The sequence below is a fragment of the Neopsephotus bourkii genome, unplaced genomic scaffold (genome assembly GCF_033783945.1).
Source record: "Neopsephotus bourkii isolate Nb327-2 ecotype Australia unplaced genomic scaffold, CSIRO-AGI_Nbou_v1 NB_53, whole genome shotgun sequence".
Lineage (NCBI taxonomy): Eukaryota > Metazoa > Chordata > Aves > Psittaciformes > Psittacidae > Neopsephotus > Neopsephotus bourkii.
The window spans coordinates 13,485,994-13,608,319 of NW_026900570.1; the positions used below are offsets into that span (position 1 = coordinate 13,485,994).

At 39.2% G+C, this 122,326-nt stretch overlaps 2 protein-coding genes and 2 long non-coding RNA genes across 9 annotated transcripts; 2 read left to right on the forward strand and 2 right to left on the reverse strand.

The window, feature by feature from the left end:
• Positions 1 to 7,250: 7,250 nt before the first annotated feature.
• MSRB2 (methionine sulfoxide reductase B2) lies at positions 7,251 to 16,314 on the reverse strand. The gene is made up of 5 exons (XM_061351679.1): positions 16,199 to 16,314; positions 14,706 to 14,812; positions 13,673 to 13,749; positions 9,845 to 9,992; positions 7,251 to 8,299 (listed from the first exon to the last, which is right to left on the reverse strand). Exons 1-5 carry the CDS (start codon positions 16,293 to 16,295, stop codon positions 8,192 to 8,194), a joined length of 537 nt encoding a protein of 178 aa, XP_061207663.1. The 5' UTR covers positions 16,296 to 16,314; the 3' UTR covers positions 7,251 to 8,191.
• An 11,078-nt stretch (positions 16,315 to 27,392) lies between these two features.
• Positions 27,393 to 85,683, reverse strand: ARMC3 (armadillo repeat containing 3). Of its 6 annotated transcripts, none has more exons than XM_061351707.1 (18): positions 85,042 to 85,683; positions 75,647 to 75,695; positions 70,756 to 70,873; positions 68,664 to 68,789; positions 66,757 to 66,825; positions 66,252 to 66,427; positions 64,859 to 64,936; positions 63,762 to 63,945; positions 58,339 to 58,491; positions 58,108 to 58,213; positions 45,004 to 45,253; positions 43,680 to 43,816; positions 40,141 to 40,309; positions 39,136 to 39,245; positions 37,959 to 38,051; positions 31,881 to 32,078; positions 29,252 to 29,456; positions 27,393 to 27,755 (listed from the first exon to the last, which is right to left on the reverse strand). In XM_061351707.1, exons 1-18 carry the CDS (start codon positions 85,077 to 85,079, stop codon positions 27,546 to 27,548), a joined length of 2,469 nt encoding a protein of 822 aa, XP_061207691.1. In that variant the 5' UTR covers positions 85,080 to 85,683; the 3' UTR covers positions 27,393 to 27,545. The 6 variants fall into 6 exon arrangements, with proteins under 6 accessions (XP_061207691.1, XP_061207683.1, XP_061207677.1 ...); XM_061351699.1 differs by having other exon boundaries at positions 29,252 to 29,414; positions 64,742 to 64,936; XM_061351693.1 differs by having other exon boundaries at positions 64,742 to 64,936.
• Positions 33,550 to 56,013, forward strand: LOC133211399 (uncharacterized). Its single transcript, XR_009725198.1, has 3 exons — positions 33,550 to 33,700; positions 52,254 to 52,406; positions 55,896 to 56,013. It is a non-coding gene; the product is annotated as an uncharacterized LOC133211399 (long non-coding RNA).
• Positions 85,684 to 85,884: 201 nt separating the features above from the next.
• LOC133209690 (uncharacterized) lies at positions 85,885 to 113,040 on the forward strand. Its single transcript, XR_009724737.1, has 3 exons — positions 85,885 to 86,042; positions 90,982 to 91,147; positions 111,092 to 113,040. It is a non-coding gene; the product is annotated as an uncharacterized LOC133209690 (long non-coding RNA).
• The last annotated feature ends 9,286 nt before the right edge of the window (positions 113,041 to 122,326 follow it).

A 122,326-nucleotide genomic window follows, 5' to 3' on the forward strand; every position in this document is an offset into this window, starting at 1 on the left:
AAGAAGAGAACACCAAGAAATTTGAAAGGTTTTCCACCGGGTTCCACAAAGGGATATGCTTGAGAGAAACATGTTGATTTTGTTAGAGAGACAGACAAAATAGACTATGATTTGCATAAGGAGCTACTGAGAGAGGGAAATTGAATGAGAGGTCAAGGGAAGGGTTTTGATTGACTTCAAAGGGTATTGGATCAGATCCATGTGGAGCATCTGCAACTTCCTTTGATGCATCAGCAAACTGGAGATAACAAGGCTCTCTTCTCCATACATTTCCTACCTAAGGCATTGTGTGGAAAAGAGACTGGCAATGGCACAAGCCAGCCTTAGAAGAGAAAGCAGGACCGTGTAATCTGTTTCGGAGGAGCTGTTTTTTGTAGGTGACTTAAGGTTGCAACAGGGTTGAAAGCAAACGTACCCTAGAGGTCACTGCAGAGCAGCCAGTTGAGGTGCTCTGCGTTTTGGGGAGAATTGTCAAATTATTCTGGAAAATTAAATATTTTTTTTAAAAATGTATTTTGAGGTGGCTCTGAGTAGTCACTCAGCAATGTGGCTCTACTACTAGTAGTGACACTACTACTCTGAGTAGTCCATCCCTCTCCAAAAGCACCCAACCATATGCCATACCTCCACAGAGCAGGATCCCAAAACTGTACACAGCCACTGCTGTGTTTTCCACAGGCTGGGAAGTCATTACAGGTACAGCTGAAAACCTCTGCTCACTGTAGTTATCTGTGGAGAGGTGCTTAGTGGGCTTACGTGAAGACTTGGCATGGGCATAGTGGAGGAGATTTACTGTGTCTCTTGGAGCAGTTCATCAGTTTTAGGCTTTCTTTTTTATTTGCAGTTTCTGCCTATTCTTGAGGCAGGTGTAGAGTAAGAAGGTGAAATCTTACAGAAAAGGTAATTGGCACAGGGGTGATAGAAATAAGAATAGCAACAGGCCCAAAATAATAAGCCACTGCAAGGATTTCTACAGCCCTTTTCATCTGCGGATGTCAAACAATTTGCAAGAGCTAAAAAAGTTCTCTCAGCAGTGCTCATACATCAGAAATACACAGTTTCTTTCACCTATTGCTTAACTGCTGTCACCCCTGAATTAGGGCAGAGAATCTGTTCATTGCTCAAGGCAACGACGCCTTGCAATTTAGGGTGTGAGAGGCTAACTCAAATGGTAAGACAAGGCAGCATTTAGAGTCTAGAGTTGGCCAGGCCACTGCCTTACAAAAAGAGCCATGGATCTTTAACACCAAGTGGTCAGGCCCTCAGTTTGATGTCTCAGCTGATAAAACAGGAAAGGTGAAAGCAGGGGCAGAACCAATCTTTTAACAGCTGGCTATAGGAGAAGACAAATTTGTAAACTGAAAGAGGGACAAAGGAAAAACATTTACCCCCTGCTTTTAATAGAGATTCATTCATAAAAGTAAAGAGAAGGCTACAAGGTCATAGAAAGTTACATGTGATCCGGTTTTGGAAAATGCTCTTCTTACAGACCAAGTGCAGAGGCAGAGGCTATTGGGGCTATTGCCAAGGAGAAGTGTCTTGGAGGCCCTTTTTTTCCTTCTCTGGGGGCCTAAGGAAACTCCAGCTAGACATAGTGTACATGACAAGGTTTAATGACCTTTGTTCATAATGGGCCCAAGCGTGAATACCCAAGTGCACTGGGGAGAGGCCCAGGACTAAGAGGTAATGGAAAGCCTGAAATAGGGAGGGAACATTTTCTGGATTGGGAATAGGGTCATTCCCAGGGCAGTGAATGTGTGAGGGTTCGTTTTGCACCTGGTATTCTGATTAACAGTGAGGTCAATCTCCTGAACTTCCCAAACATAAACACCTGCTTCTACCTCTGCTCAGATCCTAGCCCTTCACAGGGCTTTTTCCTTCAGTAATCCAAGAAATGCATAGGCATCCCATGGCTCTGTTAGAACTGTCCCCAAGAGACTGTCACACCAGGGAGGATTGATCTCAGCTCCCTCATCCCTGAGAGTTCACAGTCAGCTCTTTTGCTACTGTCCTCTTCATGCTTTCAGTCCTACATGCTTCTGTGTCCCCATCCTTTGGTGCTGACTCCTTCTGCATAGGAAAACACAAATTCTCGTTGTCCATCTTCGACTCCAGCACCTTCTTCCAGCACCTTGTGTTGCCTTTGCCTCCTTCTAACAGTTGTGCGAAATACTTTGCTATTCTTTCCTGTTCCTTCCCCCTATCACAAAATGTCTGGATCCATCTTCCAATCTTCCAGAAATGACACCTGAGCAAAGATGACCTGTCTGTGGTCCACATTTCTACATCCCACCTGTCCTGCCACGTCCAAAATGTGACAGGGCATCACAGTCTTTGTTTCCAGAACCAAGCAGGTTACGTGAGCGTCCTGATGACTTTTCTATTTCCTTTTTCCTGATTTCTGTGGTAGCTTCTCTGTCCCTGATAGGTTCTTCTGGAAGTCACTTTGTAAATGATGTCAAACCATGTACACAAAGGAGATGAGCTGGATGAGCACAGCTGATGCCTGCTCTGCCAGCCCCTCCAGACCCTGCAGGGCGGATCCTCACAGCCACCTCCAGCATGTACAGGTAGCTTCTGACACAGATGTGGGCACAGGACTGTGTGTTTGATCATCTCTCTGGCACAGAGAGTGCCCTGCGTATGTGGAATTAGGAGAGTTCAGGCACAAGGTGAGTGAGAATGCAGTAAATAAAGCTAGAGCCTGGGGGATATTACAAAGGGATTTCTGAGGAGGAGCGGGAAAGGATACCACAGAGCAAAGAAAAAAAACAGAAAAACAACAAAAGAGAAGACAGTAAAAGGGAGTGCAATAATGGGCATGAATTTCTCTTTCTTCTGCCCCATGGCAAGCTGCCAATCCCTTCCACACACATTCCTCAGCGCTGCTAAAACCAGTCCCCATGGACACACCTGCCTTGAGACAAATTCTTTTAGTCTTGAAAAAATCTGGGCACTTCTTCAATAAAGAGCTTTGCTTTTAAACTACTCTGCCTTTGTGAATTTTGGCAGCAGCTCCCACTTGGAGAGCTTTTGAGAACCCTTTTCTGTAATCAGATTCCCCTGCCCCAGGGGACTGTGGGCGAGTCACTTCCCACAGCTGTCCCTCAGCTTCCTATTCTGTGACATGTGGCTCACCACTACGTCAAAGGGCTGGGGTTAGGCATCATTTATGTGTAAAGAGCTGTGAAATCCATGAGGTTGATGGGGTGCTGAGCATTACACCACACACTGTGAGGGTAGTGTTACCACAGCTCATCACTTGTATATAGCAGGAGGTTGGACAGGCACAGGAGTATGGTTTAAAGCATTTCACTGCCAAGAGCGAAAAGTCATTAAGTGAATGCAATAGGAGGCAGTTCAGTCCTATAGTGACAGTGCCCATTTCTTCTACACAGTAGGTCTGAGGTTGAACACTAGAAAATACAAACATGCTTAGGAGTACTAGCCAAGTCCTCACCATCTTGTTCAAAACCAGGAAAAAAGCAAAACCCAAACAAAGACTTTTTCAATTCCTTCTCATGCAGGCTGCCTCCTGAGCCACCTTATACTGGAGATGTTCTGGGCTGGCAAAATCTTATTTCTGGTCTGAGAAACATCTCTCTTCTTCTCTTGTCCTGACCAGAATCAGGTTGTCAACAGACTTACAAGAGAATCCAAATGATTTGCAACATGGTGCAACAGAAAAGGGCATCACTACAGTTTTGTGGATGTGTGGCTAAAATAATGGGCATCACAGTTTCTGGTGAAAGGAACGTGAAGCTGCTAGTAAGGTAAGAGTAACCTGCTCCTTCTTCCCTATCTTCTCTTTGTGCTCCCCAAAAAAAGCCATACTGTCTTCCAGGAGAAGAAGTTACTGTTAGCAAGCTGCCTTACATCACTTCTACATGAAGCTGTGTTGGAACGTGAAGAACATAAGTTCACTGTAGGCTGCATGGCAACATGCAACACAGCCGGAGAATACTGTGGCCTAATTCCCAACCAAGCCCATACCAGCTTTGCTCTGAGAAAGAGGTCAAGTATTGCTCTTTATGTGCCAAAGTTGCCCTAGTTGACTTAGCTTTGGTTTTAATACCATAGCTGGAAAAAGCATATGCTAATTTTACCTCCTCTGTTTCGATAATTCACACCCCTACCAAACAATCAGGTACCAAAACGAGTTTTAGAAAAGGCAGAGTGTGAAGACAGGAACATTGTTAGGAGCCATGCAGAGTCTAATTCTGGCTTGGCTGCAAATTTAATATGTGGTCTTGAGCAAGTCAATTAAATTCTTTTCATCAAATCTTCCCTCAGTAAAATCCAGAATAATTACTTGTCTTGTAGAGATGCTGTGAAAACTAAGAAAGTCTTTAAATAACTTAAGATGTTAAAGCCTCTTAAGAATTATGTAGAAACCTCAAATAAGATTTCTAAAAAGGTTATTTAAAACCACAATGGGATAAAAAAGTATCATAATTGAAACTAATTCATGAAATAACAATGTTGAAAAACTTCTCTGATGTGAACAGTAGAACATAAATCTGCAGCTGCCTGGCAGACTACAGTCAGCTCAGAGAAGCAACTGCTCTTTCAAACATTCGCTATGGTGGAACAAAGTCAGTGCAGGTACATGTGGAAAGTCTTCTAGCCTATGATGCTCTTTAGTAGTGTCTTCCATTATTATTGGTCTTTATTATTCTTTGTAACACTTTGGGCCTTTAGCTGGGGTCTGTCCTGGTGTGGTTGGTACCACAGAAGATAATGAAATTCCCTGCCCCAAAGAGCTTACAGTCAGAGGTCCTGAATGTCTAGCAGTTTACATCACACAAGGATGAAAGCATGAATGTGAGCAACTCGTGTTTGTAGATGTAAAACTAGGGTCCATAAATGAATCATCATGGGAGACAAGCTCAAATAAATGACGAGAAATGTCATGGGGATTCCCCTGGCATGAAGCACAAGGTAACAGTGGCATCATTAAGGCTGGTTTAACTGTCAGAGTACACCAGATGTGCTCTATGTGCATACTGAGAGATGCACATTTCAGGGAGGAGGCCAGGAAGAGGCAGGGTAACTAAGTGGCCTTGCACATTCTTAGATGAACCTCCTCTTTGGTTTTGGTAGCCCTAGATGAAGCACAAACATATTTGAAGAAAACCTGACCTTAATTTTACAAAGGCAGAGATTACTGGCAGAGCACAGGCCAGTACCATCAGCATATCTGAGACAAAACACAAGGTGGGACCAAGCTGTGATGTATCTTACAAGTGAAATATAGAAGTTCAAACAGATATATAGAGAATAAAAAGCCAGTAGAGGGAATAAAACCAAAGACACGGACAGCCTGCAGTTTTATACATGCAGATCTTGGTGCATCCTCAGAATTACTTGCTAGTCTAAGAACAGTAATGCTCAGCTCGAGAGATGATTAACCTGAACTCAAACGAGCATGGCACTTCCCCCCCCATCTTGCACTGTAAGACAAACAATAGAAAACAAGGCTGTCAAAGATGCCATTTTATAAAGAACTACTGAGGAGTCACCCATTTGATCCGTGTAATTTTCCACAACTGATAATGTAATAAGAAGATGGATCTGTTAAGAAACCTCTGCCTTATCCTCACCGCAGTACTCGAGATTGCTGTGAAAACAGTTCCAGGCACTGTCTGATACAGCAGAGAATGTGAGAGTCAGTTGAAAAAAAGGCATCGCAAGAGCTAATTCAAGAAGGTCATATCCTTTCCTTCACACAATCTTCCCTTACCTACCCACCCCCTCCCTTTTCCTCTGCTGAGTCCTACATCATTCATCTGTATGGCTGTATTTTAACGGAAGAGGTGCAAGCTGCCTGAAATGGAGAGGGCTGGGAGTGGGAAGAAAAATTCTGTTGATTTTGGCTTTTATTCCAAATTGATTACTGGCCATGCTTGCAAAGGAAATTATTTCCCCTGTTCCTCTACCGGTATATACACATGGGTATGTACAGACACCTAAACACTTTTAGATTTACAGTGAGGTGTAAGGGGCAGGATATTCAAACACTTCTCAGTATAGGTACTCCAAACTGTGGGATACATCACCACACTGAAAGGTGATGTGCCACTACTCTGATTTTAAGATGTGGTGAAAGCCAAACCCTCCTCTTTCCCCAATTTTCTTTTGAATAAGCAGAACAAGGTTGCTTAGCTCAGTGCCTGGTTTCTGTGGGGCAGTGGAGTTGTGCTTTATGCTGTTTGCTTGATGACATATCAGTATAGTGCACTTCAGGCGCTATCCCTGAAGTTATGAGTCTGTTCATATGATTACATTATCTGTAATTAACAGCGCACAATCCAAACTGGGGACCTTAACAGGACTATTTCCTCAGGTCATCTTCCTGTATGAAGTGAAGAGGCACTAGCTGCTGCTTAGACCAAACATCTCCAATTGCATAAAGTGATATTTAAAGGCATAAATATGTTCTCTGCTCAGGCAAGCTTCCTCTGTCAGCAACTTGCCAGTTCACTAAGGGCTGGTTTCATCAACCGCATACATGCAAGGTACTAAACTGAGTGTCGTTTGCACACATCTCTGTGTGGATACTTGTTTTGTCAGTGAATGAAGGTACATCAGGATATGGGGGATACGTGAATTCAGAGCATGTGAGAACAGTAATTTCTGTACAGCCTGTGAAGACTCTTGGGTGCAGAGACTTGAACAGGTTGGACACATACATCCTGGTCAGAACAGGCAGGCGATAGCAATGGGTGATGCAAGGGCATCTCTGCATAGCAGAGCATCGTGCAGCGCAGGCACAGCAGGCAGCATGTGGGTGCCATTAACGGACACCTCTGATGACAGTGTGACCATCACCATTTATGACACTACATAAAACCAGTAGCTGCTGTTCTGGTTTAGGTTGGCTGTAGGGATCATTGCCCTCATCTGTTTTTAGAAGCTGAAATTCTAGAGATCTCCTGTAGAAAGTACAGGAGAATGAAAAGCTACAGAGCTCCAAAACAGAAGGAGCAAAGGTAAATCCAGTGGAATAGAGGTCCATTTTCTGAAGACATTTAAATGGTTTTAAGACTATGCTAGTAAATGAACACACCCTTTTTATTACTGAGGCAACCAAAGTGGGGAGAATGGAAACAGCCTGTTATAGGTAAAGCCAAATGAGATGTTGCCTAGTAACTCTCAGCAGGGAAGCATTTAAATCCAGCCAGTTTAGTGAAGCTGATGTTCTGACTCAGAGATTATTTTCTCTGGAAAAAACCTGAAAGCAGGAAAGCTCAATAACAAACATACAATTTATTTTCCTGTTACAGCAAACCATGGTAACAATGCTTGGGAGAATACAGAATTATTTACAAACTTGCACAAATAAGAACAGACAAGGTATGTTGTCAACAAAAGCATCACTTTACTGAACACGTTTTTTTGATGCTGATTCCTGCCCCCCTCCCCATACAGTCAATTTCACATTCATTTTTATTTTGGGATTCTGAAATACACAAGTGATAACAGAAGTGTGGATATATTACACAGACTGTTACATTATTATCATATTATTTCTGTAAGAGGAAGTTCCTGGAGCAAACCCGACTTCAGCTATTGGACACAGAATCAAAGCCATTGATTTTAAAGAAGAAAGACTCTGTGTCCTCACTGGTTCTGTTGCCTGGAATAGTTTTAATTAGGCCCTCCTTCTGCTTTTATGTGTGCACGAAAAAGTCACTTGGCTTGGTTAAAGACCTCTCACATCAGGGAAAAAAAAACCCACCTCAAAACTTGTTTGGAGATTCATGTTATCTTTTTCTTCCCTTTAGAAGGATATGATGATTTTACAGAAGTAAAAGCTTTGGCTTTTGTACATCTGTATTCCTGGGTGCCACAACTACTGTTCAGCATCAGCAAAGTCAGGTTCAGGGAGAGTACTTCATTTCAACAGCCTCAGTGCAGTTCATATCAATAATTATGAATGTGAACTATTGCATAGATATTTTTAATTTAAAAAAATACACTAAACAGATCAATGTTTACCTCACACTAATTATGAAAAAAAGAGACTACGAAAGGTTTAATACGAAAATATATATTTTATCAACACTCAGCTGGAAAGCAAAGCTGCAGTGGCATAAAAATTTGAGTTCTATATTAAAAGCATGAGTTTTTCACAAGCCTGTTGTGTAAGCAGTAAAAGGATGTTCTATAAGCCACAGAGATCCACTTCTCATTGACCAGAGTCTGGTCTGAAGTTTAAGGAAACACTGTTGATACAAAACCTCTGCCCAGAAGGTGGGGGACCATCATCAAATACATGGCCTAGATGAGCTTCACACTGCAACAGAAATTATGTACCATTATTACCACTGCAATTATGGATCGACTTGGTATGAACTTGAATTAAGAAACTTGTATGATGAATTCACTGTTGAGTTATGTTGGGGGGGGGGGGTGTCTTGGGGAGAGATCAGAAATACATCCTGGAGTAATCACCTCTTGTCAGTGGGCGAATATCTGCCCCCAGACAAGCAGAGCACAGAAGAGGGAGCTGAAAGGTACTAATGACAGAAAGTATAGGAAATAAATGGGAGGATTCAGACACCTCAATATATAATGAAAATGTCAAGTTAATTGAGCCAGTCACTGTAGGGACTTCTCACAGGTCAGCTAGGATTTCCTCCCCAAAATTACTAATGGAAAGAAATAGGCCTCAGAATAGCTATAAATGGCTCATTACATAATTGAAAGGCTATCTTCAGCTGGGGTTCTTGAAAGGTGATTGCTGGATATTCCTGCAAACATGAACTCTGCAGTAGATACTTGTTATATTTGCAGATAATACCTAATCCTGTTAGACTGGCCTGCAAGCACACTGGAGGGCAGTGTTAGCAATATTAACAGTTTGGAAAAACAAGCAAAAAAAAAAACCCCAAACCCAAAAGCCTAAGATGCAATTCATTCAACTCAATTGCATACTTTTATACCCTAACAAAAGTAATAAATAGCACAGGTTTAGGGTTGGAAATAAATGGTCATGCATGGCAGTTCTTTGGAAGACAACCTGAGTATTACAGCAAGTCCTAAAAGAAATATGGGTCATGGGCTGTGGAAAGGTAAAGGTGTAAGATCAGGAACACTATCTATAACACACCTACACAGCCTCTGATGCAGGCTAGGCACACCTGCAGTGCTATGTCCAGGTCTGCACTGTACTCAAGAAGGAAAAGGATCAATTGGGAGGAGTGCAAAATACATCAACAAGATGACTAACACTAAAAAACACTGCATAAAAAGAACCAGGCCTTTCTAGTCTTGAAAATAAATGATTCAGAGAGTCAAAATAGCTACTCAAAATAGAAGGGTGGCTTCTGTGGAATAAGAGAAACCATACAAGATAGCTGTGAAGATGTAGGGCACGACCACTGCTGTGCAGGGCAAACAGCAGTAAGTTTCAATGGCTGTGGTGTCTCCACCATTGCGTATTTTAAGAACAGCTTCAGCAAACATTTAGGAGGACTGAATTACAAAGAACTGCCCTGTGATGGAGCAAAATGGGCTAAATCTCACAGTCCCTTCCACCGTGTGTTATTCCGTCCTGCAGTTCACCTGTGGTCATCTGAATATGTTTTCTGTCTAAACTCCAGCCCTTGGCTATACTTAAACAACCGCTCTCCCTAGTCACATCATTTCTTCAATCCAAACCAACTGCCTATACTTGATACTTCAAACTACTCATGTGTTTGAACAGTTGCAGTGATAATCACTATTACTAATAGTAATTCTCACTACTGTATTTGGGTAGATTTATTCACGGGCACAAAAAAAAATATGTATCTGTTAAGATGTGGGTCTTTGGATATCACCTCCAAAATAAACATACCTGTTTGCAGACAACTTCAGTTCTAGTTGATCCCAGTGAGTGATCTGGTCGTCTCATAATATTAGCATTGCTTTCATCTCTGCCACAGGTACCATAAGCCTCAGAAAATGATGGCCATCCAGTCCCAGAATTGAACTTCTTTTCTGAGCTACAGGGGAAATCAGATCTTCTTCTTAATAAATAACAGACATGTTACCAAAAAATCTGATTTTCATAAGAACATTGGATTTTTTCCCTCATCCCTGTCTTGTACTGCTATTAATATTTGGCACAGTATATATTTTCTCACTGGCATCAAACTGTCCTGGAAACTCTTGTCCAAAGGGAATTCTCAATCAGTCCACAATATGGGCTTTTACTTCACTGTCTCTGTTTCACTGACAGACTGACATTCTATAAAGCTTGAAAAAAGCTTTTTCCAACAACTGAGGCACTTGTGTGTGCCTCCTGTTAACATCCAGGATTACCAACCCTGTTTAGCTGCATATTAAAACCTAGAGTATGTTGGAAAAATATGATCAGAAAATATTTTTGGGATCTAGTATACAGAAATGAGATAACCCATCCTGTTTAAAGTTGTGCAAGCTTTGCCAGCAATAAGTACTTTCTCCTAGCGAGGAGGGACCTAGTGTGAGTTAGAGTGAGAAATGAAAACAGACTCACATACTCCCGGGGCAAGTGGTCTGGAGACCCCACATGACCGTTTCCTCCCCATTTTCCATGGTTTATCCCATTTCACAAACCCAATGCTCTTACTGGCATCTAGTGGTGGATGGAGACACCAACACCAGCAGCTGCTTTTCTGTGATGGAGGCGAGTCCATTAGTTAACACAGAATTTAAAGCAAAATACCTAGTACAGACCATGTATATTTTGGTGGGATGTTAACACAGTGGAGAAAAATCTTACTTGCACTGCCTTTTAAAAAGAAAAGACAAACAAGCTGGGAAAAAAGCTTAAAGAAATCCAACCCAAAGAACAGGGCATGCTTGAGCATGTGTTTTATAATTAACTGTACAAGGCTGTCTTTGAGCAATGCAACTGTGGAAATAAAGCAGAATTTGCAAAGACAGAACAGAAGGCTAATTTTCTGGGGGGGCTGTTGCTCAGGCCTTTACATGACTCCATAAAGACCCATGAGAAATGCTCTTCTATCGCCTCCCTTCCTTAAAACTGGGGAGAAATAGGACACACACAGCACAGAAGCAAGAGGCACTGGAGAAAACGCAGTTTGCAGACTGTGTTTGTGTGAGACGGTGTTTAGGGCTCCAGGCCTATTTTGTTCTAGCCAAAAAAGGCTCCCTGCCTCTCCTTGCTATAAAACCACACCAACACTTTGCCTGCTAGCCAGAGTCCCAAAGAATAAGCTGGGGGAACACAAATGCCTGTACATGGCTCCTGAGTTTCCTGGGCATGTACCTGCACTGGTTCTTTCTTATTTGCAAAGTATTTCAATCAACTTTTCTGACACAGGGACCCTTCTGCTTATTCATATACAGGTACAAGGATCCTCTCTGAAACCCTGTAGGGCCAAGGAAGGTCTTCAGCGCTATGTGGGTTTTGCATCTGACCCTGACTGATTCTGTCCCTTTCATGCCACTCACAATGCTTCAGTTTATTGTAGATGTTTCCACTGCTAAAGGATCAATCTTGTGAAATGTTAAACTAGCTCTCAACAGAAATGGTCTCTGTGTGGTTTTACTAACAGTAATATCACTTAGATTCCCTAATAGAAACATTTTAGTTCCCCAAAATATTGCTGTTCGAGATCATATTTGTCCTTTGAAGTATTTCACCACTTAATTTATAGATAAACGGACTTTCCCTAAACATATGCATTAGATTACCCTTCGACACACCATTCCCCCAGCACATGTCATTTACTTTGATCCCTATTTTAGTCATCCTGGATGGAATCCAGATAATTCTAAAAAGTGCTTTTTGCTGTATGAATCTCAGCTGTAGGTTTATGGTTCGCTGAAGGTCTGAGTTTTCATTAAAGCACCGCAATTTGCTATCTATAAAGGTTCGGGGTTTGCTCCATGTATTTCCAACTCTTTCAAATGAGTATTTGGTAGCAGAAGGTAATAAATTCTGGTATAAATGCATACACACACATGTATACTTTGAAAGAAAGGAGGAACTGCTTCATGTTTACCTGTAGCTAATCTGATATATTTGGAAAAGAGCATTTTTAAATGCATTAGGAAATAAACATAATAAATGAATCTCTTATCAAATACCATTTCCCACTCATATTTAGTGTCCTCCACAACATAATGCACTCATGGAAAATATATTTTCAGACTGTTTTGCACATTTAGTAATTTTCAATTTTCTTTTTTTTTTATTATTTATTTTTCTGTAAGTTTGTGGGAAGTTTAATTTCTCTGTATCACTATGCAAGGCTCAGCATTATTTTATGCTTTAAACAGAAGTGCCTATATTCTCTGAGAGTGGATTCTGCATAAAGCAGCATGACTGTTTGGCGATATTGTTGTTTTGTTATTAGTTTAGCAGCAGCAGCAATTCCCTCCAGTGCTCATCTCTTCATGTTGGCCTGTCAGTATCTATTGTCTAATATGAAGGAAGCCTAAACTGAAGGAACATTTGAGGGAACTGAAGGAACTCTTGCACAGCTTAATAATTTAAAATTTCTCTCATTTACCTGAATTTTTCAGAGGTATTTTTAGATTTTGTATTTGTCTTCAGAATATTCTGCAATGTGTTGTAGGTTCTGAAGTAAATGTACTTAAAAGTGTTTATTATCGAACCTCTACAGAAAAAGATACATTTAAGCAAATGTTCATTTGCATAACAATAGCTTTCTGGACTTGGCCAAAGGATAACTAACAGTTCACAATTATCAGCCTTCAATTTTACCATTTAATTGCTGAGTTGAGGTTTATTTTTAATACAGCCATTACCTTTCCCCCCCTTTCTTACTGTCCAGATCTCTTGTTCCTCAGCTTCCCATTGAAGTTCTGATCTGTGACGCATCCTTTAAAGTCTTCATAAAAATGGGCATATCAGCCATATTCCATTGAACTCTCAGCTGGGGATAAATAAAGGCTATTTTCTAGATCAAAAATATGAGGAACTGTCTTTTCTGTTTCAGTTACAGAGAACAGAACACCTTCTGAATATCCTACTCTTGAGGCATTCTATTTCCTTTTACTTAGACTTTAATGAAGTTGCAAAATACACAGTATTGCAAAGAGCACAGAGCTTAACAGCAGAGTCATTTACAGACAGATTTTAAGAAGCAAACGTAACCAAAAATGCAAAAATAGTGGAATTTAATTTAGGGAGCAAGAAGGGGGTGGAGGTAAAGAGAAGATCTCAGATCCAGTACGGGGGACCCAGCAGTAAGAACGTAACAACATCTAGACTAAAGCAGACCAAAAGTCTGTCTAGCCTAGCAGCGTAAGTGGCAGAAGACAGCCATGGAAGAGCATGAGAACAGAGCAAACATACAGTGATACTCACACATAAAATACATGTATTTTGTGGCAGCTTGTGGCTTAGGGACCTCTTAAAGAGAGAATTATAATCAATCAAGAAGGACAGTGTGTGTGGCAGTATACAAAGGCAGACCTTAAAGTACCAGCTATTGCCTGCTGCCCACTGGAGACCTCATATGCTTGAGAAAAGGGCCTATCTTGTACCTGTATCACCACAGGTATCCTGGAAATCCTGTACATAGCACTCTGGCACCAAAGGACTGTTATTCTGACCTAAGCTTCCCATTCCTCTCATGAAAAGATACTTCTCCTCCTGTCATAGTTTGGACATTTTAAGGATGCTGTGAAATCTAAAGGGTGTTACCTGAACAGTGGGGCATTGCAGCACACGCAGCAGTATATTCCTGATTCTGTGTTATTCAGATAGATCCCACTAAATGGCTTTAAAAAAAGGAAGAAAAAAAGGGAAGTTAATAATGTAGGTCTTTAAAGCTCACCATCTGGAAGAAGCATGTAGGAATCAGATTCAAAACAGGAGAAAAACTATAAAAAGAAGGCTTCACAGGGGGGCTTTGAAGAACAAACATTAGCAACCTAAAGATATGAAGGGCAGGATGCCTTTGGATTAACAGTGAAGACTACCCCCTGCCCCCAGAAACTTCGAGAGCAGTCAGATGCATAAATCATCCAGGTACCAGGGCTGGAGTCACGACCTCTGAGGAACTTGTGAAATGAGCAGCATCCCAAAGACCAGGGCTCTGCTGTGGAGTGCCATGACTTCAAAGTGTCTCTGCAAAGGGACTGTCTTCTCCCTGAATGGTCTGGAACTGGGATCCTTATAGATAAGGATTTTGGCACAGCTCACATGGTTTAATCTCATGGTACATGCTCCATGCATGCAGAAGCCCTGGCTTTGGGCTGGGGACACCCACAGTTCTACTTGGCCTCCATCACAGCAAGAAGCAAGGCATGGGGACAAGGTGGGTGCTGACCTGGCACTCGAGGGATAACCCAGCTCCTGAATGGAGTGCTATGTATAAGATTTCTATGGCTAATCTACATATGGTCTAAAAAAGGGGACTATAGGACCAAAGTGTGATCTCCCTCCCCTTTGGAGAGGTCTCCATTACTGCCACAGAGACGGCTGAGCTGGCAGTACAGTATCCCAGAGGAAAAAACCCACCAAAATATGAAAAGAATGTAGAATTTTTTTTTTATCCTCAAACCAGTCTGGATCAGAAGAGAATCCACCCAATTCAGTACGCTGAGTCTACCTTCCACCCACAGGAAGGCAGAGGAAGCAACTGAGTTGTGACAGCTCCCTGCAGCAGGTTTTTCTCTGACCAGTAGGCAGAGGAGTTGGCTTAACCTTGGACAGCATCAATGCTTTTGCTTACCGGTTCAGTTCCTTTTTGTCTTGTAACATAGAATTGCTCTGGAGTCAATTTCTTTTTCCAGTCTGCAGCAGCAGTTGCTTCAGCTTGTTTAGTCAGAGAGCCTGAGCCTTCAGTTACATACAGAAAGACAATTCACAATAATTTTAAAACCACTTCAGCTTAGACTCTGTTCATGCTTTCCATCATCACCTCAAGTCTCCCGAAGTTTCCATGGGTACAGACAGAGCACAGGAAGGCAGTTCAGAGATATAAGAGCAGGGGTGAGAGCAGGACTTTGCATCTGATTTCCATTCTGTGTGCAACATAGGGAGAGCAGCTCCAATACACCACCCAAGGCAGCTCTGATTGGAAGTGGGCACCTACCACCCAAGATACCATCCACCTGGCCAGTGCAGCCCTCTGCACTGGCTTAGGACAACTGCTGGTATGCTGGTGCGCCTTCCTCCTCCCTGGGTATCACTGAAAGCTTTGGCAGTTTGCTTCTTGGAAACCCTTGAACACTGCAACTAATGCTCATTGACGGGCTGTCAAAGGCTAGCAACTTCCACAGCCCTCTGTGAAGTGGTGATAAGAAGCACTGAAAGAAAGAAACACCTACAACCCAAAAGCAGTAGGGCCATAGTTCTGAGGGACACAAATGGAGAACATAATCCCATAATGGTGCAAAACCTCCAGCAATACCTCCTGTGAATCATATAATCATAGAAGGTTTACGGTTAGAAAGTACCATAAGATCATCTAGTTCCAAGCTCCCTGCCATGGGCAGGGACACCTCACCCTAGCCTAGGTTGCCCAAGGTTCTGTTCAGCCTGGCCTTGAATGCTTCCAGGGATGGAGCATTCACAGCTTCTTTGGACAACCCATTTGAGTGCCTCATCAACCTTACAGTAAAGAACTTCTTCCTTATATTCAATCTAAACTTCCTCTGTTTAAGTTTAAACCTATTACCCCATGTCCTGTCACTAGTCCCTGATGAAGACTCTCTCTCTGGCATCCTTGTAGGTCCCCTTCAGATACTGAAAGGCTGCTATGAGGTCTCCACACAACCTTCTCTTCTCCAGGCTGAACAATGTGTGAGTCTGTACACACCATGCAGAACGTTTATGGTGGTGTGGGACTAAAAAGAATATTGTCTGAAAAACAATGAATAGAAGTGTTTCATTCCTTCCTAATCAAAAGTGTGAGGTAGGGAACGACCTCCACACTTACTGCTCATCAGCATAGATTCCTTGGAAAGAAATCAGCCCGAGTGATAAATGCTTACCTTTGGCAATGCAGAGGTGATACGGGGGGGGGGGCCAAATAAAACTTGCAATCACAGTTTAACTATAAACACCTATAATTTAGCCTGCCAGTTCAAGAGAAATACCTACAACAGGCTGATATAGCCCTTTCCGAGCAGCTAGAGGACACCAGGGTCGGGGATACCCTCCCATCGCAGTGCAGCTGCTGCCCTTTCCCCCCCATCTCCCTATGGTCCGGGCAGAGGATACCTGTGCCACCGCGGGTGCTGCTGCTGGAGCTTCCTCTATGGAGGAGGAAGAAGAGGCGGCAGCTCCCGAGCATCCTCCGGAGCACTGGAGACGCCATAGCGATGGGGCGGGACCGGGAGAGAGACACCGGACGCGGCTGGCCGCGTCCGGCGTCTCTCTCCCGGTCCCGCCCCACGGCGTTCTATGTCTGATCCATACGTTCAACCTGAATAATTGCCCCTTATGAGTAAAGCACCCCTTTAAACACCAATGCAGCATTTGCAGCTAAAGGTTTCGATCGCTTCTTTAAGAGCTCGGCTTAAAATGCAGCATTATCATGTCGAGGTATTTGCTTGCAGCTGTTTTCAGTTGTTTTTAAGGAGAACAAGCCTGGTGTTTCCACGCGAAAGTGCTCTTAAAATGCATCTTGTAGGCGTTGCTCTTAGTTGTATTGATTGAGAACGTGGTTTGATTTGCAGTCACAGCTGCTTTGGCTTGGTCTATAAATATAGCTGTAATAGGACACGTGGTTTAGCTTGGGCTTCTGGCCTTAAAAGGTAGACCTAAATACAACACAGTTTTCCAGGTTAAGCCTTAATGCTGTTGTCTGAGTTTTATTCCCTGATAGCTCCATTTCTGATTTGGAATTAGGTCATCACTGAATGGTGTGGAAGGAGCTGTTTTGGTTGCACTGAATAACAAATGGTGTTTAAAACAAAATTACTTTCTTTTTAGTCTAATTTTTCTAGCCTAATTGTAAAATCAAAGCAAAAAGATAGCGTTGTGTGATCAGTCCTGTGTATACACACCCTTACTGAACCATCCTCATGCCTAAGACACTGAGTTCAATGGCAGCTGAGGACATCCAGCACAGCATACAATCAGTACCATGGCTGTAATCAAATCCTCATGCACCAGAAGACAGATAGCAGCAAAGTCTGTAGGTGATTGCATTCGCTGCCTGCAGTGGCAGGGGAGAGTGGGACACACAGCTGATTAATGGCTTTGTCCTATATAAATAGGCACGGTGGAGTGAAGAGTACCTTGATAAAAACCCTGGGGATGGGATGGTGCCTGTGAGTCCTCAGGACCATGGTTCAAAGTGGTAGGAGAGCAGTGCTGCTGGGCAGGGAGGAGACGGCTTTGTCTGAGCTCAGGGCTTCTGTCATTCATTTAGCCATGGTTTAGGAGGGAATTGGAACATTTCAGGGAGCCTGTTTTGAGGACAGACCCAATCTGACACTCCCCAGTTCTGGCAAATGGCTTAGGCCTGGAAAGTGCTGGCAGGGGGTGGCATCACTCCCAGTGCTCCCTGTCACTGTCTCTGGTTCAGCTGTGGAAGAGTTGGCATTTCCCTCCTGTTCCTCCTGGCCTTGATCTCAGGCAGTGGTTGCTGCTGAGGAGGGCAGGTAATCAATGGAGTTCTCCCTGAAGTATCTGGGAAATGAAGGCGGGTGAGAGAAAGTGATTAGTCCTGAAACTTGCATGTTTTAATGTAATTGACATTGATTTAACGGGCGCTTTTTTGAAGACAAAATCCAATGAAAAATGACCCATCAATATCTTCCTTGTAGCTCCCTGTTACTGCTGTATCCCAAAATGCAGTGGTTTCGAGGCAGTGGGAGCTGAACTCAGGTCTGCTGCTGTGCCATCTTCTTTGGGCTCTGAAGGGGGGGCTGGTGCCTGGACTGTGTGCAAGGGAGCAGCAGGCGCAGAAGGAGCAGGAGGCATTAGGCTGGTGGTCCTCTCTGTTACCCAGTTTACTGCAAGGAACTCCTCAATTAAAATGAGCACAGTGGTGGAAGAGGCAGATCCTGTTCACGCCAGCAGCTGTGATCCACATTGGAGGTGGTGCACCAGGAGAGCGGGTCCTCCATTCTTCCCTCCAGCAGAAGCCTGACCTGCAGTCCTCTGAACCTGTGTGACAGGTCTTCCTCAAGCAGAAGACAACCCCTGGCTGGATGTATTTCATTTTTCACATCTTCACTGCTGAAAAACCAAATCATTGTCCTGTCATGCCTCTAATGTCGCTTCCCCTGGTTACAGCACATATCAAGCCTCGTAGCTAGGCAGAGAACTGTCCTGCATCTCTCCCCATAGACTGTTATAAAAGCCAATTAGGCTGTTACTTAATTTTCCTCCTTTTTCCTTCCCTCATGCACGAGGGGAAGCAGTTCAAAAGTCTCCCCTAGCTACATTATGTAAATTTCCAAGTAGATTCTCCCTGAATAGTAATTCAGCGGGTTTGTTGTTAAAAACATCACCTGGCTCTATCCAGCACAGGCACAAGCTACATCCAGGGAAGGGTCACTCATCAAAAGCACAGTGTCATATTAGAGGTGTGTAGATGGGGAAGAAGCTCCCCAGTTCCTCTTGTAGCATTACTTTGTGCCGAGGCAGCAGCAGCAGCATCATGTGTGTTGGTGTGTGAAGGCGAGAAGAGGAGGGGAGCGGTCACGGTCCAGGCTACCCTGCTAATATTTATTCGGGCTCCAACCATTTCCCAGCCCAGGCTCTGTGCTGACTGACAGCTCTGGGGACAAGCAGAGCATCACATAATGCCTACGCTGGCAGATACTGAGCAGTCAGCCAGGAAACAGTGAGGAGCAGAAATCAAATGAACCCTTGTTCAAATGCAAACCTCTGCTTAAGCAGCCTTTCTTAATAAAGCCCCTTGACCTTACTGCGTGCAGAAGAAACACTGAAATAGTGGTGTTTGTATTTTATATGTGCTTGTATGCAATCAGATTTCCTGCTCATTTTGTCATACGTAATGTATGTCCCCTCCTATGGAATGTTCCACTGAAACATTCAGCGTACAAGAATTTAGCTCAGACTTGTCCTGTGTAGTGGCACTGTGTGCCCAAGTCCCTGGAGAATGAAGGAAAGGGGACCAGCATGAGCACATACTTAGGTGGGTAGGCTGTATCTGTGGCAGGCTCTGTTTTCCCCACAGGAATCTTCACTGCTTATGTAGGAGATGATGACATGAACTCCACATCCTTACACAGCTGTCTTTCCTCTCCTCTAACAGACCTGATACAACTCCACAGCTAGTTTCTAGCTGCTCAGATGTTACGAAACTCTGAGTATGGAGATACTGTTTCCATAGCAGTGCTATCCAAGATACATGGCAATGCTCCAGTGCTGAATTCCAGTAGTGGGAAAGGGTTTCAGCAAAAATGGTTGATAGCAGAGTCTTGGAAAAGGATACTGCTGGTTTCCAGAGGTGCAGAGAGCCTTAACACAGATCTGAACCTCCATGAAGCTGACCCATGGGTTCTGCTGAGATTCATTTGCAGAGTAGCTTGATGTGATTTAGGTCAAAGACGCCATCAGAAACAATGAGCACACAACTTCTTGCCTTGTTTGCTTTATGATTTAATATCTCTTTTTGCTAATCATAAGCCTTAGGATACCTAATTACTTGACCTCTGTTTTTGGCAAAAAATACAGGTCATAATTGAGGACTAGTGTAAGCAGGAACCTTCTGCTGGAGCCTAAGGTTAGGATTTGAATATATATGGTAGGAAAAGAGATGGAGGGGGGAGGGGAGAGGAGGAGAGGAGAGGAATTAGTTCCAGTTGGAAGGGACCTACAGGTGTGGTCCACTGTGACAAATGCTTTGAGTTCAATCAACCGATTGCTGTCCATAGGTCCTGTCCAGCATAAACTATTCTAGGATTCTAATGCTTTGAGAAATTTATTGCTAAATGGGTGAAGACATGAATTCAAAACCAAGTGGATATTTTGCAATCACTCCTTGATAGAAAACTCTATTCTGCAACCAGGCTGCCTGTTCAGCTAAATTTCATCCACTTGGAAAAGCAGACACACACTCTGGGGTGGAGTGAGTGTATCTGCAGGGGCAGCTATAGGGAAGCAGCATCTCCAGGCTTCTCCCCTGGATTGCCCCATGCATTCCCCATATCATACCAGAAAGTTTCTTGAGCTACATAGACAGTAATAATACATTCCCCAAACTTGTGTGTGATTTTTATCCCTTGTACCTTAAGGCAGTGGAGAACTGAGCTGGTTCTTCTTCCACCCAGTACCCAGAGCGTCAACAAAGCTTTGAATGAACAGTTATTTGGCAGCAACCGCAGTAGCAGCAGCTTTCTGTAGGTTATCTTAATGGATTTATCACCCTGAACTAAGCCCTGACCATCTGTTCTAGCCTCTAATTACAAATGCAGAAAAAGCTAATTCACGATTGCATCATAAAAAAGTAAAATATAAATGATTTAAGAGTGGGGTATGTCATGCTTCACTCTGACTGCGGGAAATTGCTCTCCCTTCAGCAGGCTTCCCTGATAACAGAGTTTGCCTCCTTCCCAGCAAATGGCAGTTCCTGAGGAGCAGGGCTCACCAGAACAGGTTTTATTCCCCCTCATTCATCTGAGATGTATTTTTAAACTTGGGATTCACATAAATGCCGTTATGAACCTTCTTGCCTTCTCTCTTAGATGACCATCTGAAGATTTAATGCATTTTCTAATCAGGAAAAGCACAAAATCACACTCCTTAAAAATCCCCCCCAAATTCTGCGTTCCCTCCGTATCACTTTTCCTGTGATACAGGCATGATGGTAGTCACCCACTGGTTTCCTGCTGGTAACTCATCTTCACTGTGGTGCTCTTGGTTTAGAAGAGAGGAGAAAAGTATGGGGCTGAGTGCATGCCCTGCTTCCTATGAATGACCTGCCTCATGGCTGGACAGGGAGGCCGGATTTGCCTCTTGATTTCACGTGGGTAAGCATTATGGAGGAATGAACAGGACTGTTGGTGAAGTAGATGGATAGGGGAGGGATGGGGAAATGTCTCAAAATGCATTTGGCATCTGGGTTTCTGGAGGCTTTTTAGTGTTTCAGCCACAACCTAAAATCAGACTGTGATTTTCTCAAATGTGTATGTTATTTGAAAAATAGGAAACATGTAGTAAAGTGGAAGCAGTAGAAAAGACCACTCAAAAAGCTGCCAGAGGGATTTGCATGTGAACAGTGTACAGTTCTGCTTTGCCTAGTGTGATTTGCCTGCCTCTAACTCATTCTTTTAGCAGCACTTCAGGATTTGGTTATAATCCTTGGTCTCCAGCATGCTGACCAGGTAGGTGTCTGTGGGAGAAACTGGCATGCTGCTCTCAGGGCATGAGCTGGTTTTCCATTTCATAACGATGGAGTGCCTGGGGGTACCCTGGCCCAGCAATCCCCACTCCTGCAGCAATGGGAGATGGGGTTTTCTTTTCAGAGGCCATCTGAGCAACTCTGGGTGAGTAAAAACTCCTGCTCCAGCTTCATGTCATGTAAGGACTGGCAGATCTGCAGGGACAGCTACCTCTGTGGCAGCTCTAGGTTTAGGAGCCTTTTAAAAGACAGAGAGTACCAAGTTGAAGCTGCTGCTGTAAGTGTTCTGGTCCCTATTTGCTATGTAGGAAGAGCGTAGAAAGGATCAGAGCAAGCTCTGTGTTTTGTACAGACCTCTTGTTTCCACACCATACTGACATTCACCTAGCAGAGAGAAACAACAGTAGATCAGGTACTGCTAGCTTATTTGTTAAGCACGCACTGCTTTAATTCTGTAGTGGCAAGCAAAGACACCTTCCCAATACCTAATGTTCAGTGGCATTTCAGTATGAAAACTGAGTGCAGACCTGACTGAAGTTTGCGCTCCTGTTTGCTCCTGGATTTCTGTGGTCAGTAGATACACTGCGAGCAGCGACAACACACTGAACTGGTGGTGGTCCCTTTCTTATCCTTCCCCTATTCCATGCTAGCAAAAGTGACAGACTAATCCCTGTGGAAATCACTGCAGATTCCTGACCAGAGGTTTTGCCCCGGAGAAGGCTCCCTAAGCATCAGAGCAGTGTCCTCCTTGGCACACGTAACACCACATCCTGAACTCCCCCTGCATTTCGTGTTGTTTGTACTTTAGAAGCACACCACTTGCTACACTGCGCTTGGCTTGCGGAAACTGCCATTTCCAATGTAACGTGTCCCAGCGCTGCAAAGCCCTGTCCCTGTTAAGCCCTGACACTAGGCTGTCTGGTCATTGGGAATTCCGGAAGGAATTTAGTACCTGAACAGCTCTAAGCTCATCCAGTGTTTGGTCTTAAGACCCCTGGCTTTTTTTGTTGGGTTTTTTTTTCATATATTTACACCTACCTAAGGACCAGCCCTTGATCATTTATCTCTCTTTTTGGTAGTGCAGCTCCTGTTAATACCAGGTGGAGCTAGGGTTAAACTCACTCACAGTAGGCCTTTTCTGCTCCCCACTGGTGAGGAGGTTGGGGATTCACAGGAAGCTGGGAGGGGACACAGTCAGGATGGCTGACCCCAGCTGACCACAGGAATATTCCATACTATATGGCATCAGGCTTACTACATGAAGCTGGGGGAAGAAGGGGAGGAAGTGGGGGCTGTTTGAAGTAATGGTGTTTGTCTTCCCAAGTGACCGTTATGTGCTTTCCTGGAGATGGCTGAACACCTGCCTGCCCATGGGAAGTGGTGAATGGATTCCTTGTTTTGCTTTGCTTGTGCATGTGGCTTTTGCTTTGCCTGTTAAACTGTCCTTATCTCTGCCCACGAGTTTGCTCACTTTTACTCTTCTGATTCTCTTCCCCCATCCCACAGGGAGGGAATGAGCGAGCAGCTGCATGGTGCTTATCTGCCAACTGGGGTTAAACCACCACAGGATATAGGTTAGAAAACACAAGAGATTAGTATCAGCAACAGTAAGACAATGTAGGGACATCTCCTGGAAACAGCAAGAGAGCACAATAATGAATGAACAAGGAACACTGCAGCTGTGAGCTGTTATTTACCTGTGGGACCAGCGTGCACTGAGGTGTCTGGTGGGGTAGTCAACCTGTCTTGTGACAAAAGGGTGAACTGGCTTTGGAGCTGTTTCTGTTCCACAAGAACTTAGTGCCATGTTTTAAACCAAACTTGCACGACGCTGGCACCACAAAAGGGAAAGATGTTACACACCATGGAGTCCACAGAGGAGTCTGTTACTTTTGGCAGGTTTATGCAGCATGGATGAGGGAGTGAGAAACAGCAGTGGACAGCTCTAAAGCTTCAGGTGGACTGGAAAAGGTTTGTTCGCAGGTAGACAGCATGCAAAACCTAATGTTACTGTACATACTAGAAGAGCCTTTTCTGTCTCTATTCTAAAATACGCAAGGTGATCTCACATACACCAAGTGTTAGGACTGCTGGAAGACAGGGTCAAAGAAACCCTCTGCTGTGTTTGCAAGGTCAGGATAGAACAAGGAGAGCTGGTTGTAAGCAGTGTTTGAGAAGGTGGGTATAGCCTCTGCAAAGGGCTGCATGAACAACAGAATCTGCTGCCTGCTTTGGTATGATTGCTTTTCTCATCTTGCTGTATTTTCCCCAACATTTATCAACCCCAAGCAAGAACTGGCTTCAATTATGCTTTGAGCATGATTTCCGTAGATGGCATCGCAGCGTGTCAGTGAAACATCAATGAGCTGGAAGAACTAGCTGGTTCATTAGCATGCAAATAAGCTCACTCTTTAATGAGAGAAAAGCTTTTACTACCTCATTGTGTCTCCAGTACACTAATACCTTCTATGTCCTACAAATAACATTTTTATAGGTCAAAGACATGTATGTATGTGTGTCTCCCTCTGTGTTTCTGTCATTTCTACACATACTCTACCTGTACCTGAACTGTGAATTCTGTGATAGTAGGCAAGAAAGGCCAGATCAGGTTATCCCAATACCTCAAATATCTTTCAGTGTCAGAGTGTTTTTATAATAGAAAAAGAAATAGATCATTAAGAGGGCTGAAGAGCTGTTAATTTATCTGCTGTAATAGCTTTGTTGGTAAAGAGGGTGAAAAAAATGCCCCCCATCCACACAGCTGTATGGCAAAGCAAACACATGCAGCGTCCTTTGGTTACTCCCCTCACCTTCTGGGAGATGTTCAGCTGCCTGGGAGGAGACACCTTGGCAGAGCTGCAGTGTGAGGTCGGCTTTCTGGATGTGCCAGGAGGTGGCTGTACATGTCTGTCTGTGCTGTGTTATGTGTTCTCATTGCTGCATAGTGCTTCACTGTGGTTTGGATGTGTTGATCAGCACTCAGCAGTTTACGCACTTTAGCCGACCTCCGATTCCCACCCCTGCTCAGTTCTGCCTCACAGAGCTCACTGCATGGCCAGCCCCACTTCTTATGGTTTGCGTGGCATCCCTCTGGCTTTTAGGGCTGCAAATATCCAGTGCCACACATAGATCCAATGTATGGCATTCAAAGAGCTCTTTTTTAGCTTCTGCAGTTCACGGAAATAGATTGTACTGGTCAAAAAGAGGTCTTTTGTCAAGGTTCCACCAAGGTGAGAGATTTTCACTTTTTGTCAAGGTGAGGGTTTTGCCATTGTTGCACTATCAGCAAAGATGCTGAGGAGAGACTGGTTGGGGATGTTTCTGTGCAAAGCAATGCCTGTGGTCCATAACCACCCCAGCCCACAGACAAACACGTTTATCAGTGCGCTTTTCTCCCTGTGGTGGAAAGATGAAACCACCCTGTAACTGACTTTGTTCTGCTTCAATGCAGCTGAATACCAGCAGTGGCAGTGCTGATGCTTTCCCTGTGCAGCAGCCCCAAGGCCTCCCCTGCCCCCACAGCAGTGGACCTGGGCAGCAGGAGGTTAGGTCTGAACTCAGCATTGCTGCCTTGAGGAATGCCCGTGTGCCCCTCACACTATCCCAGTGCTGGTGGTGGGTCACCTATCACAGTACTCTTGAAATGTATAAGTGTGTTTGCCGTGTTCTTAACCTTTTCTATACTGACCGCTGCTGGAGTTGGACAGACTCCTGGCTTGAGCCTCTGTGTCCATTCCTATGCTGTTCTCTGCTTTGCTGCAATGGCATATGCTGTCTTCAGGCTTTGAATTAATTTTTTTTTTGCTTATTTTCAGTGTTCTGAAGGGAACAGGTACTGCAAATAAGTTGTGGAGGAGAAGACTCTTGTGTGAGCCAGCAAGAGCTATAACAATATATTAATGCACTTTTCTTTCTTAACTAAATTGACATGCTAGTCAGTAAAGGTCTGTTGCCTCTGCACAGTCTCCATTTTGATGCTGTGCATTGAGCTGGATTATGGATTTATGGAGAAATGAATCACGTAGTAGAAGAGGTGCAGCTTCATCCATGGATGAAATAATATGTCACCATTCAAAACACATATTTAGTAATAAAAGACTTTTTTGTTTTTCTCCAAAGCCAAGTTTGATGACAAAAATAACAACAAAAGTTCTTCTTGGATCTGAAAAGAAACACCTGTTTTGCTCTAAGAGTCTTGGATTCTTCTCAGGATGCAGAGCTAATCAACAATGGATATTTACTGGAGGAAGAGTTCATTTCAATTTCTACCATGCACAGTCTGAGGCAGTGACATTCTGCCATTGCTGTAGTTTAGCGGCGGGTAATCAGAAACTGTTTGAAATATGTTAATTCTATAAATTACACAGCAGTTGTTCCCAGCTAGAATAAAGATAAACAAGTGTAAGTTAACCTCAGTGCTCCTACTGCTCAGGGATCAAGAGCAAGAGAAAGCAAGCATGGAAGCGCTGGTATTGCTGCTGCCAGAAATCTGTTACTGCCTCTGCATCTGCTTGGGGAAAAACAGGAGCAGCCACTTTGGCAGCGAGGTGTTTACGAGAAGCACCCCTCTGAAACAGGTCTCAGCCAAAAACTGGTCTGGAGAGCCTGGAATTATCCACCTAGAATCCCCTTAGCCACAATGGTCCTGGCACAAATAGAAAAAGGCAGAGAAATGTGCAGGATCAAAACATTAGACTTTCTCATACCAAAACTTCTGCTGCAACTTGAGATCTCATTGATACCACCATCAGCTTTGCTGCTTTGCTGGTCCACTTTCGTTAGAAAGCTAGAAATCGTGCCTGACCTTTTGTCAACACAGCCAGTTCTGTATATCTTTGATATGCAGATTGCTGTGTATGAATGTCCTGGGTTTAGCAGTAGCAGTCATTTTTCTTCTTCTTGGTAGCTGGTGCAGTGCTGTGTTTTGACTTTCGGGCTGGGAACAGAGCTGAAAAACAATGATGTTTTGGTTTGGCCAAGGACTTTGTGACCCTCATGCTCTGCCAGGGAGGAGGGAATCCGGGAGGAAGCAGAGACAGGACACCTGACCCAAACTGACCAAAGAGGTATTCCATACCACAGCATGTCATGCCCAGGATGTAACTGGAGAGTTACCCGGAAGGGCTAGGGGTCTGCAGGGTTGGAGGAGGTATCACTCGGTGCTTGGTCGGGCTGGGGGGGTGAGTTATCGGTCGGCTGGTGATGGGGTGATGTATTCTCTTCCCTTGTTATTTCCTTTATCATTACTATTATTGGTGGCAGCAGTAGTGATTTGTGTTCTACCTTAGTTACTAAACTGTTCTTATCTCAACCTGTGGGAGTTGCATTCTCTTTGATTCAGACAATGTGCATTGGCCCAACTTACATACAGGTCTTTTTCTGTCCCATAGTAAACTCACTTGGTAGTGGTGCTCCCTGAAATACTCCAGTACCTTCCTTCCAGTTTCACCAGAAAGTGTTTACCAGAGTGCTGTAGCCAGTGTTTCACCTCTTAGATGCACCACCACAATGTAGCCACATCACATTACCCAAGGCTGCAAGAAATACAAACTCCCTGTCTAAAACTGCTTCCTTCTCAGAGTCCATTTTAACCTCAAGTGAAAGATAAAAAATTCAAATGGAGATTGCAAGCAGTAACTTATCAATCATCTGTCTTCCTTGTGCCAGGACAAACAGTATTTATCCAGAGTATGCTATTATCTGTAATTATTAACTCTGCCAAGTTCCAAGCAATATGAATGGGATGTCTTCTACAAGGCTGAAAGTACGCTGTTATCTTAGTTCTTCTAATTCTCAGTTCCTGGGTTATTTCACACAAAAAATTGTCCAGTTGTTTTTAGGTGACTTGTTACTTTACCAGCCCTCACATTTTCTTGCTTCATGGACATACAACTCCTGTAAATGTGCATAGGCTTTGAAGGAACATAAGAAAAAAAGAATATACTGTATTTTGGAAATAATTTAAAACTACTGAATAAGCATTATAATGTTAGCATGTACCAAGTATTCTTGAGCTACCAAATTTTAATCCTTAGTTTTAGTTTAGCCTTAAAATAGTACCAGAAAAATGAATAACATTTCTAAGCATTGAAGTTGGATACCTAAAATATGTTAAATTAAACATTTAGGAAAACATACCAGTTATGCTTCTTTTTGATAGCTGGACCTGAAACCCCTCATGTTTCATAAACATTAGCACTGCAAACATCTTTAAAATAGGTACTTTGGTGACATTTGTCAAAATGATTAAATATGTTTGTACTGATCTGCCTCTACGCTGCCCTCTTTTATCAAGCGGCCTGGCTCAAACATTAGATCTACAATATACTCGCGAGGGGGAAGCAGAAGCCGAGTTATTCCTTGAGGAGAGTCATCAACCAATTTAACTTCATTCCAAGCTCTGTTGTACTTGCCACGAACTAAACTACAGCCAATGCCAATTCTGTCTGCTATTGCCTAAAAAGGAAAGAAAAAGGAGTTAATCACAGTTAATACATGTAGCTTCTGTGATACAAAGCAAGGCCAAGAGATGCTTAAAAAGAAAACAGATACCTGAGAGGCCAAGCTCTTTCTTGAAACACACTTTGTAAATCTCTAAAGTGTTCCAAACTGTGAATCCTTATTGTTAGTTCTGCCTAGAAAGTGTGGCCTTTAAAAATGTTGTTTGTACCATATTGTATGCACAACATGAAAAATACTAATTTTAACTCTTGATTTGAGATCTGAAGGATTGGATGATAAACAAGCGCAATAGCCGCAGTGCCTAGGAATGTTCTTTTGTTAGTTGGAAGACTTACTTCTGAATAAGATTTTGAAGAACTGTCTATTGAGGCAATGAGGTATAGGTATTGCACACATACAGCTACTATGAAATATCAGGTGTAAAAATGCAACATTTCTATCGGTGTAAGTTTAGGACTGCTGCTTCACTCCAGAGCACACTCCTTGCTTTTCAGCCCTGCAAGTATGGGAAGCAATGAAATGCGAGGCAAGCATCTGCTAGATGAAACACCTGCCTTTCCTCTGTGCTGTGCTATCACTGACAGACCTATAATGGTTTCCAGCTGAAAAACTGCTTTCTCAGAATGCATCTGCTGTGAGGAAATGAGATCCTGGAAGATTTTTAACTTGTTATGAATGGGCAAGGCTAACCAATGCTTAGACTGTTGTGGCTTTAAGAGAGATGATCTGTCCCTGCAAAGGTTTCTTAGGACAGTGCAGGGTAAGCGAACATCAGTGCTGCTTCAGCACAATTAATTCATGTCCTCAGACCTCCATAAAATATGTCAGGAACTTTCTCTCCCTATGGATACCATAAATTTAGGACTGTGCTTTTTCTCCTGTGTTCTGTTTCCTGGGTCCTTCACACTTAATGTGCTAGGCTCTTGCTTCTCTTGTCTTTTCCATCCAAGAAGAAGAAAAGTCCAGCTACCCGACAGCCAAGGAAAAAGGATAGAACAGATATGCAGGCTGCACCAGTACATCTTCACATGAAGAGAGAAGAAATTAATCTTTCCAATTTCAGAAACTAGAACATAAAAGCTGTTATATACTATTATAGAATACTGGATAGATACCAAATAAAAATTTTCCCAACAAGTTTATATTTGCAGCATAGAAAAGAAAGGAAGCTGCATAATTCAGTATTTTACAGTTTACAGAAAATGTAAAATGTTTTGACTCCCAATCAAATATTCTGGCTTTTTGCCATTTATCAAGTATTCTGCAGATATCACTTAAGACAATTTAATGACAACAAGAATGTTTACAGAAAGAAGCGATGCTGGCTTTCATTCACTGGGAAATCAACTTTGCCAGTGAAAAACGATTTAAGTGTATACAAAAGATTTTACATGAATATAAATATTATATTGTACTGATGCAAGTATGCTTTAGTTTATAATATCTATTTAACATCAATATGTTATGTTGTAAAATAAATGTTAATGTACCTTGAAAAGTAAAGCCCTGTGGTAGAATGTCCCTTTTTTGACTTTCCCGATAGGCACAACATTGCATTTCAGTTCAAATTCTATTTCGCTTATGTGAAGTTCCCAGCTGAAGTCATGTAGTTTGTTTCTTTCAATCGGGCCACCCATCTTGTCTGCAACAAACCTGTTCCAGTGTATACCAGAATCAGCTGCATCTGTAATTCCTCTCATATTTACCACAGAAATGTAGCAAATTAAATGTATACAAGCAATAACTGAATGACATATAAGAGTTTAGTACTTTGGCTATGCTTGCTGTGTTAATTCAGTAACTTGTATTTTATATATGCTAACTGTTAAATGCAAATAACCATAACTCAGGTTGTTCTCATTTGTCACAGACCTAAACCAAGGTGCAACTGCTGTAAGCAGATTCTGGAGAGCTTTGGTATAGGCACAGGGTCCTCAGAGAAAAGCACCAGTAACCGTGTCATTACCAAGGACGTAGCTCAGAAGCTAGTGTTCACCTTTACAGTAACAGATTATGTGAGCTACATATTACAATCTGCAGCCCTACCATTTGTTTGAAGTAGTCATTAAGGCATGTGAATATACAGGGTAAAATTTAAGCCACAAGTAATGATCCCAACATAGGAAAGCAACTATATCCATAAAGGATACTTCAGCTTCTGTGTGTGCTGTCTTGTATTGAAGCCAGTATTTGGGTGGTGAGAGGTGTGTATTTATGCATGAAAAAGAATTGGCTTAGTCACAGAAACTGAAGGTCAGAACTCACAATCTCTGCAGACACTGCCAAAAGGATGACTTTTGGGTGACTGTGCACACATAGGACCAGGCCCCATCTATAAGTCTGTAAGACACCTTCACCTTTTCTATGCATGGTCCCTGTATGTGAAGACCTTTGTTCCTCTCAAGAGTCCTCAGCCAGAGCTACAAGTGTTGTTGAGGGCCCTCACTCTGGACAAGGCGATGCAGAGTTGTTGTGGGTTTAAATCACAAGCCACTAATTCAGACAGTGAACTAAGATCTGCATTACCTTTGCAGTAACTGTGTAGGTTCTATCCACGTAGTATGTGCAAGACAACCCTGGAGGCCTTATTTCTCAAACCCTGGGGCCTGAGGTGGTACTGGTTGCAACAGCATGGGCACAGGGAATTATCACTGAGCTGGCTAGACATGGTATCTTGAAGTTGGGAATTACTGGGTGAATGTGAAGAAGTGGGGGCTCCAGGCGGTTGCTTGTGCTGCTTGTGCCTACAGCCAACCCTCAGTAAAGAGAGCAAAGCTTCCTGATCCTACAGGCACACTGCTCCCACGTATGCACAAAGATGTGCTCTGTCTGTTTAAAAGGAGACAGCCAGCACTACTGCATGTTCCTTCATCTACCGCGGCTCCCTCCCTGGTGAGCACAGCAGGAACCCTGCTCAAGCTGCCAGGCTGCCGAGGGCTGCTGCAGCTGCCTCCTCCTCCCGTTCCTATTCAACACACGCTATTCAGGCAGCCGCTTAAAATGGAACATGCACATAAAAATCCCCACAGAAAACATTCTACTTAAATTTCCCATGATTGTTTTGCTGGGTTGTGTGTCTGCAAGAATTTCATTGGTGTGTTTGAAGAGCAGATCTGAAAGAGCATTTTATGGATTCCACCTTGAGGATGGCAGCGTGATTTATACACAGCTGGATAGTAAAGGATGAATATCTGTCCTGTCACATTTTGCAACCAACAGAAAAGTCATGCCTCCTATCAGATTAGACCACTTCATTAAAAATGAGAGTTAGTAGAAGAAACAGATTTTGTGAGACTCAGTGGGATCTGATGCCAAACTCTCCAGATTCAGGAGGTAGCCAGGAAACTGCTAAGATAGTAAAGGTTAAACTAGAGAAGGGAGAAGGTGAAAGCAGACACACTGCTTGGAGATGACAGTGATTGGTGCTAAGGCCAAGTAGTCAGTGTAACTAATGAATCACACATTGATAACAACAGTCTGTACATGCACCATTGCAATATTTGGGCACTATTAAATCATCAGGATATTAATTATAGCAGTACCTAAAAACTACATTAGAAAAATGCCTCGTGCTTTTGGCTTATAGGAAAACAAAATATGAGACAGATCCTGTCCTGAGGGGCTTTCAAACCAAGTAGGCAAAAAAGATCATAAAAGAAGGAACAGACATGATACATGCAAGTTACAACAGTCTCAACTATTAAGTTAGGAGTTTAGGTTGTGGATTTAGTCACTGCAGCTCCTAGGTCTCTCTGGCTCCTTAATGATATCATATGCAGCGGAGGTGTTCATTGGAAAGGATCAATACAGATACATAAATGGGGGGGGGGAAGGAAATGGAAATTTTCATATGAATATTTTCAAAATGGGAAATTTATACCCTTTTGTGGCAAGTGATTTTTTCTTCAAAACAAACCCAATTCAACTAATTACAACAAAATTAGGAACAAGAAGCTTAAAATCTAAAATTATGTTAGAATTATAGACCAGACCTGATTTGGATTCCAGTTAGGATGGGAAAAATAACAAACTTGGAAAAGTTGTCATCAGATGAGAGAACAGTTATTTTACCAATTGAACTTATTTCTATTATTTATGGAAATGTGATTTGATACTCACTGTGCAAGAGCCACAACCTGTTCCTTTGTAGTAGTTAGTGGTAAAATTGTTTTGGAAGCATCATTAATGTAATCCAGTAAAATGAGGTCAGGCGGTGGTAGCCACTGTGTATTTTGTAGATTTATTTCATCCTGGACTGCAGATAGAAACTGAATAACTTCTTTTGATTTTTCCTCTTCTTTTTTCCCCTTCACTTTTCTGACATAGAAAACAATGTACAGTTATTTAGAATGCTGTAATCTCAAAAGTCCAAATTCAAATACAGCAGTTCTCCAACAGAACATTTTAGACAAATAGACTGCAGGGGGAGTTAGGAAAAATCTTTCCGCTTGATAAGGAATACTCTAGAATGTACAAAGTTGTAGAGAACACTTGTGGAACATGCCCTCAGGAGATACTTATGAACCAAGTGTCACTATCATCATAATAATATTGCTGTAAATTCTCATTTTATTTTTGTCTATAACTCTGATATGCCTTTCACATATATCTAGAGGAGAAGAGACACACATCCATATAAGAAACACTTTTAGACAATTGCAGTTTGGTTCCATATGGACACGAACTAGAAATCATGGATTCCAGTGAGGTTTTAGTTGATAGAAATTGGATTTCAAATAAAGGAACAAGTATTATCAAAAGAATGGCCAAAATTTTTGACAGGACATACCAGGCAGCAGTGTCTGTAGTTGTAAGTCCATGTACTTCAATCATTAGACAAACTACAACACTACTGGTCAGATGAAGATTTTATAAGAAGTCTGTGGTTTTGCTCTCTCTTTTTTCACTGCATATGCCACATACATCAGTAATGCTCAGGACTGGAAAAATGATTGTGATCCTGAACAGGCATCATAAGCACCTAGCAGAAGTATAAATGAAATGCTTCTTCTGCTTAGACTGAATACTGTGCATTTCACAAGTTATGTAGCAACTACAAAACCAGGATCTTAACAGATATCATTAAGATCTATACAATCAGTTTAGGTTATTTCATTTGTGGGAACATGTGGAACTTGTGTTTCATAAGCATTATATCTTTTTTCAGCATGGGTGTTTAATAATCCTACTGTGAAACATGATAGAATTTCTTTCCTTTATTTAACAATTCTAGTTTATTTGCTGAAATCCATAATACTGCTGGCATTCTTGGAAGGAAAAAAGGGGGGGAAAAAAAAGGATAGATCACTAGAGTACATGGCTCCAGGGCACACTATCATTATCTGTGCTCTTCAAATTATTCTTGAGATTTTGACAATGAACAGCTCTCTTAAGAAGGAAGGCAATGGACAAAGCAGAAGGGCATACACCATTATCAGGTGTCTAATTCAAGCCATTTGTCTTCAGAATACTTTGCAAACTTTTCTTTTACCTACTGAGATTTACCGTATTCACAAAAAGGCCTTTTCAGAGGTTTCCTAAAGCACATTATTTTAGCAGGATAACCAATTAAGATTTAATCTTAAAATTATAGAAAATTCACCACCCTGTTAAGTAAACTGTTCTGGTTATTAATTGCACCTATACTTGAAAAAAGCAGACAAACAGTTTTCTTTGTCTAATTTGACTCTTATCTAGATATAGCTAGGGGACCTTATAATGGTGGATTAAACAGCTACCTATTTCTCCATTTATGCACTTAGACATAATGTTTAAGAATAATTTATTTAAAGAAAACAGTTTCCTATTCCTATCTGCTCAGATGACTCTTGAATTACTGTTACTCTCCTTCTTTCCAGTTTTCAGGAAGAAAACACCTGAGAGGGATGGGTTTGCACAGTGATTTGTTTGGGTTTTTTGCTGCTGCCTATTTCTCTCGGGTATGACTATGGTTCCTTGGTGGAATGCTGCTTTAAGGTTGTCTTCCGCACCTGTCTCTACCTTACTCCTCAGCTCTTCAGTTCATCATGTCTAATATTTACCTCCTAAGGAACTGTGGAGGTGCTGTCTCACAGCACAGTGACATAAATAACCAGTAACCATTACACTAGACTTCTACTATCTTTTTTCTGTCCTCTTTTATTATTCCCATTTTATTTACCAGTGGGAATTATGACATCTGAAAAAAAATAATAAATCACTCCTCTTTCTCAAAGCTGTCTTACTACTCATGACACATAATTGCCATGAAAGTAGAAGCATATGCAAAGAAGAACTCATGGCAGTAAACAGTGTCCAAGATGTTTCTGATTTCTGCTGCAAAAACCTCCAGCTGGTCACCAGAGAATCAGTGTGAGGAAGAAGGCAGCCAATAAAATATGCTACCACTAAAAGAAAGCCATGACACCTATTTTCTTTCCTTTTTCACATAGCTTAATCCTTTGGCATGCTGGAGGGAAGGAATACCATCCAGAGGGATCTTGACACGCTTGTGAGGTGGGCTGATGCCAACCTCATGAAGTTTAACCATGACAAGTGCAGGGTCCTACACATGGGTCGGAGCAATCCCAGACACAGCTACAGGTTGGGCAAAAAAGAGATTCAGAGCAGCCCTGCAGAGAAGGACCTGGGGGTGCTGGTTGATGAGAAAATGGACATGAGCTGGCTTCAGTGTGCACTGTCAGCCCAGAAAGCCAACTGTATCCTGGGCTGCATCAAAAGGAGCATGAGCAGCATGTCGAAGGAGGTGATCCTGCCCCTCTACTCTGCTCTCATGAGACCTCACTTGGAGTATTGTGTGCAGTTCTGGTGTCCTCAACATAAAAAGGACATGGAACTGTTGAAACAAGTCCAGAGGATGATCAGGGGACTGGAGCACCTCCCGTATGAAGATCGGCTGAGAAATTTGGGGCTGTTCAGCCTGGAGAAGAGAAGGCTGCGTGGAGACCTCATAGCAGCCTTCCAGTATCTGAAGGGGGCCTATAGGGATGCTGGGGAGGGACTCTTCATCAGGGACTGTAGTGGTAGGACAAGGGGTAATGGGTTAAAACTTAAACAGGGGAAGTTTAGATTGGATATAAGGAGGAAATTCTTTCCTGTTAGGGTGGTGAGGCACTGGAATAGGTTGTCCAGGGAGGTTGTGAATGCTCCATCCCTGGCAGTGTTCAAGGCCAGGTTGGACGAGGCCCTGGGTAATATGGTTTAGAGCGAGGTGTCCCTGCCCATGGCAGGGGGGTTGGAACTTGATGATCTTAAGGTCCTTTCCAACTCTAACTATTCTATGATTCTATGATTCTGTGACACTGGAAAGCACCACCTTAAATGCTGTACTGGAACACAGCATAGAATAAATGTAAATTTGTCAGTCTACATTAAACATCATATTTTAGCCCAGTGAATGTGTATATCAGATATGCAACCGTTTGATTAAAAAGGTTGCTATCTGTCCATGAAAATATATGTCAACTTATCTACTATGCACTTCCTCTACATCTAATTCAAACACTTCCAGCAGACAATTACAACTGCCCTTTCTTTTAGCTTTCAAGTGTGGTTTATATAAAGTAGATTTGCTTTTTCAAAACAATATCTTGAAGCTGTGTTCAGTAGTACTTTGCAAAATACTGATGAACAGAAACATATGATCAAAGGAAAAAAATATGTTGGAAAAGGTCTAAGCATGTTTGAGACTTGGAATCAGCTACTGACCTTCAAGTAACTCCCATATATCTCACAAATTAATAATAATAATGATGTATGAATTATGGATTCAAAATGAATGACAATGGGGTTATAAATCATACAACTTGATCATGACATTCAAAAGCAATTATTTCATACTTGGAGAAAGAAGTCTTTGTATCCCTGCAAGTTTGCTATGGAAAATCGAGACAGGTAAAGAATTTTTTTTGCTTTCCGAAAGAGTTATTGTTGCTAACCCAGCAGTCATTTACTGTGTAATTGACACAAAATAGATTAAAAAGCAATTATCCAAGGGTATCGTCATCTCACATTGTAATAAACAAACATCTTGTCAGAACAGATCTCTAAGCTTTGTGCAGCTGCTTGAGACTATGCAAAATGGTCCATGACTCTAGAGCATCTTCTGAGATGAAGGAATCCCCCACAGTTGCAGGGCACCAGGGGCTCAATATCTCCCATTGCCTTCTGCTCCTTTTGAGTAAACTGACATTGCATAGTGGGTCATAACGAGAGCATGGTGGGCTTCAGGAGGACCTGCTAAATGAGCAGAAGCTAGAACATGCCTGCTAAGACACTCAAGATACTCTTGCATCCTGAAATGGGAACCTCCCACAATGCAACTGACATGATCCATTTCAGTTACCTACTATGAAATTATTTAAACTGAATTCCAGAAGTGTTTGCAGTCCAAATAACTAGTCAAATGTAAATATCTGCCTTGTAAATCAATAGATAGATCCACAAGTCAAATGGATAGACTTACCTCACAGTTCGGGTCCTGATTTAAGTCAGAACCTCAACCCTTCACAGTCAGTAGCTATTATCTGTCAACAATTTGCATGTCAGTTCTAAACAAGCTGATAAGTGATATAATTCAAAGAATAATACATCAAGCCTTTTTCTCTAGTGCTGGTTTTGCTGAGTGAACACCATTGTCCAGATAATTCTTTCTTTTCCTCCACTGGAGATACCATTGAACTACTGAGATCACAAAGCAAGTCTGAATTTTCTCTTGACTTTCCTACTGCAGATTTCGTGTCTCCAGCACAGATACATACATACATACACAGAAATATAGAAGCAGTCTGAGAAATCAATGATATCAATAAAATGCCTGTACAAACATATCACAGTTCATGGGTGAGCTCCAAGCTAAACACTGCAAATGTAGCACTTCAGTTCCCACAACAGGCATGCCATCTCTCCTGTGGGCTTCTTTTTTATGATCCTGTAGCACACAGGATTTTGTAATGCCCACCACTGACATCACATTCACAGCCCTGAAGCAGAGCCAAGGCTCCCTATACCACAAATGAAGAAAAATTAGGAAGACAGGACTGAGACCCACAGAAACTAGCATGATAAATGGTCAGCTCATTAAATTAGCTAACAGAAAAACCAAGGAGAGTTGTAGGTTATATCACATTCCTATCAAGGACCTAGATATCACCCCATCAATGTCAAGGAAGCTCTATCTGGACCAGTTTGGAAATCCTGAAAATTTCTCTGGAATTAGGCATTTACACCTGCGGTTTCTGAAAGACACTGTTGTGGTCATGATTGTGCTGCTGTTTTATATAAAGCACAGCTGAGGGATCATGGTTCAATTTTCTTTAGCAGGAACAAACTAAGGGTTAAGTACCTTATATTAAAAGTCATCAAGACAATGAGTAGTCATTGGTCTCTACTCTCTCAGTTAAGTACTGTAACAGCTGAAGTAGAAAGCTCTGTTCATTCCACCTCATTGTTAGTGAATGGCTACAACAAACCAGAAAGAGACTGCTAAACCCCAAACATCCTGTGGTCAGCTACCTCTAGGTGGGAAGGACAGGATCAAACCCTCTTTCTGTAAAGGAAAGAAATTAATTTCCTACCACAAGGCTAGAGGCTCTGACCTATTTGTTATGAGCAGATATGCCTACCAGATCAGTTCTACAGATCGGACTGCAGGACTGTACCTAGTGTATTGTATGGGTCAGTGGGAGCCCTGCAAAAGCGAGGCAGTTTTAGGCTTGTTGCTGTCAAAACAGACACAGTCCTGAGAACACCCTTCTCAGCTTTTAGTCATGTATAAAATTTCACTGGAAGAAATCTAATCTAGAAATAAAGATGCATGTAGGCAGTGTAGGAACTTTTTGGGTGTCTACATTCTAAATTGAGAAGGAACTTCTACCCTAGTTTCCCTGTGTCTTGGTTGTTAAGCTGTAAAATAACATAATTTCACTGCCTCTAAGGGATATTGAAAGGAAAACCAGCCAAATAAACAGGAGATGTTCTAAGAAAGCCTGGGGAGGGAGGACAAATCATTACTAAGATAGAAAAGGAAGACTACAGCAATTAGGAGGTGAAAGAAAGACTCCAAAAACATATATAACATTGTATTTGAGCATTTGTACTCCATTTGAAAACTGTCTATCACTATTTTCAATCAGAATTTTATTTCTAATGTTAGAGCAATAACAGAATATTGAAAAGTAGTAAATTTTAAAACCATACCTTGTTTTCTCTCTACTGCTTTTTCTTGAAATAGAAGGTGACAAGATAGTTTGTTCATGAGATGAATCGTGTGCCTTCTCCTCTCCTGGAAGACTGAAATGGAACAAGACATTTTTGCATGTCAATTAGTGTTTGCATATTAAGCTGTGAAAATGAAGTTCTGATTTTAAAGGCCACTAAATATATTCATAGGAAGATATAAGTGGAAGACATAACATAACCAGTAATAAACCAGATACTGATTCAGGAATCAAAAATGAATTACCAAATACCAAATGGTGGACACAAAAGTAACTGGAAAGTAAGACTGCTGCCAAAGGCAAGAAGCTGTGTCAAAGTCAAAGAAACAAAACCTGATAGTTGAAGACAACTCTAGGGATCAACAAAGAGCATGAAAGTTTGTTATAGATATTCTCAGACATCTTTATGGTGTCATATACAAGCTTAAAAGGGAAGCTAATGATACTGTTAACCAAATATGTGATGTGTTGACAGAGAAGAAGGTTTTGGACTTGCAAAATATTGGTAGAGCATTCTTTGATCTGTGAGACTGTTTACAGGAAGTGACTCCCAGTTAAACAAGCCAAATACCAACTTACTGCATTGGAATCTAGGAAGATTTGTTAGGCTGGCTTCAACTTAAACAGAGAAGGAACAGGCACAGGTTCTGTATCAAGTATGAAGGCACGATGCCTGGCTTTTTCCTGCTGCTTGGGATGTTGTGCTTAAAATTCCATGCATTTGTCTGTACAAGAGGATCATCAAATCATAGGTTCCATTGCTGCATATTGACATTCATCTTAGATGACATAATTATAATGGCAGGTGATGAGCGTTGTAATAGCTGGGTATACCAACACTGGGTATACCAACACTGGGTATACCACCATCAGGAATCAAAAGGTGTTAAATGAATAAGTCTTAATGGCTAAGTGAAAAAAAAGCAACTCAACTGAATCAATCTTTCCTGTCTAGAGGGAAAAAAAAAGTTATTTTCTAAATTCTTATTTTCCAAAAAGAGAAATATTGCCTTCTAGGACATGAAGCTAGGGATTAAATATTAGGGATACTAGGGATAATCTATTTTTATATATGTGTATACATATATAGACTATGTACTGGAATCAATGGAAATGATGGAAAATATGAGCTACCACAGTAACTTAGTAGATCAAACCTGGCTTGCTCTTCTTGTGGTTTAGCATTAATGAAGATTATGGCCCGATGGTCAGTAAGAGCTTGCATACTCAGTTCCTCCAGAGATGAAAATTTCATTCCAGGTTTTATCTACAAGAAAATTAGCATAGAGGAAAAGGTGTTCTGTTCAGTTAAAGATGAAGAGAAAATAAGGTCTTTAGAAGATCTTTATAGAGTAATTTAAAATTCATAATCTTGAACAGAAGGCTTACCTGAGACTTTATAAAGTCATTCAAAATAAGTAAAATTGTTTTGTTCTTCATTTGCATTTTCTTTGCCAATTTTCTTAGAAAATATTGCTTGTAAATAATTTAACTTGTAGTTATTGTTACTATTGTTACTTTTCAAATAGTTCTAGGATGTTGAAAAGTTCCTGCTTCTGAAGGCTTTACAATCTAGGATGGATTTTTCAAACGCAACCAAGTGCTTTAGGAGCAGTTATTTCACTGATTTACAGTCAGACTGGTATTCCTAATTAATTTGGGCATTTTGAAAAGTCCTTGGGTTTAAAGTGAACACAGCACTAACAAGTGATACTGGAGTCATTCTTTACATATAAACACCGCTTTGTGAGAGAAAGGGTCATGACCAAGGTGAAAATATGAACTCTTTACTTCTTTATGTAAAAATAAACAAAAAGTCCGTAGGTCATTCAGTGTAAGGTCAGTATTTAGAAAGGAGATATTAGGGAAAGAGACCAGAAGAACTGAAGTCTGAGAAAGGATCTGGAAAGGAGCTACGTCTGCACAGCTTACATAGGGTTGGGAAGATCACAACTGGGGCATAACATGAAGATGATGAGATTTCATCCATGAAGAAAGAAAATAAAAAGAAATCTGTATAAAAGCTGTGAAGCTTCAGGACAAGAAAATAAAGTATTTTACATAGCTAGATTCTGGCTTTTGCTGTAGTACTCTTACTTTTTCCAAATCAATAAGAAAATTTCACTCTTTCTAAGAAGAGTAATTTATTTAAAGTAGCTTACCTGACCACAATCGTAGAATCCATCAGTAATGATATTATTTGATGATAAATATCCCATCTGGCTGTACTTTTGGGAAAGGTTGTTATCAAGTAGTTTTTCCAGAGCAGCTTTACTAAAGCTATTTTTGCGGCTTATTGATAGATTAATTTCTTCTAGGATACCTAAAGCACTGTTAAACAAAATACAAAGGCTAATTCATCATTAAATACCAATTAATTGTTATTGTGCAGTCCAGAGTTTGTTTTCAGCATTACCAAGGCCAAGACAGATTCATTTCCAAGTGGTAGCCTTGTGCCCCCTGGGCCAGCAGGGATCTGGCTGTGCTGCACAGAATTCTTTCTTTAGGGAAGAAAAATTTAGGCAGTTAAACTTACATAAAGAAACACGGACAGGATGCCACAACCTTATACCAGAAGGATGTTAAGCACCACAGAGAACCTGAGAAAAAGAAGGATGTAAAAGTACAGTAGAATGAATAATCAGAGCTGATGATAAGATACAAATCAGGGAATGTCTCTCCCTCCAACTTGCAATATTGCAATGCAATTTGCAGATTCCAGCTGTGCAATACTCAGTGTGTGAATCCTTCTGGTTTAGGACTATTACTGTGTTCGGGGAGGAAGGGCAGAGATTTGCTAAACGCAGCTGAGCATGGAAATGCAAGCAGTTGTGTCAGCACTGCCAGGATGGCAGGATTTTTGCAGGATGAAGGTAGAAACAAATAGTCATGTGAGGACACCAGAGTACAGGAATTCATTTATTCAGCTGTTTGGGTGCTGAAACCCACATACTGATAACTTCTGACCTGAAAAACTGAGAAAAAGCTCATTAAGAAGATAAAGGAAGCTCAGTGAGGAGAGCATAGCACACTGTTTAGGAAAGAAAAAAAAAACAGGAAGAAATAGGGAAATATATTTATATGTGTGTGTACATATTCAAATTTATATCTGTGTGCATATATACACACATGCAGACATTCTTTGCATCCTAAGGAGTCAATTTAATATATATATATGTATATATAAATCTAATGAGCTCCACATTTAGACTGCTCTGTGAACTACACAGGGAGCCTCAGCTGTGGACTTTTACCACATAGACTTCTGAAGGTATGTCAGATGAATTCCAGAGAATAAATTTTTCAGGCAAGGTAAATAACAACCCTCTCTTTTAGAAGGGAACAATGGGAGAAAATAGTGGAAGAGCAGTACAGGCTATTTGTCATACAGCATACTGCAACAAAGTCAGGTAACCAGCAAGTGATGCAGAGAATTTTAAAGGGGAAAAATGAATATGGAAAAGCTAGTGTGTACAGCAGTGTCTAAACCAGATGACATTATAAGAGCAATGGCACATTACCCTTATATGGAGGAAAGACATAAATGGACAAATAAAGCTGCACCAAAAATTCTGTGAAGACCTGAAAAAAGAAAGACTCATACAGAAATGGAAACACTGACACTTTTGAAAAGAAAAAGTTAGGGATAAACTCAAAAGACCCACAGGCAAAGTGAGACACAACTAGGCAGGAACTGAAACAAAAATAAACATTTCATATGCTGCAAGTCAGAGAGGAAAACGTAGACCTATTACTCAATGTGGGAAGAAAACTCATAACAGATGGCACAGAAAAGACTGGAGTGTCTGATGCCTTTTTTGCTTTAGTTTTCATAAAAAAAGGTTGCAAGCAGATGCCTAGTAATATTAACAAAGAAGGTAGAAACAGTAGGCTTAGTATGTCTAGAAAAAGTCTGAGGAGGCAAAGTTAGCAGCCCCTGAGGATATCTACCTCACACTGCTCCGTGAACTGGCAAAAGCAACTTCTGAACTGTTTGTGTTTGAAAATTCAGTGAGGACAGGCTAGGTGCCAGGGGAGTGGAGAAGGGCAAAGATTGTATCTACATTTGAAAAATGAAGAACAAGGAAGTTACAATGGAGATAATTCAGCCAAATTTCAGTGTCCGAGGAACACCATATCAAATTATTAAGCAATCAGTTTGCAAGCAACAAGAGATAAGAAATAGCCATTTTGCGTTTGTCAAGAATAAATCATGTAAAGCCAATCTAATCCTTTCTGTGATATGGTAACTGACTTAACATACAGGCAGAAGTAGAAGACATGAGATATGAGTTGACTTTGAGATATGTTTTGACTTTAATAAGTCTTTTCACATATTCCTACTTGAATACTCATAAGCAAGTCAGGGAAATACGATCTACATGAAAATAACAAGAAGTACTGCCTGACGGGTTGAAAAACTATGCTTAATGTATTATTATCAATAATATGCTGTCAGACTAGAAGGACACAAATTAGAGTTCTACTCCGATACTGTCAGACAGAAGGGCTTAAATAAGAACAGTGCTATATGCAAGACATAGAAAATAATTACTGAGCTTTATTTGATGGTGGTATGACCTCAGCTGAAGTGCCTCATCCTGGCTGGGAGACAGCACTTAAAATGGCATAAATAAAATGAGAGCGATTTGGGGATGTGTGACAAAATTGTACAAGATTTCAAACCAAAAAGAAGTTAAACATTTTTACTTTGTCATGAAAAGGAAACTGAGAGAGGGACATGGAACATTAGAAAATTGAGCAAGTTAAACTCAAATTGCTATGAAAAGGTGGTTGTTCAATCCCACTGAAAGCAGGACAACATGTAAGGGATATTTAGAACTCAGAAACTCTTTCTAATTATAAGGACACTCCCGCACTGGAACAGGTTACTTTGGGAAGTTGTGAACCCCCCCATGGAATTGGTATTTACACTGAACAAGTGAAAATATGTCAGTGTACCTGATCCAGTCTTACAGTGGGCAGATGTATAACATCTCCTTTGATGTCCCCTCCTGACCTAAATTTCTGAGATTCTCACTCTGCAGAATTTCCTCATAGATGGGTCTCAAGTATCTGTGCAGTAATCAGAAAAGTGTCCAGCAGAGGGAGCAGGGCAATTACGTATATTTTAACAATAGCTAAGAGTCACCCTGTATAAGGAGGCTTGTGGCATAATTCTTGTAACTTAAAACAGCTTTTGTAATTCAGATATTAATATATGGAACCTGGACTTTCTAAGAAGGAATAAAACAGAGGCTTTTTTTATGTGATACTTGAGCACACCTGCAGTTAACCAGAGCTTTAAATCAAATTTAGCCTGTGCATATTAAATACAATTTACTGTATATTGAACTTAGCCCAAAACTTTAATTTCAGTTTCATATGTATGAGGCACTGCAGTCCCTAATTTTGAGTGATACAAGCACACCTTCAATATAAAGCCCAACTCAGTCACAAAAACAATAAACATTTTTATAACTCCAGACAAAGTCTCTTTTCAGGCTTACATTTTTTCTTAAGCCTTCTGTTACTTAAAATCAATACTATGTATCTATAACATCAGTAGTGCATAAGTAGTTTCTGCTTACCAAAATGTATAGCTTAACTTTGTTATTCTGCTATAAACATGTAAAGATCAACTTAATAGAATTACTGCATCAAAATCTTCCCTCTGCTCCTCGATACTATTTCTACTCACCCTAGCCTGCATAGTTCAACAGCGGTTAGTTCATCACTTGCACAGATCATAACAGCCCAACAGGCATTTCTTCTGACTTCTTCATTTTTAGAATGCAGCAGTTCAACGAGTGGTCCCAGGCCACCTGCTTTTCTTAACTGCAAAAAAAAGAGATGATGTTGCCTCTTACATATTTCATTTATCTCAGCAAGAACTGCCTGGGAAATTCACCTTCGGAAACATCTGAGCCTTGTAGACAAGCTATGCTGGGCTGCTAGAAAGAACATTTATGGGGATTCTGTGCTTCTGTGAACTTGGCATAGGCTAGAGCTGAAGCAAGATTCAGGAGCAGTACAAGGCACACATCCCTTCTGGCTCTGCCTTGCTTTTCAGTTATTAGATTGTGGTATGGAAACTGAAGAGACTATGCAACTCCAGACTGCCACAGAGAATTACACAGCTTTTTCTGTGTTCTGTTGCCTCCTAGCAACTAATTTACATGACAATTTATTTGAATTTGTATTGTATTGTATGTATGACAATCTTATTAACGTCCTATTCTCTTGTGTACTACAGTATCTTTCCTATACATGCTGGAGGAAATATTGCTCATTTGGATTTTTGAAGAGAAAGACATTTTAAGGACACTGAAAGAGGTAGATTAATTATCTATGCCCCTTATTCATGTCCTAATTAACAGTCTTGACCCATGAGAAAACCCCAGCTTAAGATCTATGAATGCACATAGGATCATCCTTATTTATGAAAAGAAAATAGCGTGACCATTGATAAACAGTGAGAAGTTCAACTTGCTGGATGCCACTGATCAAGGGATTAATTATATTTTGAGTTTTGCCTGAATTACATTTACTCCATGTACATGCAGTATCTTATCAATCAAGGTCAGGCAGTGCTGCTCAGGCCTTGAAAATGGGCAATAGAACAATGCTGAGGGAGAGTAAAGAGGGCAGAACTTCTCATCTTCAAAGTTCAGAAGATAGTTGCAGCTGAAAAGCCGTAATGTTTAATGCTCGTAAACATGAGGATTAAGATATGGCCCTTGTGCAAGTTCATCAAAGCCAATGAAAAGGTGTAAAGCATTAATTTGGTGCAAGCAAATACAACAGTAAACATAAAATTAAAGAAAACCCTTTCCAAGTTCTCATGACAAACTGAGCTAGATTCAGCTGAACAAACCTATGATAAAGTGAAAAATTAGCTACCATCTAGAAAGCCTGGGACTTTTAGGACAGACACAAAATACAAAGATTCTAGGTAAGTATAACAGCAACCTCAGGATCTAGAAATGTCATAAAATAACCACAGCCCAGAAGAGCAGCTTTACCTCAGTCCTTGCATCAGCATCACAACCAAACACAGCCACAGCAAATGCTGCTTTGCTTTGCACTTGGCTGTTGGTCGAGCGCAGTGGTTCTGCAAGCACACTCATAATACCATGGTTCTGGATATTTACACGTAATGGCTCTTGCGTGGCCAGATTTGTTAGAACTGTAGCAGCGTTAGCAATGGCTCCATCTCGCTGAGAATACAAGGTATTTAATAATGGCTCAATTCCTTCAGCCTCAGCAACAGCACTAGCAAAATGAAGGAGAAAAAAAAAGCTTTGTTATTTTAGGACCATTTTTTCTTCTTACTGTGCTATATATATGTATCAACTAAATTAGTATTACATTTCAATATCTTTATATATATGTATGTGTGTGTATGTAATACATGTAATTTACATATGACTCATGGTGTGAAGTTCAAGAGGCACAACCTAAGCAGACAAAATCACAAACTTCTGGATTCTTTGACTTATTAGCACATGTATACTTTTCTTCCTGAGGTTTTGAACAAGTGAATTGAATCTTGCATCTTTTCAAAGATGCAAAATTTCTGTACCTCTAATTGCCTCTGCAGACTCTTACCACCTCTCCCCATAACCATTCTAGCACTACTTCTAATAAGGATTACAGTGCATGGAATTTCATGCCGTTGCTCTTTGTGCTGTCTCCATAAACTTCTGTAATCAGATATCTAGGTGACGCGAATGAGTACACCAAGTTTCTGCAATTCTTAAAGAGTAGGTGTGCATGGTGGAGTTCAGTGCAACGTAGGAAATATTGGGCTGGCTTTATACAAACTGATTTAGACAGCAGGAGTACAATGGACGCCTCAGCACGGAGTTCATGGCTGGCTATGACTATGGCTCAACACTAAGAGGTCTATCAGCAGCAGATCCAGTTTAAATATTCCCTCTGCTCCCAGTTGATATTGCAGCCGTAGCTGAAGGGTGCTGCCTCTCAAAAGTGCTGGGACAAATGCGGGTGTGGCCAAGTTCTAAGCTAGATGTGCAACAACCTGCTTGCGAATAAAATTGGGGAAGATTGCTGGGTTTTTTTTAAGGATCATTTCACGGATTTAGGTTAGAGAGCAGCCAAGGAAAAAAACCACAACAGTTTATGAAGCACTACTAAGGAAATAGTAACTTCAGGCAGGAGACAGCAGAAGGTGCAGGCAGCTGCACTATTAAAGGACACATTTGCAAATTACTTAAATCTGATGTGTTGCAGAACTAATAATCATGTGGGCCTACAGCTCAGTCATAGCAGAAGGAACTGGCCTATGAGCACTTCATCTCAACACTGCTATTCTGCTTCTGGCACTCACTGGGATAGTGCCTCTTAAAGGAAAAATAACAAAGTCAACTTCAGGTATATATTTCTGGGTTACCACCTCATTATGTATTCTTTGGTTTCTTTGCCATAGGCAAAAGAAACTACTGAAACCGACACTGTTTACATTCTTTGAATGCCATAAAATATTGCATAACTTGAGATTTTTGTTCACCTTCTAGCCAAAACTTTGCTTACTTCTTTGCCTATACCATCTTACATTCACTCCAGTGGTGCTTTTCCCAATGTCATTAGAAACCAGCACACTGTAAAAACTGAATTGTCTTTGTGCTGAGCTCGTACATAAAATTTGATCAAAAGATTTGAGGCATATGTCAAATTTAATATCTGCGTGTAGCAATTTTACATTAGGCTCATCTGTTTGTTAAACAAAAGTTGGTATTATTGTTAGCAATGGAAATGCGCAGATAGCAATTTGAATTTTCTTTGCAACTGCTTTTTATACCTTCTTTTATATATTGTATATATCAACAACATTATAAACTCTCCCACCTCTGTACAAGCATAGCTAAGCACTTGACCAAGAGAAGAGTATACATTTTTTATAAGTTTTGCTAAATTTCTGTCAACACCTTAATAAGAGAAATCTGGATGTAAAAAAATCTTACTTTTACCGTAACAGTGTTTTACCAAAATCTAACTGGCTTTTGGTAACTTTCACAGTTGCAAAAAATAAACACAAGCTTACAAGTATTACATATACAAGAAAGAGTTAAGCTATCAAAGACTGTCAAAGGCATTGATAAAAACAAAAGACCTCAGGAAAACCGCAGTCACACTCTTACGCAAGCAGGATAGAAAGCAGAATACATGCTAACACATGCCATATAATCCCATTTCATGAGCAATACAATGTCGATCTCACTGTGAACTCAGCACAAGTATCTCCAAACCAGATTTTTTTACTTCTGAGGCTACCTGCAATGAATCAGTAGAGGCTAATGGGGTTTGTTAGTCTGATCTCTGCCTCAGTTACAAGGCAATGGCAGCTCTAGCACTGGAGCATGGGTATAAGGAAGTCTGGCAGACAGGCAGCAGTTTAATACAAGCACTTCAGTCTCTGTTCAGAAGTGAATCCCATGTTTTCAAATGTCCTGCACTACACTCCTCAGACTGCCTTCCATTAGCCCTCTATCGGGGTGACCAGGTAGAGAAGAGCTGAAAACATTTGGTTTGGTTGGTGATCTTTTTATTTTACTTAGGTAAGGCCACTGAATTTCCCCTGTTAATAATTGTCTTCTTTCCCCATAAAAATTTTATGCAGACATCCAGCTTCAGAAGTGCTGTAGCTTTATCCAGGATGCTGTATATGAAGGAATCCTGGACATGTCAATTACACATGTTAAGGATCAGCTATACACCACACGTATCAGAGGTTTACCAGAAAGCATCACATGCATAGCACATGTAACATGACATGATGTACCTGCTGGCAAAATGTGGGGAGAGACTTACCATACATGCACATTAAGGCATATCCATAAGCTTTTTTCCCCCCAGATTATAGAATTACACAGTATATACAGAAATACCTTATCCAGGGAAAAAAAGAAAAAAAAAAAAAAGAAAAAAAAATCAAAGCTTTTCCTGTACAATGGATACATCAAAATTCCAGGATTTACAGGACAGATGGATACACTACATGAGATGCATGGCTGCATCTCACAGGTGTAGTATATCCAATACTTTTGCAGTAAGTATGGGACTTACTCTTCCTATACTACACCTAATAACACATGATTTCTCCCATAGGAAGTCCTAATAAACATATAGTCCCTAACAGACTGATTCCAGGATGACACATGGAACTGAATGATGTAGCCAATCACATTAGAAGCAGATTCACTGTAATTTCCATAAAGCCAGCAAGTACACAAGTACTTAAAAAAAGAGCAAGGTGACGGCTTCTCGTGTGTTCAGAGTTGACCTCAGCGAGGTACAGAGCACAGCCAATTTTCTCAAGTGCCACTCAACTTCAAAAAGGTTGAGAACCACTGATTTAGAAGATCATACATATTTATTTCAGTCCTGCCTTCTGCTTCTGCGCAGGTTCATTTTGAATCACGGTTTAGTGATGGTTTAATCAAGAGCACAATTACAAAGCAAAAAGAATTCATGTTAGAAGTGACGAAAGCGGGTAATAAGAGCTGAAGGTAACCAGTACCTTTGCGAGTAAGATTTTAAGGGGGCATAAACACCTGAGAGCAATGCTGTGTCCTGGTGACAGAGATACATACAGAAGAGGTTATGAGGGAAGAATGGAGAATCCATAGATAAACTCACTGCTACTCCTTAGCCCTCCAGAGAAGGCCTCCATAGCACTGTTACCCTGGGCCACAGAGCACCAGCTGCTAAAGAAACAGCAGGACCCAACATCAGAATGGAGCTGAAAGAATCAATATGCTTAAGCTTTTAAGGTGCTGAAATACTACAACATTAAGATCTCATCATGAAGATCCTCATTCCCTTCCATCTTGGGCAAAGATACACATTGTGTAGATTCTTATTACAAAGCAATAAAAGCCAGAGGAAGAAGCTTTTACCATCACTGTCTTTGCCTAATGTAGATGAGCACTTGCCTCTCCCTGCCTGCAGCACACATCCTACTCAGACGGTGCACTTTGTCAGTGCTCCCACTACAGGACTACATCGGATTAGCTGAAAAAAAATTACACTATTTGATGTGGAAAAGAAACAAATTATATAAATACACAGGTTTTTTCCTCCATGTTTTGTAAAGATTCAAAATACGTCAAGTACCCTAATGGAAAGAAAAGATTAGGGAAAAGGGAAGAAGATAACGACAAGGGAGAAAAAAAAAAGCAAAAAACAATAAAAGATCAATTTGCAGTATCACCATGTTTTTTTGAAAGCTGGAAGCCATTTGAATTACAAACAAGCAAACAAGAAAAAACAGACGAGATAGGTGTAGAAACTGCAGAGCTCAAATTAAAGTTAAAATAATTCAAATGTTACGACTAATAAGCACATGGTTATGATTGTGAGAGTGTCTAACCTAATAGGGTTAGGTATTTACCTTAGCCAGAGTATACATAGTTCAGGTTCCCTAATGACCTTAGCCATGCTCTGTAGTGAAAGAGTAAAATTCTGATTACACCTGAATTCAAATTACTATATACAGGAACAGCTAAATTATTTTTCTCAAGTGCCATTGAAAAGACAAATAGTAAAAGGTCAGATAATGAATATTTAATTTAAATTATTAATTTTAAGTATACATTGTAACAAGCTAAGAGATTTTCTTGAAAGTTCACTGAAGTCACTCAAGACTCAACAAATGCTGAGAGTTTGAGACAAGTGTTTTTTTTAATTGGTTTCACTAAAAAAAAGAAATTAAAAGTTGACAATAAAATAATTACCAAAAATTTCACAACAGATATTTTTAAACAGTTACTTTGGAGATGCATCTGAATTTCACTGAATTAAATATGTTGTTTCTTTAGTTGTCTGGGGTGCAATAGGAAAGCTCAGACAGCGGCAGAGCATTGTGAAAACAATCGTCGGTAAAAATTGATCCAGAACGCCATTATTTTTAGGACTGTGGGTTTTCTGGGGCAAGAACCATCTCTTTGTTGGCATCACATTAAGCATAGTAGTTCTGTCACCAACCAGCCCTCCCAGCCATGGCAAGAAAGATAACGGATTACTTACTTAGTGCATAGACAGAATGGACCAGCTAGATTTTCCTCCTGAAGAGAAGGTCTAGCCTAATGGAGAAAGCATCCGTCCAAAGCACTGACAGAAACCACCGAGACCACCCCCAAGCCCTTAACGTAAGGTAGGTCCCCCTTCTGACTGAGGATTTAGCACAATTTCTGCTCAGAAAAAAATCATATTTCTCCTCCTCACAAAGACTGTTGGACTCCTCGTGGACTTCATTTTCCAAATGTATTTGCAACCGCATGTTTAATTTCTGTGCAAAATTACTGTGATTGTGTGTGAGTGCTTAGCTAGCCATTTATGCCGGTGCATATCTCATTTTCATACATAATTACATGTAAATTATGCATAGGAATTATGCATCTAATTACACACACATTTTTTTAAAGTCAACTCTGTTGAATCGCATGACTTCTTTTTCACACAAGGCATTTTTGATCCAACTCGATTATGTAATTTCTGACTGAGAAAGAATATCATAACCAGAAGTTTGAAAAAAAATCAAGAAATCGCTTCCTTTTTATTCCTTAGATGTATTAATATTCTTCCCTTGCCTTGTTATGCCATCAGAATAATCACATCCAACAAATGTCTTCTGCATGTACCAAAAATTTCACTTTGTGATTTAATTATTTCAAAAGCAATTGACTGTTTATACTGTATGCAGTCCTTTGTATTTTATTTAAAGATTAATATTACTTTTGTTTTCTTCACTATACCAAGGAAATTAATGTCAGTATGTTTATTCTGAGTAAGGGAATCTAGCACAGGAGACTCTGATCTACAATTTAGGGCCCCTTTGTGCTACAATAAAAATAGTGATGATATCAACAAACCATATTAATTTTTAATTTCAGGAACTGAACCCTCTATTCCTATTTTTTTAATGAGAAGTATCTTGTTAAAACATCAACAAACCCCAAACTCAATAAACTCCACAGTCTGGAAGCAATAAAACCTTAAACTATCTGGATTAGCAGAGCCTGTAACACCTGACTCTCATTTAGCACTACAGAGATCTTCTGTCACTGAACCCATCTGACAAAGTAACAGAACTCAGTTCTAAAAGTAGAGCATGCTTAATTTAAAATATTACAGTGGCATTGGTAATGAACTATCTATTTGTGATATCTGAGCCTTTCAATTATAATATTATTTGCAACATTTATTAAGAATCTTTGACACTTCTGCTATAATGAGAAAGGCTTGAAATTCAGCAACAGAAACTTTTTCCCTTTAAAGATCCCACATAGCTTCTGCCAGGGTAAGCTCATGAAAAAGATACCATCCCCCTCTCTCTTTTTTTCCAATCCAAGAAGCAGTGTATGAAAAGAACAGTAACTCGGCACAAATGTTGAGAGTCTGTAACCCACATTGTGACAAAAGCAAACTAATAGGGAACATTCAGGAGCTGACAGAGCAGCCTTCATGGAGGTGTAAGGGAAGAAAAAGCTGAAGCAGGATCCTCACGACGACTCATTTGGACACATGGACTGAGGAGACAGTGGCTCCTCTTCATTTTTGGAAGTACAAAAGAGCTGTGCCAAGTCAGTCTCTCTAAACATAGCACTCAGACTGTGAAACTTGACTCTATCTTTCACTTCTGGATAAGTCTTTTCTGGACAACTGTGAACTTCAGTGACAGCAATCTGCTTTGCTTTGCTAAAGGGTCAACAAGGATTTAGGTGGAGAAACTTATGCTTTTAGTTTTCTCTCTCAAAAGTAAATCTCTAACATGGTGTATGTACACTACTACGTTAAGGTAAAATTACTGAGGTTGCAAGTCAAAAGGGTTAAAGTTACTTGTGAAAGTTTATTTTTACTCCCTTGTATGTCTAACAGTCTAATTAGACAGCATGCCACAGTCAGTGCACAGGTTAAATTCACAGCAGGACAGAATTAAGTTTGCATGATCAGCTATAAACCTGCAATTCCCTTATATACACTTAAATAACTTCACACTACACTTAAGTAAGTTAAAGCAATAATTTACATGTAATTTAGAAATATGTTACAAAGAAAATATGCATGTAAAAGCACCAATAGATTTGCCTGGAAGGTACTCAAATGTAAAATAATCCTTGCTACTTTTAATTCATAAGAAGTATAATTAATCTCAGTGCATATAACTGAATGTCACTGTAGGGGATACACACTCAAAAGAAATCATTGTACCACATTGTGCCACTCCCTTAAACACACTTTTCTCCACCAGGCTTCGGAAGTCTCCATCCAGGAAGAGAGAAGTTTCACCTCATCCCACAGAAATCTACCATGGGAAGTTACAGGTGACAACACACATGCACCAAGTGAAAGTCCAGCCTTCCACAGCTAAGATAAATAGTGATCATACTGCAAGGCTTTGAAGGTAGGAGAGTGCAAACAGCCTGAAAGATTTTGCTGTATCAGTAAGGGGTACAACTTCTTGGGTTCTCATGGACTTTAGGATCTGTGAAATGTTAGCTAGAGCTGAATGTTCTAAGCTGGTCTGTGCCTTCAAGAGAAAACAAACAGGAAAATGCATAACTTTTTTTTTTTTTTTTTTTTTTTTTTTTTTGAGAGAGAGAGAGAGACTGAGAGAAGGGTTGTAATGGGAACAAAATGCAGTTACAGTGAGTCCACAGCAGGACTTTTCTATATAGCCACACTGTCACAAATCCAAGAGAGAAAACCAACAGTTGGCTGAGTGGAACATTTTGCAGCTGCCAGCAAGGCATGATTTTGGGTACTGTCCGTGGGTTGCACATCAGTCATCTGATGTGATGTTAATGTCACAGTGGGAACCCATTTCTGAATGACATCCCAGCAGCAGGCCTTGATTCAGCTTTTCTGCCAAGGGAGAAATTTACCATAAAACAGTTTTCAATGGAAGTCAATATGTAATTTGTAAGGAAAAGCTTGTGAGCTCTTGGGTAATGACTGCATTAGCTTTTCTTCTTTGGAAAGCACCCATTGCACTGTGGATATACAGTAAGAGACAGCCAAAGGAGGAATCTGTTCATGGTATGCGTTAAATGTATTTGTGAAGGGCTCAACAGAATGGGTGCTAATGTAAAAAATAACAACACAAACCACAAAAGCCACAAAATCCCTTTACCTTACAGCACAGTGGCTCAAAAAATATGATTCTGTCACTAGGGGTCAGTATTAAAGCATATTACCTTTACACAATGCAGCTAGCGGCATTCTATTGTTGATTCCCTCCTTCAGAAACACAAACTTACGTTATAAAGAACAACTATTAAACCGTAAAAAAGACAAAACCCATACAATGGATTATTTCCTATTTCTGTTCTTAAATGTAGCTTCCATGTACTAGAAATTTTGGTTCCTGTTCTCATGATTTAACACGTATATTCACACAAATGTATTATCTTATGTAATACCGACGCTTTAATATTGATCCATTTATGCGAATTAGGTTCCATCTACAGTCTCGAAAGAAAAAAGCTGTGATTAAGTTTCCCGTTTTCTAATAGGGAAGATTACTACCTAGTGATATTATCACCTAATGGTAACAATCATTACTTCCTAACGACAATAACAAAATTTGAAATGTAAGAAAACTGGGCGTTCTTTAAATTTATTCCTTGGCAGCTACACCTGTCTTAAAAAGAATAAAAATCTGTTGTGGATACTGAAAAAGTCCATTTAAAAATGTGAAAGACTCTCACTACACATAAGCATTATCCACATGGAATAGACTGAGGATATGTTATTTTGAATCATTAGATCAGTATCTGAATTTCAGCTTGGAATAGATGCAACACCCACTGAAGTTAAGGGACTGACTCACTTTCTTATTACTGGGCACTGCTCATAACCAGTGAGTTCCCAACCTATCTTCCCATCCCCAGCCTACTCCCAAATCTTGGAAATCTTAATACATGTAAGAAAGCATGTATTCTGATGCTGCAATAATGCCTGTAACTGCCTATATAGACATACTTTTGCTTACTTAAATAGGTCCACTGATTCTTGGAAAGAAGTAAAGAATTAGAAAATTAAATAACTATTCTATGATTCTATGATTTAAATATATAATATTTAATATATAAATAAATCAAGCCTGCCTTGACCTTGCAATTTTTAGGATGATACTTCACTATCTCAAATCCAGATAGAATATTTAGAAATAGGTAATGTGACACTAATGATAAACCCCAGGAGAAATATTCTGACAGATCATAAGTCTGTCATGTACCACAATTTCCTGCAGCCCTTAATGCAGCTGAACCAAAAAACATCCCTTTCCTTCTTCCCCCAGACCAAACTCTAACTGAATGCTATAAATTTTGCACTTAAAGTAAACAATTTAAGACAAATATTATTGAAACTGTTGATTAGTTTTCATGTCCAGTACAAAGCTCTAAATTTCAGAGCATATGTTTTTCTTTAGTGGTAAGTCCATTAGGTGCCTAGAATTCAGACATTGCCAGATTTATGAAGAAAGCTATTAGAAATGGCATTTGTGCTATGACAATACTGAAGAGCTAGTCAAATTAATGTCTAACTGGTACACTTAAGAGCTTATTTCTATGTGTTACTTCTAACATATAATATTTATATTTAACATGATTAGCTTAGCCTAAATACAGGAAAAGCAAAAATAATTGATTATACTTTAAATGGGAAAAAATAGGCAGAGTGTGAAGGAAAACGTTTGCTCTGGAGCGAGTTGTGTAGCACAGAAGGATTTGTTTTTCTGACCAATAGATGGCACTGCTGTTTCTTTGTTTGCGTGTAATTTTTCAATCCGTGCATAATGTACGTTATTGAAGTGACTATGCCTACATTTCCCGGTGCTTGGACACATCAAAACCAGACAGATTTCAGAGATTCTTTAAAACGGCATTCTGCTGTCCAAATAACTGTATACAGTTTTCAATAAAGCAACTTAGTGTTCTGGATTAAAAAATGGGAAAAGGATGCAAAACCCTAGCTGAACATAATTCTCTTCTTCTCAGAAGCAGACCACAGAAACAAATTCTGACATGTATCAAGGGTGATGTTGGAGTTATACAAGAGTAACATAACAAAATGATTTCTTTGTTGTATGTTAGAATAAGTACACAGGGTTTTAAACTGCAATATGCTCTGCAATTTTATTTTTATTTAGCCTAATTATTACCAAGCTTATGAAGAATTTATCATTAAAAAAAATCTGTCATTACTTTCAGATAAAATCCTGATAAAAGCATCATCTGTGGTGTCAGTCTGTAAACTAATGAGGCTTTTGACTACCATACTTTCTTCTGTGGGCTACTCAAGCATGACACACTACCAGCTCTGCAGCAAAAATTTGAATGCTGAAATATTTTAGAAGTTATTCATAGTAATTTTATGTGGCCCAGTAGATATCATATTGAAAATCTGTGTTTTCCAGTAAACCTGAAAACTCAAAACAGTTTGTATAGGACCCATGTTCTCTTCTGCTCTAGATCTTTGGCTAAAATACCATGGGGGGCAGAGTCATTCATGAATTTATTTATTTTTGCCAAATTGTGGTTGCTTGGGGACCTGTGTGAAATGACAGGCTGGTCTCCGTCCCGTTTGTCGTGAACAGGTGTTCTAATTACAAAACCTCCACCATATTTGACACCTTTATTAGCTGTCTCAGTTGAGAAACAAAGGATTGATTGGGTAGAGGTATAGAACTAGCCTTTCATTGCTGTGGGGAAGCACCTAAAGGTCAAGGTTAATATACATTAGTGGGGGGTAGTATTGCCCATTGCCTATGCTGTTCTTGTGTTATTAATCAATGGAAGACTTTATCCTTAGGAGCTGGCTATTGTGGGAGCCTTAGCGACACAGTGTGGTTAAATTTTCTTTTTTCTTTTATTTTTCCATATTACAGGAAAACCAGACAACGCTTCTTGAGCAAATATTCCTAACAAGAACAACAAATCTCCAGCAAAAATAGCAATGTTTTGTACTCTCCTTACATTCTGTTATGTATACTGTACAAAACAAAAGGGCAAGGTACACATTCTTCAATCGATATAATACATGCAAAAATGCTCATGAACTGAAATATGGCAGAAGACATGTAGATGAGTTCAACAAGATTGATTTTTTGGGTGGTAAAAAGTAAAAACATTTATAGTAAATAGTCTTCCTCTTTACTGTAGTCATTTTGTTCTTGCCACATAAGGTCTACCTGCTACTACTAGCTTTATGATTTAATATTCTTGGAAGGTTTATAACCAGAATCTAATATATAACCAATAAAAGGACACTAGTCTCATTAGTCTCATTTGGGACTAGAGTACTGTCAACATAATGACACAGCAAAGTCACGTTATTATAAAAGCATATCAGCATCTTCATTATATATACACTTATTTTCAGTGGTTTACAAGACACTCAGAGAAAATATTCCAGGATGAAATATGATTATGGTAACTCAATCTGGAATCCATTTTCTCCAAACTATTTTTTTTCCTATTATGAGAATGTAAAATAAATATGGGCCAGATAGTCAGTGAGCTGGAACTATACCAATTTGTATCAGCCGAGGGTTCAACTCTGTATATTCATTCATAGATCCTAGTCACACTTGGACCCTTCTATGACTTATTAATGGTTTTGATTTAGAAATGAAGCTTTGAAGTAATTATATAGTCACATGGCATTCATCCAATATACATATTTATGTAAATTATTGCTTCCTGATTTTCACAGAAGACCTGTGATTAGATTATCTGGTTCTTCCATATTGTACTTGGAGTTGTACTGCAAAGAGAGAGCAGTATATATAAGCCACCTTTACAATTTCTTGACTGCCCAGCAAGAAACAAATACGGAGTTCATTATAATGCAGAGGAACAGAGGCAGCTATTTCCCTGCCTGAGGTCTCAGAGAATTGTTCTAGCAGTTGAGCTAAACAATGTCCTGACTATCTCCTTGGCAAAAGGAACTGAATGAGTTGGCATAAGCTGCTATACCAACTCAAAACTCTCCAGAGATTTCCTTTTCACAATATGAAGCCTCAAAGGGCTGCTCTACGAAAAACAGCTGTAGCAGAGCTGAAAGTTTGACCCCTAAACTCCAGTACTGTGCTCTTTTTATGTGTGTATGACTCCCACTGACACCAACTGAAGAGTCATGCACATGAGAAGAGCAGAATATCAGACAAAAAAATCTATGTGAATCTGAGAACAGAGTTTTATTCTCTTGTGTCAAATTATGGCTCCATCTGGTAACATTAAGTGAATACTGGTGACTGTAAGAGCTGAATCAATGAATTGAAACAAATAATTTATTTGGTGAGTTATTTTACTTTTTCACTTCAAAGAATGCCTGTGAATGGATTACAACTTCCTTAAGTATATTCCAGGAAACTTTTAAGTAATTTTATTTTATGGTCTGTTAGTTACATGTGATTACTCATATACATCAGACTGCTCCGCTTCTTTTCTCTAAACAGAACTTTTAATAGAGTTCGGATAACAGAACTTTGCAACTGATAGTAGAATTTAGCTGATACAATTATTTTGGAACGTATAGTCAGCTAACCATCCTTTGTTAGTTATCTTGGATACTGAAGTTACACTTTTCTTTTAGAGAATGCACTATGAGCATTCTCTATTACTTGGGAAACAGTAAAAAAAGGAAGAGAAAGACAATGTCAATATTCAGAATATCTGAGTGCTATCTCCACCAAACACTGGGTTTAAATTAATCAAAAAAGCTGCACAAAACATCAAATTTTAAAGGATACTTTACTGATTTTGAATCTTCAAAAAATACCCCACATTGAATGCCTTAGACTACAAGGCGTATTTTCCTCATGTTCCCTTAAAACCACAATGTATATCTCTGCTTTTATTGCATCTGCCTCATACCTTTCCTTGATAAAGCAAACGTTAGTAGAGATTGCATAAGTCTTGTAACGCTGATGAGAACCAACCTATTCCAGATGACACATAAGCACCAAGAAGTGCCTTATAGTCAAATTCAAACAGACCTGCCTTGTAGGGTAAGGACTAGGTAAAGCATTCTTTAAAAATCAAAAATCACTTGCGTTCAGGTCAGTGTTCTAAATAATTTAATTATTGCAGACTCACCTTGCATTACTAGGGCTGGCTGCTGTCAAATTAGCTAATACTGTCACTGCAGCTTCTTTTACCTCTTCATTGTCACTGCTTAGCAACTGTACTAGCTGGGGAATCCCTTTGAAAGAAATAATTGTATACATGAACCTTTAAATAAACCATGGCAGTCTGTGAAATTATAATATGCTCCTTATAAAAGGAAAAAGCACAGATTCTCAGTTCATTCCTTCCCACCTTACTTACCCTGGAGTCCAAATGCACGTTTGCTAGCTAAATTCGCACACATGGCAGACATTGCTTGGGAAGCAGCAACTATAACTCCATCATTATCAGTTTCCAAAAGGTTTATGAGACACTTCTCAACCTCTTCCTCATTTAAGATATTTCTATTTTCCGCTTTAAATGAAAAAGAACAATAGCATTAACCTGCGTTAATTTTCCAGATCAGTGAAAGGACATGATTTTGATTTCATATAGTTGTTTCCAATGTAACACTTGCTTTTGATCCCATGGAAATCAAAACATATTAGTAACAGAGGCACCAGCAATTAAGAAATGTACACAAAGGCCTGATCCAAAACCCATTAGACTTTCAGTGAACTCTGTATCAAGCCCAAAAGATGACTATTAAATAGAGCTTTAAAAACAGATAGCCCAACAGAATGCAAAATTTGTTCTCTATAAGACTTAAAACCACAGAATGCATACAGGCTTGATGAAAACAGCTTTTCCAATTCAACAGATCATACTTACTCAGCATCATGCTTAACTTCGGTTTATGCTAACAAAGCCAAATGCATAAAATTGAAGAACATAGCAGTAAATGTACAATTGAACTTGGTGGAGTACCAGTTAACATACTACAATAGCAAAAAAAACCACAAACCCCAAAATGCAAGGGGTGTTAAAACTGAATTTCAAATTCTGCACAGCTTGCAGTTCTTGATTAATGCACACTTTGCAGAGAATCTCAATTTTGTATTTTAGCATGGTGACACAGGGTTCACTACTGACCTACACTGCAATGATTGGCAGCAGCTAATGAAGGACATAGATGTTCCCTTCCTCTACACAAGTAAAAACATACAGTGTCTACAAAGTATCTACAGACATCTGATAATTACACTAATGAACTCACTCATCCCAAAATGGGTGAGATCGTAAGTGCAGGTGTTTGTTAGAAAGAGCCCTGAAGGTAACCTTCTCAGGCAGAAAGGCACAGGATGGCATAGAAGCCCTACAGTTATGAGGGTCAATAAGCATTTAACCATATGCATAATTTAAAGTGGATTAATTACATGCCAGAAGTTATATCTACATGGCAAAATTTTCAAGTGTATCAAAGAAATTCAGCATCTGAGACATCAGTAGGGGTTTGGTACATTTGGAAATTTTACCAGTGTTTACTAATGCTTTGGGAGAACACTCCCTTCTTTGAACTGTTGGTTTAGGATTAAAAAGTTTAAAAAGGAAAAAAGAACACCATAAGCATTCTTTTAAATAAACCTGAATATGTAGAGAATAAAAGTAGACAGACTAGTCCACAAAACCAAAGAAAAGAAGTTTGATTGAAAACCTGGTTACAGCAGAAATGTATCAATGCACATACACGAGACATTTAGCTGCTTTCTCCTACCCAGCTTCATTTTAAATATTTCTAGAATCATCAGAGATACACAACTGAAATCACAAAGCAAAACATGCAATAAATGAAACAGAAAAGACTTTCAGTGTCAGCAGAACCTTGGCCACAGCCTTGATGAGTATCAGCCAGCTCTCAAGAGAAGGCCGTAACTGGGATTACAGACCATTTTGACAATTTCTCAAGTATGCCGCTGGCCTGTTGCTTTCCAAAGTAATACATGATCCCTAATAATGATCTGTAGATCATTAGATCTCTAGATCTCTTTATGCCTCAGTAATTTGGTTCTTGTACACCAAGTTACTTATTACTATAACAGATTTTCTCAAAAGTTATTCTTCCTTCTAAAGGCAGTTATGATGATGGGTAAGCATTTCATTTTAAAGTTAATTTATGCCTATATGAAATAACAATATGAGTAATTCATTTGAATTAGTGAAAATATCTATTTAAAATATTTTACACAGAATAAAATTTTTTCAACAATGTGAAGAGATTTTGGTTTTCAATTTATGGTAAAGAGAATGTACCTATATTTAGCTAGCTAGACAGATGAAAATTAATATTTTAAGATCCAGGTTCCTATTCTATTTAAAGGATGTATATTTTCTGCTGATCCTCTCTCTGTTTGTGTGAGTCGTTTCCTTTACTATAGAAAAGAAAGAATGTGCAATTGAAAAGCATCCTTTGTACTTAAGCACTTCCGATGTCAGTGCCAACACTGTATTTACAGTGATGAATTTTCTGACCCCTAAGTAATTTGAATACTCTGTTTTAACACAAAGTGAAATACTCCAGCACATCCTACTAAAAGAGTCTGGAGTACTAACACTCCTGTCCATTTTTTCATGCACTGATCCCATCATGAGCCAACCTGTGTTTTCCAATGTATTTTCCTATTTCCCCTTCTTATTCCAGAGGTTCTACTGGTTACTTATTCATCTCATTGTCACCACCCTATGGGATTATTTATACCAATTTCAAATGAAAAAGTTAATGTTAAATAATATCATGACCTCTCACCGATCTTGAGTTGAGATAACCCAGATAAATAAACCCCTGTATTATGAAAAAGCATGTGTTAATCAGGCTACAGAGCATGGCTAGTATGCTCCCCTTTGAAAGGATTTGCATTTAAATACGTGTAAAGAACAGGCAGAGCTTCAAACCAGGTTTAGCAGAGTGAGGCCAAACTCAAGTGAGCATGATCATCACTTTCTTCATACACACTCCGTAACATTTTGTTGTTGCTGGTGTGTCTGGAGCTGTCAGGGGAAACTCAGGTCCTCCTTAATCAACAGTCCAGATAATCCATCACAGATATTCAATTTATAGCATTAAATTATATTTTGAATTCCTATATAACTGCATTATTTACTGGGCAAGGAGGGAATCACAGTAAAATTCACCACTGTAATTCTAAGCATACAAAATAAAACCATTAATAAGTTAATATATTAATTAATAATGAATTCAAAATCATGTTACAGAACAAAACAGATTTTCAGGGGCAAACAGATGATTGTATATAGAAATATAATTTTTACTTTATTTAAACAGAACAGCATCCTAAAGATGCTGTTTAAAATGGAATATAGTGATAGTACCATGTAATTTATACTGATATTGAGAATAGTTCTTGCGGGATACATAACAGCAACAACAATAAAGTCACATGAGTCCCTTTCAAAGGGCTGAATGGGATATAAACCAAAACTGTTTGCTATAATCATATCTATCAGGAAAAAAAACCCCAAAACTAAATCCCATCTGTCAATAATAATGGTTTCAAAACCAGACATTGCTGTGTACTCAGCTGCAAGAATTAAAAAAACAGCTAGATTTATGTTCCATCACAGCAGAAGAAAGTTTTTAATTTCTTTATTTTTCTCCTGAGTATGCAGGAGATGCTGGTAAATTGCAACCACCATTATCAAACCTGAGGATTGTGGGCTACTGGATGGCTATTGTAAATTTAGTGAAAAAGTCATGAAAGAACTTAAAGCTGCGCTGTATTATACTGGATTTACATCAAGGCAAGTATTAGCATAGTATACATTAGTGTTACAGTTTGGATAAGCTGTTTAGTATATTTACAACCAGAATCCAAACAAACTGCAAACAAACTGCAAACATTTCTTCTTTTTTTTTTTTTGCACTTGGACTGTTTCTTATAATGGCCCCAATGACACTTTTCCTTCCACTGGAAGGCTGACTTTATAGCAGTAGCTGTATGTATCTGCCATAAATTCAGTACTACTGGGGGCAGAAGCAAGTTGAGCATGTTCAGCAGCAGGTTGACTGGACTGGGTTTTCCACTGCATCAGTACAACATATTGCATTTGTCTAACTGGTTGTCTGTAACATTCTACAGCTGGAAGCAAATATTTTACATCTTCTTTGGATCTACTTTCTCATCTTGCTGCATTCATGCTGTCATAGGCTGAAGAAGAGAGCAAACCTTTATAATGAAACCACATTGACTCCATTTGTAAAGAAGTATGACAAGAAGATGCATCTTCACTGACAGTAACATCCCATGATATAAGATCATAGCTAGCACTGTAATATATTATGTGTAGTTCTTGCCACCATGCTTTAAAAATATTGTGTTCAGACATCCTTCTACTAACAGCTGCTAAAATATTAGGCCACAAAAACTGAAAAACATGTGAAAGAGGAAAAGAAGGCTATGCTTATTTGAAAATAAATATGAAAAAGACTAAGATGCTGTAGGAAGTAGCAGGAGCAAATATAAATCTGCTTAGCATACTGCTTACAAGCCTGTCACAGGAGTATAAAAATGATACTGACAGTCCTAAGTAGCATAATAAAATGACAATACAGAAAAATACACAAAGAAAATACTGGCATAATAAAGTCCCATCCTATCTTTGATAACTAAACATTAATGAAAACAACTTTCAATGACTTACAAAGCTTCCAATAGATAATGATAAAAGCATGCAGAAACTCACAGAATACTAAGAAATACTAGAAATACTCTTTTCATGTAACATTTGCAATCCAAATAATTACAAATATTCAGGATGTCAAACTAAGCAAGGTGAGAAAGAACTGGAAAGACAGGATGGGGAAAGAAGAAAGGAGGTCTGAACACTGTAGAAAGGAGAGATTATTTTAGCCATGTATTAGAGTACATGTTTGTAAAATACACATAAATTAAAGCCATGATTCAACTATGAGATGATGAAAATTTGAATTAAATATTTTAGCTCTACTGTTATATTCATCAAAACCCCTTGACTGTATTAAAATCTTCTATAGACAAAAGTATGTTATTTCTTACATTGCATTTTGTTACACGGCACTACTAGGCATATGTTGTAACTCAGAAGCCAAGGCATGGAAGGAATTTCAAATGTAGATTTATTTAAAGAGCATCCTTGTGGGCAAAATGATGAGCATGTTCTGCCTAATTCAGAATTCCTTGGTGAATTAAAGAAAAGTGTATAAAGAAAGACTATAGGATGAATAATTATAAAAAGATGACAATGAAACTATTTAACTCCACTAGGAATATTAATCTGAAATCAATTTTAAAGGCTTGTTTTTCATGTCCCGATTAAAGAAATCTGTATTTGAAATTGCCTGACATTTAGAGGGGCAGTTGTGTGCAAAAGGAAGTAAGCTTGCTATTAAGCCTTAACTGATAGGGATCAGAAATAGTGCCAGCAAAGGTGGCTTGAGATGGCAGTTACCTGGCATCATTAAACAAAATGTAAAGAGTGCTGTATTTTCCTTTCTGAGGACATTTTGAAAGAATATATTACATTTAAAAATAAATTGAGGCAAAATCTTGAGATTTTCATATGTATCTATACATACATATCCTAGCATCCAATTGCTGCTCTGATTGGTAAAACTCATCACTGGAATTTATTGTTGCCAGTGTTTTTGTCAGCACAAGTACTACCCTCAACCAAGTGAGATGGCCTCATTCTAGATAAAAATTTACTTCATAAACAAATCTATGTCAATAGGTTTTTAAAAAGTCACATACAGTCATAAGCTGCTTTGGTAATTGCCTTTGCTGCATTCTTCTGAATATCGGGAATGGTAGAGTCTCTTACAAATGAAATTAGCTTTTTAAGGCCTCCTGACTGCTGAATCAGTTGCAGAGTATGCACATCTTCGAGACAATTTCCCAACACAGCAAGAGCTTCCACATGTAGATCACTGAATTCCTAATAAAGAAAAATCCCCAAACAAATAACCTTCAAAACAGGGTTAAAATATCTTAATCATTTAACTTTTTAGTATAATTGTTGTAACTGTCCTTTGGACAGTTTATTCATACTGCAAAGTACATATTTTCATACTCTTTTTTTTTCTTTTTGTATAATTTCTGTGATGTGCCTTGGGATGCAACACAATTTGTCAAAATCAGTAAAAAACCCAGAATTTTCTCATTTACATCAAAGTGGGGTAGGCAGGTAGGAGCAGAAATGATCTGTAATCTGAGAATTTAAAATACTTCACAAATTTCTCTATGCATTGCATTTCCCATGTTGACAGCTGAACTCAAGAAGCACTAAAATGAATTTTGTAATAGCATAAACAATAGAATTTCTATTGCAGGAAATTATATTTCAGGCCATTGATATCAACGTATATTCAGGGGAAAAAAGAGCAATGTTCGAACTAGGAGCCAGCACCAGAGTTCAGCATATAATCAAAAATTCAGAGAAAACATCATATAGAAAGCTACACAGTGGATTTTTCTGATATATGCAATATTTTGAGAAATGGATAGTAAATAGGCAATGGTATTATTAATTGCAAAAAAGCAAGAAAACAAACTGCAGTGAACCCTTTTGCTCCCTTTCTTAATCCTAGCTTATCCTATTTCTATAATAGTTAGTTCCAAGTAAGGAGCTCTTTCTTCTTTTATCACTCTCCCATAACATGAATAATATTTCTCATTAGTCATAAAAATATTAGCAGCAAGAACAAAAAACTTTTAAGGCAAGTGAACTGTACATCAGTTTCCAGTATCGTCAGAAGACAATCTAATCCTCTATTTTCTCCCAGCATTATCCTGGTTTCTCCATCTTTGCTAATTACTTCTAAGGTTTTAAGGGCTAGCAGCTGAATAACTGGGTATTCAGATTTCAGTAGTTCCAGCAAGGGTGGAATTATGTTCAGTTCGTGAACTGCAGCACGGCTTTGAAAATCCTGCAGTAAGATATTCAACAAAGAATGTTAGTGATAGAGAATATAGCAGTACATCAATTCCTGATGTTACAGAAAGAACATACAAAATCTGGTTTCAAGCACACACAAGAAAGTCAATATTCCAGAATTTCCAGTTCTGAAGATTTCATTCTTTTCAGCAAAGGATCAAACTGAATATAATCAAGCCCAACCAATCGTAAATTCCAATTGTTTTGCATGACTGAAGTACACGCTGCAGAATCTTGTCCTAAGGAAGCCTATGCACTCTCATTTTTGCCATGTTTTCTCAACACACATGTTTCTTTGAGAAAGTTTTTTAAATTTAGTTTTATCATTTTGATTTACCTCACTGGGGGGAAAACAGTTTTTGCACTTTACTGTGGTTGCTTGGTTATAACTTCCTTTGTTTTAGTAATTACAAAATGACAATTTAAAATTTCGACTTTAAGTGGTGTATATGCAGCTTAATAAAAAGACAGTAGTAGATGTATTATAATAGAAAAAAAATAAATAAATTACAATTTGCTTTTAAATAGCTTATTGCACATGTGCAGCATGCAATTATCCTTATCAATATAAGCAAGCACCAGGTGCAGTTATCCAGATATACCCTGCAACAAAGACAGTGAGATAGTAAAAAAGGAGAAAGAGTAAAATGTGATTCTGAATAGACATGCTCTGATGCCCCAAAAGAGATAGAGTTATAAACTGAATTCATTATTGAATTGATTCGCTTAAGCCATGGAAAAGAACTGCCATACAAATGCACCATTCTTTTGCTAAGTAGCATATGGATGACATTAGTGCTGAGTGTGAAAGTAGCCAATAACGAATCTGTTCCTCCCAGTATGGAAAGTAGCTGTTGACAGCATTCACCTCTGATTAAAAAGATGTTCAAAACTGGGACTATGGACTTGCTGGCCAAAACAAGGCACAATGCAATTGTTAGTTCTTTAATTTGTAGCATTATTCCAACCATTGGATAGATGGGTTATAACACTAATTACCAAGATTAACATTTTCCAAATAAGAAAACAAATTCATATTTAATTAAAGAAATCTGAATCGGATTCTGATCTCACTTACTTTGCTGTAGAGAATGGGTAATTGCATTAACTTCAACAAAATGAGTCAAATCAGCTATATTTATAACTAATGTAACAATCAGGGACTTGGATGTAATGTTTTCAAATACATTGATGAACACTGAGGAGTAAAGGAACTAAATATTTAAAAATTATTTACCCTGCTGAGGGTGGCCAAGGGGCATAAGTGCTTATCTGACTCTCCCATTTAAAACAACAACAAACTTTACCTGCACCAGGAGGTAGATACATTCAACCGAATTCTTCTGAACATCAGGATCAGGGCTACCTAGCAGCCTGATAAGTGGTTTTAATCCACCTTGCTCAAATATTTGTACTTTAGTAGTATATTCAACAGCCATATATGCAAGACAGAGAGTAGCAAATTCATGAATAACTACATCTTCTATGGGAAAAAAAAAGAATTGATAAAGTTTCAGTACACCAGTACAACATATGTTCACTAATCCTATGGTTTAAAATAGTATTTGAAGCCCATAAACAATAGCTGTTAACCATACCTGACATCTCAATAAACATGTTGATACATCTGTACAATGAAAACCACTACTCAGTGAATAACAGAGCTACTTCTATAGAAGCAATTACCTATTTAACATGTAGTATGACAAATAAAAAATTACAAGGAAGATTTTATAAAACCGTATAATCAAATGGCAATTATAAATTATTTCTGAGTGTATTTTTACACAAGGAATGAATACTGCAAGCTACCTTCTGGCACCAGGTGTGATATAAGTAAATTTGTGACATCCAGTTCCCTCAGTAACTTCTTGACATCATCTACAATAAAATAAATACAAATATGAAGTCTTTCGTTCAACAATCTTGGCTTGTAAATCCTTACTCCAATCTTGAGCAAAAAACCAGATTCTGCTCAAGGAAAATGTACTTATGGTTACTCCCTGAGTGACAAAAAGATCTGACTAGGAATGACACACAACTGAAAATATATCAAAATCATAATGGGCCTAGAAAATATTAAGGAAGTACCAGATGACTCTCATTGACATTTGATACATATGAAATTCCTCAATACTTCATTGAAATTTGATTCAAAATATATGCATTTAGCAGGCTCTGATCAAATATTGCAGTAGTTGTCAAAGGAGTCATAACCCAATTAGTTAAAATTATTTGTGGTTAAGATTATCAAATTAAAACCAATCTTTCTGTTATTTAATTTTCAAGCCATCACTTCCTAATTTTATGCTAACACAACCCACACTGCAAATTGAAAACATGAGTTATATAGGTTTTATTAAAATTATAGTAAAGACTTTCAGAATGCATTTTTATTGTTGTCAATGGCAAACTAGCAAAACCACAATCACTGGATAGAATAACAAAAAACATTCTTTGGGACAGGCTTTATGTGATCTTACAGTGCCAAGTTGTCACAATATACTACAGTGTTGAAATAAAAAAGTTGTTAAGTTGAATTTACTTTTTTTAAAAAAAACCAATTGATCTATGAATATAAAGGAAGATCTTCAGTCATTCCAATCCATGTTGGTGCAGCAGCATTGAAAGCTAAGTTCTGAAGGGAATGATGGTATGCAAGTGCCAAGTTGAAAGGAAGGTAAAGAGCACAAGGTCCAGTGCAACATGAAAAGCAAGTAGCAGTTGATGAGAAGACTTTAATACACCATGGAACTGGGTATCTTCTACCAACTGGGTAGAACATCTACCAAAATAAGACCTCATTAATTAAATTCATTAGATGTAGGCTTACAAAGCAAAGTAAAAATAATAGCCACTAAAACTCAGCCTAACAACGCTTATTGTTTCATCTTCAGGTATGTCTACCTACCACTCACTACAGCCTGATTATTCGGCACTCGGCCACCCAGCATGGATGCAGTACATCCATTCTTACTTTATAAAACAAGAATACTTAATTACTTTATAAAAAAAACCAAGAATACTTAATTACTTTATAAAACAAGAAAATTTGCATATAGAGTGGTTAAATAATTTAATAATGGTATGGTTACAGTAGACATACTACCTTGACGTGAATGTCAATGTCATATTGTCTTAATGTGAAAGATTCAAAACTACTTGAATTTCACTAGTTCAGATACAGATAACAAAACTTTTGCAACAGCACTGACCTGCCAAAGGAGCTGGGTAAATATGCATGCCAATGTTTGCTAGCTCAGGATTTTTTTTTGCCCTCAATACTTGAGTTAGCTACTTTAAATTTAGCACATTTTCTCCCTTATCACTGTAGCTACACTAATGCCTCAAGTAACAACTGATATTTAATTAGAGCATTTTATGTAGATGATAAATACTACTTTATCCTTCTCCTCCAACTTTTGTAAAAGAGTGCGTCACGTCCACATTGGTTGGCGTCTCATGCAGCCAGGCCTTCCTTGACAGACATAGCTCCAGTAATAGACTCTTTCAATTTGGCCACATCAAAACAAAAATAAGGGTTGGAGGAAAATTAACTTCTGTTGTGATTTTCTTTTCAAAATCAGTAGAGTTCATTCTAGCTCAATTTGTTCCTTTGTTCTGGGCCATTATATAGGGGTTTTTTCACATGGGCCACCTATTGCTTTAACGAGCACACTCATACACAACAGAAAATACTAAAAAATGGAGAATCTTACAATTAGAAGCCATGATGCCAAATACCATGATGGCATTTCTACGTACAGTTGGATCTTCATGCGAGATGAGTTTATACAGCTGTTCCACTGCACCAAGAGCAAGAAGTGTTGCTTTGTTTTCATCACCTGAAGAGTAATTAGGTTAAAAGGTCTATAAAAATGAAAAATGCTCACAGTTATAATGTCACAAAGTAAAGCAGCTACCAATCTTCTATTGGACAAATAACAAAGGCCTGGACAGGATCCTGGGAGTTGGTCTAATCTATACCCCAAATAACATAAGCATCTGTCAAATAGTATCAAGGATTAATAATGTCTAGGATTAATTCACATTTGTAAAGCAAAGGATGCTTTTGTTTATTGGACACCCAACTCATTTGTTGAAGACTGAAGTGGTAGTACAAAAGACAGCTTTCTATTTAGTGAAGTACAGGTGAATGGTATCATTAAGAACCTAATTTTATTTTCTTCTTTTCTTGCCTCCCAATTTTATTTTCCTCAAAATAACAGTTAATTCATTCTGAGGACCCCTCAACCGAAGCAGCTACCAGGATTTGGATCATTAAATGCCACCTGAGATTTCTGCCACCTGAGAATGGAGCTCTTTGTAGCTGAATAAGCTCTGACCAAGCAAAGAACAGAAGTGTTTTGTATGATTACAGCCTTCTGCTCCTGCTTACTCAAAAAACCCACCCAAAACTCAAGAAATAAAATCCGAAAACTACTTCTATTCTCAGTTCCCACAACATAATTATAATTTATTGTCTAATAAACCATGCCTTTCTTTTCCAACTGCAAGTGATAAATGTCAGGAGAAACAGAAGAACTGTGCTCACTCTCAGGCCAAAACACAAATAAAATACAAGAACTAATTTTTTACTGAGGGATGGGACTTAACTTACTAGCAACATTCAAGAAATTAATTAACTGTAAAGAGAAAACAACAACTTCTCTTGTGCCACACAGCAAAGCATGGTCTCATCTTCCAGAAGACTGCAGCAGTATCTACATGACCAACTTACAGGATTGTTTATTAAGTAGAAACAGAAAAATTAAATATCTGCCCTCCTGCAGTGTGCCACATCTTCCTGTGGACAGCAGGGAAGAAGCCAAAAAGAGTTTATAGTGTGTGGTTCATAACTGTTTCCCAACAGTACAAATTTTCCCTTCACATACTCAAAATCTGGTTGCATGCCCTCAGCCTACATTGCAATATTAAGCTGAACCTAAAGATCTTTCTGAGTCCTATGATCCCTAGCCCACTGTCAAAGTCTTTAGCTCTCCTCTCACTCAGCAGTGTTGGTAATTGTCATCAGTACAACAATCAGCATATAACCTCATAATTTTTTAAGAAAATATACAATAAATGGAAATTTATGTTAGAACAGTTTAATTATACCAAGAATGCTACGAGTATATACCAATTTGAGTGGCTGGTATGGAATGACTAGGATGAAACTTAGGAAATTATGTGCTACATAATTTTGAGCCTTTGTTACACAGTTGTCCTCTGGGTGCCTGGAACATGACACTTAGGTATAGATAATACAGGGACCTTTTTAAGGTTTGGAATCCTGGAGACTTGCTAGATTCCCAACACATACAGAAACAAGCTTGATTTATTGGAGACTGCTCAGCCTCTGTTATCATCTGTAAGAAAAGTACTGACACAAGCGCTATATGCAAAAATAACAGAAACAGGCTAAAAAGTAATTTTTACTGAAAACTGAACCTTGAAATAACTATACTGGAACAAAAGTTTCAAACTATAACATAAAAAAAAAGAGAATTCTTTCCCAGATGCAGGTCTGATGCTCATAACAAAACAAATCTAGGTCATATTTAAAACAAGTTCGATTAAACAGAGAATATAAAAATTCTACAACAAAATGATGAAAATTTCCTTCACACAAACTACAGGATTTCTTTATTACTGCAAATTCAGGTTTGATAGATATTTCAGAAACCCACCAAAACCTTGACAGACACCTTTGAGATGAAATGAAAGTTTCAGTGCTAGGGAACTAAAAAATTGTGAATTACTATCAAAATCCAAACAACACAAAGGAAAGCTCATTGCAAAAAAACTAACCTTTTGATGCAAATTTATAGAGAGAATCACAGGCTCTGGCCAAAACTTCCTCTTCGGGAGAGCTAAGCATTAACACAACTGTTGCTGCTGTTTTGCTTTCAATCAATAAAGGATCAAACTACAAATAAAAACAAAAAGGAGAGAATAGTTTGATTTATATCAAAGTATTGCTTGTAAACATCCCTGTGTGCTGCATTAGACTTTCACATTTCCCTAAAAATAATTAAATCTAGTTTGATATCTACACTGGATTAGAAATATGAACATGTGTAGCTATCTACTTGGAGAAATTATTTTCTCAATAACAATTGGAAACACTGTTGAAAAAATGAAAAAGAATTATTGACTTTCAGATATAATCATGATTTCACCACATATGAAAATTTTTGGGGAAATCATGACACTTCACTGTGTATCTAGGAAGTCTTGAGGACAACAAACTATGTCATTCTCTTACACACATAAGAGCATCCTGAGCTTTGGAAATGAACATGAGAAGTTTATTTTGAGCAGCTGTGCACAGAGCCTATGAACTTAGACATGGTATGAGGAAGAGGATTTGGTTACTCTGTGGCATTAACACTTTGTTGCTGCTTTTAAAAAAGTAAAAAGGACCCTTCCTGTGCTTTTGTCAACTCAGTTCAGTAGCTCACCATGATCTTGATTAGCTGAAGTATTTCCATTATATAATCCCTGCTCATCCATCTAGAAATGATACGTAGTGTTAATTTCCATTTCTGACCTCTCGTACAGAAAGAAATCTTCAAAAAAGTCTGGCAGTTTTCACCCTCTTAATAGACTCTTTAATACTAACACCATTTAAGCAAGGGAATCTTCTAAAAAAGTGTTCTTAACAAAACTCAAGGATTTCTGAAAATTTCACCTATTGAAATATTTTAAGCTTGTTTGGATTTAAAATAATTTTTTTAACATGGAAATACTGTCTTCCCTCCTCACACTTCAGGCCTAGAGAATATCTGTGTTACATACATAAAATACTAGATACTGGAGTCATGCAGTCTCTCAGTACCAATGTATTAACCTTGAAAATCAAAATTATTTTAAAATATTACTACAATGTGTATTCATTTATACCATATGTATTTTAAAATGTCTATTATTTCTCTTACTTCATTTAAAAACTCTCTATGAGCTACATCAGAGTCACATGTTGCTGAACAATACAAGTCAGTTGTCAAGCAGAAGATACATAAAAGTCAATTGTCAAGCAAGGAAATTGTTTGGAGCAAACCTTCAACCAAGTTACGAGTGTGAGAGAAGGAAAAAGAACAGTGAGGAGGCTTTTTTCCTTCTTCCTCCTCTGACTTGCTAAAAAATAAGGCAAAATATACTAGTACCCAGATTTATAAATTCTTATTTTGTTAGGTTTTTAAATGAAGTCATTTCATCACCTTCCATAAGGCATATCACACAGTTTAACAGCCTGCGAGATCAAGATCCAAGCTACATTAACAGTTAAAAGGTTGCTTGGCTGATATGCTTGGTCTTACTATCTTCAAGCATGTCTGAAAACCTGAAACCACTGTGCAACTCCATGCTTGCTGTGACAAGCTAGAGGCATGGGATGAGTCATGAAACAAAGCTCCTTTTTAAAGAAAATGTAATCAGCTTACTGTACCATAAGTCATTTAGTTTAATAATAACTCAGCAACAAGAACTTAATCAGTTTGTCTATGAAGATGTTATGGGAGACAGCGTTGAAAGCATTACTAAAGTCAAATTAATATTTAGGCATTAATTGCTCAAAGAAGGTGTTTCTGTGGAGACTGAATTTCAGGAGTTGGCAGTGCCACTCCATGTATTCCACCTTTTTGACATCAGTGTTATGACTGAAGCCATTTTCAAAAATACTAGGGTATCTGTGACTTTCTTTCAGTGATGTCTCAGTATTTTCTCTAGTGCTAATGTTATGCTTCCCTTTTAAAGTCTATGCCCTAGCTGATGATCAAATAGTAATATTATCAACACCAAATTTAATGAAGATATCATGTGAAAAGTTCCTATCAATCTGTGTAAAAGCTAGCATATTTTACTGGCTAAGGTTATCCATATATAAAGAGAGGCTGGAAGCAATATTTTTCCTGGAGAAGCCCAATTCTCAGAACAGATAATAGCAAAAGACAAATTATGAAAGGCAGAGAAAACAGAGTCCTCAGGAATACCTTCTGAAACATAAGCAGTGGTTAAGCTAAGAGATGTGTTTCCCACCTGTTCCTAGAAATCTATAAAAATTAGTGGTCATCTGCAGTACTATATATTCTCAGAGCATTCCACATGCACAAAGGCCCTCTTTTATAAGCCTGTCCACATTATCTCAAGGCTTCTTTTCCTGGACTTGACATTTTCATAAGCAGATTATCAATCACAAGATAATAGCTAATGTATTTTTTATTTTGCCTGCATCTCATTTCCTGCCATCTGAAACATCCAGGTGAAATTTAAAGTTTTGAGATTTTTTTACATGATGATTATTAACAATATTCTCATAGCTAGAAGATTTTCTTGGTTGATAGTTAAAACTAATCAATGATTTATTTTCATGTTTAATACTGTTTTGCTATGCAAAATTAGTTTTTTTTTCCTCTTGTTACAACTGCTAGAACTGATGCTAGCCCAAAGTACAATAAAGGTAAAAGCTAAGCCAAAAAATTCAGATACCATCTGGACTTCACTCTTTCCAATTCTTCCCTTTTTAATAGTTTTAATGACCTTTTCTGTAAGCTTCGTTTTTTCAGGTGTTGAATATGTTTTCTACCATATTGACGTTTACGTTGATGTCTAACATTATTGACATTTTATTGCTGTACTTAGTAGTCTGTACCATACTTTCCTCCAGAAACTTTAATGCTGTCTTTTGGAAATGGAAATTGTGTTGCTGCTTCTACTGACTTTCTAGGTATTTCCTGGAAAGTTAACTTTTATTACTTGGGAGGGTGATGGCTCATTTGTATGCCTTAAATCTACTTCTTATGCCTTTTTATTTTTTTCTTAGACTGCAAAGATACTTAGTTTTAATTTTTCACACCTGTTTTAATTAGTCCCATCCACCTACACCTTCTATACAGAAATGGCATTAGATGTATTTATCCTGTCATGCTGAAGTCAAGTTGTGCTTTGTAAGGACTTATTATTGATTGAAGCTTATGAATTATGTTTGTAATTCTTCTTTCCACAGAACAGTTGGGAAAAACCTGGTATCAATTGCTATGCTTCACTGACATCATGGCTACTGGATATTACATAGTCAAAACTATTTAGGCTTATTTAATATTGAAATTGTGACATAGGTTTTGCTGATCAACTTTTCTATGACCTTTGAAAAAGCTCTTGCAGTACCATCACTCTTTACAGACAAACCGATTGTTTCTTTTTAAACAATGCACTGAACTTTGTATTTAGCTTCATGCTCCTCTATGGGACTCGTTGAGATCCTGATTGGCGTTAACTTAGTTATTATCTGGCACAGAATTTATATTATACTCTTTTCAATGTTTCTGTCTTATTTCCTCTAATTCTTTCTGAATAAGCCAACTAAACTTTAAAAATACCGATATTTTGAACCTCTATCTTTTTGGGAGTCTCTTTGTAGCTTGTGAATTTTTAGAAACTCTTGAAAAGCATGCTAGTGTTAGACCCTTAAATCTCACATTGCCACCTGTCCTGGATTCAGCTGGGATAGAGTTAATTTGCTTCCTAGTAGCTGGTGCAGTGCTGTGTTTTGGATTTAGTCTGAGAACAATGCTGATAACACACTGATGGTTTAGTTTCTGCCAATTAGCCCTTACACTGATCAGTGTCTCACACTCTGCCAGTGAAGAGGGGCACAAGAAGCTGGGAGGAAGCAAAGACAGGACACCTGACCCAAACCAGCCAAAGGGTTATTCCATACCACAGCACGTCATACCCGGTATATAAACTGGAAGTAGTTACCTGGAACTGGTAGCTTACCTAGAAGGGCAGACTGCTGCTCGAATCGGGCTGGATATTGGTCAGCAGGTGGTGAGCAGTTGCACTGTGCATCTCTTGTGTTTATTTTTTCCGGTTTGTTTTGGTTTGGTTTTTTTCTTTCCCCTTTGAGTTTTTATCTCTCCTGTTTTTATCTCTCCTTGTTATTTCCCTTTTATTAGTAGTATTATACTGTACTTTAGTTATCTTTAGTTATTAAACTTCTTATCTCAACCCATTTGAGATAAGAGGTTTTACATTCTTTAGATTCTCCTCCCCATCCCACCTGAGGTGGGGGAAAGCATGGGGTGAGTGAGCAGCTGTGGGGTACTTCATTACCAGCTGGGTTTAAACCATTACACCACCATTATTCTTTATTTGGCTTCAGCTCTTGTACTACTCACTGTGGCACTTCCAATTATACCAGAAAAACCTGAACTGCTTCTAAAGACTCTATCTTTGCAAAAGAGCCAGAATATGTAGTACTGTCATTCAAAATGTAAAATTTTGTATTCAGTAAAAAACCCTGCAGATCCATCTAGGCTCTTAACTCTTTCATTCTTAAAGAAAGGGAATGTCTCCACAGTTGAAAAGACAGGCAGATGTCAGGTTGCTCTCCTTTCTCCTTTGATTTTTACAAATGGAAAGCTAATACTGTTCTTCAAATAAAAAGAAGCCTGGATTGTTTCATACATTACTATTTGCAAAGCCTGCCAAAGACAACAATCTCCACAAAGAACTACACATGCCCAGTCACTCTGGTTTGTATGCTGTCCAAGAAAAGCATAAACAGAGTCATATTTAAAAGCCATTTTTAGAATAACGTGGGTAAGCTAGGAGAGTAAGGAACTATGTAAGGATGGTAGAACTGGGCCTATAGTTGTGTAATGTTTATTTTATAGCACATACGAGTTTATAAACTTACCGCATCCTTGGGTGGAGGCTCTCCTTCCTTCTTTACTTTTTTACCCATTCTAAAAAAAAAAAATAAAAAAAATAAAACAAACCTAAAAGAGCAGCAGACAAACAAACTCTCTTCTGTGTTTTAGGAACTAGCTTGCCAGTGATCTAGTAAAGTATGTAAAGCTTGACTTTCTCCTTCATTTGACTCACCTAATCAGTTTGAAAATTTCTCTGACATAGCAATTTCTATACAGAAACAAACTAACGCTTATGCACATTTGATGAAGTACATCTGCCAACAAAATACATAACTAAAAAGAAAAATCTGAGACATCACAGGCTCAAGTTTTAATGTGATACAAATACCATGCATTTCTGTAAGTTATTTTAATCTGCATCTATAAATCATATATGAACTTAAAAGTCTTATTAGGCTATTTTCCCATATCTATACGTTCTATGTTGGCATACGTTCTATACAACTGCAGAATGTACAAATAAGTTCTACCTTGAAAATATGGTTCAAGTTCGATTTGAATTCTCTGTTCATATTTCACAGGAGACAAAAATCAGGCCTGCAGGTACTAAGAAACAGTTCTGCACAGTACAAATTTCACTGATTTAAAAAAGTTACACCAATTTACACGAAGTCCAGCTTCTGTCTTCTGCCTTTTTTATATTAGCACATATTCATGTGAACCAGGAAGACCTTTCAGCTGCACCTAATAGTAGCTTCTGAAGCATATGGATGAATACCTCATGTGGATCTAATTTCATGTGGTTTGCGAAACTTCAACAGAGCCTTCTAGTTAAACTGCAGGCAAAAGAAAAGAGCAACCTGACCCATTAGCAATAGCTATGCATACAACATAACCCAAGTTACGCCAATCTTCGTTTTTTACACTGTGCAAAAACAAAATGCACACTGTTATTACGCCTTACTAACTCCTTGGTTAGTTCTCAAAGGGAAACACATATCCACCCTCAAGTCAGGACTACTCTGACAGTCTCCCTCTGATATAAAAGATTATTTTCTAGTGCAACATGAGCTGTGGCCTGGCTAGTAAAGTCAAGGCCATTGTTTGTTGTGTTCAACAAAAATCTGGAGCTCTTCTTGAATCCTCTGAAATTTTTCAGGTATTATTCCTCTACCAACTTCTCAAAGAAACTGTAACATGGCAGTACTGAAACCAGTTGAATAAGCACATCCCAAAAATGGATCTAAAACTTAAAACTTCATAGGCAGGTCACCAATTACAGTTTCTGAGGAAGACCCATACGAAGATTCTTCAGCTCCAATCTGCTTTACCCTAGTGCTTATGTTCAGCCTTGAGAAGAGAAGGCGGCTCAGAGAAGACCTTATAACTGTCTTCCAATAACTAAGGGGGGCCTACAAGAAATCTGGAGAGGGACTTTTTACAAGATCATGTAGGTATAGCACAAGGGGGAATGCTGACAAAGGAGAAATTTAGATTAGATACTAGGAAAAAATTCTTCACTATGATAAACAGGTTTCCCAGAGAAGCTGTGGCTGCCTCATCCCTGGCAGTGTTCAAGGCCAGGCTGGATGGGGCTTTGAACAGCCTGCTCTAGTGGAAGGTGTCCCTGCCTGTGGAACTGGATGATCTTTAAGGTCCCTTCCAGTCCAAACCATTCTATGATTCTACAATATATATATGCACACACAATTCAGTGTTTCAGAAAGTGAAGGTTTGGATAGAGACAAATTAACATGTAAGAAAAAGCGTAAAGACAAATTACTGACAAAAAACATGATGGACATACTACTTTCTGGTTTATGCAGTCACTATAGAAAATAAGGACCATATACACATATAAGAATCAGATTTATAAAGACATTCATGAAATCTGGGTTATTTAAATTGTGTTAAATCTTGGAATACAGATATGGGCACAATGAGAATTATTCAGTTCAGCTCAAATAATTTCAGATATAAATCAAGCTAAAGTTCTAAAAAGCAATTTTAATTCTCAATGAGTTTAATTAGGTTTAAATCAAACAATTAAAAAAGTTAATTAATGTAAGAGCATTTATAATATTGTACCATTAATGTTCACAGATTAAGTAATTGTACATATTACAAGACTGTGAATAACTGAAGCCTTAAATTGTAAATATTTATTCATTCTATATAAATACATCCAACTTCTGAGAATGTTTTCAAGAAACTTATACCTTTTTCTACATGTTTAGGAATACTTGGTTCCTTCGTAATATTTAAAAAGCAACAGGTACAGAGAACATGACAATTACTTTATTGTGGATTATGCCCCTCAGTCTGTTTCATTGCTGCAGTCACTCTTCTGGATTTCAATGCATTCTGCCATCAATTGTTGTTGTTAGTTTTGTTCCCATAAAGCTATCTGTATTCAGTGGTCATTCTGTGACTTGAGGCAATGATGAACGTGGAATTCTTTGGCTTGCTGACAATTAAAAATGTGTCTTCTGCATTGAATTTTAATTATCACAGACAATTGATATGTACAGGTATTGAAAGGCTACTGACCCATAAAAGAACTCCTTATTCAAATCCCTTTCTTAAGATGATAACTGCATGTTGTCTTTTTTTCAGTAGGTTTACAGTACACATATCTTTGACTATCAGTTTACTATTCAGAATATTTAGAATTCAGAAAAAATTTGTAGCAGAATTTAGATTTTAAAATGTGAATAAGTGCTGGGTCTAAGTTAACAGCAAACTTATTTTAAAAATTAAAACTCTATTCACTTGTAATTAAGCATAGTTAATGAATTAATTCCCAGAGAAACTGGCTAATCACAGTGTGACATGGGTGTACTCTTCACTGGGTAATGATGTCTGAGCCCAAAGAGTGGTGATGACTGGAGATAAATCCAGCTGGTGGCCAGTCACAAGGGGTGCTCCCCAGGGCTCAGTACTGGGGCCAGTTCTGTTTAATATCTTTTACCAATGATCTGAAAGAGGGGATTGAGGGTATGCTCAATAAATTTGCAAACTACACTAAGCTGAGTGAGAGTGTTGATCTACTTGAGGGCAGGAAGGGTCTGCAGAGGAATCTGGACCAGCTGGATCCATGAGTCAGGGACAAGGCCAACTATATGAGCTTCAACAAGTCTCTGTGCTACGTCCTGCTCTTTGGTCACAACAACCCCATGCAACACTACAGGCATGGGGAAGAGTGGCTAGAAAGCCGCTCCGTGGAAAAGGACTTGGGGGTGCTGGTTGATAGCTGAACATGAGCCAGCTTGTGCCTAGGTGGCCAAGAATGCAAACGGCATCCTGGCCTGTGTATAGTGTAACCAGCCGGACAAGGGCAGTGATCCTCCCCCTGCACTCAGCACTGCTGAGGCTGCATCTCAAATTCTGTGTTCAGTCCTGGGCCCCTCACTACAAGAAAGACATTGAAGTGCTGGAGCAGGTCTAAAGAAGGGCAACAGAGCTGGTGAAGGGTCTGGAGCACAAGTCTGCTGAGGAAACTGGGGTTGTGCAGCCTGGAGAAAAGAGGGCTCAGAGGAGATCTTATCACTCTCTAGAACTACACAAAATGAGAGTGTAGTGACGCAGGTGTCAGTCGCTTCAAAGCAACAAGCGATAGAACAAGAGGAAATGACATCCTGTTGCACCAGGGCAGCTTTGGATTGGATATTAAGAAAAATTTCTTCATCAAAAGGGTTGTCAAGCACTGGGACAGGCTGCCAGGGCAGTGGTGGAGTCACCATCCCTAGAGGTACTTAGAAGACATGTAAATGTGATGCTTAGGGACATGGTTTAGTGGGACTTGGTAGCGTTAGGTTAACAGTTGGACACATTGACCTTAAAGGTCTTTTCCAACCTAAATGATTCTATGATTCTAAATCTTAAAGACAAAATAAAGAAAATCCTCATTTGAGTAATACTCTTTACTTCATGTTCTGTGGGTTTCTAGAATCATAGAAGCATACCTTTTCCACATATGTTTTTTGAGATTAAAGGGCTGATTGTTTTAAATCATGCAGAGACAGTGTAATAAAGGACTTAGCAGACGTAGCCAATGTGTAGTTAAGCAATCTATGAAGCTATCATTCTATGCTACTTCCTGTCCTTCACCTGGAATTTATTGCTTTCAGTGGTAGACAAATTAGCCTGCTTTGCTTTGCTTCCACCCAGTTTCAGTGCAGTGTCTAATCAGGTGTTGCCTCTCAGCCAGGACAGTCATTACATCTAACTAAATCCTCATTCCAAAATTACAATCCCCATCACTCTCACTCAGCTCTGGCTGTTCCTGGTGCCTAAGCTCAGCAGGCACTTCCCTATTTTACTCTGAACTTCACTAGGACCTCCAGCTTTCCCATAGAACCAGAACTACCCCAGTATCAGTATCTTAAGTTGAACAAGTATCCAGAAACTGTGAGTAGCGTCCCCTAAACTAAATTAGGCATCGGTACTTAAGTTAAGCACTCTCCTTGATAATTGATGGAGATCAAGTCAACATATTCAATAGCCCTTAAGGCAGATTCATCCTAAAGTAGGTAGCTAAAACTGAACTGCACATTAAAAATAGCTACTTTTTCCTCAGACCAAAAGCAGAGTCTAGAGTTGTTAGCTTGTGTACTGACACTTACATTAACATCTAAAGTTAGCAAGATGTACTTATTACCCTGATTCTCCACATGAATCCACATGACAAGCTAGGTCTGACAGATACTATCATAGCAGACTGAATGTTAGCAGACTCAGCATATGACAAAACAGAGCCATCTTGTCGTTTTAGAAGTGGCTGAAGCAATAGGCCCATCCCCAGTAACATCTCTGTGACTAGAATCTTTTGCTCATAAAGGGAAAATGAGTTTGAGGAAGGTCACAAATGTGGACTTTTTAGTTCAAAAATGGAACCCTCTAACCTCTTGGCTATTATATCGTGAACGGTCATCTCTGCCATGTCAAATAAAGCATGCAAAATTTATTTAGTTTTTGAAAGAGTTGTTGCAGATGCCTGCCCAGAGGAGCAGGTGCCAAATACTAGATCATAAGATAATGATAGACACATTCCCTGTAATTACTTCATTTTATTGTCTTGCACTAGGAACCTCTCTCAGTGTGAATAATTTCTTGGATTGCAAATCTGAGATAACCATTTATTTCTAGTCACTATACTTCTTTTTTCTTTTCTTTTTTTTTAAATGCAAGATGATGGCTAGCAAGTGAATGTTAACCAAAAAAAAATAAATCTTTAAATTATACTTTGAAGTATGAGGAAAGTCTTATTGCAGTTTTTCCATTCAAAATACTGAAATCTCATAAACACTTCCTTTACAGTATGGAATATATACCTATAGTGTCAGAGTCCTGGTGCATACATTTAAAGACCATAATATTTCACGGCTTTAAGTCAGACAATGAATTTAGAAAACACTACTTGTTCCATCTGCATCTTATGTTTTCCAAAACCTTGAATAACTGACATAACAACCTAAGACCCTGCCTGTACTGAATATTAGCAAGACATGAGACAAAGAGCAGCTATAAGTTAAAGACACAGGCCAGCTGTGGAACTTAGCTCTTAGTCAAGGAATTAAAGGTCTCTTCTGAGAGAAATTACTCCTATGGAAAAGCAATGCAAAGATAAGTATGTAAGAATAGCTTCCAACCAGTTATTCATGACATGATCCACTTGACAAATTGACTGTCCCACGCTTTAAGTCAGCCTGAAGCTGTGTTACTACAACCTAGTCATGATTTTCAGTTTCCTCACGAAAGTGATGCACAAGTGAGATTCTTTGTGCCTTGCAAGTGATAATCATGTAATCCCAATTTAGTTCAGCTAGTTTCAGTGAAGTTTTGCTATTTCTTCTTATCTCACAAACGAAAATATTTTTTTCTGTTATAACAGTGAAAATTGCTTATAAATTCATCATATTAATTGATTATTTCAATTGATCTCTGTAGGGACACTCTAGTTCTGCTGCCTTCCAATGCAATCAGAAGGAAGATACTAAAATTTTAATAAAAGCATTAGAAGACAATCTCACTCAACCTTTCTTGAGTTTGCAAACTAGTCTGTCCTTTGTATGCCAGCTTAAACATCTTCCTCATCATTCTCTGGTAACCTTGTAATGATTAAGAAAATAATGTGGAATAATCTTGAAACTTCCTTCTTTCTTTCTTTCACCTAAATTCTTCCTCTGGCTTTATTCTGTCCTACTCCTTATATATGGATTTTCCCAGTGTTGTAATGCTAATGCAAGCATTAATACACTATAAAAACCTGGGTTCATACAAGAAGAGAGCTAAAAAGAGATACCAGGTCCAATTTAATATTCAGTTTCTGAAGCTATATGCTGTATGAAATTAATACATTATATGAGAGACCAATTAAGTCAAGACCTTTGAATCTGCTCACTCTTTTTTCTGTGCCCATGTGTATATTATGTAAAAAATTATCAAGTTAAGTCAAGAATTAGCTACCATACAGATGTTAGCTAACCAAACGTAACAAGAATCTGCTTCTACATACAAGACAAAAACCAAAAAGTCTAAATATATTTTGATTATTCTGAGAATTCATTTAAATAGTCATTTTTTTAAAATTATGCATTTATTAATTATATACACACCAAACAAAATAATTCTATTTTCAAAAAAAAGAAGAAAAAGAGACATGCAGAGTGAAGTACTCTGCAGACAAACCCTTAAAACCAAGACGAGTTTTTAGTTAGATGCCAGGTTGAGGAAATAGCTATAAGAGAGAAAAGGTGGGGATTTTAGGTGAGCCAAAAAATAATACCATAATTTATTTAAAATCTCAGAAGTTTTAAGATACACTGAATACATTGGTAGTTTTTATTCACATTCTGATATCACGTTAACATTCAGCTGAGTGTTACTTTCAAAAGCCCAAGGATAGAGGTTTAGATTTAAGAAAAGCCAAGATTCTCAGGTATTTGATCCCACAGTCTGATGCTGTGAAAATATGCAAGATGTGCAATAAAATTTTGACTTGTGTGCAGGCTCTGATTGATAGTAGCACCTTTTTCATACTGCCCAAGGATGACACTTCATTGTTTTCTGAAGCTTAAGAGCTTGGTAGACCTAGTAAGAAGTATACAAAGTCAGGAGTGTTTCAGTCATTTTAAGACCTTAAGCTGCAGAGGCAGAATGCATTCTCCAATTACTGCAGTGTAAAAGATGATGTATGAATGTTAATAAAAAGAAGTAACAGGAACTAAAGAACGTGGTAACAGTCTTTTCAAATCATAGAATGACTAAGATATCTCAGCATAAGAAACCTCCTTCAGTAAGAACAGTCTTCATGGCAGATCACTATTCTGCCTCCAGAATGGTAAGAGCCAAATGCTTCTAATAAGTACATGAAACCAATCCCAAGTCAGATTTCCACCATCTGTTACAGGGTTTTTATTTCCCTAAAGTACAAAGGTTTAGATCGCCTGAATTTTTTTATGCTCTTCCTAACAATAGTAGCTATTTTTACTGTCCACATAAATGTTTAATCCTTTTACTCTTCATTCTTAGTCTGACATGCTACAGCACAGGTCCAATTGTCAAGTGTACTGTATAAGGAACTACTCTTTAGATATAAAAAATGTGTAAACAGTTTAAACGTGTTATTTAATTCAACACATTTCCTCGTTCTTGTGTTACAACTTCAGTTAAAAGATGCCGACTTGATCTTTTCTACTTTCTTTTATAACTCCCAGTACATTCTGATTTATCACTTTTCTAAGCTGCCTTAATTATTTTTTCCATATAGCTTTTCCAGACATATATGTTTCTTGTCTCAGAGTCCCTCTGTGACCGTTAAATCTTTCTCAGATATGATGAACCTAACCTGAAATACCATAATCAATTCTAGAACACTACTGATTTATTCCAGTAATGTTATAACTTTCTGAGTATTAATTTTTACCCAATTTCCTCAGTGAAGATTTTCACTAACCTATATATAGCTCATTTTCCCAGTTGATCACAATTAATTTAGGTTCACTACTGAAGAGTATATTGTTCCAAAGTGTAAATTACACTGCTTTCATCAACAATGAATTTTATCTGTCACAGTGTCACCAGTTCACCTAACTGCAGAAGAACCCTCAGAAGTTTCTAGCAGTCTTTGTTAGTCATAATGTAAGTTATTTTACCTCACCAGAAAATTTTGATTTCTCTATGTTATTGTTCATTTCCAAATTATAATGAACATAATAAATAGCATCAGACCTAGGTTATATCGTTGGAGAATCTAAGCTGAGACAGCCTGAAAGAAGGAGGTTTTTAGAAATTACGTGTGTGATTTTAAATGACTCACTAAGAAGCATAATGGAATCCCTCATCCCATGAGAAAGAGACTAAAGAAAAATTTACTTAATCTAAAACAAATGAGAGAGAGCAGTTACACAACCACTGCCTGAGCAATAATAGAAAACACTTTTCATACAGAAGTCAAAGATGGTCTGCCTTAGGAAAAAAGGTGCTTTAAAGATTAGTAAAAATTAAAGACACTCCTAAATTTTTAGCCAGCTGTGCCAATCTACGTCTGAAAATGGATGCTCCTTCTGTCAGTTTTACAGAGACACCAGGTGAAAGGGACATTGTGAATGATCAGATTCATTCCCTTCCCCTGTCACAGCGACTGCACCATGTTAATCCCACCAGATACCTATTCTGATGTGTCCTAAAAACCACTAGGTATTTTGCTCCCACTTCTCTCTTTAAAAAGCTGTTCCACTGGCCAATTGCTCAGCAGCCAGGGACCTTTTTCAATTTTTATTCTACATTTATTCATGACCAGTTTTACTGTCATTAGGCATGACTATATTTGCATCATATTCAAACATTTGTCAATTACTTTCTTTGCTGGCATGTTATCAAAATATATTATTTATACCAAATATTTATACTATGAATTATGTATAGGTTAAGGTAATACAATATTGGACTATCTTATATATAGATGATAATTTGAGATTACCAGGAAGATCATAAAAGGTTCTGTTCTACAGATTATGCTCCTCTGCCAGCAAATCCATACTTTGTTTTGAAATTCCTGTCTGCAGATGCTCCAAAACCTTTGAAATATCAATAAATCAGCCTAATTCCCTGTTAGTGTTCTTTAGGATAAAAATTCTGTTTTTAAAAAGTTATTATTTTTGTTGGGGCTTTTTTTCTTCTTTTTATCTATCATCCATATAATGTTAGGTTTCATACTTTTCATGTTACAGTCACACAAAAATTCTACGTATCTGTAGTGCACTGTTCTTTCTTTATTCATATTCCCTATCTAATTTTTTTAATACAATTCTTTTTCTCTACTATATAAGTTTCCTTAAGGCACTTCCACTGAGGTTTCTTTCTTCCTAGCTCACATCTAAAAACACTGGTCACAGTCATCCTCTGCTGAACTAGCCCATCCCATGCCTTTCCCTACCTTTGCTGACACCAATCCCTAGGCTCCCAGTTTCTCATAGGGAATATTGTCAGGATGTCCTAAGTGCAGTATTTGCTCTGTCTGGTTTAAAATGCCATTTTTCTTCATTCTGATATACTTCAACTGTTCTTAAATCTTACAATTCTTTTTATAAATCTTGGAATTATCATTGCTGTTCAGAAGGTGTAGATGCCGCTGCCAAAAGGACAGTAAGTTTTTAGGGATTTTCTGGTTGTGGTTAAAGGAAACTTCAATGTACACTTTTAAAATATCAATTAAAAAAGGTAATGATTCTGCTTTAATTTTGGGTCATGAATTTTGATCCTCTACAGGCACGGGGACCCCAGTTCTCTGAGCGCTAGAGAGCCAAACCCGCCGGAGGCGAGGCACGAAGCGCTGACCCCCTGCCTAACGCCGCACCGGCACCGCCGGCACCCCGCCACCGCGTTCGGACGTTAGGGCTCTAACCGGCGACACCAAACAGATTATTTCTGCTTACTTGGAGCTGGCAGCCACCAGTCCCTCGCGGCACCTGCCCCCTTCGGGCGCCGCTGCTGCTCTCCGCCACAGGCTTGCCGCGGAGATTCCCCCAGACCCAAGGCCGCCTTCCTCTCGCCCGCTCCGGCGCTGTCCGGGGCTGTCCGGACCCTGGCATCAGGGCCGGGAGGGACCCTCACTCCCCCGCCGCGGACGGGCAGGCACGACGTGCCACCCGAGGGCGATCACGCTGCAGCGTCTAGCCCCGTTGTTTCCGCGGTTGCTAGGAGACGCCTGTGGCGCATGCGCGGGGAGCGCCGGGCCCGCCTGAGGGGAGCCGTGGGGGAGGATGATATCGCCGCTGGCGCTCTTCCCCTTCTTTCCCATTTCCCGTTTGTCCCAGGGCAGCGGCTTCAAGCTAGTTCGTTTGCCATGAATTTCCACAGTCCTTTTGGAGTGATTTCACCATGACACCTGCATTACTCCATTTCTTCACATTTTGTCCCAACTCCAGAGTGCTGCTGGTAAGGAATCTTCGAGGGACGCATTAAGTCATCAATACCCAAAGGGCACGGGTAGTGATGAAAAAATAAGTCAGTTGTTTCTCAAAGCTAAAGGGAAAGGCTACTTTCTAACCCAAAGAAAGCTATTTCTGAAAACTAATAAAACATGGAATCATAGAATGGTTCAGTTTGGAAAGGACCTTAAGATCATCTAGCTCCAACTCCCCTGCCACAGGCAGGGAAGCCTCACACTAAACCATGTCACCCAAGGCTCTGTCCAACCTGGTCTTTAACACCACCAGGGATGGAGTATTCACAACTTCCTTGGGCAACCCATTCCAGTGCCTCACCACCCTTACAGGGAAGAACGTCCTCCTTATATCTAACCTGAACTTCCCCTGTTTGAACCTCTTGTCCTATCGCTACAGTCCCTGATGAAGAGCCCCTCTCTGGCTTCCTTGTAGGCCCCCTTCAGATACTGGAAGGCTGCTATGAGGTCTTCTCTTCTCCAGCCTTCTCTTCTCCAGCGTGAACAGCCCCAACTTTAGCAGCCTGTCTTCATACGGGAGGTGCTCCAGTCCCCTGATCATCCTCGTGGCCCTCCTCTGGATTTGTTCCAACAGTTCCATGTCCTTTTTATGTTGAGGACACCAGAACTGCACACAATACTCCAAGTGAGGTCTCACGAGAGCAGAGTAGAGGGGCAGGATCACCTCCTTCGACATGCTGCTGGTCACGCTCCTTTTGATGCAGCCAAGGATATATTTGATGGAGTTCCCAATGACTGGGAAAAGGGAAATATAACCCCCATTTTCAAGAAGAGGAATATGGATGACCTGGGGAATTACCAGTCAGTCTCACCTCTCTGCCTGGCAAAATCTCGGAGCAGATTCTCCTGGAAGGCACGCTAAGGCACAAGATAAACAACAAGGTGCTTGGTGACAGCCAGCATGGCTTCACTAAGGGGAAATCCTGCCTGACCAATTTGGTGGCCTTCTATGATGGGGCTACAGAACTGATGGACAGGGGTAGAGCAGTTGATGTCATCTACCTGGATTTGTGTAAAGCGTTCAACACTGTCCCACACAACATCCTTGTCTCTAAATTGGAGAGACATCAATTTGATAGGTGGACCACTCAGTGGATAAAGAACTGGCTGGACGGCCACACGTGAAGTGTTGTGGTCAATGGCTCAATGTCTGGCTGGAGACCAGTAACGAGTGGTGTCCCTCAGGGATCAGTGTTGGGACTGGTCTTGTTTAACATCTTCGTTGCTGACATGGACAGTGGGATTGAGTGCACCCTCAACAAGTTTGCCGATGACACCAAGCTGTGTGGTTTGGTTGATACGCTGGAGGGAAGGAATGCCATCCAGAGGGACCTTGACACGCTTGTGAAGTGGGCTGATGCCAACCTCATGAAGTTTAACCATGCCAAGTGCAAGGTCCTACACCTGGGTCGGAGCAATCCCAGGCACAGCTACAGGTTGGGCAGAGAAGAGATTCAGAGCAGCCCTGCGGAGAAGGACTTGGGGGTGCTGGTTGGTGAGAAAATGAACATGAGACAGTTTCAGTGCGTGCTCGCAGCCCAGAAAGCCAACCGTATCCTGGGCTGCATCAAAAGGAGCGTGACCAGCAGGTCGAAGGAGGTGATCCTACCTCTTTACTCTGCTCTCATGAGACCTCACTTGGAGTATTGTGTGCAGTTCTGGTGTCCTCAACATAAAAAGGACATGGAACTGTTGGAACAAATCCAGAGGAGGGCCACGAGGATGATCAGGGGACTGGATTACCTCCTCTATGAAGACAGGCTGAGAAAGTTGGGGCTGTTCACGCTGGAGAAGAGAAGGCTGCGTGGAGACCTCATAGCAGCCTTCCAGTATCTGGAGGGGGCCTATAGGGACGCTGGGGAGGGACTCTTCATTAGGGACTGTAGTGATAGGACAAGGGGTAACGGGTTTTAACTTAAACAGGGGAAGTTTAGATTGGATATAAGGAGGAAATTCTTTCCTGTTAGGGTGGTGAGGCACTGGAATAGGTTGCCCAGGGAGGTTGTGAATGCTCCATCCCTGGCAGTGTTCAAGACCAGGCTGGATGAGGCCTTGGGTGATATGTTTTAGTGTGAGGTGTTCCTGCCCATGGCAGGGGGTTGGAACTTGATGATCTTAAGGTCCTTTCCAGCCCTAACTATTCTATGATTCTATGATCTTTAGGTCATTTCCAACCCTAACTAGTCTATGATTCTATGATTCTGGGCTGGGAGCACAAACTGACAGATAATGTTCACTTGGTAGACCAGAACTAATAAACATAGAATCATAGAATGGTTTCAGTTGGAAGGGACCTTAAAGATCTTCTAGTTCAAGGCCCCGTGCTACATGCAGGGTCACCTTCTACTAGAGCAGGTTGCTCAAAGCTCTGTCCAACCCGGCCTTGAACAGTCTGGATGTCTGTCTAAAAGTTGCCATCTTCACATCTTCCTTTTTTTTTTTAACTTTTTTTTTTCTCATTCCTGTTTCACTATCTATCTTTGGTGCATTCATTGGCAACAAAAAAAAAGAGTTGAAAAAACCATCTGCTCTTGGAAGAAACGGATAAAACAGTTATACGACTTAGAGCAAGGCGCAGGCAAATCTGTCAGAGCATCACCGGCTGTGGCCCTTCTGTAAGACACCAGCACAGAGCTTTGTCAGAAGGCCAAAAGACTTGTCTCCTTTCTATTATCAGCTCTGGGCTGATGGAGAAAGCCATGCTGTACAGATAATTGTGCTATTTTCAGAGTAATAATTCATTGTAGTATTCTGTTTTGCCTGCCAGGGCTATTTTGGAAGAAATACTAAGCCAAATTCTGAAATTAAATAACATTTTCTATCTTGAAATGCAGCTTAATTGCTATCAGCAACTGCAGAAGTAACAGGAAACAGACAAATATAATAATTTTGTGGCCTCAAAGTCAGGTAATAATAGGTAAAGAAATTACAGCTGCTCTCAGCTCTCTCCTGTGATTCCTTTTAGTCACAAATCTCATTGCTTTCTCCCCAGATTTCTTATGATGTTGCACAGCAAGTATAAATTTAGTTCTATTTTTATAAGCCATATCAATCTGCTGAGATCATAGCACAAACAGATACTGGCCTTACAGTATGATAAATGTGTACTGTCGTAACAGAAGACTTGGTGGGTCATTTTTAGGTGTAAGCAAACCCCAAGAAGGTGTCTCATTTCACTTTTAACATCACCCCTCCACAGAAAATTTATAGATCTATAATCACCTTGGAAGGGACCTTAAAGATCTTCTAGTTCAAGGCCTCCTGTCACTGGAAAACAACTGCGGTGAAAAGTCAAGGACCATTTATACTGACCAGTGTATCAGCAGGCAGGAGAAATCACACCGAACTTTGATGGCCAGTTTATAACTGACTGACATTCCATGAAGTCTGGCCGATACATCTGTCATGATTGCAATGGTTAGTAGAGGTGACTACTAACATTGGCAGGGGAGAAAGGGAAAAATTTTGGAGTAGGTTGGTAGAGGCAAGTCACCTGCTTCACAAACAACTTCACAGATCTTTATTTCTCTAAACTGCAATGGTGGGCAGGTGATAGAAATGTAAGAGATAAATTTAAATAGTGAAGGCAAAGATTTGGTTTTAACTCTGTGCTGGGTCTGATTTGGATGGAGTAAGTTTTCTTTGTAGCAGTTTATGCGTTGCTGTGTTGTAGGTGTTGCTTGATGTTATCAAAACAGTGTTGATAGCACAGCAATGTTTTAGGTGTTGTTAAGTGGGTTTTGCACAGTGTCAAGACTTTTCTGTTTCTCACCCTGCCCTGCCAGGTAGTAGCCTGGGGGTGGGCAAGTGTCTGACCCCAGATGATCAAAGGGCTATTTTATGCCATATAACATCAGTCTCAGCAATAAAGCTGGGGTGGTGGTCCTCCCAAGGTAGCTGCTGCCTGGGGACTTGGCTAGGTATTGGTCTTCTTGTGGGAGGTGGTGAGTGACTGCCTTTGTCAGTTGGGGTTTTTTTTTAACTTTCTCTTCTTTCATTTGGTAAACAGTCTTTATCTTGACCCATATTTTTTTCTCACTTTTGCTTTTCTAGTTCTTTCCCCCATCCTGTGAGAGACTGGGGGTAGTGAGCGAGTGAGTGAGTGAGCAAGCAGCTGGCAGGTGATTAGTTGCTGGTTGGGATCTACTCTCCCCCAATGATTTCCATGTCTGGAAAAGCTTTTCCTTTTCTTCTCTTCAATAATGGTAGTTCTTATGGCTATTTCAAACATAATTCTGGCAAAATTTCATTGGTTATGTCTTACTTAAGCTGAGAAATTTTGGGCTGTTCAGCCTTGGAGAAGGCTGCGTGGTGACCTCATAGTAGCCTTCCGATATCTGAAGGGGTCCTGCAAGGATGCTGGAGAGGGACTCTTCATCAGGGACTATAGTGATAGGTAAAGGGGTAATAGGTTCAAACTTAAACAGGGGAAGTTTAGATTAGATATAAGGAAGAAGTTCTTTACTATGAGGTTGGTGAGGCATTGGAACAGATTGCCCAGAGAGGTGGTAAATGCTCCATCCCTGGCAGTGTTCAAGGCCCAGGTTGGAGAGACTTGGATGATATGGTGTAGCATGATGTGTCTCTGCCCATGGCAGGGGGGTTGGAAATAGATGATCTTAAGGTCCTTTCCAACCCTAACTATTCCATGATTCTATGATTCTATGATTTATTTCATGTGAATTGTCACATGGGAGACCTATGACAATGCAGAATCTGTATGAAAGAAGAGGAACATGGTAACTAGGTGCATGATCACCGTGTTCCAATACACTCCTGGAGCAATGGGCTCAGTTATCCTTGAAGACTAAAGTGTCTCTCACTGATGGGAAATGAGAGGGTAGTCTGAAATTCACAGCCAGTACCTTCTCACAGATTCTGTGAAGAGTATGCACCTGTATTGTGAAGCAGGCAGACAGACAGAAGGGAAGAAGGACAACAGCAGATGACCAGGAGAAAGATGAGCATACTCTTCCCTTCCCAGCACCATTACTCATGCCATGTTTTCATCTCTAACCTTCGGGACACAGAAGAACCTCCAGCTGTGTGCTTTTGTGGCATTTTGACTCCACAACAGGTGAGATTTGAGCACATCCCTTTGTTCCTTAGTCCAGTATTATCTTCTGTTCAGTCATGCGCCTGAGAGCTAAGGACCATGAGCACACTGTGGGCACCTACCTCTTCCATAGTCTAAATAAATGTGGTCTTATCATTCTGTGGAAATGCATTCTGCAGAGATTATCTTTTCTGACTTCATTTATCTGTGTTTGCCATGAGTACAGGCAATCAAGCACTGTGTGACAGCCATATAATTGCAGTATTTTTGTTATGTTTTGGCACAATCATGCAAATATATCAAGAAAAAAAATTAATTTAATTTTATGAAAATACTCTAAGGGTGTCATTAAGCAACAACAAACTAATAAGGAAGCAAAGGAAAGGGAGCAATGAGGAGCACAGTTACAAAATGTCATGAGAATTCACAACTGACAAATAGTCATAAATGACAGAAATATTTTATTGAAATATAATTTTTTCTAGCAGCAAAAATACAGCATAATACAAATTGTATTAAGGATAGAAGATTATGAAATTCAAGAGCTTTCTAGAGACTAAATACCTAATAAAGTGAATAAGAACTTTATTAGCTACAAGTTTTAATGAAATTTCATTACTTAGCTTTTGATAAAGCCACTACAGAATTTATGTATTTTCCTATGAAGGAGCAAGGCCAAATATCCCATCAATTTGATTAAATTAAGGCTTTTGCAAAAATAAATCAAGCACGGCTTAAAAACAAATTTGTGAGAATATTGCGAAACAACATTTTAAATATTTAATTCCAAAAGGGACTTAAATGCATATGCTACTGCTAAATCAAAGTACTTGTTGAATTTAAGTGTTGGAAATTTGCATGTTGAGGTGTTTGAAATTATCTTTCTAGTGATTCTGAAAGCACCACTGGGGGAGTCATATCTCATTTCCTGAAACATCAGAAGTGGAATTACTATTTGCTGGATTGCTTCTGTGAAATAATTCTTTTTTCCATTAAAAAAAAAAAAAAGAAAATCACTCATAATTTATGCTTTATGAAATACCTGATGACATACAGTACAAACAGTCTTGTCATATAACTTGTTTTATATCAGTCTCAAAAGACACTTGAAAGGAACTTTCCTTTTCTGACAAGAAGCAGCTGGCTTAGGGAGTGATGAATTTACAACATATCATCTTGGCATTTCAGTTTGCTACATTACTTCACACATTAAAGTCCTCAATATCAATGTAAATGGACCTCTTTCTCTAGGAAAAAAAAAAAAAAAAAAGCCAAACCAAAGAACCCAGCAAAATGGGAACCAACAAAGAACAAGCCTGTCATTCTTTTGGCTTGCAAGTGAGATTTGTAAGTCTTCATCTTTCACAGGCACCCTGCCTGCACCAAGTGTACGGTGTGGGAGTGTGCCCTCCCAGTGTAGCTGTATTCTCTAGTCAGTTTTTCTTCTAGACCGCATTAAAACTAAATTAATATATGATTACTTTTAGCAAATGTATTAATCATACTTTGCAAATGGCAAATCGCATAGCACTATCATTTAGAAACTGATGACTTGCAGCCACAGCTTATGCCTAGATCTACAGCCTAGATCTCTGAGTGCTGGTAGTGGTATAAAACATCAGTGCAGGTGTGCATATGTACTTAATTTCTTCAGAAACACTCAGAAGAAGACAGGTGGTTCAGCAGTGAAAGTTTTAAGCCAGCAGTTGAGACCATAGACTTCCTCTATAATCCCAAATAAACTGCATTAAATGAAACCAATCTGATTGTTTAACTGGAATGACCAAACACCTTAGTATTTATATACTTGAACTTTTGCCTATGAAACTTCTGAAGTCCTCATCAGACACAGTGTTTTGAGCTGAAGTTCATTAAGGTCCTCAAATGTTGTTGCTGGAGCATGTAAGCATAACAAAAAGAGGAAGGGTATGCTTAAGTGGTGGCTGGTCAATCAATAGGTGGCACACTTGTTTCTTAGGGCATATGTATCCCAAGAAAATGAGACTGTATTTTAAGTCACCATGACTATCACATTTTTTTGTTTTTAAAAACCAGTAGGCTATGAGTGACCACAGTAAGCTAACATAAACAAACATACAAGTGTGGTTGTTATCTGAAGTGGTATTTGAAAATTGTAGATGTAAATCAGGGGTATTATGGGATGTCTGTAAGGAAGGGATAACTAAGAAATCACTTTTTTGACCTTGCAGCTAACACAGGTCACATAATTCTGGCTAAATATTTTCCCAGTTTCTTATCAAATGTATTTTAAAACATCACTTGTTTTCCCAAGACATAGATCTTTTTCAAGGTTAAACTGAATTAATTCGCTGGGATACCTTTAAGTTGCATCCCAGAAATGCTAAGTTTGGTATTGGGTGTTCTCAGAGGCCATAATCTCTGGTGCTGGTGAAGGAATACATAGATTGTGTTTCAAAACCCCAAGATTTTTCTTGCCCAAATTTCAATTTACAACTTCTGTCTTCAAAGATGAAACATTCTGTTTCGTGTCATCAGGACAAATTGTGCTGTAGTGTTTCCATTCCTATAATCAAACTTCTGAAGACTTGCCAAAGGCTGTGCTTCAGCAAGAAATGACAACTATCTTGGATTTCAAGGCTAAAGTCACAAAATATAGAAGGTAGTTTAATGAATACTTTTAAGTCGCTTCAATACTGTAGCATTCAAAATGGAATTTTTTCTCAAAGTTTTTGCTCTTTAATGATAGATACAGATTTCTCAGAATTTCAAGTTTCAGTCCCTTCTTTCTGCTTCTTTCTGATTCAGAGGGGAAATTGAGCAATTTTTTCACTTCAGTTCCTCCTCATTCATTTTGTAATTTACACAACTCTCTCAACTCAGAAAACAATACAGAGTACAGAATTACAGTTTCATTTTCCTTTTGCTTACTGTGGAACTATTAAAAACTTGAGGCAAAATAGGTCTGCAGCTGAGAGAGAAAGAAGAAATCCTCCATGTAGAGATATTTTTTACATTTTTAGTTTGGGAATTAGAAAAAACACAAACATTTTAAAGCTTGAAGTTATGCGCTCAAGGCATGCAAATAAATTTTCCTGAGAAACATACTGTTCGGATGAAAGTCCCTTTCTTGCTGTGATTTCTTTTTAACAGAAAACACCCTTTTATGTCTAGAAAATAAGTTCAGAGATCATAAATTGTATTTAAAATTTCTTTAAACTACCAGTCTATATATTGCTTTTAAATAGTATTTATCACGTTCCTTAACTTAGTTGGGCTACCTCTGTCTTGTGCTTTGTTAAGCTGTGAGAGTATGTTAACAGTACATTATTACTGGAATACTTTGAAGTAAGATATGTGTATTTAGGGATACCTAAGTATCTTCAAACTGTTTTCTTTTCTTTCCCCTCATAGTCAGGGGAATTTCTGTAAAACTCAGAGCACCTGTTTGTTCCCATACCCTACTAATTTTTAAGGAAACACTTGTTTTAGGGTGCTTTTGCCAGACTCAGGCTAGATATGAGAATCCAGCATCTCACTGGCCAACCACTTAATGACCCTGTGGGTAACTTGAAAAATGCTAGTGCTGCTGCCTCTGAAGCCTGTTTGTGGTGCCAGGCCTTACTGTTAGAATGGTGTAATTCACAGCTTGAATTAGAGCTAGATATAGATGTAGATCTATCAGACAAGCTCTTTTTATATTTTTGTTCCTATAAAAGCTAGGAAAGAGGAGCACAAAATGTGAGATGAGCTGTGCTTTAGGTCAGTGACCTTGAAATCCCATGGCAACGAATGAGGCTCTTGTTTTAACTTGAAATTATTTTGAATTTCACACGTTTCCTAGCTTGGTCATTATCCAGTTCTTGTTTGACATTATTTGTGTTGAAAATTACTGTGGCATATTGTCAGCCTACCAAACTGGTACCTATTTCTGAATATTAAGAAACTGGTCATCAGCCCAGTCATTTTGGGTGTTTGGCAGAGTGCATTAGGAGTGATTGGTAGGGCATCTGCACAAAGCTGTGTTTAGCTTAGGATACTAAACAACATGCTAAGTAACATGTTACACAACACAGCCTTCATCTTCTGCTTTTCCTATGGTCCTCTAATGGATCAGTTTTTGCAGAAAATGTGTTGTGGGACACCACACGATTATCACAGGATTGAATCTCAACCTGTAAAGTCTTGCAAGTCATCTGATATGAACTAAAAAGATAAATGCAGCAATTGTGTATTTCCATAGTGTGTACCTCACGTCTTCATTATCCAGTCCAGGAAGCCACCAGAAAATGAACAATTCTGTACTGAAAAGCTGTTTTTAGGCCGCTGGTCTCCTTTTCCCCTGTGGTTACCTGAAATAAGAGGTGCCATCACATCTACATCTAGCCAATGCAGAATTACTAGCCAGTGTCTAAATACCCTTGGTCTGTATGATGTTTATATATTTTCTATATTGTCTTCCCTGTGACATGTGCAACTGGTTAACATTCAGGTTCTATATGCAGACACACACTTGGAAAATTTCCTGTGTTTCAAGACATTTCCTCTTTCCACAACAGCAGAAGTTTATTTGCTGGTAGTTCAAAGCCTCCACCCAGACAGCTCTCTCCAAAAAACCTTTCATCCCTGGGCTACATTACTATTTACTATTTATATTACTATTTACTATTTAACATGTTGTTTTATGTGCTACTTTCTGTGCCTGCTTTGGATCCTCAATCCATATCCTTACTATGACAATCCCTAGTATCGGCACCTACGTCTAGGTCCCAGAGCCTGGTAGGCATGTAGCTCAGTTGCTGTAAGATCCAGCTGTGCCTTAAATTTGGTAAGTCTTAATGTTTCTTGGTTTTGGAGAGTCTCTTGCTCAAAAAAATGGAGTTGGTGGCTTATTGCATTTGTGCTGAATTTATGGCATCTGTTATGCCCATGCATGACTGAATTTTAACAAGCTCTCCTTATGTGTCAGCTTCTTTAGTGATATATAGGTTATTTTTTTAACAATGTAACTGAAAGGTAATAAGAGCTAAAGGTAATGCTTGGGGACTTAGAACAGCTCAAGCAAAAGGGTAGAAAGTAAGGGATAAGCAACAACAATAAAATAATAGTAGTAAAATAAGCATAGTGAGTAAATAGCACTGGAGTTAGCAAGGGGACTAAGTGGAATTTGCCCACCCTTAGCACCCATGATGCAGCATGCTGTGCTGCTTGTGATACACATGTTTAATTGCACCAATCTGTCTCTCTACAGACTGCACCTGCATCAGCCTCGATAATACGGAGTCCTAAATACTGGGATTTGCTTGATGATCTCCACAGCAGTTCTGTGTGGCACTGGCATTCCATTGTAGCTATGAACTGCTGCAAGCCCTAGTAAAACAGGAGCACATGAAGCACCCGACAGAGAAATAGGATAAGTTGGGGTTTTACAGTAGTTTTTTGTAGGTTCTCCTAGCTTAGCTGAGTGGAGGAGCCAGCACCGATTCTGAAATACATGTTTGTGTTTATGATTGCAGTTATTTTAAATCTTTCCCAAAATTACATTCTTTCATTTTTAATGTGCACTGCTATCTCAGAAAGCTTTGCTTGCATATGGTTTTACTGTTGATAATCAGGCTGGTGTGATGTGTGTAACAGACACTTATCTTACAGCTCTATCTAATTTGCTCTTACAGGAAGTAAATAGGGTAATTGCTTGGGTTTGGGGCTTTTTTTAGCATTCACTGTGCCAGGAACGAAGATGTGGCAGGTAGACCTACATTTTATTCTGAGCTCTTTTTATAAAGATGTCTGATTGAAGGTGTGCTGGATTTGTGGTTATTTACTTTCTAAACATTTAAATCCATACACTTGCTCTGCTTTTTCTTGCTTGCTGGTTGATTGCAGTTGTGTGTTGAACCTTGCAGAACTTTCAGAATATTTTAATTTTTACTTTCATCAATTTCCCTTGGACATCTTCTAGTCTACTAATATCAAAATGTGTATTTAATGGCTTCGTATATAAAATTAGGCAAAGATGACTGTGGTCATTTTTCTTCCGGCTCAGCTCAAGTTTTGAAACACGTATTTCTGTTGCAATAGCTAGTCATGCAGCCTATGCAGTTAAGCAACGGGTTAACTTCCTTCTCTCCTTGTGACAGTTTCTCTGTTGCTATAGATTAGCAGAGCTGACTTCAGCAGAACCAGATCTATTTCCAGCAGAACCAGATCTATTTCCAGCTATATTCAGGATATGGTCTCTTGAGCTATATTAGAATTAAACAAACTTGTTCAATTAGCAACAATTACTTTTGACAGTGAAAGGATAATGGAGGATTTTGCTCACAGGTGTCTGTCTTTGATCTTAGTCCACTGAACCATTTAATGATTCTATTTGGTTTGGTGCTGCAAGCCATCAACTAGACAAAAACAAATTAAAAAAAATTAGCTGTATAATTTTCAGAGGCCTGTGTCTGAGATGCGAGGGGCAGGGGGGAGCCTGAAATGGATTGCTTGATGACAAAGCTGAACCATGGGCAGCCAGAGAAATAAATCAAAGGATGGTATTGCTTATTCTGTTGGATTTTCCTGTGTTTGTGCGGGAGGTAGAGACATACGCTTAGGATTAAAGGTAATGTGCCTTTCAAACAAAATGTCATTCTCTGGGGTTTATGTTTTCTGTTCTCAGAACTCTTGAATTCAACATTGAAGTCACTAGCAATTACATGGAGGAAGATAAATCTCCCTTCAGGTCTTCCTGACTGGACCTAAAAAATCTGGATGCAACATTTCCCCAAATGACAGCTTGATACCACTTCTTATCTCTAGCTAGCTCAGCTCTACTGCAGTGTTACAATAGAGTTGCTCTATTTTCTTCTGTAAATATACACTAAAAAAAAAGGGCTCAGAGTAACACGGGTACTGAAGAACAACACAGGCATACTGACATTCTTTTTCTAATGAGTATTATTTCATACTTGACAGGCATATTGATAACTAAAACTCTTTTTATGCATTTTCAAGAATACTCCTTTCCAGTGTCTGTTTGCTTACTTCACTGACATGATCAGTAAATCTGTGCACAGTAAGTCATAATGAATCATGCTTATTAGCAACTAATATCTGATAAGATTTCAAGATTATTAGAGAATAGAAACCACTAGTAAGGATTTATATATTCATATAAATTACATTTAGAGTGTTATTCATAATATTCGCTTCTATCTTTCTCAGAATAATGTGGAAGGCCTATCACAAAGATTAACTATGTATTTCTGTTATGATTCTGGCAGGTTTATCAGAACAGCATATTTCAGATTTCTGTAAATTATAACAAGATATGACAGGCAGGCTAGATAAGAAAGGATAAACATCATGAGGAAAAACTGGAATAATTATATATTGTACTTGGTTAAGACAGGAATCTTGAGGGAAAGAACAATGAGGAAAGACACTCTAACAGTTTCAAGATCATAGACAGTTTTAACCGAAGATTCTACTTATTTTTCACTTAGCAACCATTATATTAGTTGTGGCAAAGAGAGATCAAATGGAAACAGAAAACAGTAAGCTCTTTCACATTGCAGGAGACTGTAATGGCTATTGTAAATAAAACCTACCCATTTTTATTTGTCCCTTTCATTGTGCTAATGAAACTCTTGCTTATAAAGGGTTTCACTTGGCTATTGAGCTTTCTGCCTGTTTAGAAATTGGCTGGAACTATATAGTTGTATTGTATGTTTTAGCACCTGTTGTTATGGTCATTACTCAGGGATAGTGACAATTGCCCTTTGGTCTTTTGTACATGTTGTTCTTTCCGACTTCTCTATGGCTCATTGTCTTTTGTGCTCTGAACCTGTCATCTTCCCAGCCTGAATAATTTTCTCATTGTAGGACTGCCTCATCAGTATTTCTCCTCTATGGAAGTGGTATATTCAAAGTTGTGAGGATTTACAAAACTATCAAGATCACTTTCCTGAATGACACAAATGATACCATTACTAAATATAATATAGAAGGATTTATTGCACTGCCTGCTTTATAATGAACTGCAAGTTCTGTGCATTGTACGGTATCAGATATCAGTGCTCTCAGGTTCCATTTATTTCAGTACCTGTGAGAATGTTGTGCTAGGCCAGAGGACGTACTGAGTGATGGACTAACATGAAGCTGGGGAACTGGGCTGCATCCAGAGAGCATATCCCCTAACAGGACCTCTGTGAGCAGGCAGCTCCATTAGGATGGCGTGAACTTGCGACAGCTTCATTCCTGCTCCATGATCTCATGCACCAAATGAAAGGATCTGTGTAAATGATGAATAAATGCATGTGTTGGATCCCCAGCTGCAAGAGAATTCCAGGCAGGAGCCAACTTCATGAGCCCCACAAGCAGTGTGAAATGCTTGGCAGGTCGGAAGTCTAAACTCAACGACAGAGTGGATGTGATTGCCACAGACTAGCATCTTGCACAATCACTCACATCTTTTGAATGAAAGAGATAGAAGGCTATAACCACATTGCGGTTACTATGGCAGAAGCAACATACAGCAAGAAAATTACCTGAACACCATTGTATATTTTCAAATTCTCTACTAAGGGAGGACAGAAAATAGTAATAATAGCAAAAAAAAAAACACCAAAACCCAACAAACAAAACCACACAAAAAACCCAAACCAACCAACCAAACAAAAAAAAAACAACCAACCAAAACCCCCCATCTGATAGACTGTTATAAAAAGTCATCTAAAAGCAGGAAAGAATCCTTTACTGTAAGTGCAATCACAGGTTAAACTTTATGTCAGAGTACTTTTAAGAAGCTGTTCATAGCTGTCAAGTTCAACCTGTAATTAATATATTGTGCTGAATAATGATCATGTGGATGCATTTGGGGGTATTCTGGTGAGTTCAGTACACAAATGTTTTGACTGATATAGACAGTATTATTACCTCATAGTCATCTGGTGGGCAAGGCTTTATATAAATTTTATCAACACTACATTCATTTTTTTTTCCCATGCACTATGTTTGTATTCATATTCTTCACCTCCTTCCAGTAACGAGTTTCAAGCACAAAAAAAAGTGAGAGAAGATACAGGAAGTGACCAGTGCTTATTTCCTTTGAAATGAGAATCAAATCCACATCTCAGTTCCAGTCAGTGGCTTTGTGTTCTGTTGACTGTGCAGTTTGAGGCCCACTCACAAACATTTCTAACTCCTCATTATGCAAAGAATGCATTAGAAAGCTAACTTATTAGCTATATTGCTAATCTTTCCTTATTGGAGCTACTGTTTGTCAGACCACTTTGAAAATGAGGATTTTTTTCCTGTTTATGTAGTGATCCTGAATTGCTTTCTTACTTGGGATAAGATAAACCAAATCTCAGGTTTCAGACAGCTGATCGTGAGTTCAAAATGGACAGAGGCAGTACAAAAGGAGATGTCATTATTTGTAGTTTTTATTCTGAAGACATGAAAAATAGAGTTGTTTTCTAACAAGTGCTTTCGCTTCCTCTAACAAAGTTGTAGACAGATAGCTGAAGACAAGTATCCCAGCACTTGCAGCTTGATATCCAGCTTGACTGGTATAATTCTTTAGAATCATGTTTTAAACATGCTCCAAAAGAATGGAGGAGGATAAGAGACAATCAAAATGTAGCTCTTTCCAGTTAAATACATCCCATATGTCTATCACATCTATGGGCTGTAACTGATAAACACATTTGGTTGCTAGTTGGAAGAGCAGTAGGTGATATGCTCAAGGGCAAAACTTGTATTTTTGGAGAGGATTATAGGTTCTTGTGCCAGTGATGGCAGGGACTAGGCTTACTTAACACTGGAAGCCCTTTCCACTCCGGTGTGCCAAGTACTGATTCACCTAACATTTAAAACTGAATACCTGATGATGATCTTTTCCCCTCCCACTCCCCCCTCTTCCCCAGAATTGTTACAATTTTATTTTAATATTTTCAGTGTATTTTGTAGGGTCAGCTCCTTTGTTATTCTTATTGTTATTGTAATTTTATTATTTTACAACTTATGTGCAAACCAGGAACTAGGGGCTCCAATTTAGTTACCTGTACATAAAGGTACTCCATAGCTTTTCGGATAGCTTGAAGGATCTCAGACATCCTCAGGAAGCAGCTAAATGCAGTGTATTATTGGTTCTCTTTTATAGGGCACAGCTAGAGGCCATGTGGGTATGCAGGAAGCTAGAACATATCAAATGGCATTACCAGGTGCCTATGTAGAAGTATGTGAATCAAAACTTTGTGATGGTTTGCAGATTTATGTATCTACATAGAGCAAAACATCCTACAGTCCTCTCCAAAAACACGATCAGCAAAACCCCTAAAGAATACTGGACTGAAAAACAACATGAAGATTAATTACGATCCTTTGCAATATTTTTATTGTTGCTATTGTTCTCATGTCATGTTAATGACAAATTTTCAAAACTTAGCTAAACACGTAGGTTTCTGCCTGGTGGAACTTTGAAAAACATCTAGGCAGGATAAATATGCTGCAAGGGGGCACATCTGTCACTAGTGTTTCTAGAAATGAGACATTTACCCCTTTTAGACATTTAGAAAAGAGCACAGAATAATAGAATCATACAATTGTTTAGATTGGAAAAGACCTTAAAGACCACTGAGTCCAACTGTAAACCTCACACTGCCAAGTCCACCACTAAACCATGTCTTTAAGCACCAAATCTACATGTCTTTTAAATGTCTTCAGGGATGGTGACTCAACCACTTCCTTGGGCAGCCTGTTCCAATGATGGATAACCCTTTTGGGGAAGATTTTTTTCCTAGTATCCAAGCTAAACATCCCCCGGTGCTACTTGGGGCCATTTCCTCTTGTCCTGTTGCTTGTTACTTGGGAGAAGAGACTGAACCCCAGCTCACCATATACCCCTAAGAGTGATAAGGTCTCCCCTGAGCCTCCTTTTCTCCAGGCTAAACAACCACAGCTCTCTTAGTTGGTCCTCATAACACTTGTGCTCTGGACCCTTCCCCCCGTATGTCCTGTAGTATCTGTGGGAACCTATGTATTTTGAATAACTGCTGTAAATATATAATTGAAGGTAAGCAATTTCTGAGCAAAGCTCAGATTAGAATTATTAGGGAATATGTAGAATATCAAATCATTTTAAAGAAAGGGTGTGACAACCACTGTGACCATTCTATTTATGCATCATCTGGCTGCTGCTTGAAAAACACCCCAACAGAATAATTGAACTCTGTGTGGGAAAATGTGGGAGGCTGGAAGGTGTTTATGCACCAGTTCAGAAGGTCTGGTCACGGTCTATGATTTGCCATGCGGATCTGCCAGCACAGGCAGATCCTGGTGGCAGAATCTGACAAATGGGCAAGCAAATCCGCTGTGCTGTGGGGGGAAGATAAGCAATGCTGTGATGGGACACAAAAAGGCAGTAATGTCAGAATTGTGGTCAGGGAATATCATAGCCACTTGTATTTTGTATATGCTCAATTGAGGGGGGGGATATGTGTAACAGATGGCCTGAAAACAGCGGTTTTGAATTAATCAGTACGCAAGATTATGAGGATATAGATGACTGATTTAGTGTATAGATGCAGAAAAGCTAGATATGAAAAGCATTACAGTAGTAGGAGTAGCAACCCATGCACATAGGCTTAGAATTTAGTTAGAAAGGATTTCTGCAGGTCATCAAATCCAGCCTCTGGCTCAAAGCAGTGGGCAGTCCAGTTAAATTCAAAACCAACTTTCAAGATGCAGTGGGCAGTCCAGTTGAATTCTGAGTATCATCAAGGATGGATTCCTACACTTTCTGGGCAATCTGTTCTTTTTAAGTACCCTCACTGAGTTTTTTTCTGCATCTACTCAGGATTTATTTTGTTACAACCTTAATGTTGTCTTTTCCCTGTGCAGCTCTGAGGACAGTCTGGCTTTACCCTTTCTGTAAGCACAGTTAGGCAGTTCAAAGCAGCCACTGGATTCTCACTTAGCCATCTCTTCTCCAAGCTGAAAAAACCCAGATCATAGAATGCCAGGTTGGAAGGGACCTCAGGGATCACCTGGTCCAACCTTTCTAGGCAAAGAGTGACCTAGACTAGATGTCCCAGCAATTTGCCCAGCCCAATCTTAAAAATATCTATTGTTGGAGAATCCACCACTTCCCTGGGGAGATTATTCCAGTGACTAATTGCTCTCAGTATGTTCTCAAAAAAGTTTCCTCCTGTGTCCAGTTGGAATCTCCCCAGGAATAACTTGTGCCTATTACCCCTCCTCTTTTCCATGTGACTCCTTGTAAAAAGAGAGTGTCCATCTTCTTTATTCCCACCCTTTAAATACTAGAACATGGTGATCAGGTCTCCCTGAGCCTTCTTTTCTCTAAACTGACCAAATCCAGTTCTCTCAGCTTTTCCTTGTACAGTAGGCTTCCCAGTCCCTACCATTTCCAGCCTGTCCACATCTTTTTTTGTATAGCAGGGACTGAAACTGAACACAATGTTCCAGGTGTGGCCAAATAGCTCAAATAGCTCAGTATGTTATGTTTCTGGTCCCTTAAACATCCTGGTGACTGTCAGCAGGACTTGGACTTGGCCCAGTATGCCCATGTCTGTCTTGTACTAGGATTGCCAAAACTGGACATGAATGTCGAATAGAGTGGACCACTCACTTTTGTTAGCCAGCTGGCTATGCTGTTGCTAGTGCAGCCTGGTATAGCATTAGCATTGCTGCTGCACACATATCCAGAGCCACAGAACATGGAATCTGCAGGGAAGTGGTCTTTGTAACTCTAGTTGCTAAAAACCATTACAAAATTCCCAGATCCCATTAGGGCTGGTTTATATCTATCATGCTGTTGGATAACTCATTTAAACAGACAAAGAGTTCTCCTAGCTTGGTTGAGTACCCTAAATTGTATAAAGGAAATGCAACTTGAGCACTGTAACTGCAGTTCTCAAGGATAATTCATCAGGTGTTGGGTGGTTTTTTTTGCTAACAAAACCCCACAATAATGAATTCTGAAGCATACAATGCAAGGACATTTTATGCCTCAGGACATTATACAGCCTCAATGAAAAAATGTGCATGAATTTCATATACAGTGCATAAATAAAAAGCCAGATGTATTTAAATCCAGTTTACCTGAAGTCTAGTATCTGAAAATTCAGTAGGTCCATCCATGAATAGAAAGAAACAAATATTTTGTTTTCATAAAAGTTCTCCATATAGATGTATAACAGAAATTTATCAGTGAATATTATGACTGAAGTTTATCTTTTGTAACTTACAGGATACACACATAAAATATGTGAGCAGCACAGTATAAGTAAAGGTGATTATTTTTACAAGATGCAGGAAGAATCATATATTAGGCTTGTTTTTCATTTACAGTGCTATCATGAAACTGTTGAATGTCTCTTGAAAGATGTTAGGGACCCTCAGTTTCTACTGTAGCACTTTGTCTTTAATTCTAGTATGTATTTTAAAGGAGTGCAAGGGCTCTTAAGATTCTTGAAATATTGTAATAAATGTGCTTTAAAACATTATATTTTTTCAATACAAAACAGATGGTACAGATCCATGATATATACAGAGAACTTAATCTAAAGCAGCCTTGATCTGTGTCTGTAGCCCATCCACAATTTATTTTCCTTTGTAGGTTAATTCTATTGCAGACTGAAATCACAAGGCAGAAGTCAGAGATATGTGGAAACCTTCCTTTCCGCTTTTTAAATTCTGACCAATAGATACATTTTGTTGCATCTTTCATGTTCCCTTTTGAAAAGGATCATGGAGGATGTGTCTTGGACTTTGCATCAGATTAATTTTAGGCTCTATTGTGATTTCCTCTTTACTTAGCATTTACAGTCTGCAACAGCAGAAGTTGCTATGCTGTTAGAGGATGACCTTCTGATGCTAGCTACTTAGTGCACTAGTACACATTCTGGAAGTATATGGCTCTGATTTTTTTCAGTTGTTTTAGTTTTGATTAATGTAAGCATGAAATCAGAATCAGACCACCAGAATTATGGTAGATTTGAGTTCACTTACATATATTTATATTTCAATGACTCTACTTTTAATACTAGGTGATATACAGAGAGGAAAAAAATAGAAAAAAAATAATCGGATCTAGAGTACATTAATAAAATAAAACTGCAATTGCAGGATTTAAATAACCCATCAGTAAAGCTGTGTGATGGAATTTAACTCTTTAACTGAGCAGAGCTATGAAAACTGGCAGCCCTTCTTAGGCCATTTCAGGGTCTCCATAGTGGCATGTCCCTCACCTCTCCCTTCTTGCAGCCTCACTGTCAGCAATGCTATAGAGTTAAAGCAACAGAGAGTTGAACATAAGTGTTACAGTGTAGAAAAGGTGATAACAATGCATATATTTTTTAAAATGCTAAAGTATCTATCCTCTGGTTAGCATGACTAAGCATCAGAGGTCACTGTCTAATGGCAAAGAGCACTCTGCTGTGTTCACATTAGCAAGTGATTTGGTGCAATAAAAGGAACAGTTAATGAAGTAAACAGCTCAGAGGCCTGTACATCTACATTATATGTGGCTCAGGGGTTTTACTTTGGAGCAGTTTTAATTTGGTCCCCTGAAACACAATAGTTACCATCATCACACATATGGTCTGAAGCTATCTGAGGCTGTATTTAAGTTAGCAAGTAGGGTGCTACAAGAAAAGCAGGCCTGCAGAGCGAAGCAGCTGATGCTGAGAACCACATTATAAGTGTTTCAGAGGGCTTACTTCAGATTATATCTCAAATGGTCTTATGTACTGAATGTCCATTAGTTCATACAGCACATTAGGAAAAGCTCTTGGAGTTTCACCTACAAGGAATCCAGTTTAGGCTCTCTGAGACCCCTCTGCAGTGTGAATTAAAGAGTAAGTGGGACAGCCAGGACAACAGCTTCAAATGCACACTTGTGATCTGATCAGTGATATAGATACGCCCTGAAAAAGCAAGCACTGTTACAGTCTCCTGTGTCCCCATTAGGGACTGAAGTGCCATTGGTGGCCATGTGGAGCACAGCCACAAGGTTAGATTTCTCTGGAAGGAAATTTCTCTGAAAGTTAGTATAAATCCTGTTCTGTAGACTGCACCGATGAGGACTGTCAGGATTTGCATTGCCTCAAAACACAACACTAATATAGATGCAGTTGTAGCCTTGATTTTGTGGCAGAACATTCAGTTCTTCTTGGCATCCAAAATGGAGCTGGAGCAGACCACGCCTCTGCTCTGGGACTCAGGAGGCGAAGAAAAGAATGACAGGAATTTCTGGATATGAGTTTGAAAATTAATCAGTGTGCAGTCATGACAATCCAGTACTCTTACAGAGCCCTAGGCATTCAATGAGATGACACACCAAGCAAATTTGGGCTCCATAGAATACCATGGTGGAGGAATTTCTCTGGGCTCCTGAGCCAGTGTTCCCTCTTCCAGCCTAGAAGATCAGGGGCAATGCCCCCTGGAAGGCAGGCAGTGCTTCATTCCAGAGTTCTGGAATTAGTTGTGTTGGGGGGGTTGTTTGATTGGTTGGTTGGTTGGTTGATGGTGGCTTTTGGTTTGGTTTGGCTTGACTCCACAGTTCCCATTAGGTATAGAGTAATTTCCAAAGATCTTCAGCAGCTCATGGGGGGAGGTCACAGGTGTTTAATAGCCTAGAGCTGTAGTCTAAACATGTGGGTTTGAGTTTAAGAAAGGCTATTATAGCTGTCACTGAGAAGACAAAAGACTTTCATTATAAATTCTGTTTCTTAGATACCCTTATAAAATGTTATAATATAATTTCAGCTATTTTTCAAATATTTTCTATCATTCTTTACACATTCTAGTTTGCTCCAAGAAAATGTAAATGACCACAAGAACCAATAGAAATAAATAAGAGGAGTATTCACCTCACAAGCAAGACAAATAATCTTCCTGTATCAAGCCCAAATATTAAAATTTAACTCATTATACCTTTTAACTAAGGAATGCCATCGGTAAATTGGAACGTTCTAGGCCTTGTAAGAGACGTTAGAGCTATACAACAGAAAACTGTGTATAATTATAAAAAGTAATGGACAGAGAAAACCATTGCAGTGTCAGTAATGATGAGTAAGTATTTTTAATTTTATCTAACTGCATTTTCTTTGATTCCAGATTGTTTTTTGAAGCTTCAGACTTCAAGTGCTGCCAATAAAGTCCTTCCTCAGATTGTATTCCCAGTGATGCCACTGAAACCATTTCAGACTGTTTATTAAACTTGAGAAAATTCTGAAGGCTAATTCTGCACTGAAATCGAAGTCATTAAGAACTATTAAAAAAAACTTTGATTTTTGACCCATGCTGTTATTTAGAAATTATTTTACAAACTTGTGCAAGAGAACTAAAGAAAGATTTTTAGCAATGAAAATGTTGTATCTCAATATTTTTTGAATAGTTAATGCAACCTCTTGAAGCATTTTGTTTTGTTTTGTATAAATCTGCACTTCTGCCCTAATGTTTGCTGTGCAATAATTCTGTTTTCTTCTTTAGTAGTACATATCTGCCCCATCATGAGACCTCATTCACTCTGAAAAGGAGCAAATAATTTGTATACAAGTAGTGACAAAACTAAGCAGAGAAATGCTAAAGCCAGAAACTAAAGTTGCTGCAAAACCGTAATCTTATAGAGACCTGTTTTGCTCACATACAGTGCTCTATAAAATGATCTTCATAGAGATCCTGGTGTTTTTCCTGTGGAAATTAGCAGCAATATGTTGGTTTACAAGAACTCATGATTAGATCTAAGTACTAAGGTAATTATAACAAAGGTAGGCTTTAAGTAAAACAAAGAAAAAACTAATCTGTTGATTGATACAGTATGGCAAAGTGTTTAACCAGCTCACTTATTAATGGCTGTCAGCTAATAAACACCACTTTAATTAGTTGAATCAAATACCTTATTTAGAGTGGTGATAGGTGAAATTATAAATGTGCTGTGCAAGATGAGTATGCTCATGCTTTCCTAGACTCCCAGAGCATTAGTGAGGTCAGGACAAACAAATCTCAGAACTATGAGGCATTTGCTTTACTGTTACACCCACCCCCATCCTCTCAGAAAGTTCAACCTTGCACAATTTATTTATGAACTTGCCCAGTAGCTTCTTCAACAGAAAACATCCTACATCCTATATTTCACATACCATGAGCGCTAGGGAACGATCAGCTTTTGTAGTTATTACAGTGAAAAAGTTACTACGTGCATACAAAGCAGCATACAGTACGTAGGTAGGGCAGATATTTGCAGGAGGCCTGCAGGACTGATGTGAGTGCATGTGCTGCACATGCTGGCCTAATGGTACAGGAAGCAAGGAAGGAGGGATAATCTCCACTTAAAACAATGTGACAGAGACAAAAGAGAACAACTTTGGGGATCACCAGCATAGGAGAAATTTCAGAAGCTTTTATCTTTGATGAAATGTTGCTTTAATTGTTTCTCTTTGAAATGTGTCTCATTTCCAATGGCTGTTTGTGTGGAGAAGGAACAATGTTCAGCACTTAATGCATTGGATGGAGAGATCTGGGATTTATCTATCTCTGATTCCCTGGGTGACCTCCAGCTAATCATTTCCTTTGCCTGTCTCAGTTTCCTTATCTATATAGTGGAGTTAATAATCCTTTCTATCTCCCAGTGTGTAGTGAAGTTAGACAATTCAATTAATAGTTGTAAAACTAATTTAGCTTCTGGGGCAGAAAGTGATAAAAAACTGTAAAGAATAATTCATAAATGTAGTAAGCCATCACTGTCCAAAGCTGAAGAATAAATGTTCTGCTTCTTTTTTTTCCTTACTTCTGGTAACTTACTTGCTTTCTCTGTCTTTTTTCATGCAGCATATTTGTATTAATGTAGTGATATCTTTTCATATGGAATATTAGCTAACTGCTAATATCAAACAAAATTAAAGGTGTGGGACATATTCTTCTGTCCTGGGTTTAGCAGTAGCATTTTTCTCCTTCTTGGTAGCTGGCGCAGTGCTGTGTTTTGACTTCCAGCCTGGGAACAGAGCTGATAACAATGATGTTCTGGTTTGGCCAAGGACTTAAGTGAGCCTCATGCTCTGCCAGGGAGGAGGGGAAGCCAGGAGGAAGCAGAGGCAGGACACCTGACCCAAACTGACCAAAGAAGTATTCCATACCACAGCACGTCATGCCCAGGATGTAACTGGGAGTTACCCGGAAGGACGCAGGGTCTTCTGGGTCAGACTCGGTTTTCAGTGGGCGGTATTGTAATCTCTTCCCTTGTTATTTTCTCTTATCATTGTTGTTGTTGGTGGTAGCAGTGGTGACTTGTGTTGTACATTCTTGTCTCAACCCAGGGGAGTTGCATTCTTTCTATTCTCCTCCCCGTCCCTCCAGGCCTCGTCTGCTTCCAGCCTGGCACCACTCACTGGGAGTGAGTGCACAAGCTGGCTGGCTGGGTTTAAACCACATCGTCCTTGGTAGAACACTGCTGATTGTAAATCTGAGGTTGAGACCCACTGAACTGTTGGGTGAATTCGGCTCGGTCTTTGCTGCATTTCTATTTTTTTGAAACCAAAGGAAATATTATCAGGCCATGGACTGCAAACAGTGTTTCATACTGGCAGTAATTTAATATATTTTGATTTCCCATTGTAATAAACATATGTCCTGAAGACTGCTGGAGTGATTAATTTAAACAAGTCATACATAGTTTAAAGCTTTCAGTTTACTAGCTAGCTGTACAAGCTTCTGTACAAGTACACAAAAATCCATTGTGTCCTTAAATTACTGCTTCTCCACACACAATTGTGTGTATGGAAGAAGGGCTAAAAGCAAGCACAGCATTCTGTTAGCTGCATGGCTTTGATATGCAGGTTGCAATAAACAGTAATTCGGGGCACACTCATGGAAACTGACTTTACCTGAAATGATATAAGGCTTTACAAAAAAGATTAATAGAGTTATTGCAGGGATATGAGGGATGAGAACATGTTAGAAAAAACTCTTCAGAAAGCCGAGAGAACAGTATTGCAAAATTTGTGATGAAAATCATTGAAATTCTCCCCCTTCCTCCTGAAAATGTACCAGTTATTAGCTGTGATATTTTTTTCAGGATAAATGTATTATGCTTCTTCACAACATCAGCATAATCCCTAGCACACCATGTCTGTGTCTTCATTTCTTAGAAATGGTCTAGACTATCAGTACATTAAGTCTGCTGATGCAGAGCAGGTCAACAGTAATGAGGGGTTGCTGGATCTGCTGAAGTTCCTTGGTTTCAAGCTTGATTCCGTATTAGCCCCAGGCTCAGGAGATGATGTTTTGTAGGAACACAGGGTTAGGTGTAGCCTCCCATCTATGAAACACCAACTAAAGTGGCCAGAATGCAAAACCTGCTATGACCAGTTCTAAGATTCAAGTGGCCTCCTATATAACAAGCTGAAGGATGGACCTTGGTGACAGAGCCTTAAATCCCTGCCAAGGGACTTGCATCATTCCTCAGCTTTGAGACACTAGAGCAGAAAGAAGACAGATCACAGGAGTGGCAGGAGAAAGTCAAGCAGTTGCATGCATCCGACACTCACTCATATGTCAATAGAAGGAAGTAATCTGCATTCCTACCATGGTGGTTGGTTTTGTCTATAGCAAACAGGTATACAACATTTCAAATACCTGGTTTGATGAGAACACAGGGGTACCTAATTCATTGTGCTACAAGTGTGCCCTATAGGTCAGCAGATGTTTGTGAGGCCAGGCAGAGAGAAGCACAGTTACGAGAGTCAGATGATACTTTCCCTTATAGATTTTTTTTTCCAGTTACTTTTAGCTTTGCACATCTCTAGCAGTTTGGGCTGAAATTGTCTGTCTTGCATGGAAAGAAAGATTCAGACAGTCAGTTTTTTCCTTCTTGTAAGACTTGTAAGTTCTTATAAAATCACAGATTACTCATGTTCAGTAGAGAAATTTGCATTTTGAAACTAAAAACTGTGGGGAATCTGCTTTCTCTAGTGTGCTCATGTCTGACAGCTCCCAGGATTGCCAAGACTCCACAAGACCTACCTCCACAAAATCAGTGAGCATCTTCTTGCAACCTGAGGACACAAGGACAAAGCTGAACTTTCTTTATGATGATCTACACTTCAGAAAAGATGAGGTTGATCTTGAAGCTGATCCTGTTCTATGTGAAATCCATTGATTCCCGATAAGATACATGGAATTCTAGGCTGAGAAGTACTGAGAACTGAGAATATTTTACTGGGAAATTTGTGGGTTGACTGCAATCTTGCTCAGTGCTTATATGGTTCCTCAGGCATCTACCCCATCAGTGGACAAAGATAATGAACCAGAAAGCACAGTGGAATTGGAAAGCATGGACGAAAAAGACAACCCAGTGGGCAAATGGGAGACTGGCAGTTTAAACCAGTGATGGAGATTTACTGGGGTCAGAGTCTCAGAAGCCTGTAGAGCAGTGATCTGTAGAGGAGTATGAGGTGGTGATGGCAATGAGAAGTGGAGAAGAGGACTGCGTAAAAAGAGACTGAAGGAACTGCCAAAAAGAGTTCAGGAACCAATAGGAAGAAGGAGCCATTGAAGCAAAATGGCACTTCCTTTTCAGAGACTGGAAAAGAATATGAAATTTTAACCCTTCTTTAGTCGCTGCCAAAACCATAAATAATATCCATACAAAGGTGTGTGTCCCATCCTGTTCCATTCTGTTGTCAGTCCATGTAGAGACAAAAACGTTATGACTGCAAATTACTAACTTAAATGGCAAGTGTCTGGAGTAGATCTAAATTCAATCACCCTCTACTGGTCTGTTGCAGGTCTCAGTAAGAAACTGGTGAGTTTTCTGACTTTTCAGATTACTTTTCCAAACTTGTCTCATTAAAAATTTACAATTGAAATTATTTGTAATTTATCTTTCAAATCTTCAAAGCTAGGATTAAACTGAATCTACCCTACCCTCTTCTTCCTCTTGACATATAGATATATATGTATATACACCTTGTCATAATCTATATTTTTCATGAAACAGTTTTATTTATCTGGTCCCCGGACGGATAGTATTCAACTAATGAGCAGCCTTTCAGTCTCCTTCTTGTTCTTCTGTTTACTTCTTCTGTTGGAGCAGTTCCACCTTGTATAAGTGAAATATTCATTGGGTCAGAGACTGGCTAAGTACCCTGATTGCTCCGGTGTTCACATGAGATGTGGGAGTCAAGGCTCAAGTCTTTATTTCAAAGACTGATTAACTATTTATATAAAATGGAATAGGTACAACTGGAGGGAATGAGACCTTTTCCTCAGTATCCATTAGACCAGATGGCAGGGCAATTGCAAAAGAGGTGTGACTCCAACACAGGTGTTGGTCAGCAGTGGGCAGAGTGCAGATTTGGGCTTTAGTTTTCTCCATCACACCACAGAGCTGTGACTACTAGGCTGTTGGATCCTTGGGAGAAGGCCAGGTGGTTTCGGTCAAGCATTTCATTCTTGTCCAAAGTGACACAAATATTCCTGCAAAAGCAATTTTCTTTTTTTTGACTAATAAATATTTTATTATAAACCAGTATATTCAGAAAATCTCCACTCAGCCCTATAAATAACATTCCAAGTCATGGGTATATCTGGTTGGTTGAGGCAGCTACTGCACCTCTGGGGCAAAGTTAGGTACAAGAAGAATGAGGGTGGTTACAATAAAGCAGCTGTATTCCAGTATAATCATGAAATTGGGTTGGGGGAATCCCCTAAAAATTCTGTCCCAATAGAGACTATTCTATAAACTGACAATATGAATCAGAATACTAACGTAACTTTAACTATACCAAAATACTGTGAAGTCTTGGGGGTTCCCCCCCCTTGAAAAAAGTACTCTAAATAACACTCTAGTTGCCAGTACAGATAGGTGCATGATCACCCACTGTAGTATAAAAATGAAGCACATATTTTCAAAGTCATAAAATGAAAGCATTTGAAACAGAAGTAATTAAAAAGAGATCCAGTACACTTCCTGTAAGGAAATTTATTTCTCTTGGTTGTAGCTTTGTCGTGTCCTTATTGTTCCCTGTAATAGGAACCAAATGCCAGATGCCTGATAGCATTACTGTTTCTAGGTTGCCTCATCAGAAACAAATCTCCTCATGTGTTTTGGTTTTTAGGGTTTTTTTGAAGCAGGCTGATCTCTCTTCATAGCCAGAGCTGAAGTTTCCTGTGGCTCTTCTATAGCTTATTTACAGATAGAGGCTCTGGGAGGGCTTCATTTCCCCTAGTTTTGGATGGCAACAGCAACAGGTCTCTGCTAGACCAACTCATCCCAAACTCCTTTTATATTCACCTGAGAGGAAACGCACTTTCAGGGCATGGTCTGCCTGTCCTGCCATAGAACCCGATGACTGGATCTTCAGTTCTTAGAAAGGAGTCCAGATGACTCATTCAGATGAAGAAGACAACTATTCTGAGTTAAACAAGCAAGCAAACAAACAAATAAACCTCTTTGGTGATTCAAATCTCCCTATTCTTCGCTTTTCTACACATTTTAGAATCAATGTGCTTCAAAGCTAAAAAAGTGAAACTTTTAGAGAATTACAGACTCCCAAATTTAAAGGCAAGAGGCAAAAGGGGAAAGAAAAAGAGCTTGAGGGAACTGTTGAAGAGACATCAAGGTTCTTTGAATTATTAAAAACAACTGCATTTCTTTAGATTATAATATCGATATATTTAGTTTCCAACACTTCCAAAGGAAAAAAAGAAAATAGGTCTATTTGAATAAACAGATTCAAGAGCATAGATACATTATATTGCAATGTTGATTTTAGCCATGCTATACCAAGAAAAAGAATGAGTAACAGCAACTCACTGCAGTGACTTGTTTTAATTTTGCAGATCAGGGCATCCTTTAAATGATACTTGCAGAGTATGTACTGTATGAACTCAGAACATTAACAGAAAATATCAATCAAATTATATATTTCCGTGCATGAAGTCTGAAGTATGATATGCTTCCCAGAGTACTTATTTTCTATATCCAGTAAAAGGAAAAATGGAGAATAATTGGCATCATTTTATGGATATAATGGGAAGCTTTGAAACTGCATCAAAAATTCCTGGAATAAGAGGTTAAGTAATTGGTTTGACAAGTCAAAGAAAAAAAGTTAAATTTTCTTTTCTGGTATTTTTCTTTGATACTATTTCATAATAGTTTTCCATTTCAACCAATCTCTTGAAAATGGCAATTCACTGAATTAATCCGATCTCAAGAAAGCACAATTTAATCTGGGAGCAGAAAAACTATTGAGCTTTATTGTAAGCTATTAAAATAATGCCCGTGGTGAAGAACAAGATGCCCCCAATCTGTACGAAGTGAATGGTGAGCCCAGGTGCGCAAATCCTACAACTATTTGATATGAATTTTCCTTTCTAATTTTTGCTTTTGTAATACCCATTACCCAGCCAGGTTTTAAACAGACCAGAAAACTATTCAGAACCATCAAACTTTCATAGGAATTTGCGACATAAATGTAAGTTGAAGATATGATTCAGATAATTGGGTTTGATCTCAGCTATCATTGTTATTAGTTCATTATCAAGTTCATTAGTCAATCAAATTACAGAAATGCAACTAAAGTCACCTTATAAATGTCAAGATGAATGTTAGACAGCTGAAATGGTGACATTATTAAAATGCTTTATATGAGGGCACTTTTTGTTACAGTAAGATGTTTTCTGTCCACTGAGACAGTTGTGACTCAATGGTACCTAATTTTACATGTAAAGAAGAACAGAAAGGCTGCAGGGGAAACTGAATCTCAGTATGAAGATGTTATGTAGAACCTCTTCAGCATTTCAAGTTGCACACTTACGAGTAATTACTTCATATGTAACTTGATACTATGTTCATGACTTTCGATGAAATTAGGTTAATATGTTTATGTTTCAAACTCAGTGTTTATTTTCATATATTACTAGAACCCCCTAATTTGGGGATGAGGGAGTTAATTCCACCTTCATTATCTCATTTTCTACCCATGCTGAAACAAGCAGAGCAGCAGCTCTGCTCTTGACTGTAAAGTGCTAGAGTTTTTGATTCTGCTGGCACATTTGGAAGGCTTTTGGACCATTTTGCAAATTATAGTATAATGCAATACCCTAGAAGAAATAATTATACCCAGCCTCTGTAAGCCAGGAATTGAATTCGAAAAACTTGGGCCTTTTAATTTGGTCACATATAATGTATGAACTGCAGTTCTTCCAAAGCTAATGGAACCAGAGGGAGCATTATGATTATGACTCTCTTAATATATTTTTCCATTTAAAAACTGGGGTCAGACTTGAACAGAGCAAAAGGATGAAGTATGATTTAAGCGCTACAGACCAGCGTACAGGATAATATGAAGTAAAAAACACAGCATACGAATAACTTCTCAGTGCCACTGCTTGCCTGAGTATCTGCTCCTTAATCTGCTGTTTCAATAGCAGTTGCAGGTATGGCAGGTAATACTGACTCATTCCTTGCTTTTTTGCAAAACTCTCAGAAAGAGTAAAACATCATATTATTGGTGGTGGTGGTGATCTTTACCATTTTTATAAAATAAAACATGAAAAAGCTACTTTGTTTCGCTATGTTTAAGGGTGATTCTGATCAGTTATGTACCAGTACTCAGATTTTTTAAGCATCTTTTCTTTTGACACCTTTGTAGCCAGCACTGTAGCAGGTTCCTGTATTTTGAGAGGTAAAGGATATATTGTCATTTGTTTAGTAATATTGAGTTGTACCTCCTTTAGCCATTAGCACTTTTTGAATTTAATAGCAATATTTGGAGAACAAGGTGTTCCAGTTTGGCCCTTTGCAAGAGAAGGAAGTATTCAAGCCTCTGAAAGTCAAAAGACCCAGCAATGTTTCAAAGAGTACAAACAGGACATGGAGGCAGCATGACACACTGCCTCTGAAACTAAACCTGTGGTGTTATCACATCATGTGTGTCCTGGGTTCAGCAGTAGCAGTCATTTTTCTCCTTCTTAGTAGCTGGTGCAGTGCTGTGTTTTTTGACTTTCGGCCTGGGAACAGTGCTGATAACACTGATGTTTTTAGTTACCGCTCAAATGTTCAGTCTGACCAAGGACTTTGTGAGTCTCATGCTCTGCCAGGGAGGAGGGGAAGCCGGGAGGAAGCAGAGACAGGACACCTGACGCAAACTAGCCAAAGAGGTATTCCACACCACAGCATGTCATGCCCACTATATAAACTGGGGGCAGTTACCTGGAAGGGCTAGATCACTGCTCAAGTTGGGCTGAGTATCAGTCGGTGGGTGGTGAGTGGTTGTATTCTCTTCCCTTATTATTTCCCTTATCATTATTATTGGTGGTAGCAGCAGTGATTTGTGTTATACCTTAGTTGCTGGGCTGTTCTTATCTCAGCCCATGGGAGTTACATTCTTTTGATTCTCCTTCCCATTCCTCTGGGAGCCGGGGGGGAGGAAGGGGGGGAGTGAGCATGTGGGCTTCATGGCTGACTGAGTTTAAACCACTACAGTGTGACACATTTAAGATGCCATTAATCCCAAAAGGAAGCTGAAATTTCCACACAGAAGGAACATTTTTATGATACGTGATTCTCAAAATCAGTGAAATTACAGTGAAATATGTCCAAATTTCAATTCCTAAGGCAAAAGAGGGGAAGAAACAGGACTCTGCAGTTCACTGGAGGGGCAGTCTCAGGTAGGTATCACATTATTTTATTTCATTCTCACAGATGCTGAGCAATTAATCCATACCTTTAATCATAGCATAATGAGAGAGATCATGAGATAGAGAAATACGGTGTTCCAAGAGAAACAGAGGGCTCTTCAAATTCTTGTTGACATTTTCTGCATATCCAATAGCAACCAGGAAAACTCCAAGTTGAATACAGGTTTACTGAAAGGGAACCCACTCCTAGAGATGGCATTTTAGAGGTATACTGCTGATGAGTTGGCTCCTGCCTACTATAGCCAAAAGAAACCTCAGAGCATGCCCAAGGCTGTGATACCTAAATAAATTATCCTTGCCTGCCTCCTCCCTTCTCTCCTATGCTGGTGTTGTTGCTCATTTGATCCACAGAGTACTTTTTCATGGACAAGCAGAAAACAAGCAGAAAAAATGTTATTTTCTTGAACTGGATCACCCCAGGTTGAGGCATGTACCGGTGGTAGCACAAGGGAGAGAAAGGAGAACAGGAAGGTAGGGGTGAACGGTGAATTGTGGCTAAGTTGTGATAAAATTGCAGCATAAGTGAAAGTTAAGACAAAAGATTGGTTGTAACATATTTTATACTTGCAATTATGGAATCACAGAATGGTTGAGGTTGGAAGGGACCTCTGGAGGTCATCTGATCCAACGCCTCTGATCAAGCAGGGACACCTACAGCCAATTGCCCAGGAAAGTGTCCAGATGGCTTCTGAATATTTCCAAGGAGGCTTTTCTTCTGTAATTACATCAAGAATAAAACTGTAATTTTCATATTAAGTTTTCTAGAGGTCAAGTGAACTCATGTGAAGCTGACAAACAGCATATTGCTTCCCTGACAAGAATGAGTATGGCGAAGTGGGTTTAAAAGAAACGCTTTGAGTGCCTGCAAAAACAGTGCAGAAGTTCGGTCTCCCCTTACATGTAAAAGTACTGACAGCTGAGAACTCCAGTTTAGGAAAACTGTTTCCAGGGATCTAGATTTTATTTCAGACAATCTAGATTTTAATCCAGGAATCCTGAATCAAGTCCTTCTCTACCACCAGCAGTTAACCCTGTAGATAGAATTAGATCCACTGCTGGTTGAGCAAAATTCAAGCGGAAAGGGCTGACCTTGCAAAACACCATCCTTCCTGGCAGGTAGGGTAAGTGTTGGTGTTGACATCCAACAGATGTCAATGAAGCAAATGTCTTCTACAGAGAAGGGGAGTGCATCAGAGAGGTTTTTTTTTTTTTAACTGTCTTTAAAAAGAGGTTATGTACCATCAGGACAGACATGCAAAATAGATTGTTTTGCTTCCAGCCTGAAAGGGGAAGACCTGACAGTTTTTAACAAAGTGATGGCAGACCAAGTCATAGATTATGAACTGTTTAAGATGGCTGTATTGAACAGTCATCCATCATAGCTAAAATGCCTTGGCTGAAATTCAGATGTCCCCAAAAATTAATAATTTCAATCATGTAAATCGTCTCATAAATTAGATGACTCTTTAGAAAGTGGCTAAGGGGGTTGAGGATTAAAATGCATTAGTAAACCTAATTGCTGTGGATCAGGTCTGCAAGGCTTTTGACAGTGATGTGAAGAAAGAAGCTTGAACTTTAGGCTTGAAAAGTCAACAGATGAGGCTTTTTATCATGTGAAAAACAGTCCTTCACTGAGTAAAGAGGGCTGGGGTAGGGCAGTGACTATGGCCAGACCATGCCAGGAAGAGGGCCCTCCTAGCAGGCATAATGCAGTACCTCTCGGCAGGAGGCAAGCATGGGGAGAGTGAGCACATGATACCAGATAAGCCCATATTGTCAGAGACACAGCTGGCAAAGGCTTGTGCCCTGTTTGCCAGAAGATACTGATTCATGTTCCTGACTGCCATTAACTTGCACGGCCAATTTATTCTAATGTCCCAATGTCTGGTTTCCCCATCTGCTGAAAAGCAGTTAATTAACAAGTCAACTATAATCTGTTCTATGCTATAAAAAGCTAATACAATACATAAATGTCAAATAATACTAGCAATGTCTTTTGGGATACTTCATAGAACTTTTCCTAAAATAACAATAGGTTCAGCCTAGCAAAGGACAAATGTGTTCTGTCAGCTAAAATACCAATCTCTTTCAGAAGAAAAAAGCCCAGCAAGCAAAATGTCCATTTTGGAAAGGGCCAAAATACTGGAAATGTCTCCCTAGCAGGAAGATACAAATGCCCAAACCAGCCATTTCTAGCCTTAGAGGTGGGAGGTGCATGGTTTTATTTCATCACAGACATTCAGGCTGCCTGTGGCTTGCTCCCTCTTTTCCCTTTTCCTATTGCAGCAGTGTCCCATGGCATGGTCACCTGCCATGCACTGAGATGTGGCTGTATGTGACTCCATAGCAGTTCCAGTGCTCCTTTCCGTTTGGGCCTTTCCTTTAAACCATTCATTTTCACTTCCAAGGCAAACATGTTTATACCAAGGCCAGTGTAAGCAGATCCCAAGTCACCCTAAGGTGCTTTGGGCAAAATTCTCCTCAATTAGATTTGTTCTCCTGAGTGCAGATCAGAAGAACCAGCCCTAAGATGTCATTATTCACATTTTCTTCTCTCTAGGTACCAGCTTGAAGTAGTTTAACTGTAGGATATCTATTTTTCAGGTATCTCAATTTTTACCTCCATGTTTTTTGAAGTGCACTTTTACTCTAATAATAAGTATATAATCAATTACATTTTTCCACTCCTCAGTTCCCTCCTGTGTGTACATTTGGTGTGATGTCTCTGTACTGAACTGGTTAAAATATTGTTACAGTGCTTCCCTAACAGCTGCAGTGCGGATCCAATCTTTCTGAAAGGACTCTGTGTGTTACCAGCACTCCTTACTGAGGTCTAACCCAGCTAGTTTACCAGGTGAAGTCAATGCAGATGTCATTTATGCTGCTGAACGTTTAATACCAGAGAAAAAAACAAATAGGCAAATTGGAGGCTGAGTTCTGAGATAGATCATTACTTTTAATCTTGACAATTTTCACCTGGAAATCATGGAAAGTAAGTCTCCATACTTATGGACCATTTTCAGGATGAGATTGTAAAAACTAGAATTTTCCACTCCTGTGGAAATCAGTTATGAAACTCACGGACAGTGGTGGAGCTTTTATAAACTAAACCTTTTAACTAATTCAGTCATCAGCCTTAATCCCCTATGCTCATGTTATTTACACAGCTGTAAATTTTCACCTCTATCCTATATTCATCTTATATTTAACGTATCTATCCACTTTGTTAGACTGTTGCCTAAAACTGTTAAAGCACAATTCTTAAACCACTTAAATGTGAGAATAATCTCAGGGCTGCAATTGCTTAGTGTCTCCTATAAATTGCTAGCTGTTTTTTTAATGATTTTTTTCTCTTTTCAAATTTATTATTACTGTTTTCATAATTGCTTTTTAAGTATTATAATTATTACCTAACAAGTGGTGTAGTAGCTGGAAGAACATTAAGAATTTAGTATATCATTTCCTTGTGTACCAGCTGGGATATGCTAAAGCTAGACAGCAGGTACTGTCAAGGAATGGAGCCTTGGGGATGGTGTTTGTGGTACTCCTAAAAAGTAATGAAGAGCAGTGGCCAGTGTAGCTTTCCATGGATGGAAGACAGGGGATTGCATTTCCCTCTCCAGCTTATAGGGACTAACCACAGCACAGACCATTAATTCACCATACTCTATATTCTTTCATGTGCAAATACTATTTTCTTCATAGAAACCAAATTAACGCGTAAAAGATGAGATGTATTTTTAAATACTTGCTCATGCAAAAGATGCTCAAACTTGGCTTTTTTCCTACTTTTCCTTAGGGACTAATGGAAGTAACAATATTTCAGACTTACTGAAACGCCTAGAGAAATATATCTTTCTCCTTGAGAGATCTGTTTCAAGCTAATGCTGCTTTCTGCAAGTGAACATGACAAAGGACAGAGTCAAGAGGAACCTGGTAACTGATAGAAAATATCCTAGTAATGGATGAGAAAGCAAATTAATAAAACCCTGATGTGATAAGTCATACAAATTGTTTCTCTGCTCTGAGCGAAAGGGGAAACATGGCTTGCTGTTTGACAGAGTAGGTCACTTTGATGGCATACTTCATGAGACCTGCTGTCCCCAGCAGAAGCTATGTGATTTCATTTATAAGGTAACGCTTGTTTCAAAAGATCAGTCTATTCACGCTTTCTCTACTACTCCTTTTTAAATATCTAATCTAATGCCTCAACCGCCAAAGTAATTTTCTTGTCACAAAGAGCATGCAGAAGAGGGATGAAAACACCCACTGCTTCCTCCCTCCCTCTTCATTATATTATTTACTTGTCTCTCCTTCAGTTCCCTTTTTTGTCAGCTCTTTTCTGCAACAGTCCTTCTTCTTTCTGGCTGGTGTATTTATGTATGTGTGTCTGCATAGTTGTCCAAGCTATAAATGACAAGGAATAATATTTTCTTGTAATTTTTTAATGGTGTCTTCATACTATTCTTTGGTAGTTAGGTAACGATTCTGAAAAATAGATTCTGCCTGCCAGTTACTGAAAAGAGCTGACCTGTTTGCCACATACAAGAATGGCTGAAGCCTCTCCTCTGCAACATTCAGCAGCCAAAATAGTAGAGAAAAGGATAGGCAAATATGAGGTTACATGGTTACGTTTACTGGAGTTTTCCCTGCTTTGGAAATAGAAGAGACCCCACAATCTGCCACAGGTTTTCTTTCCTCCTCCGCTTTCCCTGCAGGAACCTGAACAGAAACCATGTGTTCTGCAAACTGCGAGCAGGACGGAAATGGTTTCCTTTCCCACCACCAATATTTAAACATGTATGATTTTTACTTTTGTTTTGACAATTTTCTGTGAGCAAATATTGGTTCTAAACAGAAAAGTAGGGTCTGCAGCAGTAAGTATGGTGTTGGTCCAGTGTCACTAATACTCTGACAGCATTCAGCATAGTCTTTAGGTCTCGGAACCCCTTCCCTTGCTGTGGGGTAGTAGTTTAAGACATTTCTTAACCCTGAGCTTAAACCACAATATAGTTGTTCAAGGAACTGAAAAGCACACTGGAACACATGCATATTTAATTTGTAGAGAGTCTTTATCTATCTTTGCTTCAAAGCATCTTGCCTTCCTTGCGTTCTCCAACATAGGATGGGAACTGTGCCTTAATTTCTGCAGGAGTGTGCAGCACATAACATCAAAGAGCTGCCATTTATATCAGTATGAAAACTCCTGCAGCGCTGCACTTCATCTGCAGTTTGAAAGCTTCTCAGATGCCCTTTCTGCCTGGCTTGCAGAGGAAATGTGGCTGCAACTTCATCTGCATATTTAGAAACAGTATAAAATGGCATAAGAAAGTTGAGGGCTGAATTAGCTGTGGTTTGTGGTCTGTCCTCTTTTGCTTCCATTTTCTGCCACTCTAATCCTACCCACCTTGCATGTGTAAAATTGTATACTTCAGAGAGCTTTAGGCATATCGAGGTTGTTCACCTGTGACTTCAGTCTTTCCCCCCCTCCACTAATGAACT

Coding starts and splice junctions, on each gene's coding strand:
- MSRB2 (XM_061351679.1), bottom strand. CDS start 16,295: ATGGCGTCTCCAGTGCTCCGGAGGATGCTCGGGAGCTGCCGCCTCTTC. Junction 14,813..16,198: donor CAGCACCCGCGGTGGCACAG/GTATCCTCTGCC, acceptor ATGTAACTGAAG/GCTCAGGCTCTCTGACTAAA. Junction 9,993..13,672: donor TGCAATGCCCCACTGTTCAG/GTAACACCCTTT, acceptor TTTCCCCTGTAG/CTCAGAAAAGAAGTTCAATT.
- ARMC3 (XM_061351693.1), bottom strand. CDS start 85,079: ATGAGAAACTGGGAGCCTAGGGATTGGTGTCAGCAAAG. Junction 39,246..40,140: donor GATTCTACGATTGTGGTCAG/GTAAGCTACTTT, acceptor ATTTTCTTGTAG/ATAAAACCTGGAATGAAATT. Junction 27,756..29,251: donor ACAGGGCTTTACTTTTCAAG/GTACATTAACAT, acceptor TTTCCTTTTTAG/GCAATAGCAGACAGAATTGG.